This window comes from Lemur catta, chromosome 2, assembly GCF_020740605.2.
Source record: "Lemur catta isolate mLemCat1 chromosome 2, mLemCat1.pri, whole genome shotgun sequence".
Taxonomy (NCBI): domain Eukaryota; kingdom Metazoa; phylum Chordata; class Mammalia; order Primates; family Lemuridae; genus Lemur; species Lemur catta.
The window spans coordinates 46,779,184-46,923,362 of record NC_059129.1 but is presented as its reverse complement, the minus strand read 5'-3'; the positions used below and the strand labels follow the sequence as shown (position 1 = coordinate 46,923,362).

The window sequence follows — 144,179 nt, the reverse complement described above, 5'->3', positions numbered from 1 at the left end:
ACCTCCCGCCTCTCCTCACACGTTCCTGTGCTCCCCCAACAGTGTGGTTTAGCTTTGCCTATTTCTGAATTTTATATAAATAGAATCACATGTTACATCTGCTTTCATGTCTGGCTTCTTTCAGCCACCCTGGTGGTGTTTGTGTGAGCTGTCGGTGTGCTTGGTGTTGTCACTGTTCATTCATTCTCGTTGTCCTGGACAGCCGGCCACCATCTGCATGTCGCAGCCCCTCCCCCAACTCCCCAGCCCACGTAGTACCAGCCGCGGCACCTTAGCGTGTCAGGCTCCCTGCACAGGAGGGAGGTGGCTGACCCTTCCAGCCAGGCGGTCCCCTCGCGTCTAACCTCCTTCCCCCTCAGCCCCGCTTTGCTGGTTTGCTGTCTCTGATGAAGTTGGGGGAGAAGGAAGGTACAGGAAAAATGACACGTCAACTGCATTTGCAAAGCATTTTTCAAACTACGGAGCACTTTCTAATATACTAACTGGGTGAGGTGGTCACTATCGTCCTGTTCCAAACATTTTGTTTTTAACCCTCAGATCCACCTCTGAAGCCGGTACTGTTATTATCCCCATTTTATAGACATGGGAACTGAGAAGTTAAAGAACTGGTCCAAGGTAGGGTTGCCAGATAAAATACAGAATGAGCAGTTACATTTGAATTTCATATAAGCAAGGAATTTTTGAAAGCATAAATATGTCCCAAATGTTGCATATTAAATTCAAATGGGCATCCTGTATTTCTGATTTCCTAAATCTGGCAACCCTAGTCCAAGGTCACACAGCAAGGGATGGTAGAGTAAGGACTCGGGTCCTGGCTCCTGCCCCACAGCCCTGTGCCTTTGGCCACTGCCCTCCTGTTACAACGGGACCCCACGAGGGTCCTGGCAGCCAGGGAGAGAAGCAGACGGATCTGGAATTGTTTAGTAAATCATACCAACAAGGCTAGGAAACAGATCTGAAATGGAGGCTAAAGGAGAGGGAGGAATTGCAGAAAGCAGCTCAGTTTCTGGCTCCTATAGATAAGGTTCAGAGAGGAGCCTTCTTGCAAGGGATTACTTGGCTCGGAGGAGGCAGAGCATGCGGAGGCCAGGGCCAGGTTACCTGGGGGCCATCGCCAACCTCTCTAATCCCCGTTCTCTACCTGGTCATCAGGGGGTTCAGCCCAGCCCTGCCTGGCCCGGGCACCTCAGTCCTTCCATCTTTCCATCTCTCCCATGGCCCCAATTTCCAGCTGCAAAACCCTTATTGTTTATACAAACCACCTCATCCAGCTGCCAGCACCTCGCCAGGGCCTGCCCTCTGCCCTCCCTTCACCCTCCGCCGGGGCAAATTGCCTTCTCCCGGTGGGGTGCAGCCACAAAGCTTCCCAGCTGTAAAAATTGCAAAAATGAACGGGATGGCATCGGAGGCCGCACATGCGGATCCACGCTTTTATTTTGCATAGAGTAATGCATTTAATTACTTCTTCGAGGGGAAGCCTGTTTAGATGATAGTGCAGGCAATGCTAATAACAGCGCTTTGCTCCGAGGGCCTCAAACGCAGAGGAAGAGCCACGAAAGCATCTCATTTCTGTTCCCCGACAACTTGAAAGCTCCTGCGAACACTCTCACTTTCCTCCTCAAGAGGCAGAGGGAATTGTGAAGAAAACGCTGTGGGTTTTCGCTTTTAACTGGCTGTTTTGATCCTCCGCAGCGTTAGACTGTAGGACCCCGGAGAGGCTGGGCTGGGAGGTGGTCACGGTCTGGTGGAAAGCGAGCGTGGAGGTGGGGGCGCACCTCTTCTCCCTCCTCCCACCTGTCCTCCCAGGGCAGGGCCAGGGGGAGCCCCGCGAACAACGCCAGCCTGGCTGGGTCTCGGTGTCACACAGGGTGCTAGACAGTAAAGAGGAGAGTCGGTTTTGCCAATTTCAGTAAATTATGCTCCGTCTCCGGCCTCAGTCCTGCTGTGAGGTGTTGGACAAGTTACTTAGCTGCCTCGAGTCTCATGTCCCTCATCTGTAAAATGGGGTTGTAATGCTACCTGCGGTTAAATGAGTCAGTTTATATAAATGGGCTTAAAACAGTGTCTGACACGTGGGAAGAACTCAATAAATTTATCCATAACAGCAGTAATAATAATTATTATTTTTTGAACAATGAGCGGCTTGGAGCAGATCAGGGACCAAGGAGATAAGGCCGTGAGCAGAACTGGTGTGAGACTATAGGGAGTGGAGCAGCCTGTGGCAAACTGGAGACAGCAACCCATGCAAACAAATTCAAATGTCAATTTTATAAGACACTCTGCAGGCCAAACAAAATGTGTTTGTGGGTCACACACAGCTCTGGGACCATCAGTTTCAACTGACTGAGCTTTCCTGTCCCTTCTACCAATAAAATATCACTCAAATATAGAACCAGGAGTGCCTTAGAGACCTTCAAGTCCAACCATTTACCCATTTTATAGATGAGGAAACTGAGACCCAGCGAGGGGAGTGCCTTGCAAGCTATATCTGCGCTGGGACTCCCAACCCCAGCTGTCTGTCACCCACGCAGGGCACTGTCCCACACATCCTCCTGGCCTGCTGCTGTGTGCTCTTGGGGAAGTTGCTGCACCTCTCCAGGCTCAGTTTTGCCTTCTGCATAGAATGCAGGGCTTGGAGTGGATGCAGCACAGCAGGGGGGATGAGAGTGAGTTTAGGACACAGAGGGGCCTGGATTTAAATCCCAGCTATGTGACCTAGGTGGGTAACTGGCCCCCTTACCCATCACTGCCCTCATGCCACCGTCATCAAGGCTAGTCCTGTACAGGGCTTGCTCTGTGGAGCTGACATTTATTCCAAGTGGCTTTACTTGAACGAAGTCATTTATTCCTGACAACGACCCTGAGAGGTTGAGTCCTACTGTTATCCCCGATTTACAGATAAGGTAACTGAGGCCCACAGGGGTCAAGTAACCTGCGCAACAACTTGTAGGGTTGTCTCTGGGAGGGATTCCGTGTCCACCGTGTGGCCCAGCGCCCAGCACGCAGTGGGCAGGCAGTGAGCGCCAGGCCCCACCTCCGCTCCAAATCTGCCAGCGCCTTCTCTGATTGTGTCGTCACCGCCGACAGTCCCAGGAGCCGGGAGACCTTTTACACACCATATGGCTGCGGAATTAATAAAGTGTTGTAACCAAAGATTGGAAAAGAGATTAGGGGACTTGGCTCCTAGAGTGAAATTATTAAAAAAAGAAAGAAGGAGTGAGAATGGGGCCCAGGCCTCCTCTTAGAAGCTGGGCAAACACCAGGCGAGGGAGCGTCCCTAACCAGCGCAATGTGTCTGCTGTCGGCCATAACAGCAGGGCTTATTGGCGCTGTGGTGACAGGAGAGCCAAAGAGTAACAAAACCGCCTGTCTGGAGGGGGAATAAGGAGGCAGGTTTATTACCTCAGCAAAAAGGGACACTCAGGGCCGGAACAGCCTCTCCTGAGGAGAGGGGACACAGCCCACCTCACCCGGCCTCAGGGGCCGCCACCCCCACCGACCTCTGCTCACAGGTGGGGACCTGGATGGGGCTCAGCAGGGCCTTTGCCCCTCATCCTCCTCCCCACTGCCCCACCCCGGCAGAGGCCGAAGCCGCTTCCTGACCTTTGGTGTCCTCTGCCTGCCCTGGGGCTTGGGCTCACTGCCTGCATGCTCAGGCTGGCTGTGCGACCTCAGGCAAGTCACTTCACTTTCCTGGGCCTCAGTGTCATCATCTGTAAAACAGGGATAATAATACAAGCCACCTCATGGGCTCGGTGTGGGGATCAAATGAGGGCTTGCGAAGTACTTAGCCCAGTGTGGTGACACCGAGTAACGTCTCAGGAAAAGTTGTTTATATTATTATGAGCAGTTTGGCCCTTGCCACATTATATAGTGTGATGTCCCCAGCTAGACCATGGGCTCTGAACTTCTCACGTCCTCATAACCCCGTGACATAGTTATTATTGTGCCCATTTTAAAGCAGAAGCTCACGAACCAGCCATCTGCCCCGAAGTCGCACAGCTCGTACCAGACAGGAGGCAGGTCTCAAACGTGGACACTGCGGCCTTTCCTCTCTGCTCCTGGGGCCTCCGCTCACCTGGGGGCCTCTGGGGCTCCCAGCTCGGCCGCCTCAGGCTGCAGCTCTGCCGGGGCGTTGGCAGTAAAGAGCTAGAGCTGCTGCTCCGGCCTCGGGCAGGAAATGGGTAAGGAAAAGCAGCCTCAGCTGCAGGAGGCACAGAAGCGAGGTCTGCCGGCCCCTGGGGTGTGGGGCGCCGGCAGGCTGAGGGGCTCTGGGCTGTGGCACAGAACTGCTGGCACCCAGAGAGGAGACGCCAGCCGAGCTGCTCCGCGCCAGACGCGGCTGCTGAGAGGGCGTGCACACGGGCACAGAGACACGCAGCGGTGTGCATGCAGATGCACTCTCTCCCGTGTGCCCACTCGCACTCCTGCAAAGCCGTGTTAGCAGGAACCATTGTCCCTGCTTCTTAAGGCGAGAGACTGGGTGCTGCAACCGGGATGCCTGGGGGCTCCTTGTCATATAGGAGGGATTTTTGTGACCTTGGAAAGTTTAACTCACAGGCCAGCACAGCAGTGGGGAGGGGGGATTCCTAGGGTCTTCCTCAATAGGAGGACACTGAGGGTGAGAGGTCAGAGGATCTTACGTTCGCAGATCTGCTCTCCCCTGACGGCATCCAGACAACTCTCCGACGCTCCTCTCCCTAAAGGTTTCAGACTTCCATGGGTATCAGATCCACCGCGGGTGCTGATTAAAAACTTTAGACTCCTGGGCCTCTCCAGTAGAGCTCATCATCACCATCTGTCAGGAGTAGAAACTGAGACCAGAGAAGCTAGGTAACTTGCCCAGGAACACACAGCACAGAGCTGCTATGTGACTCCAGTGCCCAAGCTCTGAACTACCCTGCTAGGCTGTTTTCCAGGCACCTGCAGACCCAGGGGCTCCGGGGGGGGGGGGGGGGCGGGCACGGTGGGGAGCAGGGGACAGAGCTGGACAAAAATGGTCAGGATCCCAATCTCAGAGCTGTTTCCACTGGGGGATGGACGCTCAGAGAAAAACCTGAGGCACAGTCCCAGCTGCAAGAGGCAGAGGGAAGTGTCTAGTGGTCAAGTACACTGGTTCTGGAGTTAGCCAGAGCTGTGTGACCATGAGCAAGTGACTCAGCCTCTCTGAACCTGTAGTAAAATCAGGATAATGACTGTCCCCACTGCACAGCTGTTGTGGGGATTAAATGAGCTAATGCCTGCATCCCAGAATCCAGAGGGCAACCTGGATGGGTGGTGTGTTAGCCTCCTGCAGGCTCGGCCATGGGGCAGGGCCAGGTGCATGGCCCAGAAGCTGCCTGAGGAGGGATGGGCCATCCCTCCTGGCCCACCTTGGGCCACTTTGAAGCCAGTATGACTCACCTTCCACCCCAGAAGGGGGTTAGAAGGGCCAACCCTGGCTCCAGATGCACCCGAGCTTGGGCTGTACTGGAGTTTCCTGCCCTGCCCAGGGCTGCCATCTGTGCAGAGCTGATGGAACTGCCAGTCTCACAGGGCAGTTAAGTTACAACCCATGCAGCTCCTTGTCCACACGGGGCTACAGCAGCCTCAACCCGCGATCCCTCAGGCTCTCAGCACGAGCAGAAAAAGGGACCCAAACTGGAAAGTTGCAGCTTGAATTCCTTCCTTCCCAGGACCCTCAGCCAAAGGGGCTTCTGCGAACTCCATCTCTCCAAGCCTTGGCCTCACCTCTGCCCCCATCCGTCTGGCACACTTCTGTGGACAGGCAGAGCAGTCGGCGAGCAGGATTAGGGGCTCGGCCACCAGACTGCCCGGGTTCAACCTCTGGTGCGTACAAGCTCTGCAACCTTGGGCAAGTCACTTAACCTCTCTGTGCCTCTGTTTCCTCATCTATAAAATGGAGATAAGAATAGAAGCCGCTTCCTAGGCCTGCTGTTAAGATTAAATAATCGTACAGATAAAGATTTGAAGGAACCCAGGCAAAACGCTCAATTGTCATTATCAGCTGCGAGACCACCTGGCATCAGTGTGGGGGAGGGATCCAGGTATGAAAAGTGAAAGAGCCTCAAGGACAAGGGCCCACGGGTGGGGAGGGACAGCAGCAGTCAGCGGAGCCCTCCGGGGAGGGGGACGAAAGTTGGGCTGAGGCGGCTCTGTCCGGCGCCCACTTTTCCTTCTTTCATCTTCACTTCCTTCCCTTTCTGCTCTACTCCTCAGGCAGAGGCAGACAGGGAGAAAACTCACCTGTTGTCAGGCTTCTCCTGGTCACTGGCCTGGTCTGAGGCCACCTACCTTTCCTTTAGGCCTCCTGCCCCTGGATAGGACAGGCTGGCCTAGGACCAGGTCGACATGGTGCAGTCGCTGCTTGTGGAGGACGGGCCGTGTCTGCCCTCAGACTGGGGCTCCCCGAGAGCAGGACTGAGTCTTTTTCTTGGGTGTCACCCCACTTATCTCCTGGGACAAGACTTTTACCTCTCGGAGAGGGAATAATGATGTTCCATTTACTCAAATTTCCCCTCATCCCGCTGGCGGGTGGCAGTGGGAGAGAGCGTTAGAGGTCCTGGCAGAAAGTGGAAAGCCTGGTGGGGGCCGTGGAGCTCATGGTGGGGACATACCCTCTGCCCTGGCCCTGCGCCCAGCCCCAGCCAGCAGCTTTCCCAAGCCTGTCCCTGGCTTCGGGGGCAGGAAGGAGTGTGGATGGCTTGGCCAGGCCCAGCCCTCTCAGGAGCTGTAGGGGAAGCCGCGGTGCTGTGGGAGCCAGAAAGACGACCTCCGCCCGTGAACTACAGGGACTGCTGAGCTTGAGGAGCTGCCCAACTCGTGTTTGTTGAATGAATAATCGCAAACTCACAGGCCAATTACTCCCCCAGCCTAGCCCACTCACCTCTGCCAGCCTCGGTCTCCCCACATTCTCCAGCACCAGCCCATGTTCCAGCCAGCCCTGCCGCACACTCTCAACCTTCCCTGACCCCCTGTTGTCCCTGAGCTGGGCCTCAACTCCAGCCCTCCACCTCGGCACTCCTTAGACTCAGGGGGGAGCTTCCTAAAGCACAAATGCCCAGGCCCCACCCCCGGAGATTCTGGCTGGGTGTGCCCGCAGGGCACTTGTTCTCTTTAATTCCCCAGGTGGGGCTAATGTGCAGCCAAGGTTGAGAACCAAGGGCCCACACTGTGGTCTCCTTCAGAGGACGGGGAACTGCCTCTTATTTCAAAATTCCAGTGCCTAGCACCGTGCCTGGCTCATAGCACGTGCTCAATAAATGTTAACGCGTGACTGCCTAACAAATGGGCCTGCCCTACTCCTGGAGGTGCCTGAAGGTAAACGGGACTGGAGTCCTTCTTCCTCTCCAGCAGGTGAGACAGGGATGAAGAGCTTATCTCTGCTGACTGATAGATTGGGTTCACATTCTGCTACTTCCTTGGCCTTGGGCAAGTTGAATCTCAGTTTCCTCATCTGTAAATGGGGCTAATAACAGCCCCTGCCTCACAGGGCTGTTTTGAGGATGCAGAGCACTTCCGAAAGGCTTAGCTCAGGCTGTTTGTGTTAACCTGGGTCCTGGCAGGAAACACATGTTTCATTCAAACCATTGAGGAGTTGACCAACAGGATCGTTTGCACAGATGTGTGCAGGGTTGAGGAAAGCAACAGGGGTGGTGCAGAAGCCTGGGCTGGCCGCGCTGGGGAGCTGGCCGCCCTAGGCCTAGAGAGGCAGGAGGAAGGAACAGCCACAGGAACCCAGAGACAGAGCTGTGCTGTAGGACAGGGGCCGTGACGAGCACCAGAAGCCTTGAGGACGCAGCACATCCTGAAATGTCTGCCAACCTCAGTCACCTCCCATCCTCCAGTCTCCTACGGGTGCCGGGAAGCTGGGGTGCAATTCTCGGAGGTCGGCCTCCCAGGGCATAGTGCAGGGCAGAAGAGGGAAGAGAGTGGATTTGGATTTGGAGGAGCAAACAAAAGATTTCCAGCACCCTGACATATGGTCAACACTGATTCAATATTAGTACTATTATTACTGTTCATTCGCCTCGTATTTAACTGTATTTTATGCACACATCGGTCTCCCTAGCACAGTAGGCGGCTTAGGGGCCAGGACCAGGTCCTCAGCAGCGCTGTCCGCGTGTGCCAGGTGCGGCGGGTCCCTGTGAACACCGGAGGAAGCGAGGGCCGTGCCTTGGCACCGCAGCACACGTCCACGTTCAGCCATGGGCGTTCGTGCTTTTGACAAGCCATCAAAATGGCTTTGCTGTCGCAAGCTTCATTAAAATGGAAGCACATTGCTCTAGTATGCAGATGGGGCCACTTTATTACTTTTTAATTTGTTTACAGAAAGCCCCTGTTTGGTGTATACCATATTTGCAAATAGTAACAAATGGGCACGTTTGCTGCCTCCAAAGCTGGGTGTCCCTGGGTAAATAGGCTGAAGCCGTGTTTGAGCACCGCGCTTGGTTACTCTTAATAGAATGTGACACGCTGCTCAAAATGTGTGGAAGGCTGGAGGGAGGGGACCAGAGTGTGTGTGGCGTGTGGCTCTGGGTGACTCTCACCTCTCTCTGGACTCAAGTGCTCAATCTCCATGGCAGTGACCTGGGCCGAACGGTCCCCACGGCCTTCACAGCCCTCCTGGGCCACGACACGGAGGCTTCTCTGTCTTCACCACCCTGGAAGCTACAAAACTCCCGGAACCGCCTGCTTCCCAACTCCCAAAGGAAGCCTCCCTTGCTAAAATGAAATAAAACTTACAAATTACCAAATGAATTTTGAAAATGGGTCAAATTGAATGAAGAATACTTAATGGAGCATAGCTATTCAAGTGGCAGTTCAAACACTTCCACCACAGCCCCCAAAGCAACGGTATTCACAAATTGGCCTGGACCCTCGAGTCTCAGTTTCATTCCTTGTTAGCTGTGCAGTGTTACCTACCCTCTCTGTGCCTCAGTTTCCTCATCTGTGAAGTGGGGATAATGATGATCCCCTCCTCTTGGGGTTGCTGAGGGGATTAGATTCTTCTAACCGTTCAGGACAGGGTGTGGCCCCCGCAAGTGCCCAGGAATTGTTAAGTACCGTCATTATGTGTGGCGACAGGACTTAGGACAATCTCTGTTGCATACAGTTGCCCATTCAGCAGAATCTGTCCTGTCCTGACCACACCCAAGGAAGTACCCTTGTCCCCCAAATTACTTTCTCTCATATCCCCCTGGTTTATTTTTATTTATTTTTTTTTTTTGAGACAGAGTCTTGCTTTGTTGCCCAGGCTACAGTGAGTGCCGTGGTGTCAGCCTAGCTCACAGCAACCTCAAACTCCTGGGCTTCAGCGATCCTCCTGCCTCAGCCTCCTGGGTAGCTGGGACTACAGGCATGTGCCACCATGCCCCGCTAATTTTTGCTATATATATTTTAGTTGACTAGATAATTTCTTTCTATTTTTTTAGTAGAGACGGGGTCTCGCTCTTGCTCAGGCTGGTTTTGAACTCCTGACCTTGAGTGATCCACCCGCCTTGGCCTCCCAGAGTGCTAGGATTACAGGCGTGAGCCACCGTGCCCGGCCTTCCCCCTGGTTTATTTTTCTCAAAGCACTCGCCGTAGTCTGAAATCCCCTTTTCATTTTCTCCCTATTTATTCAGTCTCTCTGCACCTCCCCGTGGGCTCTCCGGGGGAGGGGGCTTGTGGGCCTCATTCATGGCTGTCTCCCCGGTGCCTGGAGCAGCACCTGGCCGCCTTTCCATCAGCGCTGGTCAGATGAAGGAAGGACCACTTCTGCAAGCAGGGGGTTGGCCGGACGTGAGGATGAACTCCGGGAACCAAGATGGTTGTTGCAATGGCGCCCGTTAAGGTCGGGCCCCACGTGGAGGCCACATACATGTACTGCATGTTTTATACATGCACGTCCAACCCCTGCAGTCTGAATTCATGGGACTGTCCGTTAACCGAATTTCTGTTTCAACTTTTAGGATAAAACAAGATCAGAAAAGAAGACAAAGAAGGAACAAAATAACATTCTAGTCCTTGGGGTGGAGTCCCTGACTCAGCACCGTCAGGCCCTCCCCTGGGCCTCCCCTCCAGGGGCCTTAGATGAGGTGACTTCTTGTGAAAATGGGCTCCCCGTGTCCAGATGAGGATGATGTGCCCTTTTGGGTGCCTGGCACTTTACAGTTTACAAAGCTGTCTTGGAGCCATCATCCCACGCGATATCTCCTCGTGGGGAGGGAAAGCTCCGGCTCGCTGTGAGTAGCATCGCCCCCACTTTACAGATGCAGAAGCCGGGGGCAGAGGCAGGACGGACTTGCCAGCCTTCCGACAGCCACCCAGGGCTCTTGCTGACAATACCTCTCTGCCTCCTCAAAAGGGAATATTAATAACCCTGCTGACTAAAGCGAAGAAAAGAATTGGTGCGTTTCAAATGCATGTCCAACTATCAGGAGAATGATATTAAAAGGAATGGGCTCCCCTCAGTTAACTGGAATATTCCATTAACCACACACACACACACAAACACACACACACACCACTCCCAACACTCCAGCTGGAAGTACCTTTCAGATCATCCTGTTGGGGGCTCCTCAAGATTTCAGAAATTATATGTCTCCAGTTGATCACTCTAGCAAACATTCAGGACCCAACACGATAAAAACAAAGAGGACACTCTTCCAGAGAAGGGTTCAAAGGCATCCTGTTATTACAGTCATTGTCACCGGTAACAACACTCAACGTGTAGCACGTTTGCACTTGCCGTGCACCAGGCAATGTCTTAAGGCCCTGAGGTCACAACAGCTCCGTGGTGTATTATTTTCCCCTTTGTATGAGGAAACTGAGGCACAGAGAGGCAAAGAAACATACTCAAGATCACACAGCTAGTAAGCGGCAGAGCCAGCATCCAAATCCAGGCAGCCAGGCTCCTGGGCACACGCCCTTCTCTAGCACATCCTGCTGCTTGCTCAGGGAAAAAGCTTAGAAAAGTTTAAAGAAGTAAGAAGATATATTGATATTGGTAGGAATCTATTTTATTGCAAAGGTTGTAAGTCACAAAAATAAATATTAGTAGTGAAAGATCATGACTAAGCCATTGGGTGTAAAACCCTCTTTGTAATAGCATTATCTGTGGGTGAGGTTGGCAGAAGATAGCACATCATTTTGGCCTTTGGACATGACAGAAAGCGAGTTTGGGTCGTGGTTATAAAACACTGTGTCCCAGCATGACTACTCCTGGCTCCCAGAAATGGCACACTCATTTGACACCTCAAATGGCACCTCTCTCTCTCCTTTTACATATAAAACACCTGAAGCCCAGAGAGGTTAAGTGACTTGCCAGAGGTCACACAGCAAATCACAGGGAAACCTAACCTACTCAATTCAATTGAACATTTAATATAACACATGCCACATGACTGAGTCATGTTTTTTGCACTAGAAGCCAGAGAGTAAGCCCAAAGCCAGATCCCCTTAGCCAGATAAAGGCTAGAGCCAGCTCCTTCCACCGCTAGTCACAGCCTAGGGCTATTTTCTGCCTAAGTGCAGCTGCTGCTGTGGAGCAGTCACTGAAGGGTTTTAGCCCTTGGCTCTCCTCAGGAGAGGAAAAAGGAAAGGCCAGATGCCTGCTGATCCTCTTATCTGAGGGCCAATGATTCCCTTTCACCTCTCAGAAACTTCCAAATAACCCTCTCCCTTCCAGTAATTCTAGAATGAAAATCGGCTCCCACCTGCCTTTCCTACCACCATTCAAGCTAACGGCTCAGGGAGAGGCCAGGGGCTGCTTCTTTGTGTGCCTGCAGCCTCCCTCCTCCTCCTCACACTCCTGGGTCAGCGATTATCCCCACCCCGGATGTCACAGGACTGAGTGGGAGGAGGCCACTGTCCTGCAAGGGGACCTGAAGGGAGAGGTCGCCAGCCAGGTGCCAGGAAGCGGGGAGAGCAGAGCAAGGGGGCCGGGAGCCCCTCTGGGGGTCTGCGCTGTGGGCTTTCCAGAGAGGCAACAGTGGCTTACTATGGCTAATTTCCTTCCCCCTGCTAGAACCAAAAATCCACAGGGTTTTCACAGCATATTTGTGTATCTGGCGCTCTCAGTTCGCCTCCCCTTGGGGACCATAAGCGACACTGAGGAAAGAAACAACATGGTCTTCCATCATTTCAGAGTCAGTTGCAGAGTTAATAATAAATTAAGAGCTGGGAGAGGGGTGGAGGCCTAGACGGGGAGGGCCCACTCCTTGCCAGCATAGACCAGCCCCTCCGGGAACATCTTCTGGCAGTCAGGAGAAAGAACGGGAGCCCTGGGGACCGAGGACTTGAGGTGGCTGCCCAAAGGTGGAAGCCTTCCCCGTTGGACCCCAGATCTTTGTGGTACCAAAGCCTGCAGATGCCCAGCCCCGGGAAGGCCAGGGAGGGGCACGGGCAGAACCCAAGAGCTTTCTCTCCCACTACCCTCCTTCTCCCTGTCAGTGGAGGAAGGGGCGCAGAGCGGGTCCCAGCCCCGATCAGAGTGCCCAGTAATAAGAAAAGGAGATTCCCCTCCCTGGAAGACTTGACTAAACCCACTCACCTCTGAGGAGGTTTCCAGACCAGCAGCCACACCAGTTGGAAATCCAACAGTCCCAAATGCCTGTGTAGTTTTGTTATTCATCTTTCTCATCCTGGGAAGAGTGTCTCCCAAACTGGGAGCTCCCTGAGCACTGGGGTCTCTGCCATCACACTGAAAGCTCAGCCAATTCCTGTTGGAGCTAAGGTCACGAGGGGACTGGAAGCAACAGAGGACACGGGGCAGGTTTAGCCCCGAGAAGACGGAGTTGGGTACAGACAAGATGGCTGCCCTGAACTATCCGCAGGGCTGTCCTGTGGGCGTGGGGGTCACTCCTTCTACGTGCTGCTCCCAAGAAGAAGAGCTAGGATTAATGAGAGATGACACAGGGGACCTGATTTGGGATCCAGAAAAGGATGAACTTTCTAAGAGAGTAGGTCAGTGAGAGGCAGCGAGGCTCCTACCACCAGTGGAGCTTCTGGGGAAGGGCCTGAAGTGAGGTGACAGCTGGAACTGATGGCCATTAAGATCCTTCCCAAGCCCAAGGGTCAGAAAGGGGCGGATGGATGTTCCAGCCTCACCCACCCCCACACCCACAGCCGCCCCTTCTGATGACTGCAGAGAGGGACCAAAGGCAAACATGCAGGAGGACACAGGGACTCAGTCTCGGCCAGGGAGGCCGCTAGACAAATCAATCAGGCAAACAGCTGCAGGCAGAGGATGAACACAGCAGTGGCTGCTGTGGAGCTCTGTCCCCACTTCCCCACCCCATGACCTGGAAGACGGTCCCACTTGCCTGCTGCTGAACAGACAAATAAGTAGGAAAATAAATCTTCCTTGCTGGCCAGTGTCCTGTTCTGTCCTCGCCACCCCCGGGGAAGCAAGGCCTCAGCTCACCCTGCACACTACAGGGGTCCCACTCATTCTTCACAGGAGAAGCTGGGGCAGAACAGAGCAAGGGAGTCGCTTGCCCGCAGTCACGTGGCTAGGAAGGGGAAGGGGCTGGGCAGAGACCCCGGATGCCTAACTTGCAAGCCACTGTTCTTCTCCTGCCCTTGGCTGTCTCCATGGCACCATCTGCTCCTGTAGCAACTGGGATTCCTTTTAAAAAATATGTTCATCTCAGGCAAGTCCCAAAGTAGATGGAGAAATGATATATATGTTCTTTGCTAGCCCAGAAGAGCAGGAGGAATGAGCTCCTGGCATTTCTGTGATCCCAAGGAACGTGTTACGCTCAGGTCTCTGTTTCCTCCCCACGGCCACGCTCCTCTCCCAGGCCACAGGGCAGCACCTGTCATCATTCACCTTCCCGTCCCATTGGCCTCCTGCCAGGAGCCCCATCCACACCTTGAACCCCAGGCACCTGGTTCCTCCTGACAGGCTGATAAACCCCTCCACCAGAAGATATTGGGGACTCAAAGAGTTGCCACTCCCAGAGGATTTACGTTGTCAGCCAGTCTCTGCTAGAGAGCGAGGCTTCACCTAGAATTCAGATCCTCTATGTGCAGGACTTGCAGGGTGATGGGGAGATGGGGGAGGTCAGAGATGCCTTTCCAGAGCTCCTATTCCTGGTGGGAAGGCTGGGGGTGGGGTGGGGATACTGTCCGGGAGGAGGGACCCCCATGCACAGTTCTGAGGTGTCCAGAACTGTTCAAGCTGAACCCAGCCCAGCCATGCTCTGCAGGGACAAATGACCTCTCCCTGTTTGTTAGTAAGTCCTGGAGAACAGGAACTAGTTCTAGAACTAATGTGGGCTAAGGTGGCAGAGCAACCCAGACCACTGTAGACCACCCTCCTTCACCCATCCAAACAGACACCCCTATCTCACGGGCTTGGCCCCCTCCCTGGGCTTATGAACCACGCACTGTCTGGAGGCCAGGGACTGACCTCTGGGGGTCCCTCGCCAGAGGTTTCTGGCTCCTGTCAGTCCTGGGGAGCTAGAGAGGCAGAGTGGATTCCCTGTCCCGGACACCTGCGGGTACCAATGGGAGCGTGTGGTGTGTTCGCAGGCTCCAGAGCCCAGCCGGGGCTCCTGTCCCCTCCCGCCCACACCCCTCCTCCCAGACCCAGGGCAATTTCCCCAGAAGTGTGCTCTCGCTGGGCGCCCGGAGCCACAGCACCAATTGACTGGATTTCAATCAGAAATCCATCTCCCTTAAGGACCACTTTGGATAAAAGCAGAAGTAACCCGCAATCTAGATGCTGATGCTGAGCGTTAATGGGAGAGCGAGAGAGGCCGGCTACCCAGCTCCGGCCCCAGCCCCCAGCCAGGGCGAAACCAGGCCTCAGCCCAGGCAGACTCAGCTTCGGGCCCAAGGGAAAGGGGCAGTCTGATCTCCCGGGTCTCTGCCACCAGCGCCTAGGGCCAAATCCCTGAACCTGGCCGAGGGGTTAAGAACCAGGGTCCGGGCGCAGCCATGCGCCCCCGGGCGCGCCTTCCGTGCGGATCCAAGGGTGCGCGCGACAAGGGTTCTTTCGGGCCCGCTAAGGAGGGTCAGGGGTGCCCTTAAGAGCCAGGAGGAGCTGCAGGCTCAGCACTTCTCCCCACCCTCCAACCCCCAGCCTCATCGCCAGCTGCCACTTCCGCCACTCATTCCTCTCCTGGCCTATATTGTGGTCAGGAAAGAGTCACTCCGGGGTAGGGGTCGGGGGCTGCTGCAATCCTCTCTTCCCCGGACCCCTACCGCGGGCGAGGCGGGGCTGCGGCGACCGGCGACCCGAGGGACCCCGCGGAGCGCTGGCGGCTGTGGTGCGCGGCGCGGGCAGCCTCCCTGGTAAATAATGCACGCCTCCCGGCCCAGGCTGCAGCAGGTAGTGTATCAAAGTAATACCGCGCCGCGAATTGCAGTGTAATCGCCGTAATTTAGGGCCCCGTGGGTGAGCCAGTTTCGAAAAGGCTGCGCGCCCGGATGGGCAAGGTGACTGGAGCGTCTGCGCCGGCTTTGACCTCTGGATTTCCTCCAAGCTAAGTGAGCCCATAAAAAATTGAGAAGCCCAGGCTGTCTCCCAGCAAATGGGGTGTGGGCAGAGAGATTGTATTATCTATCTAAACCCAGCGAGATGGATGCACCTGCCCGGAGAAAAACGATGTCACTGTACGCGCACTGCCTGGCAGGACGGGTGTCCGCGTGCTGCGCCCATCCTCTCCCAGGTGGCCTCCAGGCGGTGTGATGGGGGCTGCTCGTCAGGAGCCAGAAGATGTTTTCATTAAGACTTGGGCGGCCCCTGCTGCGTGGAGCCTGCGGATCCGTGTCTCCCGCGGCTGCTGGCAACCACCTTCCAGGCCCTCCCAGGGCCCGGCTGGGCTAGGGCTGCTCCTCCACCCCGCGCTGCGGGGTCGGAACATTAATATTCCTGCCCAGGTCCTCCTGAGGGGCCTGCTGCCCGCCTCCCCTCTCTCAGCACCGCCAGGGAAAGTGCTTCTGGGGTGCAGAGATGATAAAAGGAAATGTATTTGCAGGCTCCCTTCTAACTTCTTGATGGGAGCCAGCTGGAAGCGCAAAAGCTGTGTCTTCCCTCTGTGCTCTGCTCCTGGTGACCTAGAAGGTGATAATCATGAGCTTCTCTCAGGAAAGACAAAGAAATGGAAAAACGTATTAGGCCCTGCAGCCCTGTCACACTGCATTAGAAGAGAGCCTTGTGTCTGTGGTCCCACCTTGGCGCCAGGGAGGATGTTTTGTGTATCTTTAGATGCTCCCACCACCTCCCCCCCATGCCTAATTCTCATGATCCAGAAGTTCCCGTTTCCTCCTCGCCTGTCTTCACATCGTTTTACATCTTCGTGAAGAGATGCCACAGACACCCAGCTTTCCCGGACTGGGAATCTGCTGCTAGTCCCCAGCCCTGTTCCCCCCCACCCCCCCGCCTTGCTTCCCTTTTGCCTGGGCAGTGGGCTTGGGGCTGGCAGGGACCTCCGAAGCCAGCAGTTCTGGTTCAACAAGCCAAGGTGCATCCTTGCAGCAGAACTTTCCGCAGTAAAAAGAACGAGGGAGATTTATGTGTGTGTGGACATGAAAAGATGTCCAGGATATATTGCTAAACAGAAAAAGCAAGTTGCGGAATAGTATGTAAAGCACAATCTCATTTGTGTTACATTTTAAATAAAGGCTATATATACTCACACGCTTGCATATGCATAGAAAACGTCTGGAAAGATAAACAAGAGACTGTTAGCAATGGTTGTTCCACGGGTTGCAGAGAAGCAGAAAGACTTTAACCTCTCACTCTTAAGTTTTTGTACTATTAAATTTTTTTCAACACACGATTACAATACTTTCTTAACTTAAACATAAATCTTCAAAAAAAAATAGAAATTTCCCAGTCCAACCCCTCCATATGAAACTGAGGCCCAGAGAGGGAAAGGAGCTTTCCTAAGTTGCACAGCACTCATAGCCTGGCCCTGCACTGCACCGTCCCCTCTCCAGGCACACAGCCCTCCCAGCAGGCCCCTGAGGGAGTCACGGATGCCCTTTCCCAGAGCAGGAAGGGCCCCTGACAGGAGTGTTATCTGATGTGGGGGAGCAGTCAGATAAAGGCAGGAGATCCAAAAATAAGGCTTGGAGACAGATCTGAAAACCCGGCTGGACGGCCGGCACTCGCCCGTAACCCTGACCTCACCCAGCCCTCATCCAGCCCACACCACATCTTCCCATACAGCTGGCTTCTCTTGGCCCAGGCTTAGGCAGGGTGAGGACTGAGGGTCATGCCTAGGGTGGCATCTTCATTTGTCCAGGACTGAGACGCTTCTCAGGGCATGAGACTTTCAGTGGTAACACTGGGACAGTTCCAGGCAAACTGGGACAAGCTGGTCACTCTTATCTTGCCTGACTTGTTTGCAGCAACCTGCTTAGAGTTTGGCAAGAACACCTCTTGGCAACTCAAGGGTGAATATTCTAGAAGGTTGTCTCCAGGCAAAGAAAGCCAGCTCCTTTGGCTTTTCTGAGAAGTATGAAGCTGCAAGAGTTAATTTATATCTTGCCAGTTGTGCTTCCCTCTTTCCAAGTGCGCACATGTGCGCACACACAAGCACATACTCCCCTCCTAACCTCCCTTAGTCTGTCGAGAGGCATGTCAGCCAGGGCCCAGCCATCCCACCCAGAGCCCGTTGAGTCTCTTTGAGCAGCATAATCTTCCAGAAATTCTAGAGCCTTTAATTACACGTGGGGTGCAGTGCAATTTCTCATCTCTCCCTCCCCACCCCAGGAGACAAAAAGGAAATTTCACACCCTAGTGAGCCCAGCTCGTCTTTTCCTTTCTGATGCCAGCCTGGGGTTAAAAAGCAGGGACGGGCAACACACGCCTCCTCTGGGTCCCGATTCCTTTGCTGATTTTGAGATTCAAAGCATGCATCTTAAAGATCATAATCTGATTGTGCTATGCCCGCCTTCCTGGCCGATTAATGGCCTCTCGGCTTCCACACTGCAGCACCTAGCGCTCTGCAGAAAGCCATCGTGGACGCCCAGCCCTGCTTGAGACTGGCAGCCCGGGGGAGAAGGGGCTAAGGCTGAGCATGGGGGTGCCAGAGAAGGAACAGAATATCCAAGTTCAAGTCCTGGTCCTGTCACTAGCTAGCTGTGTGGCTTTAGATAAATTGTTTCTCCTCTCTGATCTTAGTTTCCTCATCCGTAACATGAAGGAGTTGACCTAGGTAGTCTCTACGGCCCTTCAGACCCACCCAGCCAGACTTCCTTGGTTAAAATCCTGGCTCCGCCTCGCTGGATGAACTTGGGCACGTTATGTGACATTTCTATGCCTCCATGTCTTCATCTACTCATTGTGCCCTAGTAAAGAGGAAGCGAGTTAGTATTTGGAAGGTGCTGAACCAGTGCCTGGTGCGTGTTAAAGCACTTGTGACAGAGAAATTGGTGCTCCCTCCGTACGCCCTCGGTACTTGCTAGTCCCGTATGTGGCTCTTGAACTCCAGATAGACAGCTGTGACCCTCTGCCTGGGGGGTTTCTTTGATTCTCCCTGTCACTCCAGCCTGCTTGCTCTGAGCCCTGGGCATGCTGGAAGTGCTAGGGGTTCTAAGCGGACTAGAGTAGCCCTCGACCTGATGGTGTACAAATGCCCCAGCTGTCTCTCCGTTGGTAACTCTGAGGCTTGTTCTGCAGTCTCCCCGAAGTCCGGTAGGATTGAGCCCTATAGCCAGGATGCCACCTGCTCATTGACACACCCTTTCTTGGCTTCCTGTCCCTGTCTCCCTCTCCCAGCGCTTCCCAGGATCACCCTCCAAATAAACTACTTGCACCCAAATCCTTGCTTCAGTTATTCCTCTGCACTAATGCACTTTACAAATGTTACCTTCGCTCTTCACAACAATCTGGGAAGTGGGTGTGATTGCTCCCATGCCACAGATGTGGAAACTGAGGCCTACAGGGGTTAAAAGCCTTGCCCAAGACCACGTAGAAGGAATGTGGCCCAGCTGGGATTTGAACCCAGGTGTGTCTAACTCCATAGGCTATATATCTCCATCTGCCTCCCTCTGTTCCATCTGAGGAGCTGAATCCTGCTTCTGGGACAGACCCCTCATTCCTCCAGAACTCCTTGGCTCCAGGCAGGGAGAAGAGGCACAGGGCTGGGGCCATCTGTGAAATTTCCTCCTTTTCCAGTCACACTTGTAGAACCCTTGGGTGGCACATCCCAGGCAGAGCAATCAGACACTTGGTACCACAGCCCCAGTTTAAGTGCAAACATGTGGTACCCTTGGGGGAAAGTCGCCTCCCAAGGTGCCAGGGATGGACTGAGCCACTGCCTGCCCCCGGGGGGGGCACAGCACCTCCTGACCTCCAGCCGAGTCCCCTCTCAGTCCCTAGAAGTGAGTGCTGATGGCAGGAGCAATAGGCCATATGCCCGAGACAGGGGGAGCTGAGCCTCACATCACCCCCCAGCATAGAGACCTCACATCAGATCTGGGTTTATTACAATTCCTGGGGTTTTACAGCGGATTTTATTCCTACCCATAGCTTTTGTATGCACATGGCTCCAAATTCACAAAGCCCTCCTCCCCTCCCTGTGCCCCGGTTTCCTCCCTGAAGACAACAGCCACCGTTGCTGATTCACTATGAATCCTTCCAGAAATATTCTACACATAGACAAGCACACAAATGTAGCCATTCCAGACACGCTCTTCTTTTCTTGTGGAACAAGACATTTTGGAGATCTTTCTATTCGAGTACATAAAAAACTTCCTTAGTTCTTTTTACAGCTATATAGTATTCCAGTGTAGCTATGTACCATAACTGATTTAACTAGTTCCCAGTGGATGGATAATTTGAGTTATTTCTGATCTTTTGCTAATACATCTTGTACATAAGTTATTTGCACAGTTGGAAATACATCTATAGGAAAAATAGCTAGTGACAGAATTGCTGGGACAAGAGTTATGCACATTTGTGATTTTGAAAGATGCCAAACTGACCTCTAAAGGTGGTGAATCGTTTACACTCATATCAGCCATGAGGGCCAACTATACGCCAGGCACAGATGTGCATTGTTGACTTTGGTCTCACAACATCCCTGGGAGGGACGCACTATTATGCTTATTTGATGAGAAAATTGAGAAAGATTCAATTTTGCCCAAGATGGCCCAATAAACCTCTTAGTGAGCATGTAATTACATGCGATGTTCTGTGCTAGGTGCTTTATATTTACTATCTTATTTAACCGTCACAATAACACTATGAGGTGGGTAATCGTACCATCACGGCTCATTTTACAGATGAACCTAGTGTTGGAGCTCAGAGAGGTTAAGTAGCTTTCCCAGCATCACACAGCTGGTGGTAAGTGTCAGAGCTGGATGTGAGCCTGGGCTACACCTGCTCCAAGGAGTCTGTCACTGACTTCCTGTTCCCTGCCCTACGGGTGCCTCAAACTCCTCCAGGCACTGTGGGGAGGTGCACAACGCACAGTGTCCTAGAGACATTAGGCATGTCATTAATTGAGGAGTCAAAGCCCGGAAGAAGGTCAGAGCTGGTAAATGCTCTGGCCATGAAAATGCTTTTCGAAGGGAGTCCCTACCCCGGGGCAGGGAGGGAAGGGTGGGAACGTGAGGGGCGGTTCTGGTTGCCGAGGCCTGGGGGAGGCGGGGCTACTGGGACACTAAACTTTCCCACCCTGCGCGGGATGGTCTCACAACACAACAAATGGTTCCCCCGAAATGCCCACAACGCCCCCTACTGAGAAACTCTGGGACCATTTGATTTTGCAGGGGAGGCAATAAAGGCGGATCCCTTGGGGAAGGGACAGGAGTATGGCCCGCAGGAGGCAAAGCCAGGCCTGGAAATCCCTCTGCTGACTCCCGGAACAATGCTCTGAACCCTGGATGGCGCGGCCTCCTGCACACACTTGAAACAAAGAGAATCATACCAAGCACTTAGTGTATGTTGACAGGGGAGGAGGGGCCTATTTATTAAGCACCTTCTGCATACACGTAGTCATCAGGTTAAGTTACGTGACAATGCTGTCATTTTACAGAAGGAGACGGGCTCTAAGCACCCCGCTGAGTTGGAGAGCACAGTGTAGGTAAGTGGAGGCAGATTTTGGGAGAAGTTAAAACCCAAGCAGAGGCTTTATATCAACTACAATATCGACTACAGCGAGCTAACAGGGCTGATTACAGGTTCCTGAATGAGGACATGACCTAACATGACCAAATTCCTGTTTCAGGGCACTAACTCTGGTGGCAATGCTTTGCAGATGCTGTTCCCCCAACCTGGAATGCCTTTCCTAGGCTTGGGTATGTACCCCAAGAATTGCAGCTCAAAGCTCTCTGTGACACTTTCCCTGACCGCTGGGAGTTTGATCAGATGTATCCACACCCCTCTATTAGACAGGGATCCCCCCAAAGCAGGGGCTGGGTCTTATCATGCATCCCCAAGCTCTGGTCCAGTGTCAGGCACATAGCGGCAGCTCAATGTTTGTGGAATAAATGAACGAATGAAATGATGAAGGCCTGACCAAAAAAGTGACCGCAGGAAGAAAAAGGAAATATGAAGGCAAGTTGGAAGAAGGTAGACAGGCCTCTTGATGGGTTAGATGTGATAACAGCCTACACTTATATAACACTTACTGTATACCAGTCCCCCTAAGAGAGGTTCTATTATTATCCCCATTTGACAGATGAGGAAACTGAGGCTCAGAGTGATCACACAGCTGATAAGTGAGCGGTAGATCCAAGCTCTGAACCCAGTGTAGCCCAGGATCCATGCTCTTAACCTCTGATCTGTTTTGTACAACTTACAAGGACTGAAACAGGGGAATAAAGTCAAAACCGTCCATCCTGGAAAGCTGGGATAATGACGCTCCGAGGTCCAGGTCTTCTGACCTCTAATCTGCTGCAATGTCCCTGCCAGTTCACCTTCCTTCCATTCATCACCTCCTTAAAGGCTCAGCCCAACATCCCGTCGGGACCCAAGCTCAGCCTCCACTAATTGCACCGGTTGGACGGAGACTCAGCGCGCAGGCGCGGGGCTGCAATCCGAGCCCCCTCACTCTGACTTTCGACCTGCCCCGGTGGGCTCCGGGCGGGAAGCCAGTCCTGCCTGCGATGCCCTCAGTGCGGCGCCTCCTCCCTCACCCAAGTCATACTCTACACGCTCAGGTTCCTTTGTGGTGGGTGTTTTGATTAATTTTATTCTAATTAATTCAGTAATCTCAAGCTGTTTGCAAAATCTGCACCGAGCGCTGCTCCGTGATGGATCCGCAGACAAACACGCGATTCTTTCTCCGTTGGCGCTATATATATCTTACGGCTGGGAGAGAGTGGGCTGGCGGAGAGGAGAGGAAGGCTGCCTGCCTGCTGGATTGTCACTGTCATCTCCCAAATGCCCTCTGCTTGCCCGGGGCCGGGACTCGGTGACTGTGGTTGGAGGGCAGGGACCCCAAAGGCTTTCCTGTAGGCAGCAGTGGGCTCGGTGGCAGGGCTTTGAGCCCTACTCTGCCTCTTCCTCTTTGTGGAGCTTCGCGTGGTTTGCTGAACCGGCTCCCGCAGCCTCACCTACAAAACAGAGAAGAAACACCTCCCCTGGCCGCATCATCGCACTCAGAACCAGCTGGAGTATGGGCACAGGCTTGGGAAACCGTAAGGCCCACAGAAACTTAGGGTACTGCTGAGGACATTATTGGAGAAGCAGAAGGGTGTGGTGGTTAAGACTCAAACCATTTCCTGGGTTTGGATCCTGCCTCTCCCTCTTGCTAGCTGGGAACCTTGGAGAGGTTATTTCACCTCACTGTGCCTCAGTTTCCACATCTGTAAAATTGGTGATAATAGCACCCACCTCATAGGGTTCTTATAAGGATTAAATGAATATGAGCAAAGCTTTTAGAATAGCGCTTGGCATGGAGTCAAGCACTGCACAGAATAACTATTGTTATGGATATCTTATTGCCTTTGTCCCTTTAAAGCCATCCTAGTGCAACACAAATGCCTTCTCTAATTAACCAGAATGCACCTTGCACCCCAGCCCCAAAGCACCCATCCTTCCCTCATTTCTCTGAATGTTTCAGTCTTGGTCCACAATCAGGTTTCCTCCCTGGGTGGCCCATTTTTCTTCTTGCTCAGTGGAACACCCCAGATTACAGAGCCCATCTTGCCCTAAGTCTAGGACTCCCATCATGGTGGGATTAAGGGGCTTGCACCATGGCTATTCCAGAAGTCCCATCCAAAGGACTCAGAGGCAACAAAATGGTTAGAAGAGAACTCCTCTTAAAGCTGGGCTTGCTAAGTATGCACAATGAGTTTACTTAAAATCTAAAAAAAAGGAACATTTTTAAAAATTGAGGCACTGTCAATGGTTTATATAAAGGGTTATTTTTCTTTTATATGGAGGGACAGGGAGAGGGACATATGGGAATGGGTAGTGTCCCTTCCAACTCACCCTTGGAACCTGTGCTAGCACCACAAAGAGGAAAACGACCAATCAACCAATCAGGTGGTCGGATGGGGTGGGAGGTGATGCTTCAGATGGGCAGCCAGGGAAGGCCTCCCTGAAGAGGTGTCAAGTCCTGAGAAATGGGAGGAAGCCCATTGCATGACCATCTGGACAAAGAGCATGCAAGAAAGAGGGCACAGTGTGAAAAGGGCTTGAGGCGGGAATGAGCTTGGAGTGTTTGGAAGAGAAAGAGCAGCAGATGAGGGGGACAGCAGGGTAAATCAGAGTAGCAAGGCCACTAGATCCAGCCAAAGGCCCTGTAGGCCATGGTGAGGGGCTGGATTTCATTCTAAACGTGCTGAAAGCCTTTGGGGGGCTTTAAGCAAGAAAGTGTCCCAATCTCATTTATATTTTTAAAAGACCACTTTGGCTGCCTCTCTAGCATTCATTTATCCATCTTCCACCCACTCATCGACAAGATTTACTGCATACCTACTGTGTGCCAGAGTCCGTGCCAGGCACAGAGCAGAGCAGGACACAGCCCTCCCTCGTGGAGCTCAGCACTGATGAGCAAACGCACTTCTGGTGCTTTCAGAGGTAAGGAGGTGAGCACCTGATAGAGAACGTGAACTGTGGGGAAAAGGACTGGGGGCCCGGAATTGGGGACAGGAAAAGATACTGGGGGCAGTGGTTCTCCAAACTGAGTGGCATCGAGATCCCCGAGGGGCTTGTTTAGAACAGACTGCGGCTGCACACACCCTCCCCCGTGCATCCTGATTCAGTAAACCTGCAGTGGGGCCCGAGAATTTGCATTTTTAGCAAGTTTCCAAGCGGTGCCCCTGCTGCCAGGCCAGCACTGCACTTGGGGAACCACTGGGCAGGGGGCTCTCAACTTCTGTGGACCAAGAAGAGCTCTTTCCAGAAATCCATCTCAGCACCTGAAGCCCGGACAGCTCCCCACCTTGCCCTTCAACATTCGTCCACCACCCAAGCCTGCGCTGAGGGTAGCATTTCCCCACCACTTCCCTCTGCCTGCCGTCCCTTAGACTCCACTCGGACCCCTGCCTCTCCCACTGCCTCCCTGGGCGGCACATCCTGAAACTCTGTCCTGCAACTGAAGGAGCAATTTCACTCTCAGCCACCTTCACTGATTCTTTTCAGGATGCAGAAGCCCTCAGTTACCACTGCGCCTGGCTCCTGGCCAGCCAACTGTCCCCAACTGTCCGTTTCCCAAAACTATGCCCCAGGCTGGGTGGGGAACTTGGAATCCCCGGCTGTGTCACCTGCGTGCCACAGGCCTAGCTCATTTCACATCCAAGTGGTCAGACAGCTCCCCGCCCCCTTCTCCTGCTGCCTCCTGCCTTTCTCTGAGCCCTGAGTGTCCCCTTCTCTCCCTGTCATATTTCCCCAGTCCCCTCCCCTCCATACTCTTTGCCTATCCCATCTGTGCTAAATTTGGCAAGTTTCTTCCATGAAAGCGTAAATTACCAGGATTCCTGGTAATCTTGACTCTTAGTCCCTCAAAGAGACAGGACTGAAATTCCCAACATCCATCAGAACCTAAATTTTAAAACATATAAAAATTTCCCAACTTGAGGTTTTCCCAACTATCCTTCAAGACAAAAAGTCTCGTTGGATTTTTCAGTGGGTAGCTGAGCCTGAAGCCCCCTCCTCCGCCAGACTGTAAACTCCCTGAGAACAAGCTCAGCTGCTCAGCTCTAAAATACTCTGCTTAGCACAGCACCCACTCCTAGGGAGCGCCCGGTGCACGGTCACTTCATTATTAATGGCATCGTGATTGCATCGCTGTTGCTGTTTCCCTCCTCTCCTTATGCCTTGTCCAGTGCCGGGCACACAGTAGGGTCTCAGCAAAGTCTTCCAGGTACTCAGATGACAGAGTGCAGAGTTGTCATTCTCACCTCGCTGGTCTCGCCTTCTAATGCCTTATTCGCCTGTAACAGCTTCTCCTTCATTTGCGTTTTTTTCCTTAACTGCAGCTACGTTCTGAGCCAGATCATTTGAAAGATTTTTGTGCAATAACTCCCCACCCCCACCCCCAGATCTTGGAGGCCAGGAGATTAGCGTCAGGAGATTTGGTGGGTAATGGGTTCTGAGCAGCGGCAAACAGCCCCCTTCACAGAGATACAATTACACAGGTTACACTTCCCTGAGTTCAGACACAGCCACAGAGCTCGGGGAACCTGGTGTTGGCACGAGCGGTGCGTGGGGCCACATTATATGGAAAATTCCCCACTTGCTATAAAGCTGTTGACAAATATATGTGAAATGAGATGGTTTTCTTTTCCTCTCTTTTTTTCTTTTCGTTAGCCAAACACTGCAGGCCCTCGTGAGTCACAAAAGTTTTGAGATATTACTCAGGAATATAGGAGGAAAACTCCATATTTCCCCCTGTCAAAGGTTTGGTTTTCTTATTTATTTACTAGCTTGCCACTGGGTAAATTGAACCCTGAACAACATTAAAAGGAAATAAACATATCTCTCAGCCGCTCATGGATCCAGCGCTCACCAGGGAGCTAGGTTATCAACAAGCATCCCCAGCCGGGGACAGAGTTGCAGCCTGGAGGTGGGGTGGGAGCCCAGGGGCCTGAGGAGTGGGGGCACTGCAGCTCCCCACTCCAGGCACGTCTGAGCTCCCTCTCCACCCGCCAGCCGCCAAGGCCCGCGACTGACAAGCACGTCCTCTCCGTGCCCACGGCAGCTCCTGGAAGGCGGAAGGACTCCCTTTTAATCTCTGCCTTCCTAGTATCTGTGCCTCTCACCAACCCCTCCCGACACACACACACACACACACACACACACACACACCGGCGATGACTAACAAGCTCGAACCACAGGGGGATGTCATTTCAGAGTCAGATCTGCATGGTTGAAATCAGAAGGTGGGATGCCTGAGAGCATTCTTATGGCCTGTTTACAGTCACCGAGAATCGATACTTACTTTAGAGAGAGAAAAAAATATATTTAAAAAAAACATACACACACACACACACACACTCAAATATATATCTGTGGTGGATAAATGCATCCCTCGCACCCTGAAAACCATGACGGATGAGTTTTGTTTGGACCTCTATGCATTTTAAAGGCGCATTTAAACTCACTAAATTAGAATCGGGATCGGTGGCAGCACCCACCCAGGCCTGGCCTCCTCTCACCCTCAGTAGGGGGGCAGCCAAGCAGGTCTTCGTTCAGAATTCAATCTTGCCTGAGTGGCGTGACCGCTTCTCTCTCTCCCTGCCAAGTTTCCGTGATGAGCAGGTTGGGCCCTCTCCCCAGGGCGGCAGGCCTGGGCTAGATAGGTTTGTAGGGTGAAGATAGCAGCCCCACGGCCCTGTGGTCTTCAGAGGGCCATCCCCTGCCACAACTGTGCCTCAAGGCTGATGTGATCATGGCAAGCAGTTTGCCTAGGCTGCAGGAATACAAAACCCATTCTGATACTCATTCTTCTGCTCAAGAACCTGCAGTGGCTCCCAATTACCCACAGCAAACAAGTTTCCTCTCCATTGCAAACCATAGGCAGGGGCTGCCTGGGGCTCGGGGTTGAAAAGAGCTCTGAGGCCTCATATGGGTTCAGCAGGGAGAGCTCAGTGATCAGTTAGCCACGTCTGCCACGGATGAGGGAGGGGAGATTGGAGGCAGCCACGATGAACAGCAGTCTCCCCTGCATTGCAGACCGGGTCTGAACACCTCTGCTGCTCTGCCGACCCCCTCCAGTGTCATTGCCTACTTCTCTCTAACAAGGCCACCCTGGTCATGCCAGGCTCCACCTTGTACCTGGCACGTGCCACCCCAGATGAACCTCTGTGCCTTTACTCATGCTGGCATCCCATCCCTCCTGCCCTGTCTCCACCCTTCAGGTATGGGCTTAATTCCTACAACTTCTTAAGGTCCAGCTCAAATCTTCCTCTTCCATGAAGCTTTCTTAGCTGCCGCAATCCGTCCCAGCTCTCAAGGGCATTGCCACATATTGAAATACCGAGTGTTGGAAGAGTTGCCTGTTTCCAAGTGCTCATCTCACCAGCCCGATGGGAACCTCACCATCACCACCACCAGATGAGAATCACATCTTACTTTCTTTTTCATCCCCCACAGCACCTCACACAATGCTGGCCAGGAATCAGCCTGGCCATGACATTTTGAGGTCCTCCACAAGTCTGGCCAGGTGCTTGGAGATCCTGGGGGTCCTAGAAACCAAATGTGGGGCTGGAGATGGAATCAGAATGGTCCACCCTGGACTGAGAGGCCCCCAAACCCAAGTTCCATTCCTGACTCACGGTGCAACCTGTGGCTTGTGGGCAGGAGTTGCTTAACTAAATTTCTGGGCCTTGATGTGCCCAGCTGCAAAATGGGCAGCCACTTTCTGCCCCCTCCCTCCCAGCCCCCCATGCCAGCGGCAGAATTTCAATCTCTACCCTGCCACTGACGAGCTGGCGGACCCAGGGGCCAGCCCACCTCAAGCCCCAGTATCCTCCCCTGTGCTATGTAATGTTCTCAGTAGGGAACAGGTACCACAAGGGTTCTTTCCCTTCTCTTCGGTGCTCCCCTGAAGCCCAGTAGAGGGAGCCAGGGAAGCGGTGAGGAAGGGGGAGATGGCAGAGATGTGAGGCCCAGCATCTCATCTTTGGTACTGCTTTCCTTCCTCCAGGGCTCTTCTACTTTCTTATCCCTTCCCCTGGGGCTAGGGAAGGATTTGGGAAGACAGATGTGCTTGACGGGGTATGGGCCAGGGGGACCCTCAGGCCCACCCTGGCTGAGGTGGGAAGATCAAGGCCCTGCAGCCTCCCTCCGGCCTGGGTCGAGTGGACAGGGCCTGAGAAGACAGACTCCTTAGAGAACCAGAGTGGCAGAGAGGAAATGTCAGCCAGGCCAGCAGCCCCACAGTCCCCTCCCGTCAAATGCACACAAATCCTTCCTGACCCCACGCAGGGACTACAACCCCCTCCTTTCCCCCATATACAGTGGACCCCAGCTGCTGTGCCCCCCCTCCCCCAGGCAGCCACCACAAATGATGATCACAGAAATTACCAGAAAATACCTATGGCACAGTGAAGAGAAGAAAGCAGGGTGCAGCACAGTGTGTGCACGGAGAGCGCCAGGGTGTAAAAACATTTCGAGACGGTGATGGCAGACGCTAAGAGGACAGGCTCTACCGCCGGCCCACCTGGGTCCAAACCCAGCTCTGTCTCACCTAGATCCAAACCCAGCTCTGTCTCAAGTAAGCTGCATGACCTTGGTGGGTCACTCGACCTTCCTGTGCCTCAGTTTCCTTCTCTGTGAACCAGAGACGACTAATGTGAGCACCCAGACGGAGTGAGGTCATCCTCAGGAAGCACTGAGAACAAGGCCGTCACCACGGAGCCACTGCGGTGTGAGCCCCAGAAGGGAACAGGCTTTTACCTTCTTTATTCATAGCTTTACGCCTGTACCTAGAACAACATCCAGCACAGAAGAGGCACAAATATTTGTTGAATGAGTGAATTGGGGAGTGGGGACACATGAATCAGAGGCTGCCACACACCCACTCCGGTCAGGGAAGCAAACACACACACTGTAACTGCCGATACAAGTCTTTCCTTCTGCGCACACTGAGCACTTGCTATGCGCCAGGCAACATGCTGTGGGGCGGCTGGGGCACGACACAGGGATGAATGAGGCAAGGGCCCTGTGGCAGAGACTGCTGGTTGTCCACATTCCACTCTCTCCTTCCCTAGTACAGAATTTTGGGCCAGGCACGTAGCCATACAGAATAAGGGCTAGATGTCCCAGCCTCCCTTGCAGCCCTGTGATTAATTCTGACCAATAAGGTGTAAAGTGTCAAATGATAGCTTCTGAAACTCTCTTTAGGAGATGACTGGCACTCACTATTCCCCCAGGTAACTAGAAAGTGGATGAAACGGCTGGAATTGAAGCAGGCATGTTGGACTGGGAGGGGACCTTGGGCATGCAAGTCTCCCATCACAGAGCAACAAGATAGCAGGAGCCTGGGTCCGAGAGGGCCATATGGACCTTGTGGTCTCAGCCACCAATCAGCCCTGGACTGTGGACTTTCAAGAGGGAAAGAAATAAAACTTCTAAATTGCATAAGCCAATATTTGGGGTTTTACCATTTATTACCTGCAGCCATGCCGATCCTGATACTGACCCATCGCTGGATGCCTGCACTGGTTGGGGGGACACACAAGGAAAAAGCCAACCCATCAGAGTGTGGTGATAATGGGAAGGCACTGAGTATTGTGGGAGGAAGCAAGGGTTGGGGGAGACCATAACCCACCCAGGAGGGGTGGGAAGGGATCTGAGAAGGCTTCCTGGAAGAAGTGACACCTACGTCAAGTCCTAAAGAATGGGGAGGCATTTGGTGGGACGTGGAGGGAGAAGGGTGACTGTACTACAACTGAAACAGATATATGCTGAGAGTTTGGGTAATTCAGGGAAGAGGGGAGAGAGAGGGGTAGGTAAACTTTGTCCCAAGGGACCAGGATTTTCCAAAGTGGGTGGAGCCAGGCTCTGAATGACGAGAAGGACTTTGACAGGCGACGGTTGGGTGGAAGAGCATGCCTGGCTAAGGAACAGCCAAGTGCAAAGGGAAAGGGGCCAGGATGGGATGGCAGGGATAGCCTGGCGTGGCTGAGTGCAGTGTGCTCAGGGACGGAGCAGGAACAATGCAGCCTGCGGGGGCAGTCATGGAACCTGTGTACCAGGTGCTTCATGCTTTAAGTGTGTAAGATGTATTAACTCCCTTGCCTCACAGTGGCCCCCCAGCCAAGTGCAGTGCTACTGTAATCTTCTTTAGCAGACGCAGAAACCAGGCACAGGGAGATGAAGCCACTTGTTCAGGGCTGCACAGCGGTACATGGCAGGGCTGGCATTGAAGCCTGGGCAGCGGGACCTCTCAGCCTGCATGCTCCCCCAAGATCCCATCCACTCCCACGAGGCAGCAGGATTCGGGGGGCACCTACAGCCCTTTCTCTCTCCCCAAACTGACTATCCATGTCCACACCCAGCATCCCCTGAAGCCACATATTAGTGTTACGTTGGTTTACAGCAATACTGGGAGATTTTAATCTTGAACCTGAAGGGAAAGGGAAGTGAAAGAGCTCCAAGGAGGCCCAGGGAAGTCCCAAACAGCCAAAGAGAAAGGCAAATCCGAAAAGGGGGCCCCTGGATTTATTCAGACCGGGTCTCCTTTCATTTCAGGAGTGAGATTTCCATCAGGAAATATCACATCTCTAAACTTACATGTACAAGAAGGAGATAACAATCATTTATATATCAGTGCATTTCTTATATTACCTCATTTATAATCCTCACATCAGTCCTATGAGGTTGACATGCCCACTTTCACTTTACAGACGAGATGAGGCACAGAGAGGGCAAGTATCTTCCCTGAGGTTGCCCAGCTCATAAATCGTGGAGCTGGGAATTGCCCCAGCTCTGCCTGACCCCAAGCCCACATTCGCAGCCACCTCCCTCTTACAAGTCCTCTGGCATCCATGACAGAGTTCTGTTCAGACGCTGCTGCCTCCTCCCCTCTCCCCCTCTCCTCTCCTGCCATCCTGCTGCCACAATCTGTAGTCAGCATATGCCTCAAAAAGGTGACAAAGCCACAGACGTCCTGGGAGGTTTAAAAAAATGTGGTATTATTATGCAAGAGCTGAGAGAATCGTTGCTAGGAACACCCCTCCCCTGACTTAATCCTGGCAGGTTGGAAAACTCATCCTAAGACATGAATCTGAGCCCCTGGGGCACCAAAGACCTTGGACTGGTTTTCTCTTCCTGCCCCGCCTCGGGGAAGGAGGCCTCTCAAATGCTGCTCAGGCAGGGAAGGCCTCTCCTGGGCAGGAGATGTGCACTCCCCTCCCTCCATAGGGAGACCCAAACCAGGGGTGCCCGGCCGCACAACTCCAGGGGGCGCCATTCCCACAGGGGCAGCATGCCTGTGTCCCTGGAGTGGCTGCAGGCGGCCAGCCTCCTCACTGACTGCCCCAGTGCCCCACTGCCCAGCCTGCCCTTCCCTCGGGGGCTGTGCACTGGCTCGAGTCTGCCCGCTCCAGGCCTCGTGGCATCTTAAGCCCAAACCGGAGTCTGACTGATGGCTGGATGCTGAGCGGGGCACGCGTCTGGAGTCCTTCCCGGGAGAAGCCCCAAGTACAGCCCAGTAAATCAATAAGCAAATTAATAAGCAAATACTGCTGTCTGCTGAACCGAACTGGGACTCCCGGGCAAACAGATTTAAAGTCAACAACAGCCAGCCACGGGGCATGCCGGGAACCAGGGCACCATACCTGGGTGGAATTTTCAAAGCCTCCACCCCCAGCCCAGCCCTCCCAAGATCAGAAACAAGCTTGGTGCTGGGGCTGGCGGGAAGCAGCCGGGTGGAGGCTGCAGTCTGGGCGAGCCTCTCCAGCCTGATGCTCCTGTCACGAGGGACCTTTGATCTGGGCACCACAGATGAGGAAGGAAGATGCGGGTGACAAAGGAGCACATGAGGCACCAATTAGGGGAGCTGGCCTTTCATTGCTGACTAGCAGCCACATCACGGCAGCTTCTGTTCACATCTAGCGGGCTGCTGGGCAGGTAGAGGGAGGCCAGGTGGGTGTAGGTAGGCCAGGTGGGTGTAAGGGACTGCCCCCCGCGGGTGCCACCCTGCCACCCTGTTTAGGAGAGAGTAGGTCCTCCAGGCAGGGGGCCCTGGCAGAAGCCTCTGCGCCAACCCCGTCCCCGCACCCCCCCCCCAGGCATGCAGAGCCCTCCCCGCGGTGCCCAGGAGGCGGGGCGGGCAAACAGAACCGCCTGGACTGCCGAAAATAGGCGCAGGCGACCTCAGGAGGATCTCCAGCCGGGAGGCCTGCAGCGCCTGTTCCTGAAAGGGCCTCCTGAATGCCCAGTCTTCCCTTTTGTGCTCACAAATGCCACCCAATCGCGGGGAGCCTGCCACAGCTGAATAACAAGGCAGAGACAGCGTCTGCCTGGGGCGCTGGCCTCCGGGCTGTCTGCCAGGCTGTCGGCCACCCGGACTTCAATACCAACAGAGTCCAGGGACAAGAAAACAGCTCGGTAAAGGCTTGGAAGCCGAGAAGGGAAGTGACCTGTCTTGTGAGGCGACAGAGTTCAGTCTGCCCAGGGCCTTCTGACACGAGGCTGTGGCGAGGCCCCATGCCCGAGGGCTGTCCCCCGCTGCGGGGACACTAACGGTGCCTGGCAGCCAGTGAAGCAGGCCTTGTAAGCACTGCCCTGTCTGGCCGCCCGTGCCCTGCGCTGCCCTGAGCCCGGCCCCCCTTTCCTCTGCAGCCAGTGGGCTGGGGGGTCTGTCAGGCTGCCATAGCGCTCAGCAAACACTCTCCAGATACCCCAGGACACGTAGAGATTCTGATCTTGAACCGCGCCTGCTTAAAAACCTCTGGTGACCCCTCTTGGCCCACAGAACAATGTCAAAAAAACCCTTGTAAATGTCCCAACGTTCCTCCACTGATTCTAACAGTCACTGGTACCCGCTGCATCCCAGAGGACCTTGGAGGAAGGTGTCCAGGTGGTGACAGTGAGGAAGACGGATGTGGTTCCTACCTTCCCTGAGTCGCAGTGAGGAAGAGAAGCCAGGCTCGCAGACTCGGAAGGTGGGCTGGGGCGGGCAGGACACTCTCCAGAGGGGAGGGACAGTGGGATTTCACCAGGCCCGGAAGGCCAGGGTGCATCCAATGGGCTGGGAGACACGGAGGAGGGTGACAAAAGGCAGGGGTAAGGAGTGGCCAGTCAGCCAGGGAGGGAAAGGAGGAAGCCAGCCGGCAGGTGTCTGGGCAAACCTAAACCTCTGCCTCTCCCAGGCTGGCCAGCAAGGACAAAAGGCTCAGCCCCAGGCCCTGCCTCCTGCCTCCCAGGCCCCCTTCCCTAGGGAGCTGCTCATCAGTTACCACGACACTACAAGCTTGCCTGGTCCTGGACTCGGGTCCCACACCTATCACCACGTGAGAGGCAGAATTTAGAGAAAATGGGAGAGAAAAAAGAAATCAGGTTTGAAGGAACAGGCCTCAGTGCAGCCTCCTTCCTGGCCCCAGGGAAGATAAAGAAACTGCTTAGCTTGGGTCAGAGCACAGCCCCTGGGGCTGAATCCTGGCTCTACCCTCTATGAGCTGTGTGGGCTTGGGTGAGTCACTTCCCCTGCCTGTGCCTCAGTTTCCTCATTTGTTAAATGAAAGTAAAAATAGTACCAGTGTTCATGGGGTCACTGTGGGGTGAAATGAGTCGATGCATGTTGAGAGCTTAGAGCTGCCCCCAGCACACAGCCGGAGCTGTGTGAGTGTGACTCCTCGTGGCTCTGAGAGAACCAGGTGGCTGGGCCTCCCCCAGGAGGAAGGGGCCCAGGGCCAGGCCACTTCAGCAGTGTAGAGGTGGGATAAGAAGGGTGACAAGAAAGAGAGAGAGGTAGCCACAAGAAATCGAACAGAACATCCGCTTCTGTTTTTATCTCATGTTTTCAATTCTCCTTTTTCTGTATACTTTATAATATACATACTAGCACAGTTGTACATGTTTAGAATTTACTAATAAATAAATATACCATTACTAGGGATCATGCTGGGCATCTCCTGCTTGCCCCTGGGGACTCTCCCGCTGCCCTCCACCCTGCCCAGGCTGCCCTGCATGGACTCCCTGGCCAGGCTCCCTGCCCTCAGGCGTCAGGTAGGATTGGGCTCCTGGGAGGCACCGGGAGGGGACCAGAGGACAGGGGGAAAGTGCAGGCAGGGAACTGATTGTGCCGGCTCCACCCCAGCAGGGCCACCTCAGGCTCCCCTTTCCTGGGGAGCGCCTCACAAGTTGACTCTCTCCTTCCGCATTGTGCTAAGCACTCCCTCCCCTCCCTATGGACCTAGCAGTGGTCCTGGCCCCCGCTGTGGCTAGCTCCTGCTCACTACACAGTCTCTCCTGCTTCCCTTACACCCACACCTTCATAAAGAGTCCTTTGCAAATAAATCTTACATTACCCAAATTTAAATGTGGCATCTGTTTCCTGCTGGGACTCTGACCCACAGCACATCCTCAAAAATGTTCTGCCCATGGGGATGTGTGATCAAAATATTTGGAGATGACTGTTGATTCACAGTATAGTACCCATTGGTGGTGCAGTTGGTGCCCTGGAATCCTGACCCATCAGGGCAATCTTCCTCTCTTCCTCTTCCCCGGGGAGGAGGGCAGGGAGCAGTTTTCGGTGTTTGCTCCCCTCCACACTTAGAAGCAGCAAGCATTCAGATAGTGGAGTTCACCGAGCTTGTAGCTTGCCAAAGGGTTTCTCCATCCCGGGAGCCTGGTGGCCGGGAGTGGCAGGGCGTCCTCCTGCCCGTGGAGGCCTGCTGTCTCCGTCCCTGTTTCCTGCCTGGGGATTGAGCTATTGCTCAAGTGGCCGGCACTTGATTCAGGCAGGGTCCTGGTAGCAGCGAGACGGCAGCCGCTCCTTGGATAACGTGAGGAGACTTTAATAAAGTGTTTCTACAAAGGTGGAGGCAGGGCTTAGGGAAACAAACACAGGTGCCGCAGCACCCTGGGACTAGCAAGAGTGGGGACCGCCCCCCAAAGTAGCTTCTGGATAGCAGCTGCAAGAATGACCAGAGGGACACAGCCTCCCTGTGGCGACCTTGCAGGGAGGGAGCTGGACAATAAATTCCCATCCTCACCCTCCTCCCTTCCTCCAAACCCCACCGGAAGCCAGAGGGCCAGGGAGCCTAGGCTGCAGAGAAGGCAGTATTCCAGGCCAGGAAGCAGGGGAGCGGGGTGCTGAAAGGGGAGCGTGGATCAGGAGGGAAAAAGAGAAGGTTTCCTGCACAGCACTGCAAACAACCTCTGTTCTGCAGAGGCCGGGCCCCTACCCTTAGAGCCACTGCTTGCCCCTCAGGCCCACGGATAACCACGCCCACCTTCACACGGCCCTGTCTGTGGGAATCAGAGCAGGGGGTGCCGGGGGGTGAGAGATGATTGAGGCTGGAGGAGTGAGCCCAGCGGAGGAGCGTGCTTGGAATGTCAGATGCCGAAGTCTGAACGCTGCCCGCAGGCAGAGCAGTGTAAGGCAGTGATCCTGCTAAAGCCGGGCCTGAGTTGGCCCTGCGGAGGGGAATGCAGGCTGGAGGTGGAAGCGGGGGGGGGGGGGGGGGGGGGGGGTCTCTCGGATTCCTTACCAGGCTCAAAGAGAGGAGGGAGGCAGGAAGCTGCAGACAAACGCTGGTGCCTCCAGCAAGACGTTTAGGAAGAGGCCCCTGAGCCCGTGTTTTGTTCATGGCAAATGCACAGCTCAGGCTCTGGCTTCCCCTCCAGAGCAGGAGGCTCCTGTGTTTACGGCTCTAAACTAGTCGAGAAGAGGCTGGCAGAGAAAGGGGAACAGAGTTCTCTGCCCTCATCCCTGAGGAACTGAGAACCGGCTCCCACAAACAGTGGCTGCACAAATGGCACGGCCCAGGCAGGTTTCTGCATTTCACTGGGCTGCAGTGTCCTCATCTGGAAAGTGACACTAAGGCACCCACTTCCCAGGGTTCTCGGAGGAGCACAGGCAGCAGCACCTGTGAAAGAAATGGAGGGCGGCGGGCAAGTGCCACTTTATGGGAACCCCAAAAGGAATGCCAGTCTCTCCACGCGGCTGGGGGAAGGGACAGCACCTTTCCCTCGCTCCGTGAGGGTTCCCTGAGCATCTCCGTGGGCCCCCCACACTCTGGGCTGCTTGGCGCACGGGAGAAGATGGGGGCCTCTCCTGCAGGCTGGCAGTCAGAGTGCAGACAAAACAAACACAGATACAAACCACACGAGAACTCCATGAGGCGGCAGCCATGTCTCCCACACCTCCATCCTCACATCCTCGGTCCGGGGCCTGGAACATCCTTCACCCACCTCTGTGCTCCCCTAACTCTTTGTACATTTTTTCTATTATAAAATATTAGGACCTACATAAAAGGTGTAAATAACAATGAAATAAATACTCATGTACTACCACCATCACCCAGTTTAGGACACAAAACATTATGAATACAGTAGAAGCCCCTGGGCACCTGCCCCAATCCCATCCATCTCCCTAATTACTGAACACCACTATCCTACTTTTTTGTATTTACCATTACAGCGTATGTTTGAAAGTTAAGCAGTGCTGTGGTTTGAATGTTTGTCCCCTCCAACACTCATGTTGAAATTTAATTGCCATTGTAACAATATTAAGAGGGGAGATCTTTAAGAGGTGATTAGGCCATGAGGATGGAGCCATCCTCATGGGTGGGGATAATGCCATTATGAAAGGGTGCGTTCAAGCCCCTCTTGCTCCCTTTTGTCCTTCTGTCCTCCACCATGTGAAGACAAATTGTTCCTCCCCTCCGGAGGCCACAGTGTTCAAGGCACCACCTTCAAATCAGAATCACCAAAACTGCCAGCACCTTGACATTGGACTTCCCAGCCTCTAGACCTCAGAGCCAATATGTTTTTGTTTATAAATTACCCAGTCAGTGACATTCTCTTATAGCAGCACAAATGGACTAAGACAAGTAGTATATAGTATTGTTCTGAATACTTGGAATGTCTTCAAACTTTAGGTAAGTGGTATCATCTGGTTTACATTCCTCTGCAACTTGTTTTTTCAAGTAACACTATGCTTGTGAGGTTTATCCATGTTAATATGTGTAGATAGATCTAGATCAGAGGCCAGCAAATCTTTCTGGAAAGGGATAGATAGTAAATATTTTAAGCTTTATGGGCCCAACAATCTCTTGTGACTTCTCAACCCTGTCATTATAGTGTGAAAGCAAGCATAGACAATATGTAAATGAGTGAATGTGGCCATGTTCCAATATAACCTTGTTTACAAAAGCAAGCAGCAAGCAGGATTTGGCCCATGGGCCATAGTTTGCTGATCCAGGCCATTCATTTTCATTACTGTATAATATTTCATTGTATGACTACACCACAGTTTATTGACCCATTTGTCTTTTGATGGTATGGTTGATTGAATTATCGTTCCCAATTCTTTACTCCATGACTGTATAGGACTATACATTCACACCCTTTGATATATAGGGTAGATGGAGAATATTTCCCTGACTCATTGATATTGGGTTTGACCAAATGGAATTTAACCAACAAAATGATAAAGAATGTGAGGCAGAGGGTTTCAATATACTTATATGGTTTAGTTTGGTCTCTTGCAGTCCTGACATTGGCCATGAGAACAGCATGCTCCCAGTGAGCTGTTGTCTCTTCAGCCTGTGTCCCTGAATGAGAGCTACTTGGAGTCCATGAGGACCTGAGCAGAATCACCCCAGCTCACCTGCACTCTAATGAGCAAGAAATAAATGTTTGTTGTTGTAAGCCACTGATATTTTTTAGGATTGTTTGTCACACAGCATTATTACAGCTGACTAATACAGTGGACAACAAATTGAAGTTGTTTCCAATTCTTTGCTGTTGCAACAAAATACGTACTTCTATATGTCAACTGGTGCACAAGTGCATCTTCAACTTTGCTAGTTAATGCTGATTTGCTTTCCAAAGTTTTGTTCTAATTTATACTCCACCAGCAATGTCTCAGAGTTTTCATGGCTCTACACCCTTGTCAACACTTGGTTTTGTCAGATGTCTTCTAACTGATAGTTATAAAATTGCATTGCCCGTCTAACTCTTACTCATCTTTCCCTTCGATCTGGGCCTCCTTCCCTAATGCCCCAGTCTGAACTAGGTCCATGTGCTTAATGCACCCATTGCTCTGTATGCTTGCCTCTTTCCCAGTGCTGGCATTGTGTTTATCTATTAGTCTGTCACCATGCAGACAGCCCCTGTCCCACAGCCCCAGCAGAGAGCTCAGCACATATTAGGCACTTAGTAAATAGTTGCTGAATGAAGTTTTGATGAGAAACTTCAGTCAGGGTGGTCAGCTCCTGCCCTAGAGCAGTGTATGAGCTGAGACAACCACCTTATCACAGGTGCAATACACACGCCAAGGTGTCTAAAAGGGCAGAGGCATTACTTTTCATGTGGTTATCACACTTGGGCTTTGAATGCAACTTGTTTTTATGCTAAAAAATGTGATCAGTCCAAGGTGTATCTCAGGGGAATTGCTAGAGAGGTGTGAATGAAAGTTAAACCCTAAGGGTCTGGGAAGTTTTCATGGGCAAATGCCATCTTTTAAAAAGTAGGTTACTCACATAGTAAATAGCTAGCATATACTTCATACGTATACGAAGACTTACAACCACTCTATGGGGTAAATATCAGAGGAGGAAACTGAGAAAAGTGACTTGCCCAGGGTGCACAGGTGGTGAGTGAAGGATCTGGATTAATTTGGAGTCAGGCAGTCTGGTTTCAGGGCTTGCACTCTAGCCGCCATCCTCTGCTGCTATTCCAGAAACCATCTCACACAACCCTGCCCCTACCCCAAGACAACTGCTTTAGTGATCAAGGAACTTAGCACCTCCTGGAGACTCCCCATTCCCACTTTGGACGGCTTGAGTTTGTTTGATGTATTCAAGGTCACATCCAAAGGGCAGAGTTCTGAGAGACCATTGGGTAGGCCATCTTTGCTGCCGGTCAGCACAACGGGAAAACATGAGTTTTGGAGCCAGGAGACTTGGGTTTTAATCCAAGCTTGGCCACAATCTTAATTTATATTATTTTTGTTGCAAAAAAAAATTAATAACTATAATAACTTCAAAACCCCCCAAATGAAGAAGAGAGATGTATTATAAGGACTGGGTGGTGCTGGTGGGATACTCAAAGATTGGAACCAAGAGTGGGACCATTGATAGAACCATGCTGTCATCTGTTCCCTTCCTTTCTGGGCTAAAACCAGCACCTCATTCCAGAATCAAATTCCTAGGAGATGAAGTCTGATTGGCCAGGCTTCAGTCAGGTGTTTTCTTCTGGTCCAATCAGCTGTTACCAGGAAGGTGGGATCGCATAAACCTCAGGAAATGTGTGTCAGGGGGGTGTCATTGTGAGCTAGGCAGATATTCTTTACAAGGTGTCTAACAAAGTTACTAATTCACTGTAGACCTTAGGGAAGCCATCTTCCTTCCTGGGTTTTGCTGTTTCCATCTGTAAATGGGAGATTTGATCTGTGTCTAGTTCACCATTACATCTACTCTCCCTGGCACATAGTAGATGTTTAATAAATATTTGTTGAATGGATGAGTGAACTACAGTGAGCTCTGTATTAGCTCCTAATTGTGACAATCTGTCTTTTCTAATCCTTACATGTGAGATGTGTGGGTGCTGGAAGCTGGCAGTGAGGAAGGAGAGTGGACAGACACTGGTTAGGGGTGCACAGGGACGTCAGCTTAAGCAATCTTTTCTCTGGGCATCTTTCCAGTGCCAGTCCTCTGTGCTCACCAAGCAGCCTTCTGGCCAGCATTTGGCTTCTCTAATAAACACTGTCCCTGGAGGGACAGTGCCCTTTATAAGCTATTAAATTGGCTTCCTGACAATAGCCAGCACAGTGTCATTTGGGAAGTGCAGTCCAAAGGACAGGACTTTGGATGTGAGTCCAATGTCCAGAATCTAGCCTCTTCCACTTATTATGTGACCTAGGTGGGTCACTTAGCCCCTGTGAGCATCACAGTCTTCATTGGCCAAAGAGATATGAGAATATTTGTTCTGCCTCATTCATAGGACTGTTGGAGGGATAGTATGTATAAAATTGTCCAAAATAATTGAGCCATATTTGTGGTGTGCTTAGTAGGTGCCAGGCACAAAATTACGTGCTGAAATGGATTATTCCTTATAATCTTCACAAGAACCTTATGAGGTAGCTACTATTATTATCCCCATTTTACAGATGAGGAAACTGAGGCTCAGAGGTTAAATAACTTGTCCACAGTCACACAGTTGAAGAGCAACAGAGTCAGATGCCACGCTACGAACCACTAAGATCTATAGTCTGTTTGTGGTCCAGCTCTAAGCAGTCACATTGTTATTATTATTAATTTCCAGAGCCTAAGCCCCCTTGGATAAGCTGAACATTGAGGTTCCAGACCCATGGAGCTGGGAGACCAAAACCCGGACTCCAAAGAAGCATAACTTCTGGGTTTATTTCCACTGAAAAATTAAAAAAAAAACCTCATTATAAAAACTACATGAATCAAGAAATCTGTGGCTGTAAGTGAAAGTAACACAGCTCAAATTAGGTTACTCAAAAAAGGGAATGCTTGAGGTGATGGATATCCCAATTATCCTGATTTTATTGTTAATATTACACATTTTATGCCTGTATCAAAACATCGCATGTACCCTATAAATATATTCAACTATTATGTACCCATAATAATTAAAAATAAAAAAAATTTTAAAGACAATTTGTTGGCCCCCATTCTGGAAGCAATAAAAGTGAGGCTCAGGCACGTGGAACCTGAGTTTCAAACATCCCCAGGGCACTCTCTCTCATCGTCTCTCATAGCCACTGCCCTGTGCGTGCTGCCTGCCTTCTCTCATACTCCATGAGCTTCCTGTCAGAAAGGGAACACAGTTGCCAGCAGTTCTGGGATCACATGTCAGCATCTCTGTAGCCAAAGCTGAGATGAGATTTCATTTCTGAGCTACAGATGGAAAAATCTCAGGAAAGGACTCTTATTGGCTCAGTTCAGGTCATGTGTCCTCTCCTCTGAACCAATCACTATGGCCAGGAGCATGTGGTTCTATGATTGGCTGCCCAGCTTGGATCATATGTCACCCATGTGACAAGTGGGAATGGATCAGTTACCAGAAAGGAGGTGGGGTACGGCAACACAGATGTGGACTCTGGGGGACTCTTTGGAGCTTGGGTCAACCCAGTTGTATCCTCTCCAACTGACAATACCAACCTTGGTTTCCTCTTGTATCTACTAATAAGAGGTCTATTACATATCTCAAGATTGGAAAAATAAATACCCGGTGCACATTATTCAATTGGAACTAACTGACCAGCACACATGCACAGAGGGAAGTAGAACTCAGTGGAAATCAAGCAGAGGGGAGGGGGAGGAGCAAAAACCTACTTAATGAGTACAGTGAACACTATTTGGGTGACGGGCACACCTATAGCCATGACTCAGGCATTAAAAAGCAATCTATATAACCAAAAACCTTTGCACCCCCTATATATTTTGAAATAAAAAAAGAAGTCTATCCTCTTCTGTAAACAACTTCATTCATAGATGTACCTCAACTTCCTTGTTTGCAAAATGGGGGCAATAGAGCCTGCCCTACTTTCCTCATAGACGTATGTGGGGACCCACAGAGCCAATGGATACAAAAATTGCTTTAGAAAGAACAAAGTGCCGTATTTACAAACATAGGATATATTTATTGATTTATTTATGTTCCTTTGTGTTCCAAAAAAGGATTTGAGGTAGCTTACCCAAATGCACACAATACAATGGGATAAAAATAGATAAAGTAATAGAGCAGCCGGAAAATGAGGGTAGAAAAATAAAACAAAGCCAAGAAAAACGCTAGTACATGGAAACGTATGCTCAAAATCCCTGAACAAGTTCAGCTCTTAGCTTTCTTGTGAACAAAGGGAAGCGGGAAACATGCTCAGTTACAAAAGGTACAGTAGCCATAGGATGAAAGCAAAGCAGCGTGCCAGAAAAGGCCACAGGGCTTATCTTGACACTAATATTTGATAGAAATTTCTTCTCATCCAAAGGATACTGCGGGATGGAGCAGTCTGCATATTCAGTAATATTTAGATCCTTGTCCTTTGGTTTTCGTGATGTCACCTGACATCTACTTGAATCTTATGTGGATTCATTGTCTATTTATGATTTTATTTAATTGAACTAAAAACTAGACACCAACTAAACAGCAAGCCAAAACATTTTTTTCATCTATTGTGCTTTCTTTTCCCTACATGGTGAAATGAACTTGGGTGCAAGGAGTGGTACACGAGTTTTCCTCAGTGAAGTACATGGACAAAAAAGTTCGAGCATCTTGGCTTAGCTGAAACATATAAAGCTCACTAAGACATAAAACTGATCCAAGCAGGCTATAAAGACACCGCTGCCTTTGCCTCAGAACTTGGGCTATAATCCGCTGTCCTGGAACAAAATTTAAACATAAATCAGCTTCCACTGTATTTTTAACCACCTACAAAATTCTTCATTTCCTGCCTGAAATGCATCTGACAGTGAACGATGCCACTCTCTCTCACCCCTGCCCTGAAAAGCTTCTCCCTGGGCAGTGGTGGGGACTCAAGATTGGGCCCCGCAGCAAACCCCGAATGAAGCAACGAACAGAAAAAATGGTCTTCCAGGGTCTCCAGGACAAATAAACCAGGGGTGTTGCTAGTGTGTACAGTGCTTTTGTACAAAGTTGAAAAAGGTGCCCCCTCCTGACACCCTAGCCCCTGAGTTCCCACCTGGCACACTCTCCCCCATCTCCACTAATGAATCTCACCCAACCTCCAGGACCCGCCCCAAAATACCTACACCATTCTCTTTCTCCTGAGCTCCCAATGCATCCACAGTAAGTACCAGACAGCTGGCATTTAATTATATGACGTTCAGCATTCACTATTTCATGTTGTCAGTCTGCCTCTGTAACTAGATTTAAGAGCTCTTGAGGATAATGATTAGTTCTTATTTTATATGTCTACCTTAAACTAATGAGGCAGACTTATGTCGGAGCAACTTACAAATAACAAGGTTGTGAAAAACAGAATCTTAGGGTATCTGAGCTGTCTAGTTCTCCCCTCTGGCCCCATTTTGCAGATGAGGAAATTGAGAACCAAAGAGGAGGCTTGACCTACCCAAGGTCATGCAGTAAAAACTTGGCCTAGCTAGCAATGACCCCAGTTCTCCTGGCTGCCAATGCAGAGCTCTACTTTCTTAAATACTTAGTTCTAAAACCCCCAAATAGATGGTTCAGAATCACAGCTCACTGGGAAACAAAGACAGACAGACAGACGGCCCACAGTAATCCATCTGCTCTTGGGCAGAATTCCCAGCACAGAGCCAGGCCAAGCTGCACTAAGGCTCTGCAAACAGCCCCCATGGGAATCAAAGCGGGCTCTCTGCATGTGCCAGGGGGATGAGAGGACCTCGGTTACCTGGGGTGTTTGCATCCTTCCCAACACCATGGGGGTCACCATTGTCTGGAATGTCTGGGCACATGAAACTGTGATTGATGGTCTCAGCAGGAAGGATGCGAAGAGATGTGGAAATGGCATCTCCTCTCTACAGAGACTCTTATGTTGGGGGCTGCCTTTCGCAGTGAACTACCCACCCTTCACAGCAGGAAACAACCCAAGTATTGCCCCAACCTCATAACAACAGATACTATACAATAGTGTCAAAGCTGATAGAAACCAGTATCAAAACAGTCACAAAAAATACCAATGGCAACAATTGCTAAGTGAATCCATATAATGACAGGCTGGCAGTAGGCTCATCCGTCCTGCTGGGTATCTCCTGGTCACTCACAAGTCACAGCACTGACTGCTGAGTAATTCTCACAATGACCCTACAAGCCTGGCATGATGTGCTTGTTTTATAGATGTGGAAACTGAGGCTTAGTGAGATGAATGAAGTCTCTTGCCCCACATCGCACTGCTGCTAAGTGGCAGAGCTGGGATTGGAGAGCAGATCAATTTCACTCTAAAAGTCTCCCCTTTCACAACAGCCCAACTAGGCTCCCATTCCAGTCTCATTTCAAGTATTTTGTCCCATTATCAGACCTGTGGGACAAGGTCTGATTGGGAAAATATGAGGCTTTTCAGGGAGAAAGATGAGAGCTTGCCTGTCACTTTGCAGGGGAATGGGAGAAAGAAACAAGGGACCAACACGAGGCGCACCCAGATCTCTGTGGCTTTTTCTTGGTGCCAAACAAACGCAGAAGGAGCCACTTCTAAAAGAACACAGCGTTTTTCCTCCTCTTCTCACCTCTCCTGGGCTGGTGCGTGTGATAATTGGGAAGCACAGAGTCTGGTTTTTCTGGGACTGGAACCAATGTCATGAAGAGTGTTCTGACAATAAATGTCGTTGATTGACAGTTGATGGACAATGTTCTTGAGTAAGTTTTTCCTGTGCTGGGTGTTAAGCTGAGAACTGCACCAAACAACTGCTCAGCAGCCTGCTTCCTATTCACACAGAATTTATTACACTTTCCTTCTGTGGGCCTCAGTCAGGCAGCTGGGCGAGATGGTATCTCAGGTCCTTTCTGGTTCCATCACTCAATGACTCTATCAAGAAGAGAACACAGATCTGAAAACACTTTTTCCCCCAAACACTGAGTTGGGGTTATTATTCACACACAAAAACACACGCTCCAATGGAGAGATAACTGGTCAGGAAATAAGGAGCTTCAATTCTAGTCTCATACTCTTTGACCCAGTAATTCTACTCCGTGAATTTATCTTGTTTTTTCCTTTTTTTTCTTCTGGCTTATCCTGTCACCAAAAAGCAGATGTGTGAATTTATCTTAAAGAAAGAATCCAGGACAGAGCTACGTGCACAAAGATGTTTGCTTTAGTACCATTTCAAGGTACTGTCCAATAAAATAATGTCCAATGCGAGAATGGGATGTGTTCTCTTGGTGGCACATGCGGCCATCACGATGATTTCAAAGACATGATAAAATGTCTGTGATGGTGTTTTACAATTGCAATTCACTCTCCATTAATGGGTCATGAAATAAACTTAACAGGTCTCCTGCCATCAGCATAAAAAAAAAAAAATCAACTAGAATAGAAAACAATAGAGTGTATATCACAGGTGGCCAAGGTACTTATTGTGAAACTTTGGTTTCGGTTATATGGGTAACTGGGCCATGACATAAAATGTATTTTTTATCTTGGGGTCACAGTCAAAACATTTCAATGGCCATGGACTACAATGTACTGTACAATAGGATTACAAAGTATAAAATACTATGTGTGAGACCAAGCCTGGAACGCAGACACAGAAGCAAAGATAGGAACTGGTAAGGTTGGTAGGATAAAGGATGCTACTTCTTATGTAAGTTTTCTGTGACGGTTCTAGGCTGTTCTTGCAACAAAACCGGAAAAATGATTAAGAATGCAAGACAAAAAGGAGGAGTAACAATGATCAGATCTCAAAGGGCCGAGGGCTCAGAGTGGGGCTTCCCAGAGGAGCAGTGCTCCAGGTGGGGCACCGAAGGATGGACAGAATTTCAAGTAGCGGGGGAAGCGGTGGCCTGATACACGACGCGGTGGTCGCTTAAGGATGAAGGGGATGAAGAGCACACAGAAGGAAAAGCTGCGGTTAAAAAAAGGCTCTCCGTGATGTAAAAGCGGCTTTGAACTGGAAAGGGAAGGGGCAGATCCACCCCTGGGTGGGCCATTGTTCGTCCCGATGCTGACTTTTTCCCTCTCCCTTCCCAGACTGAGGCCTCAAACTAGAGGTTGCCCCTCATAACCATGGCCGCGCCAAGCCGGCCGCGCCCCTCAACAAGATGGCGACTGAAGTAGTCCCACCTCCCGCTGCCTCGGCAGCCAATGAGAGAGAACCACAAAGACTTGCGCATGCGTGGTGCGACTTGGTGAGCGCGTCCAGTAATGACTGGAGGAGCCCGGCAAGTAACATGACTAAAAAGAAGCGGGAGAGTCTGGGCGTCGCTCTAGAGGTGAGGGGAGAAGTGGGGGTTGGGCCACATCATTAGCTGCCTTCTCCCGCGGGGTCACGGGTCGGCCGGGCTGTAAGTTCGAGGAGGAGCCAAGGGGAGGAGGTGAGGGCGACGCCGGTGTGGGAGAGGGGCGCGCGGGGTGAGAAGGCCCGAGAGGGTCCCCGGCGAAGGGACATGGGAAGGACGGGGGAGCCGAAGGTGAGGGAGCCCGGGGAGCTGCCAGATGGGGGAACCGGAGGCGAGGGGACCTGGGGGAAGAGACATGAAGGTGAAGGGGAATCCCAGAGAAGGCAGGGCACAGAAGTGAAGGGACCCAAGGTGGGGGGATGGAAATAAGGAAGACCCGAGGAGAGACTTGTAAACGGAGAGTCACCAAACGGGGTGGTTACTCGGAGGTGAAGGGGACCCCAAAGAAGTACGGACCTGTAGGTGAAGGGAACTCCCAAAAAGGCCAGGACCCATAGGTGAGGGAGGCCACGCTGTTTAGTATATTCCTGGTGACAGCGATCCCCTGAGGGGGGAAATTTTTCCTCTAGGATACCGATTACTTTGGGAACCTTTGTGAAGAGAATCTGTAAAGAGAATCCTGGAATTGGTGATGTTACCGAAGGGCTTAGAAATAATTTACTGCATATGGAACGGGAAGAAAAGTGATGCGTACTGAGCAACTACTATATGCTGTTAATACTTTCACTTGCATTCTGTTAATCCGCCCTGCGAGCCTGTGAGTTTGTACAGATGAGGAAACAGGTTTCAAGCAGAACCCAGGGTGAAGTGGTGGAGGTGGTGGGGCTAGAATCTAGCTCAGGTGGTCTTCCTGGAAGTACATTTTGCTTCCCTGCTTCAGTTCCCTTTTAGGGCATCCTCCCAGAGGTAGCAAGAAAGGTACAGGCTAATACGGTCTTCAGGCTTCACTGCAGAGGTCAGTGATTCTCAAACTTCAGAATGCACAGAATCACTTAAAGCCCTGGTTAAGAATGGAGAGTTGAACTGTTCCCACACCCTGAGTAATTCAGTAAGACTTGGGTGTGCATTTTAAACAAGAAATCTGCATTTTTCACAAGCCACACACACCCATGCTGATGTAAGTGGTTTTATTAATAGTAGCACCCCTAGAGAAATGTTGGCCTACTTGATAGGAAAAAAAGGTTGATGGAAATGTGAGTCTTGAGGATAGTTTATGAGTGGTGAAACAAGATGGCACTATGTATTGGGAAGAGCACACACTTGATCGATAGCCTGTATTACCACAACAAGCTGCTGCGACAGAGAAACCCTAAAACTCAGTGACTTCAAGAACAGGACAGTTTGAGGTTTTTTTCTTACAGGCTAGAGCAGGGGTCAGCAGACATTGTTGGTTATGGGTCATTAAATATTTTAGCCTTTGCAGGCCACATGGCCTCTGTTGCAACTACAGTCGATCCTCTTTATTCATGGATTCCGTAATTCTGAATTTGCCTACTGGCCAGAATGTATTTGTAGCCCCAAAATTAGTACTCATGGCACTTTTGCAGTCATTCACTGGCAAATGCAAAGCAGCAGAAAAAGATTTCAGTCACCTGAGGTCCATGTTCTCAGCCAAGGTTGAACAAGTGATGCTCTGCCTTCTTGTTTCCTCTGTCGAACTATAAACAAGTATCTTTTTTTTTTTTTTTTTTGAGACAGAGTCTCGCTTTGTTGCCCGGGCTAGAGTGAGTGCCGTGGCATCAGCCTAGCTCACAGCAACCTCAAACTCCTGGGCTTAAGCAATCCTCCTGCCTCAGCCTCCTGAGTAGCTGGGACTACAAGCATGCGCCACCATGCCCGGCTAATTTTTTCTATATATATTTTTAGTTGTCCAGATAATTTCTTTCTATTTTTAGTAGAGATGGGGTCTCGCTCTTGCTCAGGCTGGTCTCAAACTCCTGACCTCGAGTGATCCACCTGCCTCAGCCTCCCAGAGTGCTAGGATTACAGGCGTGAGCCACCGCGCCCGGCCACAAGTATCCTTTTTGTGATCTATTTAGTGCCCTGGTTTTTCATTCTTGTGCTTTTTATTGGTGATTTTGCTGTTTAAAGTGGCCCCCAAGCATAGTGCTGAAGTGCTGTCTAGTGTTCCTAAGTGCAAGAAGGCTGTGATGTGCCTTACAGAGAAAATAAGTTTCTTAGATAAACTTTGTTCAGGTTTGATGTAACTCATGAGATAACTCAGTACTGCATGTGCTATTGGCTGTAAGTTCAATGTTAATGAATCAACCATATATATTAAATAAGGTCACTTTAAGCATAAACACACATAAAACAAGGTCTTATATGGGTCAGTTGCTGAAAATGTTGTGACCAGAAGCTTGCAAGAACCTAACCTGGTTCAGTGTTTGCTAATTCAATGTTGATGGCAACTTTCTAGAACTACCATGAACAGCAAGAACCAACTGTACTCATATATCATATAGGCTGCCTTAACACAAAAGCAGCCTTAGGCAATATGTAAATGATGGATGTGGCAGTGGTTCAGTAAAGCTATATTTACGAAAACAGGCAGTGGACTATTTGGCCCACAGACCATAGTTTGCCAGCCCCTGGTCTAGAGTACCAGGACCTTGGTGGTTCTGACAGATTCCCTCCATCTGTGGTTCTGACAGATTCCCTCCATCTGTGGTTCTGCGATCTCCCAGGGCCTTGTTACCAACTTATCAATGGAACCAGGATGCATCCTGTTGATGTGTCCACTGGCAGGGAAAGAGAGAGGATGGAGGAAACACACTCACTGTCTTAAGGATCCTGGGCCCAAACTGCCCACTTGCCACTGGCAAGAACGAAGATGTGTGGCCCCACCTCACTGCAAGGGGGGCTGGGAAAGGCATTCACCAGTCAGGCGGCCACATGCCCAGCTATGGCTCAATTACTGTGGAAGAAGGGACTAGCGTGTTTTAGTGGATATCCTGCAGGCTCCACTGCAGATCGCACCTTACCTCACTTCACAGTGTGGCTGTAAGGATTAAATGAGACAATATGTGTAAAGTGCCTAGCACATGCCAGGGTTGGTAATCAATAAATGGTAGCTCTTTCTTACTTGGTAGCCTTTGCCTTTGTAGTTCTTTTGCATCCTTTCACAATGGTTAAGTCAACCCCCTTGTTGGGGCTTTAGTTTCCTTATCTGTAACATGAAGGTGTTCAGCTTCTCCAGGGCTTACAAACTCACTGACTATGGGGCAAATACAGATCACAGATGTCTTTTGTTTTGCTGACACTGATTTATTAAAAGTGTTTTTAATTTGGTGGGGCATGTGTTTTCTTAGTGCCTTATACCAGGGCAGATTTACCCATTTTTTTACCCTCTCCATACCACTATAGATATTTATATTTGCCAACTTGGTCTCTAAGGTTACCTTTTGCTTGGAAATTTAAAGATTTGAGATCTGTAACTGTGTGCCTGGCTGTCTCCCTGCACTTGCTCCTCCGTTGCCCCCAGCAGATCTGAGTATTGAATGTGCAGTGATGCTCAGTAGCAGTAGATATTGTCCTCTTATTAAAAGTCGTGTGCTCAGAGCCAATGAAGTGGTTATTTAATCAAAAATGTTTGTTAATCTGACGAGTGCAATAAAACCCCCACAAGTGAGTGATCTCGGCACCTGCAAACAGTCTCCACTTGTAATGAAGCAATTACCAAGCAGGCAGCACTGGCTCAGGCCAGCTGTACCTCACAGTCACCTCTTAGGATAACCAAGGCACCTTCTAGCTTCCCTACTTACGGTTCCTTTTATTCAACTCCTTTGCCACCATGTGAGAGCTCAGAGTTGGAAAAAACTGACTGTGAGTTTTAGTTTCTGAGAGTTTATTCTGAATAACAAGAGAAAATTATAGTTCACATGAAAAATCACCAGCCCTCGTACTGATTTTAATGTTGTGTGGGAGGAGGGAAAGATTGTATTTCAGTCTAAACTGATGGGAGGATTCTGGCTGAGGGAAAGGTTGCATTTCAGTCTCAACTGATAGGAGGATGTAAAACCTGTTTATGTTTTTTGATCTCTGATGATGGCAGTGAGCTGTTACTTGGTCATTGTATTTTTCTTTCGTAGCTGGACTGTTCAACCTGGTGTCTTTAGATGTTTCAACAACCAGTTGGTCTTAACAGATGTATGATGTCTTAGCCGACATCTTAAAGGGGATAACTTGGTTAGATCTGGTTCCTAGAACAAAAATCTATCAGTTTGGAAAGCTTTTAGCTACAAGTTACAGAAAACTGACCTCAGTGACTTAAGCAAATAGGAGTATACGTCCCCTCATAGAAATTTGTAGGTAGGTGGCTACTGGCATTGGCTCAAAAGCTCAGCTGTGTCAGGGCTGGTATTTCTGCATGCTCTCACCTGTTTCCTCATAGTCACAAGATAGCTGCCACAGCTCCAGTCATCATATTCAACTTTAAGTCAGTAAGAAGGAAAAAGCAACAATAACAGTTTGTCCCTTTTATCAGCAAAGCATAAGCTCTCCCAGGAGTCTCTGGGAGATGGGAATATCTCATTGGCCAGAACCGGGTAATGGCCAACCCAACTGCAGTGAGGCTGGGAAAGCATCTGTTGGGATTTTCTAACGTCTGTAGAGGAGATGGGCAAAGAAGGAGGGGTTGGGAATCAGTGTTGGGTTGGCCAACTAACAGTATCTGCTGTAAGGAATAAAAGTTAATGGGAGTCATTTAAAATTCACTGGAATCCTTACTAGAAAGAGAAGGCAGATGATTTACAATTAAAGAGAGGTGGTAGGCTGAGGGGAGAAGATGGCCTAGGCCAGGACGAGCGCCAGGAGCAAAGGAGCCTTGACCCTTGTAGTCATTTGTTTAATGGCAGCCGCTGCTGTAAGCTCCGTGAGGGCAGAGAGGGCAGAAGCACTAAGTGTGGGTGAAGACAGTCTCAGCTCTGGAGCAGGCTGTGCGCGGGGCTGAGGGAACCTACCAATGTTCTGAGACAAGGGCTGGAAGCAGCTTAGTGGACCATCGATAAATATTTGCTGAATTGGCTTGACTGGCAGGAGGAGGCACTCGAACCTTCCACCCTGACGTCTGGGCCCAGTGGAGTGGTTCAGTGGTCAGAGGTCAGGAGGCCACAGTAGAGCAGGTGGTGAGACACCACCTCGCTGGGGAGCCCCAGGCCGGGGGCTGGGAGAAAGACTTGCAGCGTGTGGAGACTGTTCAGGGGCCACTGACCATTAAATGAGCCTCACCTGCTGCCAGGCAAAAGCGACAGGTCGCCATCGGGCAGGTGATTTCTCTCGGCAGCCTGTGTCTGGCTCCACGCCACTTGACGGGGTCAGGAGACTAAAACCTCATTACCTAACGCGGCTGGATGTCAGCATGTGTGGAGTGGCTGTTTGCCAGCATCTTAATTAATGAATTCATAAGGCTCGGGGTGGATGCCAGGTCTTGAAAAGTGCTTTGAGCCTTTCAGCAATGAAGAAGCTTTTGCTAATTTATCAAAAAATAGATACTGGGGGAAAGATGAGAAAACAAACCCCACACAGTATTCTGGCCCAGGGACAGCTGGAGGCTTCAGGCAAGGACTGACTCGGGGCTCTACTTCCAGAGCTGCCCAGCCTCGTCTCAGCACGCCGGGAGGTCTCGGCGCTCTCCTGGGCCTCAGCAGGGCCCCTCGCCTTCCTGACCAGTGTCCTGAGAAATGACAAGCCCCTTGGCTCTCTCTGCTCTTCCTGAAAATTGTTCATTGATTCAAAATGGGAAGGTTTGCCGTCTGTATCTGCACAAACTGGGAGACAAGTTTCTCACGGGCCTGTTGAATTGGGGACCCATGAGCAGAGGTTTGTTTTCTTCCCCCACAGAGCCCTGTGAGCGTCCTCCCTGGAAAAACATCCCTCAAACGGTAATGGGCCCCTTGGGGTTCGGGGCTGGTCACCTGGAAAATTGAGGCCCTAGACTCCCATGTGACTTGGCTGTGTGGCCTGGAGGCCCCAGATGGAAAGCCCCAGCTCTCTTGCCAGAGACCATCTGGACAGGCACTCTGGCTTCTTTAACCATTATAATAAATGTCCTGGGGCCTCCTGATGTGTGAAGATGAGTGGATTTCCAGAAATCCAGTTCCCAGGCTGCTGGGGCTGGAGATGAAACAGCTGACACCACTCTCCAGGCTGTGCATTAGCAAGTGAAAGGGAAGGCTTTGATACCCATGAGAAAAGAAGGGTTTATCAGGCCCAACTAGCCCACCTTTTTCCTTCTTGACACTGGATCTGTTTGGTGTGAATTTTGGAGGGTGCTTTGACAGTTTAAGTGATTTGGAGGTGGGTGCTGGGGATGTTTGGGAAGCCGAGAGTTGGTGCAGTGCGAGGGCAGATGTTGGGCTCCTGTCTCCTCCATCTCAGAGCAAACAGATTTCAGGCAGCTCTTCCCTCACAGAGAGTATCTGTCATGTGAACAGAGACTAAGCAGAGCCCTGAGCAAGATTATTCGGAGTAGAGACTCTGTTGAAGCCAGATCAGCAAGCTTAGATGGGCTTCAGCTGGGATGTGGAATGACTTTGTTCCACAGAACTCTTCTTTGTCTTGAATGTTCCCATAAGGGATTTTGGAGAAAGAGCTTAGAGTGGTGGAAAGAGCATAAGCTCTGAAGCAGAAAAACCCAGATTCAGACCCAGTTCTGCTGCTTCCCAATTATACAACCTTGGGCAAGTTGCTGGAAATCCGTGTGTGGGAAGGTTGCTCCTTTGTCAGATGGGGATAGTCCCTTCCTCAAAGGGTGGATGCAAACTTGGGAGAGTGCACGTGAAGCCGCCCACAACCTGCCTAGCCCAGGGTGAAGGTGTGGAGGTTGTGCCCAGGATCTAGGGTCGCTGTGAGCTGGTGCTTCTCTGCTGGTCCATGTGGGGTGGTAGTGAAGGGCCCAGGTCCCCATTTACTGCCTGTGTGACCCTGGACAAGTTACTTCATCCCCATAGGTCTGAGTTTCCTCATCTGTAAAATGTGGATACTAATAATACTACCCACCTCACAGGGCGGCAATGAGCAGTGTGTGAGTTAATAGGGACAAAGTGCTTAGACAGTGCCTGGCACATAGTACACACCACACAAGTGTTGGCTGCTGCTGTCACTGTTGTGGTTTAGTTTTGCATGGACTTTTAGTTTCCGGAGGCTGCTTTGACCATGCTATGTCACCAGACATGTGAGGCTCCGTGACTTGAGTTTGGCTTAAGTGCCCTGGCACCATGTTTTTTATTAGAAGGTCTCAATGCCCTACAGGACCTGGCCAGGCAGGTGCAGGACATGCCCCATGACCACTCTCTGACCCTGGAGACAAACCCGTCCCCAGCAACCTCTGTCACTCACTGGCCAGAAGATCCCGAGGGCAAGGCTAGAGAGACAGAAAATGACTTCCTCAACCAGAAAGCAGAGTTGCCTGCATGGCCTAGAGTCAAGCCCAAGGGTGCCTTCTGCCCTTCCCCAGAAGGACTGGCCCTAGACAGCGGCACGTTAGGGAGGGGGCACAGAGCCACCTCCCGGGCTGTCTAGATGCTCTGTGGGAGCACCGGTCAGTAGGAGAACGGAGTGAACAGCAGCCTGTGGCTCGTACTGTCTCATTCCTGTCAACAGAATAAAAGCTACATGTGAGGCCCCGGCGGCAGCCAGCCCTGGAGTCGGCACCCCTCGGGGTGACCTGGCCGGCACGCTCAGGCAGTCGTCTGTGTGCCAGAGGGACAAGGTTTCCTGCCCCCACAGAGGCCTCATTTGGGGCTTTGATTCTGAGAGGCTCTACACTCCTGAAAAGATGCCTCACGGGATTTCAGGCGAATTTTACAGTTTCTCTTAACACAGTTTTATGGTGTATGGGACCCCAGGGAGAGTCCCCTAAAGCTCTGAGCATAAGGTGATAGTCCCAAGTCAGGTGGCAGAAGGGACTGTGCCGGCTGGCCCTGGGCGACTGAACTGCTGGGCCTGAGTGGGCTGCTCGGAGCTGCATCCAAGGGAGGGCGCCCAGGGAAGGCCGCAGGAAGAGTGATGGCTGGACACGAAGAAACCCTCCCTTCCCTTGGCATCTGCCAGCAGGAGTGACGGCCGTACTTGCCTGGGGCCTTGTCCCGGCACCCCTCAGGCCTACAGTGCAGCCTCTGCCGACCTTGACTGCCAGGCTGACTTCACATCTGCTCGTTCTTCCGCAGGAAACATTCCCACCTCTGTGGAGAATCCTTGGTCGGTCTCATCGTTCTCCTCACTGAGCCTCTCCTTCACCCCCCAGGCTTTAATTCCTTAGTCTGTGCTCAAATAAGGAAAAGCAGCAGTTCTCATACTGACTGTGTGGTAGTATCACTTGTGGGGCTTTTTTGGTGAAAGTACAAAAGTACTGGATCCCAGTCTCCAGGCCCTCCTCTTCCAGGCCCTGCTGCCTGAGGGATGCTCTGGCCCCTGCCCTGCCCTGCCCTGTGTGCCTCTTCCCTCCTCCCGCTTCCCTGGTACTCTGCTTCCCCTCTGCCTAGGCGCGCTCCCCAGCAGTGCCCCCGGGCAGCTTTGAGCTGCTGCAGGTCTCTGGGTCAAGAATAGACTTTCTAGAAGGACACTGCACACTCACCACGGTCCCGAACTGCTTGCACAAGGCTTTACACACATCGACCAAGGCCTCAATCTGTGCAAAGTGCCAGAGGCACAGTTTGCTAACTTATGGGAAATTCATAGTACCACCTTTCTTACTTCCCACGGGGCCCTGTGCCCCCTGCAGCCCTCTCTCACCTGCTGACTCGTCTCCATGACTGACACACAGCACTCTTTTTCCCTGTGTGAAAATTGACCTTGGTTTTCTAAGTATAAATATAACACGCAGACACCTCTTAATGTTATTGCATATTGGGGCTATCTGCTCTCTGTCCCCACACTGTCCCTGCATGAGTGCCATCTAGGTCCCTGCCTTGGCTGTCTCCACTTTGCCCGTGACAGTCACAGCCAGTAATGATGCCCCGTGTAGCTCCAGGCAAGTCCTAGCCCTTGAGCCAGTCGTGGGCCAGCCAGGGCTCTTCCCTGCCACTCGCCTACCATCCAGCCTCTTGCACGAGAGTCCTGTGAATCTCCGTAGCCTTCGGAGTGTAACCTTCCCTTCCCACTTGGTCGGATCCCTTGCATTGGGCGTCTTTCTGCCTTAGTCCCCGGGCTTCACATGCCTGCTCCCAGCTTAGCTGGGTGCCACCCTGCCTAGAGCCATGGTGTGGGTGAACCCTGACTCTGGCTGCCAGGCTCCACCTGCCATTCCACATTTCCTCCGATGCCCACTGGTGCCCAGCCCTCACCTGAGTCTGTTCTTGCCTTGGACACTGCTCCAGTCCTCTCACCCTCGGGTTCCACCAGGCCCTGCACCTGCAACTTTGCGCTGGCTCCAGAGCCGCACCCCAGCTTCATCCCCAGGCAGGGCCACGCGGTTCCCAGCATGCCGTGTCCTGAGCCAGCTGGGCAGGGAGGCCTTGCTGTCTGATGGTCCACCCTGCAGGCCCCCCCTGCTGACCCCTCCATGGACTCAGAGGAATGGCCACATCTAGGCCAGAGGGGCTCCCCTCCCTCTGCTGCCAGCTAGCAGCCAGTGGAGATTCCTCGCCACCTCACACCCCCTTCTGTCACCTCCTCTTACTCTTACTCTTGCCACAAAATAACTCAGTTTCTTATTGTTCTCCAAAGATCCAGTGAAAACCACTCCCTGATAATGATAGCGAACACTGAACTCTTGCCACGCGGTGCACTGTTCTGAGCACCTCACCTGCGCTGCTTCATAGCATCCCCAGCCCAGCTCTTTGAGATATGAAACATGGTTGTCTTTGTTTTACACAGGAGTCAACTGAAGCACAGCACTAAGGAACTCGCCAGTCACACTGCAAGCGAGTGACAGAGATGGGGCGCTGATCGTAGCCTGTGCTCCTTACTGCTACACTTAACACAGCACCACAATTTCAGGCGTCCATGCACTTGGGCTCCCAACTGCTTGCCCAGCTTTAAGCCTTACATTTCTGGAATCTTCTTGATATTTGTCTCTTAATCTGGTCCTAACCCCTGTGTCTTCTGTTCTGGTCCTGGCTGTCCTGTCCTCTGTTGCCTTCAGCCTGGTGGCAGGGAGAAAGCAAACCAAGAACCACAGGTTTGAGTTGGGTAATCTGCAAAAGGCATAAGCCATGTACATTTAGTTAAGAGTTGACTGAAAATCCAACGAGAGACTTCCTTTAAGGCCCATTTTCTGGATCCTCTCCCACTTTTCAGGGCCCATCTTGCTGGGTCAGCTTTGCTCTTGTAGCCACCACTCCTGACCCCAGTCACAACTAAAAGAAGCATCCGGACCCTCCCTGCCTCTGCTGCCAGGTCCCCTGGCGTCTCTGCACCCATTATTACATCTGCTCGAGAGCTGGATTCTGTCTTAGCAAATGCTGCAGGGTGTTTGATTGCCAGCTTCCTGGACGGGGCCCAAGAGGGTCACCTTCTGAGGATAGGCTTGTGGCCTGCTGAAGAGCCTCCTGACAGCCTCAGCCTCCCTCCACTCAGCCCACGTCCAGCAGCTGTGTTACAAAGAGGGGAGCTGGCTGTTTAGAAGGGAATCAGAGAGAGCTGTCAGCAGGACATAAATATTCATAGAAGGAGGTTAGAACTCGAGTCCCTAAAACCTTGATTTGTGTTCGACCGTTTAAGCCTCATTAAAAAGTGGCAAATGAAAGTGGGGATATTCAGTGGAACTGCAGATAAATTGGACTTGTTCAGATAAAGGCCCCCAACTGCCAGCTCCACAGGCCCTGCCCAGAACATGATGGCAGATTGGCTTGGCCACTTGTGGTTTGCCAATCTCAATTTTAAGATTTTGCTTAGCATGAGTTCCTGGCCTAGCTCTGGGGCAATTACCACTTGTTTGGGCACCTGGTAGCCTTCCAGAGGTGTTTAGGGATAGAAATCCCCAACCTGCTCCCTCCCCAGAAGGCCATGCAAACCTGGGCCTGGCCCATAGGGCGGCAGGGAGAAATCTAACCTAGGACTAAGACTTGCACTGGGTAATCTGCGGAGTGCGGAATTGACGTGCACCTCTAGTTGCTTCTCCTTCCTCTAGCCTCTTCCAGCTTCTGTGGGCATGAGGGAGGGTTTCAGACTCCAGTTACCACATGAGACCTAACCCCCTTGGTCCTATCCATGCCCAACCCCACTCATTCTGACTAAAAGTACAAAGACTGCCCCAGGCCAGGCCTTGTGGGCACAAAGAGGAGACAGATGGCACTGTGACAGAAGCTACAAACTCAGGCACCCTCAGGGACCAGGCAAGCCACATACACAAGTGGGATGGGCCAGTCTGTGGGCTAGTCTTGACCTGTGGGCTGCCGGGTTACACCATCTAGGGGCTTCTAGAATTGGGACGATGAGGTTTGGACACAAACAGGAAGGGCAACCTAGAATATGCTCAGCCTGATGACATAAAGGCCGATTAATTGGCCGAGGGAAGGAGAGTAGAACCCGTCCAGCCAAGGGCAGCCGGGAAGGCCTCATGGAGGAGATAGAGCATCAAGAATTAAGCTTTATTTGGGACCCTAAGTGGAATCTGGTGCCCTGATTGTGGCTTCTACACCACAGGAAGGAAATAGCAAGCCTCAGGGTCCTGAGGGGCCGGGCTGTATGCCTTGGGGAGTGTTGCTGTGATGGTGGAGCACATGGTGGCCTGAAGCACTGCGTCAGGCTGTGGCTTTCCCTGATCCAATCAGTGTGCTTGTCCCTGCGGTGCACGTTCCAGGAAGGCCTTGGGCCTCCCCAGGGACAGCCCCATCTCCTGGCTGGGCCTGTTTCCCAGGACAGCCCTCCCTTTGGGTGCCCATTAGCAGAGAAATGACACAATTAACCAGGCAATTAACTCAGAGCTCTCCAGTTGCTCCCTCCCACAGGGTCCTGTTTATGGAGCTGGAGTTGGCAGTGGCTGGGGCTGCAGGGAAGGGGGTGGATGATGTGTCATTTGCCAGGCCTCAGGAAGGGGGAAAATGGCTGGCCCAGAAGTGGCCGAGATGGGTGCTGGCCAGGGAGAGGGAGAGAAGGCCCAGACACTTGGAATGCAACTCTCCTGACCCCCAGCCCCCGAATGCCTGCCTGGGCCCCCCACCCTGCCCAGCCGTTCAGGGAGGCAGGGATTCTCACTTGCAGTCATCAGTTACTGTCCCTGCAGGGGTAGCTCCAGAAAGGAATGGAGCAGAGAACTGGCTGAGAAGGAGAGGTGTTCCCCATTCTGACTCAGAAAAGTCATTGCATGTAGAGGGCCTGTTCTCCCATTTGTGAAGTGGAGGTCATATTTGCTATCCCTCCCAGGGATGTGGTGAGCAAACATTTTCCCACGACTCAAATATTTCCCCAAGAACACATCTCTGAAACTCTACTCAAAACAAATGGAAGAACAGATACCATAGCTATTTTGCCACACAAATTACAGCTACCTTGATGATAGACAACATTTTTGCACAAGGATCAAATCAGAAAAAAATAGAAGTGTTCTTGAATTGCATTTTTTTACTTAGTAATTTTTATTGATTCTCATAGATAAATATATATATTCTTACAACTTAGACTCCATTATTCTAATAAGATGAAGTATGCCAATGAGAAAGACACCCGCTTTTTGGCCTCTAGGTGCCCAGTTGCCCATCCCCAATGTGCGTGCAGTGCTTTGGAAGCCACTGAGCCTTCTCACAGCGTCTCATTTCATTCTGGGATACACCTGTGGGGCAGGTGCGTGCTACATTCAGGGCTCTGGTCGTCTCATTGTGGGCCCAACTGGGGCGTTGTGCTGGGGAGACAGAGCTGACTGCGGGGGCTGTTCCTCTCTGCCCCCTACCTGTGCCTGGCTCAGAGGGTCAGGACAGCTGAGACCCTGGGTAACACCCACTGCTGTTTCCAGGGAAAGCACGCCTGGGTGCCCTGCCCAGCAAAAATTAATGTGTGTGGGGGGGGGGCAGCTCTCCCCAGCTGATCCTGGTGTTTTAAACGCTAAAAGCCTGCGCAGCCCACTGCTATCTGCTGTGTATTTCAGATCGATGGGCTAGAGGAGAAGCTATCCCAGTGTCGCAGAGACCTGGAGGCTGTGAACTCCAGGCTCCACAGGGCAGAGCTGAGTCCAGAGGCCAGGTAATGCTCCTGCCCAGCCACCTCACCCTTCCCTGTCCCTGTCCCTTGTAGCTCCCCTGGGTCCCCAAAGTGGACTAGGCCTGAGACAGAGTGTTTGGGTTTCTGGCCTCTGAGCTTCAGTCCCCTGCCTACCGAGACCTGAGCCCTTGTCCCCCTTGTCCAGCCTGGTGTGCCAGCTATCCCTTAGGTGGGAAAAAGGAAGTGGGCTTGAGTCATAAAACTCCTTCTCCCCTCACAGGAGGTCTCTGGAGAAGGAGAAAAACAGCCTGATGAGCAAAGCCTCCAACTATGGTAAGAAAGTTCCCTTCAGTTACCAGCCCCAACCTGCAATCCCTAAGGGTTGGGAGGTGTCAGACAGCCCAGGGAACCTGACAAGGTGGCAGGGAGCAAGGGGGTTCTTCAGGAGGGTGCCAGCCCCCAAAAGGCTACAGAAACTCACTGTAGGCCCAGCAGCCTGGGAGGAGAGCCAGGTTTGCTTTTTGTTCCAAGGGAGGACAAGAGATGGCCTATGGGTCTGTCTGCTCTTTGGGAAGAAGGGGTATGGCTGTAGCTAGGTCCAGGAAAGACTCATCCACCCAGACTTTGGAGGTATGTCTTCCCTCCACCCTCCCTGGAAAACCCTGCAAGGAAGATGGGGGTGAAGGAGGATGGACCTCCCACTTGGGTGCAGGAAGGGCTCCTGTGGGTGGAGCGATGCTGCCACCTTCTGGGCACTGGGGACAGAGCCGAGTGGAGGCCAGGCGCACCCCCACCCCCAAGCTGGAGCTAAACAGGGCTGGGCCAGGGTAGGTGCGCTGGGCCCCAGGCTGCGTGGCCTGCCCAGAGCTGGTTTGCTGGTTCCTTCTTCGCCCGCCCTCACAGGTAGGGTTGGACATCGGTTTCCCCTCAAGTTTAGCAGTTTTCACACAAAATCACATCACCACTCAGTTTAGGCCTCACAGAGTACCAGCCACTTGCATGTCACATGGAGGGGATGATTAGGTACAAGTGTGGCTATGGAACAGCAGGATTGACTTCTCTAGAGTTGAGACCAACTACCTTATGGGTACAAACTGCCTCCTCTTAGCACCCTAGTGCCTGCTCAGCAGGGCACCCGGCAGAGGGCAGGGACTCAGGAGGCACATGTGGCCCTGCCTGGCACTTACTCTGTCGTCAGGCCCAGGGAGGTCCCAGCTGCCCTCAGAGTTTCTAGTTGGCCAGATGAGATGCCTGGAAGGATAAATACCACAGAGCCAACCCCGTGACAGGCAAGAAGACTCACTGGTGATGTCACACCACCTCCTAGCTTTGCTCTCAGGTGTGGCCTTTTTGGTGACCCCTCACCCACCCCATCCTCAGCTTCAGCTGCATTTGAAGAGAAATGGTTGAGCAACATTGGGCGTGACCTTAGTAGGCCGGGATCTGTAGCCAGAAGGGCATGAGGATCTGGGCAGGGTCAGGGTCATTTTTATGGGCAAGGAAGTGGCTGGAAGGGGACACCTCTGCCCTCAGCAATGTGTGTACCCACTTGTTGGAGAGGGAGAGGCAGAGGCAGACGAGAGCAATAGATGGGTCTAACCACCTGGCCCATCCCCACCCTCTTTTCTCCCAGAGAAGGAGCTAAAGTTGCTTCGGCAAGAGAACCGGAAGAACATGCTGCTCTCTGTGGCCATCTTCATCCTCCTGACCCTTGTCTATGCCTACTGGACCACCTGAGCCTGCGATTTCCCCACAGCCAGCGCGGCTTCCCCTCGGCCCTTTTGTCAGGACCGAGCAGGCCTTTCAAGCCTCATGAGGACCAAGGTGCTGGGGGCATTTCCCCTGCCTGGGTGTTCAAGCATGGCTTCCTGTCGGCCCCGCCCCTCCTGCCTCCCCGGCCTGTTCTGGGGCCTGGGTCTCCAGACGGACATGGTGCTGGCTCCTCCCTGAGCCCAAGGGAGCGGCAATAAAGAACACCAGGCTGCTGCCGTCTGCTGAGTAAATGTCAGGATCTGACTGCATGGGGCGGGGGGAGAGTGGTGGCAGGGTTTGCACTCAGGAATCAAGAGATGTTCAAAGGAAAGCTCCGGCTTAGAATTCAGAAGGGGGGAGAGGGGGCGCTGGGCCAGTCCCGAGCTTCAGTGGGAAGTAAGGAGACAGCAGGAAGCACTGTCCAAGCCCAAACAGTGCTGGGAGCCACTTGCAGACATTGTGCCACCCGTCTGTCCCCTCACCAGTCAGTCTTGCCCTCCATTCGGTGCCATCGGCTATAATTATGGTAGAAAAAAATGCAGCCTGTGCAGCGAAGGGCAACTTGGGGACTTGAAGTGGTCATGCGGAGGTCCCAGTGGAGCGCAGAGTTAATCCATCTTCGAGCGGCAGGCAGGCTGTCGAGGCCTGTGAGTGGGCAGCAAGAGCCACGGTAATGACCAGACTTATGAAGACAGGGGGCAGGAAACCCGCTGGGGTTTGCAGTGAGAAGTGGTGGGGGTGGGGCTGACTGGAGGGGCAGCCTAGGCAGAGCAGCAAACACAGACATCACCCCGCGCCCCTAAGCACACCCCCCAACTTAACTACCAGCTTGGGGTCAGGAGGTTGGGAGGCCGCAGCAAGGCAGAGTAGTGTAAGGAAGGGCTTGGTAGCTGAAATTAATTAAGTAAAAACAAGGAAAGGAGCTGCCTGGGGGGCTAAGGCTGTGAAACATCAAGGAGAGACCCTCAAGGCCAGGATGAAGGAGCCCAGCAAAGTATAGTCAGGCCTTAGGGGAAACCCAGCACCCGAGTGAACTAACCGTGGAGAAACCGTAGCCCGGAGCACCTGCACGGCCCCCACCCTAAGTGCAGCCCTCCTCAGGGGGAAGAGGCTGGCCAGGGTCAGCAAAACCATCACTCCCTCCCTCCTTTCCCTCTGTCTAGTGACACTAATTGGTCTGACGCTTCTGTTATTTTAGTCACACAGCCTGATCCTGGATTGTCAGTGCCACCTTGGAGTGAGCTGTGTGATTTATATAAGGGGGGGGCAGGTGCCTCTCTGCCCTCCTGGGGCTGTAGGTTCATTCACTCTCCAGGCCCTGCTGCTAGTGGAGATGCATAATTTCCCTGACTCTTCCTTGGGGTCCCTCTTGAGCAGCGAGCAGCAGCCCTGGAGCTTGGACAGGCTGCGATTAAACAAACCCTCTTTTCTCCCCTCTTCTTTGAGTAGAGCTTCCTCCCCTTCACCTCCGGCCCAAGCTGTTTCATCCAGGCCAGTCCCAGACCACAAAGCACTGAGGACAAACAGCAGCAGCCCCAGCACAGAGCCACACAGGCATTAAAAATATGTTTATCTTTAATGATCCAAGATTCTGCAAGACACACTGATATACCCAGAATTGGGTGGAAACACAGCATCTCAGCAGTGCTGCCGCCAGCCTGGGGGTGGGGGCTGGATGCTGGCTGAAGGACCCCCACGGTGGAGTCGGTTCCAACCTCTCGGGAGTCTCAGTGCCCTATCTCCATGGAAACCAGTCTGGCACTGGGATGGGGCCCTAGGGAGCCTGCCTGAACTCTGAGAGGTATTTTCCATTAAAAACAACCACAGATGCCCTCCCCCGCCCAGAGTTACTGCCCAGCTTCCCCTCCTCCCTCTCCGCCTCTGCCAAGATAGAGAAAATGGAGTGACCACATAAGGACAAACAAAAGCAGATTGTACCTCCTATTGGGGAAGAAAAAGGGAGGGAAAGGGTAGCAAGAAGCTACATCTCCTGCCCAAAACTCTCCCAAGACCCTAGGGTGGCTATGGCAGACGGTGGTATGTGTCTGCCCGGACCCCGGGGGTGCACTGTTACTGAGGGGCCGCTGCTGCTGGGGGAGAGAAAAAGGCAGGTCCTCAAGGCCGTATCCTGCCCTCCAGAGCTGCCCTGCGTTTGGATCAAAAGGGACTAGGAGGCAGTCACACTCAGGACCAAAGATAGCTGCTCCCTGGATCCTAATGTGCTGTCAGAGACAGGGGGCCCACACTCCTCCTTCCCAGCCTGCTGGGACTGTCAGAGCTCTGGGCTGGGAAGAACTCCAGGGAAGGCCAGGATAGGGGGAGGCGACAAGAAAATCTCCTCCAACTTGGCATCAAAACAGCAAGTTCAAAGAAACAAAACCTTGATTTGTACAGCAGCTACTCCTGGCCCGCTCGTGACAGTGGGTCTCCACCCACTCAGGGTTGGCCCAATAAAAAGCTGGGCAAAGCAGCGGCCTGGCCTCCCTCAGGGGCAGTGCATGGAACTCAGAAAAGTGAGTCTACAGGATGCAGGAGAGAACGGCAGAGCTCAAAGCTCTGCCACTCTCGGACATGTCCACCAGCTCCATGTGCCCTGGGCACTGACCTCAAACCTGCCTCAGGAGCAGCCTCCTTCCGGCTGAGTCCTAGAAGGGGGGACAGATCCCAGGCGGAAGGTGTCCCAGAAGGAACATGTGACTGTCCGCTGAAGGCCCCAGACTGAGCTCTTCAGGGTCTGGAGAGGAGGCCACCACCCCCGATGGCCGGGCTGCAGTGCTTCCCAGTCCCTTTCCAAGAGAGGGAAGAAACCAGCACCGCAGGCCCCCGGTGCAGAGCACCCTGTCTCAGGGAACGACGACACACTCTGCAGGGGTGGGGTGTCCCAAGGCGCTCAGGCGCTGTGTCTGGATGAAGGAGAGGACGTCTTCCTTGGACAGCTTGTCCGGGTCCTGGGGCTTCTGGGAGTCGTGCACACGGATGCCGTCTCCCCACTCCCAGAAGAGCCGGCCATAGTAGCAGATGCTGGGAAGGAGAGGGACGGGAGAGGTCAGGACTGTACCCAGGTGGCACAGCACTACGTGTTCCTAAGTGGGGGGAAGAGAGCGGCAGGTGTCCGTCAGTGACTCTAGCTGAGGGTCTTCACTCTGGCAGCCAAGAGGTACCCAGCCGGCCCCAGCTGCTCCTCTCTGCCTCCCAGAACCAACTTTTCCCCACAAACAGATGTTGCTGCTCATTGTATCCAACTGGATTCCTACAATTACTGATAGTCCTCGTTTGTCTGTGCTGTCTAATAGAACAGTGTTAGTGTGGTGACAGAAACAAGTGTCAGTGACTAATTACAGGTACATTAGGGCTGCTGTGGGAACCCATGGCCCACAACCTGGCAAATGGACGCTGGGTTCTGACGTGGGACAGCTGGGGCCTTGAGCCCTCAGCACGCTCCCAGCACCAGGCCAGCGTCAGACGCATGCGCGCAGCGGCTGCTCTGTGGGGAGATGCGCTGCCCAGACGCGACCTTCAACCAGGACCCCCAAGCATCACAGCAGGTCAGGGCCTCACTGCCTCCACTGAGCTTATTCCCAGGCCTAGCCCCACGCAGGGGCTGCTGTCCCCGCCTCTGTGGGGACGAGGGTGCTCAACAGGAACACAACCTGGCTCAGAGGAGCCCCTGCGAATGCCTCGGGAGGGCCGGCTGGCTGGCTGGCATCCCAGCTGAAGTCCCAGGGCTGCTGAGGGGGCCACTTACTGAAATGGGGCAATGGAGTCTGCAGGGAGGTCGTAAGTAGAGCTCTTGGTTTTCTTGTTGTAGAAGAACTTCTTCTTGTACTTTTTGCTGAATCCCATAGTCCACGGCTCTGACAGGAGAAAAGGGGAAGAAGCCCAGAAAGGACACCAAGCACCCATGAGGGATAGGCCCAGCGAGCACAGGGACATGGCTGCCTCCAATCCTGTTCATCCTGTTCCCACCTCCCCCAGAGCAGGCAGGGGACAGTCCATGAGGAAGCAGCCTTCATGACCAGCCCAAAGGGACCCCGAGGATGACTAAGAAAATAACTTCTCAACAACCCCTCCCCAGTCCTGACAACGTGGCATCAGGGTGACATTGCTAGGACTCGGGCAGAGGATGCAGGACTCTGTTAGCAAGAGAGCACTGAAGACAAGGGGGTGCAGATGGACAGAACCTCAGCCTGACTTTCCGGATGTGCTGCTGTCTACAGAGAAGGCCCTCGTCCTGCGGTGACAGCACCATGTGTGCATATCCAGGCTGAGCTCCTCTCTCCCCACCCCCAACCCAACTTCCCTACGCCTCTGAGACATGCCAGCCTGGCTGCGGCCCGCCTTTGTAGACAGCCCTGAGCTCCGGCTCAGGCAGGGTCTGCGCCTCCCTCTGGCTGGGAGCGCGAGGGAGGGGGCAGGGCAGGGAGCATCACTCAGCACCCACCATTCACTGTCCTGACGATATAGAGGCCCGTGGGCACAAAGTGCCGGTCGTCACGCCCTGTGTAGCTGAGCTTCGGGATGCCGCTGGAGCCCTTGATGATCTTCATTTCTAACCTGATTTCCCCGAGTAAGGTGCACACGGGTTGCGCACATGTGCGTGTCAGAGAGAAAAAGCCCAAACGTTAGTCTTGGCTAATATCAAAACCGTAACAATCACAGTATTTTATCCTAGTTTGACATAAGAAGAAACTGAGGCACAGGGACGAGTTAGTGGCAGTGCTGGGTTTAGAACTCAGGTTCTGAACTACCCCCAAAGCCATGGAGGCAGGGGGGTAACAGATGACCCTGCTGTGTCCCAGCTGTTTGGGAAGTTTCAGGGTGGTACTAAGGGTGAGATGGGAAACCCGCGGCAACACCGCGGCCTCTAATGAGTTAACAGTAACAGTAACATTAACAGTAACGCCTCCACTAAGCACCCCAGCACCCCGCACACTGCTGAGAATGGAGGGAGCGCTTATGCCCCCTCCACCCCTCCAGGCTCAATCTCTCTCTCAGCACTGGGAGCTGGGATTTATGGTGTTTCAAGCAGCTTTTGCTGCTCTGCCCCTCGCAGGGACAACCGTAACTATTACAGCATCGATGAGCCCGTATTTCTGCCTGACACACACCCGCCCTGCTCCCCTGACAGGGTGCTGAATCAGCTCTCAGCCGGGGGCTCCCGGCTGCAGTGGAGCCACATGGAGGCAACCTGGGTGCGGGATGGAGAGGCAGCCTCGGGGCCGACTCACCACCCTACCCCAGCCCATCTCTACAGAAACAGGAAACGAATCCTGGACACGGCCATGCCCCCCACCTCTGCTCCGCTCCAAACCTGAGCTGCGCTGGTTGAGTCACTCACCTGACAAAAATCTTCTCCATCTCCTCCAGCCTGTACACCTCCTTCACCCTGCGGGGAGAGGGACGGAGGCAGGATAGGCAGAGGCTTCCTGGGGGGCGTTCTCCTCCAGGAGGCCGCACCTGTCCTTGCCCTCTGCCTCAGGCCCTCTCTGCAGCCACCCAGCCCACCAAGATGGAGGATCCTACACAGACCAGCCCTAGGCCTCAGGGCTGCCAGGCAGCATCCCAGCCCTGCCCAGGGCAACTGGGGAGTGCAACTATGGTTACTCGAAGACAAGAGGGAGAAAGGAAGAAAAGTCTTGGCAGACAAAGATGTCTCTGCCGGCCTTCCTACCCCCATCTTCACCATCACCAGAGGTCAGAACACAAAGGACAAACCTGGTCTGTCTACATGGCTTTCGGCCTTTGTAAGGCAGTTATTTCTAAATAGTCCTAATAGTCCTACTACCCATAGTGGTTAGTGGGAAGGGGACCCCTACCCAGGATGAGGGCTTCCGCCTGATGCCCAGCCCTCCACCTCTGGGGGGCCCTGAACGTGCCTTGGGAACTGCTACTCGGTGAGGTTCCCAGAGACCAGCAACAGACCACAAGCAGTGGAGGCCAGGTCCCCGGGAGCCACCCTTCGGGACCTAGCAGACAGGACTTTTAAAGTGCAGACAGAAATTCCTTTCAGACTTTCACATGACATCTATAAAGTGTATTCTTAATACTGGATTTAATTTTAACTAAGTAAATTGACATTAAAAATAATAAAAATGATTTTGATAAAGTATAAACAGACACTTAAGCCACATAAAGCCCCAAGGAGCAGGGCTAAGCAGTACCTTTTGGTAATAAACTCAGCCCTTGGCGTACCCTGGAAAAGTCTGCTCTCCGTGTGCCTTCTCCCTGACTCTGTTCTCTTCCTCCCTTCCCTCTCAGGGGCCTGGAATTTTCACACTACCTAACATGACAACAAGCCCTGGCCTCTCCCCAAGTACTGAGGGTCCCACTCCCTCAAAGCATCCTTCTTTTCATGTTCAAAATTCCCATTCCCTCAGCACCTTTTTCATACCTGAAAACAATGAAAGGCCAGGTGACATGCTAATGACACTCAAGTGTGAATGGTGACTCCTGAGGTGTGTTAGCACTCTCAGAAGGAGGTTCCCCCATGTGCCAGGCAGGATAGGGAGGCACTCTGGGGAGTAGTTACCCCTAAGCACCCCCAAACAAACTGCTCCTCAAGGGCAGCCTTATCTCTAACACCAACGTCGCCTGTTCTCGCCACTCAGCCCTCCCGCCCCTCACTGGACAGAAGTAGGCATCGGCCAGAAAGCAGCATCAGGAAGGGGAGCTGGGAGGGGAGCGACCATATGCTCACCTGATGGGATTCATGTCAGGCCGACTAGGCTTGGAAACGGCTTTCACAAATTTCTCAGCAAGCTGAATTCTACAATCCAAACAGAGTCTCTCAGAGGCAAGCAAGGGTGGCTCCACCAGCACCCCTGTCCCCAGGGCATTTTCACGGCACAAGTGGGAGAACCTCATGAATCTGCGATAAAACTGCTCCAAGACCACCCATGCCCTTCAGGAAGGCCACCCTGCCCTTCTCCACGGATGTCTTTATTCATGCCCTCCCCATCTCTGCACTCTGACTCTAGTTACACTGTGTTGTTGGTTTCCCTGAAGTATGCCTTTAGTTGTGCTCAGTCACCTCCGCTAGAACGTCATGCATCGTCTGTGCTGTGTGTGCCCTGTCACTCCAAACCACAGACACCACAGTGTACCCACTCAGATGAACCAACTTAAATGGGAAAGCTCAGACACAGGACATTTTTTTAGAGGAGTCTTCCCTCTTCCCACAAGGTCATTCTTGCTCAACCTTAACACAAATATCACCTCAATCTGAGCAGCTGTGGCAAAACGGAGTGTGTTGGTATCTATGACAGCCAAGGCTCAAGCCCTGGCAGACTCTGAAGTGCCAACACCCATCTCTTACCCTGCCCTTAGGCTGGCCAGCGGGTGCGAGAGGGAAACTCTCAGGATGGCCACAAGCAGAGACGGCCTGGGTGAGGGGCCGAGCCTGGGAGGCTGCTGCCCACAGAGCTGCCCTGACCTCCCCCCACCCTCCCTACCCCGGGGCCCAGGGTCAGACCGCTGGTTAAAGTGCTGCTCCCGAACATCGCTGCCATTGAGCACGAGGACATCGAGGATGTGGATGGCGCTGATCTTCCGCTGGGCCTTCCCCTAGAAGGACAAGTACACTGTCCACTCTGCTGGGCAACAGCCTTGGCCCACACTGCCCACCATGGCGTGTTGGCCTCCATGCCACCTACGGCTGGGGGACGGGTGGGCTCTAAACACAGGGTATTTCTCTTGCCTCCCTCCTAGCTGATTCTCCACACCAGACTGACCTGAGCTTCTGAGTGGGGGAAGATCTGTGGCTTTGGATGATGAGCCCTTGAACCTCAAACCCATCAGGGCTGCTGCCACAGTGCTCCAGCCAGGGCCCAGCTGCCCACGCTTTGCCAACCGTTCCCACTGTCTATTCTGAATGTCAGCCATATAGCTATAATACTCAAAGCTCCTGGGAAATAACAAGTCTCTTCTTTCCCAAGGGATCCCTGGTCAAAAATTCAATCAGCTGCTAAAAAAATACCCATCAGGCCCGCCAGGGCCCTCAATGCACAGAGATGATCGAGATCTCCTTCAACACATATAGAGACTGTGCTCCTTCTGACCTGAATCTGCCGTGGCTTACAGCAACTGCTCGAGGAGGAGGAATAATTACAAAACCCTTCCTCAGCCCTGAGCCGTTAACACATGCACAGTGTAACCAAGTTAACTCAGGGCAAAGGGCCAGGCTCAGCAGTAGCCCAGTCCCCTTGCTGCAGGGCCAATGCCTAGGCAGAACCATCTCTGACCTCCCCTTTCAGCTCATGCACAATTTCCACAGAGAGCAGAGTGTCCCGGGGCAGTTCTGTCTTCAGGTCCAGCTTGACCCAGCGGTCTGACTGGCGGCCATCCCACGTGTAGATCTGAGACTTCTGTAGGCAGAGAGAAACGGCTGGGTCAGAAGATTGAGGGGTAAGAGGCTCAGTTCTCAAAAGGGCTTTTAGCTGGCAGCTAGAAGCTGATGGGGCTGGGAAATGTCCAGAGAAAATGTCTAGGAGAGATTAAGTTTATTATACTTCAGCGATCATGACAGCACTGTTCTCCACTGCCTCAGCAGGAGAAAAGCAGTGATCTGGCTCAGTCCTGTTACAGGAAGGAAACAGGCCCAGGGCACCATTCAAAAGGCCTAAGTCCACGATCAGTGGCCCTGAAGAAAGATCCGGCTTGGTATGTGTCTAGGGTGCGTTTGGTGAAGGGTCCAGAGAACAGAGGAGAGAGAAAGTAAAAGGAGAAAAAGACAAACCGTGAGAGGACACAAAAGTGGTAATTAGGGAAGAAGAGATCAAATTATACAGAAAGACAAGTCAGAGTTGAAAGAAAAAGTAATGACTTTACCCAATTAACATGAAGAACTTGCCAAGGCTTTCCCTCACCTCATTTTACACTCCAAGGGGCCAGGGCAAGGACAGAGGGTGTCTTTGCAAGACGGGATGGCAGAGGGTGGTGGTGGTGTTGCAAAGAAACGGCTGCATGGGCTCAAGCCAGATTAGCCTGCTGACCATGCTGCCAGCCCGGGAAGCTCCGTATCGTAAGAAAAGCAGCAGTGTTCCCTTTAGCAATGCACAGAGTCAAAGAAACAAAAATCATGAGTAAGTGAAAGAATGAATGAATGACACTTGGCAAACTCAGAGGAAGAAAGGAAATGAAGTTTCAAGAAACACCTTCACTCGGGTCAAAGCCCCGGCTCCTTGGTGCCAAGAGAACATGCACGGAGTGGCAGGCAGCTGGCCAGATTCCCACAGAGGGCGATTCTGCCATCCCAAGCTGGGTAGGAAGCCAGCTGCAGACTCACCCCCAGGCCAATGAGGAACTTCTGCTCGCTGCCAGACACCATGCAGCGGTAGTCGAGCACAGGACGGATCTTCTCCAGGGTTTTAGAGGTGAGTAGCGTGGGCTTGTAGCTGAAGATGTCGATCTCAGTGCCCTGCAGCCGCGGGTCAGAGAAAACACTACTGGGTTGGGGCAAGGGATAGTCACACAGTATGGGTGCCTGTAGGGGCCTGGGGCAGGCTGGGAGAGGCAAGGGACAGGAAGCACTTGCTCTCTGAAACATGCTCCGCTGCACTCCCTTCTCCACCTAACCACACACTAAGGGAGATCTATTTCCCTCTGCTTGGAGTGTTTCTGTAGGACCTATTAAGGAAGGATGGGAGAAGAAAGAACACTGAGTTCCCACATATAGATTGATTTATCAGGGCTGTAAGAAAATGTCACAAGAATGTAAAAGCCACCCCTTCAATAAAATTGAAGGCAAGGGTTCTCTAGAAGTTGGTTTGAGAGTGGTTAAGTGATCTCTCTATCCCATTCAGAAAAATGTACACATGCTATTCTTTTGAGACTATCTCGAACCTCAGTCTCCAGTGCCTGACCCCACAAAACCAGCATAATAGTCCATGATCTAGGCCAGATTTAAGTGAAGCCCAGGGAAAAGCTGGAAGTTGTGTGGTAGGAAAAAAAACAGCAGAACTCTACTCTGAGGACCAGCTCCTCAGAAACAGAACAAGGAACCAGGGATTAGGCTAGCCCCACAGTGGGCTACCCTGGCAGATCCCTTCCCTCTGCCCAGCTCCCCTGTCTATAGTCTTCCCACATTCCATGTCTCTTCTGCAGGCAAATCCCACAGGACCCTGAACTTGCCAGGGCATGACAGCCAGCACCAGGGTGGCAGGAACACTGAGCACAAGCACAGCTCTGGACAAGAATCTTCAGTCGGCCTGAGGTGCTCCTCGGAGAACTCAATACTCTGTACCACAGGTTCCCAACCGCAGCAGCCTCAGAGCCCAGGAGGGGACTTGCACAAGCCCCCTGGAGGACACGCATCTAGGGCCTCAAGGATTCTGTCTACATCTAGAGATAGGCCTCCAACTTCTTACTTTTACCATAGATGCCAGACTTACCTGGATTAGCTCAAAGAACTTAGATTTGGGGTCTGAGGAAGAAGGAGCAACTCGAGCCTGGTCCGGGATCTGAAACAAGACAGCAATGAGTTTTGATTTTCAAATGCCCTTTTGACCAAGACTAGCAGTGAGGGTATGCAGATGAGGGGACAGGTTCAGACTGGGGAAAAGGAAATGGCACATGACAAAGGAGACTGGAATGAGGGGGATGCAGGTGAATAATTCAGTCACTGTTCCCTTTCAGACCCTGTGGTAGCACACCCCAAAGACCACAGAGAAAGGGAAGTAGCCACAATGAAGCCTGTCCACCCACCACCCCTGTCCTTTCTGACCCAGCTGCAGGGCCAAACGGCAGTGAAAGGGCCAAGGAGGTAACGAGGAGCAATGCCGAGCCGTCTACTCTGGGTGCTGTACGGCAGCAGACATTTTCAGGTGGGGGGCGACCTAAGGCCGTAGGGTTGGGCATCAATCCTAGTCTTCTCTACAGCTTCCCTGCCTTGGACCCACAACGGGCTGAACGAGATGCTCACCCCCCAGAGGCGGAGGCACTCTTTCCGGATTTCTGCCTGCCGAGGCTCACTCAGGGTCCTGGGAAAATGAAGCCAGTAAGTGATTCAAACCTCCAAGAGGCACAGGAGTGTGGCCCTGTGCACCCCTCAGAACCCCACAGGGAATGAGGAGGGAATGAGGGAACACGTGCGCGCACACTGAGGCCACGCCGCTACTGGCCCAGGGTGCTTACTACACTCTCATGGCTCTCCTCTTGCAGACGGGAGCCCAGGTGTGCACGAATTGGGATTACCTCCCCTTCCCACCACAACAGGAAGGGAAGAGCACCCTCCCGACCACCTAGATGCCAGGGTCCCCACACGCACTCCCCTTCCAATCACCCATCAGCACGTTCTGGCTTCCCCTCTGCTGACACAGGCCACATCCCGACGGATGCTACTACGCCCCACAAAGCTGAATTAGCTTATGGTCACCCCCTACCAGAGGCTTTCCCCGACCAGTCTGCCTTTCCCCTTTCGACCACTCTTTACTCTGGGTTCCCTGAATATGATGTATTCCACTTGTGCTATGCCACTCTACACCCTCCGATGCACTGTTCATAACTTGTCCTGTATCCTTTTCCCGAGTTACTCTTATCTGTCCAAAGACAATGTTGAGTATCTGAGGACAAATTTCATGCCATATACTTCTCTGGTGTCCTTCAGAGATCACAGCAGAGTGTAAGATAAAAGAGTAGGTGTTTTTAAATGTTTGCTAAGATGAAAAAAAGAACCAGTTTGAGGGAGGAGCAAAGTAAATCTTCCCTTAAATAAGTGAATTCTGAAAAGTGGGCAACACTCACGTGTCTTGAACAAAGGCATGGATTTTGGCCAGAGCTTTGATCTGCAGACTACAGTGGCTAGGAGAAAAAAAAAATTATTTGATCCCGAGATTACCAAAAAAGACAGCCAAAGGACATCAAGTCAGAGAAGTTTAACCGGAACAGTAGCCATCTACATTTGGGGGAGGGGCTGGAGAGCTGACAGAGAACTACCTCCCCTGCCCCCACTCCCAAGGTGCAGTTATACGCGGCTTAGTAGAGGGTAGAGCAGCAGAACCGAGTAAAATCCTCCAGACATGCAGATCCCAAGTCCTACTAAAAGGAAAGTCTGATCCCACCCTTAAATAATTTGAAAGTAGTGGTGAATTGATTATTTATAAAGCCACAACAAAGCCCAGACCCAGTTCAACTAACTGACCACACTGACACAATTCGTCTACACTAACAGCCACCCTTTCTACTTCAGTCTCCACTGCTCTTTTAAACACAATGTCTGGCACTTAAAAACAATTATGAGACATGTTATGAAGACAGAAAATGTGACCCATTGACAAGAGGGAAAGGAGTCCAACAGAACAAAACCCAGAGATGGCCCAAATGTTGGCATCCTCAGCTAGGGCTGTTAAAATAACTGTGATAAACATGTTAAAAGATCTAGTGGAAAAGGTGGATGACATGAATAAAAAGATAGAGAATTTCAGCAAAGATATAGAAACTATACTTTCAAAAGGCAAATAAAAACTTTAGAAATGAAAAGTATTATATTAGAGATGGATCATTATTTTGATGGGCTTTAAAATACTGAACATGGTAGAGGAAACAATCAGTGAACTTGAAGACAGGTGAACAGAACTGAAACTGAAACATAAAGAGAAAAAAAGTGAAAAAAACTTGACAGATCAATTTTATTTTTATTTGGGACAATAAAAAAACTGCTTAACATAAATACAAATGGAGTCCCAGAAGCAGAGGAAAGAATAAAAAAATATCGACAACATCATGGCTAAGAAATTTCCCAAACTGATGAATGAAATCAATCCACAGATCCAAGGTCAGTGAACCACAAGCAGAATAAATACAAAGAAAACCACACATAAATATATCAAGGTCAACCTACTAAAAATAAAGAGAAAATCTTGAAAGCAGCCAGAGGAAAAAAGACACATGACATATAGGAAAACAATAAGAATAATGGCTGACTTCTCATCAGAAACAAAGAAGGCAGAGAACCATGAAATAGTATCTTTAAAGTGCTAAAAGAAAAAAAAACGTCAACCTCAAATTCCATATCCAGTGAAAATATCCTTTAAAAATGAAATGAAAATAAATACATTTTTAAATAGACAAACGCTGAAGGAACTGGTCTCCAAAAGACTCACACTACAAAAACAGGCTAAAAGAAATTCTTTAGTCTGAAGGGAAATGATTCCAAATACAAATCTGGCTTTATAGGAAGGAACGAAGAACACCAGAAAGGGTAAATATGTCAGTAAATAACTAAGGGGCTTAAAAAAATTAGATATATATGTGTGTGTGTATCTTTAAATCTCCTTAAAAGACTATAAACTGCTAAAAGTAAAAATACAATAATATAAAGTTGGGTTAATAAAGCAGTAGAATATTTTTGGAAGGCAGACTGATAAATCAAAGATGCATATTGTAATCTCTAGAGCAACAACTAAAACATAACACAAAAGACATTAAAAAAAAAACCCAAGGAGATAAAAAGAATACTAAAAAATACTGAATTAGCCCCCACCCAAAAAAAAGGACAGAAGAAAAGAACAGAGGAACAAAGAGCAGACAGAATAAAGAGAAATCCAACAACCAAAATAGGGGATTTAAACCTCAACATTAATAATTACACTCAATGTAAATGTACTAACCACTCCGATTAAAAGGGCTGAGATTTTTATCCAGACTGGACACAAAAAGGTAAGCTTTAACTACATGTATCTACAAGAAACACATTTAATCATAAAGACAAAGACAGAAGGACAGAAAAAGCCCATGCAAACACTAAGCTAAGGAAAGCTGATGTGGCTATATTAAAATCAGACAAAGCAGACTTTAAGACAAAGAGTATTACTAGAGATAAATAAGATTATTTCATAATGATAAAAGGTCCATTCATTAAGAAGACATCTTAAATGTGCACATGCCTAATAACAAAGATCCCAAATAGATGAAATAAAAACTGACAAAACTAAAGGAAAAACAGACAAATCAATAATCTTAGTTTAACAGCCCTCATATTAATTGATAGAATAAGTAGTCAAAATATCAGTTAAGATATAGATGATCTGAAAAACACTATGAACCAACTTGACCAAATTAACATTTATTTGTAGATCACTATACTGAACAGTGACAGTTGGAATATTCACCAAGATAGAGCATATAATGGGCCATAAAATAAACCTCAATAAATTTCAAAGGATCAAAATCATAGAGTACATTCTGTGTGAATGAAGAGGTTAAATCTAATCAATACCTTGAAAATTCCAAATTATCTGTATAGTAAATACCACACATATATATAATCCATGAATCAAAGAACATATCACAAGCAAAAGTTTAAAAATGTTTAAACTATATGATAATGAAAAGACACATAACAAAATATAGGAGATTCAGCTATAGTAGTCCTTAAAGGGAAACTTGTAGCATTAAAAAATTATATATATATGAGTGAAAAGAAGCAAGGTCTAAAATCAATGTAGCTAAAAAAAAAGAAGAGTAAAGTAAGCCCAAAGTAATTAGAATGAAGGAAATAAAAATAAATGTGGAAACTCATAAAAAGAAAACACAATAAAATCAACCAGGTAAGAAGTTCATTCTTTAAAAAAAAAGATTAATAAAAGTGCTAACTTCTAGCAAAACTGGTTAAGAATAAAAGAGAAAACATAACACCAGTATAAAGAATGAAAAAAGGAATAGTATTAGAGTTCCTACAGGCACGGAAAGAGAAGGTGACATTATTAATAACTTCATGCCAATAAATTCAATGCCTTAGATGAAATGGACAATTAACTGAAAAACACAAATTCAGTGAAAACACATATACACACAAAAAAACCCCAGAAAATCTAAAGAGCCCTACATCTATAAAAGATTAAATTTTTAAAACTTCCCATAAAACAAACTCCAGGCTCAAACAGCTCCACTGGTGTATATTCTATTAAAGATTTAAAAAATAAAAACTACCAATCTTATATAAATTATTTAAGAAAATTAAAAAAGAAATATTTCCCAAGCCATTTTATGAGACCAGAATAACACTGATACTAAAACCAGACAAGGACTTCAAAAGAATACACAACTAGAGACTAATATTCCTCATGAACATAGACACAAAAATCCTTAATAAAGTTAGTAAATCAAATATAGAAATATATAAAAGTGAATATATCATGATCAACTGTAGTTTATCCCCAAAATGCAAGATTTGTTTACTATTGGAAAATCATTCAATGTAATTCATTGCATATATTATTGGAATAAAGAAGAAAAATCATTATAATTTCTATAGATAGAGAAAAGGTATTTGACAAAATTAAACAACCATTCATAATCAAAAACTCTCAGCAAACTAGGAATAGAAAAAAAATTTGGGCCAGGCGTGGTGGCTCACGCCTGTAATCCTAGCACTCTGGGAGGCTGAGGCGTGAGGATCGCTCAAGGTCAGGAGTTTGAGACCAGCCTGAGCAAGACCGAGACCCCATCTCTACTAAAAATAGAAAGAAATTATCTGGACAGCTAAAAAAATATATAGAGAAAATAAGCCAGGCATGGGGGCACATGCTTGTAGTCCCAGCTACTCAGGAGGCTAAGGCAGGAGGATTGCTTGAGCCCAGGAGTTTGAGGTTGCTGTGAGCTAGGCTGATGCCACGGCACTCTAGCCCAGGCAACAGAGTGAGACTCTGTCTCAAAAAAAAAAAAAAAAAAAAAAATTGTCAAGTTGATAAAGGACAAAAAGCATTCAGCTAACATCATACTTTTTTTTTTTTTAATTGAAACAGGGTCTCACTTGGTTGCCCAGGCTGGAGTGCAGTGGCATGATCATAGCTCACTGTAGCCTTAAACTCCTAGATGGGATCGCTCTAAGTTGCTCAGGCTGGTCTCAAACTCTTGGCCTCAATGATCCACCTGCCTCAGCCTCCCAAAGTGCTGGGATTACAAGCATGAGCCATTGTGCCCAGCCAAAAAACATACAGCTAACTTAAACATACATCATACTCAATGTTTAAGCACTTTCTACTTAAAATGAGGAACAAGGCAAGGGTGTCTGCTCTCATCACTTTAATTCAACATCATACTAGAGAAACTAGTCAGTGCAATAAGATAAGAAAAAGAAATAAAAGGCATACCAATTGAAAAGAAAAGAATAAGACTGTCTTTATCTGCAAAAGACATGATTTTGTAGGCAAAAAATCTTAAGGAACCTACCAAAATCTACTAAGTAAATTAAGGATTCTCATAGCATACAGTCAATATACAAAAATCAATTATATTTCCATATACCAGCAATCAGCAATTGGAAAATGAAATTTTAAAAATACCATTTACAACAGCACCCACACCCATAAAATTCTTAGGGATAAATTTAACAAAAAACATGTAGGACCTCTATACTGAAAACATTGCTGAGAGACAGTAAAGACAACATAAATAAATGGATCAATATTGCTTGCTCATGGATGGGAAGATTCAACATTGTTAAGATGTCCATTCCCCCCAAACTGGCAAATAAATTCAATGTAATCACTATCAAAACTCCAGCAGGCTTTTTGAAGAAATTGACAAGCTGATTCTAAAATTTGGAATTTTGCATATGGAAACATAAAATCTAGACTAGCTAAAACAATACTGAAAAAGAAGAACAAAGCTGAGGAACATACACTACCCTCATTGCAAACTTCTTTTGTCGTGGTACAGTTATCTAGACAGTATGGTACTGGCAAAAGGACAAACAGATTAATAGAACAGAACAGAGCCCTGAATTAGACTCACACATGTTCAGTCAAATAGTTTTCAACAAGGGTGCCAAAGAAATTAAATGGGAAAAGTAAAGTATTTTCAGTAAGTGGAGCTGGAACAACTGGATATCTGTAAGGAAAAAAAGAACCTTGACCCATATTGTCACATAATAAACAAAAATTAATTTCAGGCATATCACAGACCTAAACATAAAAACTAAAACTATAAACCTTCTATATAAAAACTGGATAATATTTTCATGACTTTAGTGTAGGCAAAGATTTTTTAGAGAGAAAACAAAAAATCACTAACCTACAGAGAAAAATTAATAAATTGGATTTCCTCAAAATTTAAAACTTCTAGGTATCTAAATTGGAAAGAAGTAAAATTATCTCACTTCATAATTGGCATGATCTTATATGTAGAAAACCCTAAAGTTTCCACAAAAAAAACCAGTTATAACTAATAAATGAATTCATTTACTGGTTAATAAATGCTACTTATAGGATACATCATCAACGTACAAAAATCAGTCACACTGCTATACACTAATAGTGAATACTCCCAAGATGAAATTAAGAAAACAATTCCATTTACAATAACATCAAAAAGAACAAAATACTTAGGAATACATTAAAATGAAGATGTGAAAGACTTGTACACTGGAAATTACAAAACAATTTTGAAAGAAATTAAAGACGACATAAATAAATAAAAAGATCTCATGTTCATGGACTGGAAGACTTACTATTGTTAAGATGACAATAATACCCAAAGTAACCTACAGATTCAATGCAATCCCTTTCAAAATCCCAATGATAGTTTTTGTAGAAATAGAAAAACCCATCCTAAAATTCGGATGGAATCTCAAGGGACCCCAAATAGCCAAAAACAATCTTGAAAATGATAAGCAAAGTTCAAAAACTCTCACTTCCTGATTTAAAAATTAATACAAAGCTACAGTAATCAAAAACCATGTGATTCTGTCATAAAGACAGACACATAAACCAATGGAACAGAATAGAGAGCTCAGAAATAAACTCTTACATATATGGCCAAATGATTTTTCACAAGGGTGCCAAGGCCATTCAATGGGGAAAGAGCAGTTTTTTCAACAAATGATGTTGGGAAAACTGGATATCCACATGCAAAAGAAGAAAGTTGAACCCTTACCTAACACTATATACAAAAATTAACTAAAAATGGATCAAAGAATGTAAGAGCTAAAAATCATAAAACTTTTAGAAGAAAACATAGGGGAAAGCTTTATGACATGAGCAATGATTTCCTGGATATGACACCAAAAGCATAGGTAATAAAAGAAAAATTAGCTAAATTGGACTACATCAAAATTCAAAACTGTGCGTCAAAGGACAGAATCAATAGAGTGAAAAACAACCTATAGAATATGAAATAATATTTTCAAATTAAAAATCTGATAAGGGGTAAATATCCAGAATATATAAAGAACTCTTATAATTCAACAACCAAAAAACCCAATTAAAAAATGGACAAAGGACTGGAACAGACATTTTTCCAAAGAAGACATTCAAAGGCTCATAAGCACATGAAAAGATGCTCAAACATCAGTAGCCTTTAAGGAAATGCGAATCAAAACCACAATGAGATACTATTTCACATACATTAGGATGGCTATTATTAAAAATACAGAAAAACAGATATTGGAAAGAATATGAAAACTGGAACCCTTGCACAATGCTGATGTAAAATGGTACAGCCACAGTGGAAAACAGTACGGTGTTTGTTCTAGAAAATAAGCACCATATGACCTAGCGTTTCCACTTCTAGATATATCTCAAAAGAACTGAAAGCAAGAACTCAAACAGACACTTGCACACCGATGTTCACAGCACTATTATTCACAATAGCTAAAAGGTAGAAACAACTCAAACAGATGAACGGATAAACAAAATATAGTACATACATACAATGGAATAATATTCAGCCTGAAAAGGGAATGAAATTCTAACACATGCTACAAGATGAACTTTGGAAATATTACACTAAGTAAAATAAGCCAGATAAAAAAGGATAATTACTATATGATTCTATTATATAAGATACCTAGAATAGGCAAATTCATAGACACAGAAAGTATAATAGAGGTTACCAGGGGCTGAGGGAAGGGGGAGATGGGGAGTTACTGTTTAATGGGCGTAGAGTTTCTATTTGAAAAAGATGAAAAAGTTCTCTACAGTGCATAGTGATGATGGTTGCACAACAATGTGAATGTACTTAATGCCACTGAATGGTACATTTTAAAATGGTTAATATGGCAAATTTTATGCTATGTACATTTAACCACAATAAGCAAATAATAAGAACTCAAAAAATTTTTTAAACATTTTATTATCAAAAGACATCATTCAGAAAATGAATAGATAAGTCACAGAGTGGGGAAAAATATTCAGGACACACATATTTGACACAGGACTTATATCTAGAATATACAAATAATTCCTATAACTTAATAAAAAGACAAATAAATTTTTAAATGGTCAAAAGACTTAGAAACTTCATAAAAGATGATACACAAGTAGCGAATAAGCACACAAAAAAGGGTGTAACATCATTAGTCATCACAGAAATACAAATTAAAACCACAATTATATAACACTATATCCCAATAGAATGGCTAAAATGAAAAAAACTGACAATATCAAATGCTGGCAAAAATGCAGAGCAACAAAAACTTCATACTTCATTAGAGGGAATATAAAACAGTACAACCACTTTAGAAAACTGTATGGCATTTTTAAATAGTTAAACATACAGCTACCTAATGATTCAGAATTTCCCACTCTGAGGTATTTATCCAAGAGAAATAAAAACATTTGTCCACCGAAAGTAAGTACATATTTATTTAGAGACAGGGTCTCACTTTGTTGCTCAGGCTGGACAACAGTGCAGTGGTGTGATCATAGCTCACTGCAGCCTTAACTCTGAGGTTCAAGTGATCCTCCTGCCTCAGCCTCCCAAGTAGCTGAGACTACAGACACATGCCACCACGCCCGGCTAATTTTTCCTATTTTTAGGAGAGACGGGGTCTTGCTCTTGCTCAGGCTGTTCTCAAACTCCCGACCTCAAGCAATCCTCCTGCCTTGGCCTCCCAGAGTGCTAGGATTACAGGCGTGGGCCATCTCGCCTGGCCTCCACCAAAAGTTTTGTACAAGAATGTTTGTAGCAGCTTTATTCATAATAGGCCCAAACTGGAAATAGTTCAAGTGGCCATCAACTCAACACTATATAAGGATATATATATATATATATATATATATATATATATAGCATATAGTATATCCATATAATGGAATACTACTCAGCAAAAAAAAAAAAAAATCCAAACTAACACAAAATGAATGAATCTCAAAAACATTTTGGTCAAGAAAAAGGCCAGACACAAAAGTGCACACTATATGATTCAATTTATACAAAGTTCTAGAATAGGCAAAACTATTTAATAATGTATGATGACAAAAAGCAGAAGAGGGGTTACTATGCGGTTGACTAAACAGGGGCACAAAGAAGCTTACTGAGATGATGGAAATTTTTTTTATCTTAATAGGGATGTAGGCTACAATGGATATATGCATTTGTCAAAACTGATTGACAGGCCAGGTGCAGTGGCTCACGCCTGTAATTCTAGCACTTGGGAGGCCGAAGGGGGTGGATTGTTTGAGCTCAGGAGTTCGAGACCAGCCTGAGCAAGAGCGAGACCCCATCTCTACTAAAAATAGAAAGAAATTATCTGGCCAACTAAAAATATATAGAAAAAGTTAGCCGGGCATGGTGGCACATGCCTGTAGTCCCAGCTACTGGGGAGGCTGAGGCAGTAGGATCACTTGAGTCCAGGAGTTTGAGGTTGCTGTGAGCTAGGCTGACGCCACGGCACTCTAGCCCGGGCAACAGAGCGAGACTCTGTCTCAAAAAAAAAAAAGAAAAAAAAAATTGATTGACATATATAAGATGTGCATTTTACTTATGAAATTATACCTCAGTTTTTTTAAAAAAGAAAGAAAAGTGGTTGGTTATAGGGTGGCTTAAACACTCTATGCTGTTGGAAGCACTGAAAAGAAATCCAGTTCTGCCATGTGTCCATGCACACCTGTAGCAGATGGCAGCATGGTGCAGCAAAAAGAAGTATTATGTAGCCCAGAAGTGTTACAAAGCCCTAGCTAGGCAGGCCCCTGGGCATGTTTCCTATCTGTAACATGCTGAAGTTTAGTGTCTGCTCCACCTTGGTGCCTAGCAATACTATCAAGATGAGAGCGCTAATATGGTAATACAGTGGAAAGTTAAAATACCAGGTGATGCCGGAAAAATAAGAACAGGATAAAGACTTCCTCCCCTTCTGTGATTCTCCAGGGCCACCTATACCTTCAAACTTTTCTGGGAGACTTGAGATTGGACCCTTAGGTAGGCCTTTCCAACACCTGTTTGGCCCCCAAAGAGCACTTTCGATTGATTCATTGCTACTATACAACTCTCCAACCTACCTCAAAAAACTTTTTACTAGGGCCTACCCACAGAAAGAACTGAGCCAAATGTCACAGCTTTAGATTATTACCACCAAATAGGGAGTGGGGAAAACAAAGAAGGTAAAGAAAACAGCATTCAGATCACCATGTGGGGAACTCACGAACTGGCAAAGTTTTGGCACTTCCAAAGCATGTTGTACACTTGTCCTCTATCCATCTCCTGCCTCCCAACAGGGGACTTCACAAGGCAACCACCATGATGGTCTTTTACAAACAACAGTAATTAAAGGGAAATTACTCCTGCCTCCAGGGACACAGGCTGCTCTCCGTAAGGTTTCACTATCATACTCAGGCTCCTGTGGGCAGGCCTACACCAGCCACGCACCCATCTGCCACCCTTGGGACAGGGCATGGCAGCAGGATGGGGGTCCCCAAAATAACCAAAGTCCCAGGGAGCCCTGGAACCAGCAGACCAAACCCAGTTACCAATTTGTCAGGGTTGACAAAGTGATACCAAGAGCCAGTCATTTAGTCCTTCATTCTCTGGTCTTCCTTAATACTCTAGTTGTGACAGCAAAAAACACACAGTTGGCTTACCTCTCATTGGACCGTGTCATGTAGTCAGTAAATTCTTGGTCTCCCTTGATCACCTCCAAGGGGACCACCAGGTTGACATCAGAATCCGTGTTCCGCAGCTGGTTGAGTTTAATATTCACTGAGAAGAGGTAATCTCGAACATCATCGATGCCCACTTTCAGGCCCTTGCACACCACATATCTGGCAGGAGACACCCTGTCACCCCACTGACCAAGGGCTTTCTCCCCACACCTCCCTTTCCCCCGCACCCCCTGTGGAGTCCCAAAGCTAAACGGCTTCCCCGTTCAACCTTAAGTCTTAAGTCTATGCACAAAGAACAGCATAGACTCTTTGTGCGGCAAAAGTTCAACTCTAATCCTTCCCTTTCATGTTAGGCTGTATCTCCACTCTCTGTGGCAGTGGATCCCAATTGCCCTGTGCCAGACAGGCTGAATCACCACCACCTGGGGAGCCAGTTAAAATACAGACCTAATGAATCACATTCTCCAAGGACGGAGCCCAGAAGTCTGTGTTTTTAACAAGCCACCTGGCAATTCTCTTGGTTGCATTTTCTCTCACCTGGTGTGTGGGCACTATGTCCCACCTAGGATGCCAGCAGTGCCTCTGATAGTGGTCTCCTTGCCCCTTCCCAGCCCATGTGCCTTCCAAGTGTCACTATTATTGGTCACCTTCTCCTGAGCCAAGCTAAGAATACCCCACATAAGTGTGGAAAGTAAGATTTGTGGAGAAGGGAGAGGCTGACCTGACACAACACAGAACCAGTAAGATGCAAGAATGCTGACTCCTACTGGCTCTAATCACAGCTTTACAGTCAATGTTTTTAATGTAGCTTGAGAGGTCATGCCAGAGACATGCACTGGGATTTGCTGTTCTGACATTTAGCCAGCTAGTCTGGCTGAAATAGAGACAAAGACCTCACCTCTCTGAGTTGGCAGGACGGCTGGTAATGGGCTTGAAGAGACATACTCGTTCAAAGCAGCAGTACAGTAGGTAGATAAGCCCCACACTGAACGGTGTGAACAGGTCAAAAGTTTTACAGATGAAGTGGCCTCCTGGATTAAACAGAAAACGCCAAAAGCAATCAGTGGGTCTGTTCCTGGAGATGGGTAAGGTAGTCTCGGGGAATAAATCCATTTTAAGTCAGAGACAATTTGAGGGAGAGAATCGGCTTTAGACTTTGAGGATTCTATAGCCCTTTCTTCTTCCCTAAAGTCCTCATTTAGCCACCTGTCACCTGATACAAGCAGATTTTAACTTCCCAGCCAACCCTAGTACATGCTTGTCTAATAGGGCCTTTAGTGGTCCTGGGGTGAGGGGATGGCTGAGGAAGTGTCACCTGTCCGGACAATGGACAGCGCCATGAGGAACTGACACAGCAGTAGCTGCTTGCTGAGGATCTCCTGCAGGTTCTCCTGCCCCTCCACCGAGAAACCCTGAAACAAGAGCACAAGGATTAGGGTAGGAAAGAGAAATGATAAGGACTGAGAAGAACATCCCTATCTAAATCTTCATTGAGAGTTCTTCAAGTGTCTTCACTGCTCTCTACCATCCTCCTGATGAAGACACAGCTGTGTATAAGTTACTTTGGCAAGGTCACAAGGTACATTACAGATGGAGTGAGCACTAGAATCCAGGCTTAACTACGGGACCAGTGCCGCTTTCCTGCTCTGTCCCTCTCAGGGGATAGACCCAAGTCTGCTTTTCCAAGGAGATGGTCCAGAAAATGTTTAAACCCCTGTGAGAATCCAGGGAAGAGTAAGGCAGAACAGAGGCAAAATATTGGCTAGTCACAGGTCAATCACAAGATAGGAAACAGAATGCTCTGGTGCGTCCCAACAAGACCAGGAAGTAAGTGTACTGGCAACACTCTGCTTGGGCTCACTAACCTACAGCGCTGACTACTGACTAGGCCCCAGTCTGATGACAGGAGAAAAGCTAACTTTGGTAGTGACAGTAATATCTCTCTCTGTTGACCAATACCCCCTTTCCTGTCCTAAGACCATGGAGCCTCTTCCCTCAAAGAATATGTGATGCTGTTCCCAGAGTATGATCTCCCTCCTTGTGAGATCCCAGCAGGGAGCAGAGAGGCAAGCTTACATAAAAGTAAAGAGGGGAAGGTTGAATAGGAATAGTTTCAGTTTTGCAAAATGAAAAACGTCTGAAAATCGGTTCCGCAATAGTGAATATACTTAACATCACTGGAAAGTACATCCTTAAAAATGATTAAGATGATAAATTTTATGTTACTTTTTTTTTTTTTAACAACTTAAAATTTTTTAAAAAAGGAGGCTGGCCTCTGTTAAACTGGCGCCAGCCAGGCCAGGTCTCCCTGACTCAGTCCTACAAAAGTAACAGCTAAAGGACTCAGTATCAAAAATGTTTAGCAATGTCTTCCAGACTTATAGATGCTTCTCAAAATGCATGCCTGATTATAAGGTCAATTGAAAAAAAGAAAAGCCCAGGTCACCCCTCTACATTGCTGGGGCAGAACGACAATCCTTCAGTTTGCACCTCTCGCTGCCATGCTGCAATGGCTGCCTCACAAGCACAATCGTGCTATCAGACCCCCACGTCTGCCCAGCCACAGCAGCCCTCCCCTCACTGCCAGCACCAAGCCCGTCATTCCCTGCTGTGCAAAGCGCTTTGGTGAGCCAGGGCATCTTCAGATGCCATGCTGACATCCTGCCTGCCATCCTTCACTTTGCACACAGCTAATGCTTGAGAGGGCACCTTAAGAGCCCCAGAGGCTTTTCTCAACTCTAGCTAGCTGACCCTGAGGCAACTGCCACATTTGTCTGTCCTTCCTCCAGGGTAAGTGGTGGTTCACTCCAGAAAGGACTACCTGTAGTATCAGATGTCTGCATGAAAACTTCTGCTCCACATAGCTGCAACAGGCTCCCCTCTCTGTCTCAAGCAACCACCCAAAGGCAAAGCCCCTTGAATATTCACTTTAGCAACTGAGTCTCCCGTGGATTCCCCTAAGCTATTGTCTTTGGTTACATGGCCATGTGTCAGACTATGAGAGGCTTAGGAGTGGCCACATGTAGACAGCCTCCACCAGGAGCAAAACCAAGATGACAAATGATGGAAATGTTCTTCCCATTCAGTTTTGCCCAGTTGATTGTAGTTGTGGTCCTTGCCTCACCATGTCTCACAGCAAATCAAGGCCCTTTGACAAAGTCAGCTAACAAGTTCCACCTTGCTCCAGGCAAAGGTATTCACAACATCATAGTCTTTACAAAATTATCATATAAAATACGTACAAAAATAATAAAAATGCACATTCCAGACTATCTGAATAGTGGACTACTATCTCCAGGGGACAGTTAAAGGACCAAATAAAAACAATTCTCAAACCTCTAAAATAACAAATCCCTAATGCATCACTCTATGGAGGAAAGGTTACCTACCCCATCAGCCATCAGAAAGTGGACACCCTTGCGATCTGTGTTATCCAGGACAAAATTCCGAAAAGCAGAGATGTTCTCTGGGCGGGTGATATCTCCATCTCCATCAATCCCACCCTCACCTGGCAGGACACAAGATTCAGTGAGTTCATCTGCCCTACATATGCCAGGAGCTGGGACACGAGCTCTCTGGGACAGTGAACACTGGCATCAGGTTAAGTCTGGAGACCTGAGGCCCATCCTGCAAGGCTGCCTTACAGTGATGGACCAGGAGGAAGAATAGCACCCTGCTATAATAAACCAGAGTTCAAAAGGAGTTGGCCAGCCAAGAGTCATCAACTGAAACAGCACCTTTCTCTTCAAGACCCAAGTTGTGTTTAAAACACATATAGGAACCAATATCAGATTTTAAATAAAGACTGTTATGAAAGCACTTAGGGTTTGCTGCCAAATCACAGCAATCAAGATAGAGTAGAAGGACTGCTGTGGGGCTGCTGAGCTGTCTGATACCCAGCCCATTCCACACGTGGCACACAAGGCTGGAGATGTGTGTGGGGTTTACATTTCTTAATAACCCTGCCAGCTCTCAGCCAGAGATCAGGCAGTTTCATTATCTTCTGCCACCACAAGAGAAGAGTGCTTCTGAAAGGAGGAATTAATATGGCTTTGATAAGAGTTTGCCGAGCAGAGTGTCTGACCTGTATTCTGCAGGCCTGGGGTAAAAACGGACAGTCCAGGCCAGGCGCGGTGGCTCACGCCTGTAATCCTCGCACTCTGGGAGGCCAAGGCAGGCAGACTGTTTGAGCTCAGGAGTTCGAGACCAGCCTGAGCAAGAGCAAGACCCCGTCTCTACTAAAAATAGAAAGAAATTACATGGACAGCTAAAAAAAAAAATATATATATATATATATATATAGAAAAATTAGCCAGGCATGGTGACACATGCCTGTAGTCCCAGCTACTCGGGAGGCTGAGGCAGGAGGATCGCTTGAGCCCAGGAGTTTGAGGTTGCTGTGAGCTAGGCTGACGCCACGGCACTCTAGCCCAGGCAACAGAGTGAGACTCTGTCTCAAAAAAAAAAAGATAAAAGGGACAGTCCAGAGGGAACAAAGACCCTCATGACATGGACTGTGAATCCCAGGCAAAGAGACCTAGGAAAGAAAACACAGCACGTGGATACAGCTGCTTCCAACGTGAAGTCCCCACAGAGGGGATGTCCCTCATACCTCCTGGTACCCCCTCCTCAGTGTCCCTACCATAGTAGGGTTCGAAGAGTTCACTGGAGGCAGAGTAGAAGTCCTCTAGCTTGAAGTCGTTAGGACCCTTCAGAGTCATTCCAAAGCCCTTTGCATGCCACTTCTTCCTCCACAGCACGTACTCTGAGAAGCCTCCCGGGCCTGCGCAGACGTCAGCAAAGTACAGCAGCTCAGCTTCCCGGTCCTTCACCAGCAGCTTCTGCAAAGCCAAGTGGAGGACAAGGGAGGAAGGAAAGATGGCTCAATGGGGAACAGGAAGGAGAACGCAGGGAGGGTAAAAGAAGCCTTTCAGCAAGTATAATCCAGAGCCCCTGCCAGGGCCACAACACCCCAGGAAGTGTATCTTCTGTGATTATCGCCCAACGCATCCTTAAAATACCCAGAATACCTATCACACAACGAGGCCTACCTTAGACTCCTAATAAAAACATCTTCGTGGGTATCTGAATGTGTATTTTTTTATTGCTCAGAGTCTTTTCCTCACCATATCCTCTCTTTCCAGAGTCCCACTGAGCAGAATAGATGCCGTATGCCCCATATTACAGATAGGGAAAAAGAGGCACCGAGACACAAAGTCACAAAGTAACCTGTTCACAACCAGTCTGCAAGAAAGTTAAATCAGAATCCAGTTAGCCTGACCTTGAAACGCAGGTCTTCCTGTCCAGCCAAAGTCTGGGGTGCTCTAATGTCACCTCCCCTCATCTATAAGGACTTGCCTTTCCAGACCATGGGCTCTGCCTTCCTTTCTCCCCTTCCTCCTTGGCTCTCCTCCCCCCCTTTTTTTTTCCAATTAACTTTTTATTTTAGAATAATTTTGGATTTACAGAAAAGTTGCCAAGATAGTACAGAGGTCCTATAGCCCCCACCCAGTTTCCAGTTTTGTTAACACCTTACATAACCATGGTACATTTGTCAAAACTAAGAAACCAACATTGGCACATCACGATTAATGAAATTCCAGACTTCACTTAGATTTCACTAGCATCCTTTTTTGTTCCAGAATCTAATCTAAGATACCGCATTCATTTGGTCTCCCTCCTTTTTTGCACTCCCATCCTCCTTCTCCTGCCTTTGCCCAGTGCCAGCCAGGGAGGCTGGGGCAGTGCACAGTTGGAAGCTGACCAGGCAGGGAGGGAAGGAAATACTGGAGTTCCCGGCAACCCTCAGAGTGCCCACCCACCTCAGGACTGACTAAACAACAATACTCATTTGAATCTTGATGTGATTACACTTTTGGCCCCTCAAACAGCTTTATCTCTTAACCTCAAATGCTGAACCCAGAACTGGTCCACATGCTAGAGATGCTCTTACCCACACCTGAGCTCTAGACAGTGAATTCTGCCCACTCTCCACAGCAGAGAGGATGGACCATCTGCACTGGTCCAAAAGGTTGAGTTCTACAAGTAGGTGACCGCAGAGGACTATGGTTGGCCTGGAACTGTGATGAACATTTAGCAGTAAGGGGCTTGGGGACCTCAGCCTTCCCTCTCTACAGGTCTGGCATGGCCAAGTGCCTGTCTAGAGTTCTGCAACTGCTAGATAAAGATCAGAAAGCTTTAGGGGAAACAGTTATAGGAAAGAAATAGACATACTAATGTCCATAACCCAGTCACTTCTAGGTGACAAGGGCCTTGCCTCTGATGATAGCTATCTGGCTTCATCAAAATAGTAAATAGTCTCTAGAGAAAGTGACTTTAGCTAAAAATAAATTTCATCATCCTGTGACAAGCCCACCCCAGGCATGCTGGCACATATCAGTTCTTTCCCCCCTTCCCCACTACTGTACCCAGCATCCTTTGTTCCTGAGCCATCAATTATTCATATTTTGGGATTATATTCATTTGCACACAAAAGACCTAATGGCATTTACCAAGAACATTACGTAGCACCTTCAAGGCAGCACAGTGGTGATGAGGCAGGGGTCACGAGTTTAAGCCTGCACAGGCTGCAGAGGGAAACACTGCTCCTTACCACTGGCCATGGAGCCCCAGGCTCCAGCCTGAGTGAACCACTGGTCCACAGGAAGACTGGGGGAAGTGTGGAGAATGATCAATGACAGCCTCTCGTCTCTGAAAAGTGGGCACAGATATGATCTCATTCTGTGATTCTGAGATGTGTGGCCCTCACAGGCCATGGCCAGGAGGTCTCTTCACAGGAAGGGCAGCTAGAGTTCCCAGCTCTGCCACTTCCTGGCTAGGCAGTCAAAGACAAGCACACAATTTAGTCATTAAGCTCCAGCTTTCCTCAACTGTAAACTGGGACTAATATAGGTATTTCTCAAGGCTGTTGTAGGATTGAAGATCTACATTAAGTTTTTGTCTTCTGAAAGGTTTCACAGTGTTTTCTTACCTCAACAACATTCCCAGGCACACAAATCCCTGACATAATGTAACGGTTTATAATATGCTTCCACAAACCCTAAGGATCTAACTTCCCTTCCCTCCCTTGTCTCTTCCAATTCTTGTTTACTATTTCCTTCTCCCTGCCCCCACCAGTCCCTTTTCTCCTTTTACAACCTGCAGCACCAGAGACCTATTTAAAAACTTCAGAGTCTACCCCTACCCCCGACTGTCCGCATTACCACCTCCCAACCTCCCCACACTCCAAGCTTCCAGTTTTCCTGCTCTTATTCTATAATTCGCCTGATCCAAGAGCCACTAGCAAACCTGGTTGTGTGCCTGGGTCTTCAGCCACTCCCTCCTCTGCTGGGGACTGCTCTAGTGTCTCTGTTCGCCTGAAAACCACACCAAGCCTGCTGGGCTTGGCTGTCACTCTGGTCCTCAGGGGAAAACAGAGATGAAGAGAGAGAAGAAAACACTAGGGGCTCGAGAGAAATCATTTTTTACAGTGGAGTGTAGAGAAACGTCTCTGAAAGGGCAATTCTCCATGGCCACTAACAATCAATTCAGGTCAAGAAGCTGCCTGAGGCGTTACAAACACGGCTGCCTTTTCCTATGTAACTAACATCTCCACCCTCGACCTGAATGGTACAACCCCGGTGCCTACTTCATTTTCATGACAGCAAAAAGCAATAACTAGATACCAGCTGCTAGAGGCATTTACATTCAAAAGCCCAAAAAGACGCTGTGACTTCCCATCAGCTTGACAGAGCTCCTCTGCCAGGCAGGAGTTTAAAGGAAATCATTGGGAGCTCAGAAAATTAAATCAACATTATATCAACCTAATTTTCTCAAGATGCTAATTCCAAAAGGCCTTTTGTGCTGCCTGCTGGTAGTGGGAAATGGGGAGGGAGACCTGGGAGAGAAAAATGGTAAAGGCTAGCGGGGTCTACATGCCAGCTTTGCCAGCATGGAGGAAGCAGTTAGGTAGGTGGACCTGAAGAAACATTAAAGAACTTGGAAATAAGTGTCTTTAGCCAGTGGATAATCAGGGGGTCTAATGGAATGAGGGTGAGTGAAGCAGAAACAGGTTTGGGGCTAGCTGGCTCTTGGCCCTGTCACTGTCACAGGAAACTAACTTACTAGGACTGGGTAAGAATGCTTTGAAACCCTGAGGGGAATTCGAGAATGAAATTTCCTTTTTCCTTTCTCTATCACTACGGAGGGTCTGTGTTCAGAGAAATGAGATGCAGCAGAGTAGAAAATCATTTTGCTCTACCACTTTCTGAGAAGGGCCAAAGCCTCATAATTATGATCCCACAAAAAGCTTGTTCAGAGAGGCAAGAAGGGAAAGTGGCCCAGTCTGGAGTCACAAATCTTACAGCTGGAATAGATCTTAAGAGCCTTTTGGTTCTACCTCAGCCCTCCGGCAGGTTAGTAGGGCTTATTTCAGAATGAGGCAGCTGAGGCTGGAAAAAGGTATGAAGTTAAGTGATGCTTCCTGCTTCATGAGTGTTGCATCTCTCTCCACCACACCCCAGCAATACAGACTAGATTTTCAGACATGATACTGATTTTAAACAGACCAGTGAAAATGCCCACATTTCATTCAACAAACCACATTTCCCAGAGGACTCCCCTCTCATATCAGAAACTGCATCCAAAGCAGATGACGTCACAGGTTGCAATTTGGAAAATAAGCTTGCTTTAAGAACGGTACCCACCCTTCCAGTCTACCTCCATGGTAGAAAGGAGGAAGGCTAAAGTTCCCTGGTGGTAAGTGGCCTCCAAACTCCAATGAGTAAGAGAGGCTTTACAAACATCCCAAACCTGCACCTTACCAGCTCTCAAATCCACCAGAATGTTCAGATGTAAGTACCATGGGAACAGGGGTCCCATCTATCTCATTCAAAATGATATATCCAGTACCTGGCAAAAAGCAGGGCTGGATGCATATATGTTTGATAAATGCAGGAGGGTGGCACAGGCCCTAACTCCTGGCCTCGCCTTCCTGCTTCCTAGGCCTATAGATGCTACAGCTGTTGATTTTGCCCAGGAATGTCCCTCCTCCACTGCTGCAAGTCCTGCCCACCTCCAATGGGAGTGAACAACAGGATCTACAGAATTTAGGGACTGGAACTCTGGGACTGAAGCAGTTGCCCTGGAGAAAACTGCTTATTGGGGCACTCCTGGGACCATAGGAGTACTGTGGGACTCTATCTGAGGAGCTCAAAGCAAAATATCTCTATCACATAGCAGGAATATTCTCCTGGCATTGAAAAAATGGCAATTTCCAAGCCACTGAAGCTTAAGCCCACTTAGCACCACGAATTCAGAAGCAGAATCTTGTTCTCACCCCACAAGAGTCCCGTGGATTTGTGAACATGCGATCAAACACAAAATCCATGTTAGCCATCTTCATTGCTGCCCTGCAACAAAGCAAGATAGAAAAGTGCAACTCAGGGGGAGCTCAGGAGTGGAAATTTATTTTTTAAAAGTACAGCTCACTACCAATAGATATAGAAAGGTGAGGCTCAAATGAAAATGGGGAGCAGTTGTACCAAGGGAGAGGAGAGAAACATCAGCAAACCTGTTTAGGAAGAAGACTCCTCGGATCATCTCGTAGGGATTGGCCCGAGTCCGAGCTCGCCGCATCTCCTCCCCATCCAAGACATCAAACACACTCTGTCCAGAGAGAATCAGAACCTCAAGGTGAGCATCACCTCAGCCCCTCCAGGATGGCACAGGGGTCTTAAGAGCTGCAGAGCCTAACTCAGAGCCCTCCGAGGAGCTAGGCTCCTGCGGCATTGCAGCTCTGAAATGACTAATTGTGTGACCCTAGACAGGTTGCTCGATCACTCTGACCCTCAACTACTTCGCCTGTAAAATGGTAAAAAACAAAATGTAAGCAGGTGCCTGGCACATGGCAAGTGGTTAAAAAATAGCACCTGTTGCTACACACAGAGCCACCTCTGGGCCTTGCTACTCCTCATGGCAAATCTGCCTCCCCACTCCACGCCAGGAGCAACTTTCCAAGCGACCAAAGTTCTGATATCAAGGCTTACTTGACTGGGGCTCACTTAGAGGGGAAAGAAACCAAGACCAGGGTTTTCTAAAGGCACCTACCAAACAGCAGAGACCCCTTCTCCCTTCAAACTCCCCTCACCACCTTCCTCTCTGGAATAAGAGATCCTCACGTCACCTGAGTTCCAGTCACCTTTTAGACATTCCCAACCCCGTGAGGCTGGTCTGAGGCCTTCCTTGTTCTCCAACTGATTTCCTCCTCAGAGTTTCCCTGGCTCATTCTGCCCCAGGCAATGTGCTCCCTGATCCACGATTGGGCCAAAAAATATTAATATCAAGGGGGAGTTAACATCACAGCACTACTTCACTTAACTCTGACAACAACCCTGAGAAGTATTTTCTCTCCATTTTGTAGATGACACTCAAACTCAGAGAAACTAAAGCAACTGGCCCAAGGTCACACAGCAAAAGAGCTGCACCACTAGGAGTTGACTCTAGGTCTATTCAGTGCTGAAGAATGATTCCAAACCTTTCGCTACACCAGGGCCCCTCAAGATTACGATGAACCAACCCCTTAAGGTTAAGGATCCAAGGACCACAGGGACAGCATAATACTATAAGGCAGCATAGTCACCAGGAAAAAGGACAACTTGGGGATATGACCCAAGCTACACATCTGATCTCCAGGAAAAATCACAATCAACTAAAAAGGAGAAATGGAAATGCTCAGCAAATCACCTCACACAAGGTTTTCAAGTCTGGCTCTGGCCACAAGGGCTTACCTTACATTGCAACACACTGTGAAGCAGCTCTTCCCCACAAAACTCTGTTTCATCTTCAATGATCATCTTTCTCTACAGACAGAAGAAAACAATAAATGACCACGTGTGACTGGATTTGGGGGAATGTAGAAATTAGGGTTCCAAGTGAGTAGAGAAAAAAGGGGCTTGAGTCTCCACTAAGAAACATCAATCCCTAAAGGGTAGAAAAGAGAAAATCCTAAATCCCTCTGGCTATACTACAGATGGCTGTGAGATGAAGCAGCCCCCTGGGAGCTCTGAGTAGAGCACCATATGGACACAAGACTCATGAATGCGGAGACTGGGAAAAGCAAACAGGAAGAAGACATTCAAGCTGTCTGTCCCTGGAATGCAGAGGCAGAAGGATGGGGAGTGCCTCAAATGACACAAGCCTGTCCTCCCACCAGGAAGCCTCTCACTCTGTGATGAGTACAAATACATAATACCAGGCACTGAGCTGGTAGCGTTACAGAAAACAAGGAGTCAAAGGGGTCTCATGGGGATGTCAAGTCCAACCCCATGTATGAGTGAAGCTACCTCTAAACCAATGACAGACAAACTTTGTGGTCTCATGTTTTATACTCTTAAAAATCATTAAGTATCCCAAAGAGTTTTTGTTATATGGGATAGATAATAGATATGTGATCTATTATCTAAAATTCTAATAATTCTATTACTAGAAATTGAGAAAATTTAAAAATATTTATTTCAGTTTAAAAGAATGTTATATTAACATAAATAACACATTTTTATGAAAAATAACCACTATTTCAAAAAAAAAAAATTTAGTGAGGAGAGTGGTATCGTTTTCCGTTTTAAACTGCAAGTACATGTACATACCAGGGTGAAGGAAGAGAAAAGTCAGGAGAGTGCCAAAACTGAGCATACATTTTCCTGAAATCCTACCTTTCCTACAACCATCCAATCACTCACTTCCTGAGTGTCAGGAATTTCAGTGGTACATTCTGGAAACCATGACACCTGCTCACAGGCACTGGGCTACAAACAAAAAGAAAAGCAAGTAAGTCAGGTAAGACAGACCCTTGGGGCTATGTCTCAAATCATCAGGACTCCCCCAAAACAATCAAGAGGGACTGAGCTAGACTAAGAGGGTCCAGGTTGCTGTAGCCAAATGCAGTCATCAGACATGAGAAGTGAGAGCCAAAATTGTAAAGTTTAACTTCTGAAGGCCAACTCCAATTCTGGTTTGAATCCTTAGAAAACTTTCCAGGCTGGGTGCGGTGGCTCACGCCTGTAACCCTAGCACTCTGGGAGGCCGAGGTGGGTGGATCCCTCGAGGTCAGGAGTTCGAGACCAGCCTGAGCAAGAGTGAGACCCCGTCTCTACTAAAAATAGAAAGAAATTATCTGGCCAACTAAAAATATATATAGAAAAAATTAGCCGGGCATGGTGGCGCATGCCTGTAGTCCCAGCTACTTGGGAGGCTGAGGCAGTAGGATTGCTTGAGCCCAGGAGTTAGAGGTTGCTGTGAGCTAGGCTGACGCCACAGCACTCACTCCAACCCGGGCAACAGAGTGAGACTCTGTCTCAAAAAAAAAAAAAAACTTTCCAAACCCTCAAGGTTTTTTTCACTTGTTCCAATATTATTTGATGAATACTTATTACATACTAGGTGCTTACAATGCAGAGTTAAATAAGATATGGTCCGTGATCTTTATCATAAGAGCAGTAGGGACACAAAGAAGCAAACAGGTGGTTATCACATGCAATGTAAGTCTTTGATAAGATAATTACATCAGTAAGACATGATGGCAGTGACTCTCACCTCCTGATGTATTTCAAAGTGTTATTCACAAAATAACCCAGAAATTGGTGAACAGGACTCCCAGCCCATTCATTCTAAGACAGAGGAGAAACTAATGGCTGCTTCCTCTTATTTTTTCAATTACTCTCCCTATCAGGCTAAAACAGTGGTTCCCACCCTGGCTGGACATTATGATCACATGCAGCGCTTTTAAAAAGCACTGGTGGCCGGGTGTGGTGGCTCACACCTATAATCCTAGTACTCCAAGAGGCAAAGGCAGGAGGATTGCTTGAGGCCAGGAGTTCAAGACTAGCGAAACCCCATTTCAAAAAAATAAATAAATAAAAAGTACTAGAGCCTGGGTCCTACTTCCAGAGTATAGGATTCTGCTGGTCTGAGGTGGGGACAGGATGTAAGTTTTTAAAAGTCCCCAGATGATTCTATTGTGCGGGCAGGGCTATATACCACCGGGCTAGAGAAATGTGGATTATAAAACTTAACCAGGTGGCTAACCTGCATGGCAGCTTCACGAATTGCCTCCCAGGCAAGTGTGAAGAAGAGATTCACCATTGCAAATCAAGGCAATGTGATTACAGGTAATATTACATGCTTTGAAAGGCATAAAATGGTATCACAATGCAAAGTCTTGAGGGCAAGCCAACCACCATCAACAGAGAAAAAGTTGAAAAGAAAAATTACTGAAGCCTTTTGTCCATGAATCTGGCAGTGAATCATGGCTTCTCCTTCTGGTCAAATCCATTACCTTTAAAGCATAAATGGTCGTAAATTATAAACTCCAGAGGAAAAAAAGCTCATATACACTTGTATCTTCCTTTGGAGAGAAAAAGCAGATTCAATCTCCCCATGGAAGTCTGAATATTAAGACTACCTACAGAGTGGACTTTGAAGGGTCAAACCTTACACTCTACATTCCTGGGCTGCAGTAGCCACTGAGTACCTTCCCTGCAGTAAACCCCAGGATTGGATATTCACCACAGGCCACGCAGACTCATCTGCCTTAAAGAAGTAGCTACCAACCAATAGTTGAACCAAACTCTTACTTACAGGGCATCTTTTGTAAGAGAAAAACTGAGTGATGGTAAGTGGTAACTGCGACAGCCTCACCCCAAGAAGGAATTTCAATAGCCTGTCTCCATTAAAAACAGATTTTATGGCCAAATTTCAGATTTCAAGTTTAGCATAGTTCAAATTCTGTCCCAGTGAAAGGATGGGGACTCGTTTTCACACAAATGAGGACATAGAAAGCACCAGGTATTCCTGCGGCAAAAGCCTATACCTACCAACCAATTACATTTTTTTACCCTAGTCTGCATTGCTGTTCAGCTGGTGTCATTTCCTCACAACTACAAGGTAACAGCGAGACCACCCCCAGAACCACTAGCTCCTGGCTTGTCAGAATCTCACTCTTAAGCCTATTAGGCTTTTATTGTGTGCAGGTTCATAGGAGTTCTTTCCTGAGCTAGACATCAGGGAGACAAATAAAATACCAATTTTCCAGAGTTCAGAGCCACATCTGAAGCTCAACTACAACAACTATGTGGAAAGCCAGACATTTGTGTTCTATTTTCTCTAGTTTCAACTCTGTAATGGTAATCTCTCATCATAATTTTTAGGTGCATTTATTATACCTACTTCAAATCCTTTGTGGAATAAGGCAAGACATAACCAAATGAGTAAAAATAAAATCTCAACATTATCTGTGCCATGAAAAGGAATAATAAGTTTCTTTTGGTTTCCAGGGTTAAAACAAATTCAAACCCAAGTAGATAAACAGATTAAACCTATAATAAAAAAGCTACATGGCATAAAAAAGCACCTATTTACAACCTGGAGAGCATAAAACCTGTGGAACTTTAAGGACCTTCTTAGAAGGCATGTAACCCAGTCACTCACACAATGGGAGAGTGGGTGCTCATTTGGCCTGCTTGAATCCTTTCAGCAGAGGGAGCCCACCACCTAATGAGGTATCCCGGTCCACTAGTGGGGAACTGAATCTATTTATTAAAGTTCTCTGTGGAGCCAAACTCTGCATTCTAGCATCTTCTACCCACAGGTCTAGACAGTCCTATAAAGCAACAGGAAATCTACATTCTGTCACATCTCCCCCAGTCTTCTGCTTTCCATTCTGGATATCCCTTCTACTTCCACGTAAGAAACTAGTTCCATCCCCCACTAACCACCCTGCTCGCACTGCCTCTGGCGATTTCTAGTTTGTTAACATGTCTTCTTAAAACCATGCATCCAAAAACACAAGTGGCTTTCTTTTTTGTTTTTTTATTATTTCAGCATATTGTGGGGGTACAGAAGTTTAGGTTACGTATATTGCCTTGCCCCCCCCCACCCCCCCATAAGTGGCTTTCTTGTCTCTTCCTCCCCACACCAATTACCTCTGGCTCATCTCGCCAGTCCACGTTCAGCTCCTGATCAAAGCCCCGCAGCGTCAGACCCAAGCCTCTTCGACCTTTCTGATTAGAAGCCTCAACGATGTCCTTTCGACCCTGGCTGTACTTACCCAATCCTTCACCCTCCTTGAAGCCCATCTTGGCCTGAAAAAGAGAAGTAATGGAGCACAATTAATTCAGTCCAATAGACATTTATTTTGCCCTTATCACATGCCAGACAGTGTGCTAAATCCTGAGAAATATAGATGAGTAAGGTCCAAAGTTTGCCTTCTAGCCTAATGAAGAAAAGAAGCATAAATAAATAACTGCAGTATAACTGTGGGCCCAGTAGCTGTCTATTCTGGAGGTGAAAGTCTAGGGCAACCAGAAGTTGGATAAATGAGAAGGGACCTCATAGCTGTAATTAAAAGCACCAAGAGTACTTAATGAATCTCAGTGGACATTTGCACAACTTACCCTTCCAGCTAATTTGTCTGATTAAGTGAGAAGTAGATCTAGAGTAGAGTTGATAAAGACAACATAATTTAAATTGGAACCATTTCAAGCAGAAACTTCTACCTTACCCTTATCCAAACATCTTACTAGGCAAGGACAATGAGGGCTTGTAGAAGCCCCCTTAATCAAGAAAATAACTGAAAACGCGCTTCATGTAAAACTGAGGTATATATATATAGGGAAGGTATTAATACTATCAAGATCCTGGGACAGAAACACTTTTTAAAACGTCACAACTGTCCATAAGCTCACACTAAACTCTAGAGTTACTGGGCCCAGGCACACACCCCAAAGATCAGAGACTTGAATCCCAAACCCCAGAGATTCTTGACTAGTAAAAGAACTCCAATCCTAAGAAGATCTAACTCCCCCTGAAGGGTCTATACTCCCTTTGAAAGGGGCATTACCAGCTCAAGAGTTGTATGGAATTCCTACGGCAGCCACAAATCCTTTCCCCAGGTCAAAGAGGCTGACTGAGTCACAAGCTTTCCCATCTTCCATTTCCCCAAAGCTTGTGGCTCCAAAACTAGAATCCTGACTTACGACTTCAGCAGTGGAAGTTCTCATTTTTAAATGAATCCAACAGAAAATGGAGGAGTCAAATATGATATTCCTGAGGCTAGACAGAAAGCAAACTTAGATTTCCATAACCTTTGCATATACACTAAATTAGGATAAGGAAAGTGAGGTCTTCCTATTCACCTTCCTTCTTGTGATATATCAGTGAGGTACGAAAGTTGGGAAAGAGAATCAGGCTTTCTTTTGGAAATAGAATAAATGGGATATTTCCATTTATTTTAGGTAACTGGGAGTGAACAGGATTTTAGTTATTTCTTTTGAGATTACTCACTAGAGCAAAAACTGACAGCACAAAGCCTTGTTATACATTGACACACATTCATATTCAGGAAAGTATATTCACATGTGCTTATAATAAGAATTCATCACGCCTGTAATCCTAGCACTCTGGGAGGCCGAGGCGGGTGGATCGCTCGAGGTCAGGAGTTCGAGACCAGCCTGAGCGAGACCCCGTCTCTACTAAAAATAGAAATAAAAATTATCTGGACAACTAAAAATATATATAGAAAAAATTAGCCAGGCATGGTGGCGCATGCCTGTAGTCCCAGCTACTCGGGAGGCTGAGGCAGTAGGATCGCTTAAAGCCCAGGAGTTTGAGGTTGCTGTGAGCTAGGCTGACGCCACGGCACTCTGTGCCTGGGCAACAAAGTGAGACTGTCTCCAAAAAAAAAAAAAAAAAAGAATTCATTACTAAGGATATCAAAAGGCAATCCAGTTCTGGACAGAACAGGAGAAAGAAGCCTAAGCAGGCACTTCCCATAGATGATCAAATGTGACAGATACTTCTACTGAGAAGGGGGCCGTACTCTGTCTATTAAATTTCAGTAGCTGAAAAGCAGAGGAAAAACTCATGCCCTATTTTCCTTTTCCTACCAATACAAATTGCCATTCTCTCACTCTGCTGGTGGAGCTTTAGAAACACAACCCAAACACTGACATACCATAAGCTTCTGGGAAACGCTATTATACATGGAGTAGCGAGAAGAAGTTCCCTCCACAAGGGAGTCTGCTTTGAATGCATCGTCGAAAGAGTCAGAGCTATGTTGCTTCCCCTCAGTCTCACTGTCAGATCCACTTAGGCTTGTGATAGATGCTGGAAAAGAAAAAGAAAAACATTTAGGTAAGTTTATGGCATAAATTAGCCTTTAGAAGTCCAAGTTTCATTTATTCAACTAGTGTTCCCTATATACACTGTACAAAGGTCATTAAATGACCCAGGGTCAAATCTCTTCTCTACCTCTTACTAGCTATGTAATCTGGGGCAAGTCATTGAAAGTTTCTAATGGACTTGACACAATGGGAGCTCAAAAATAACAGTTTTTGGGGGGCAGGGTTAAAAACTTACCTGTTGGGTACAATGAACACTATTCAGGCAATAGGCACACTAAGAGTCCCAACTTAAGCATTATAAAAGGTTTCCATATAACAAAAACGTTTGTACCCCCTTAATATTTTGAAATAAAAGTATATATTTTAAAAAAAAATAACAGTTTTCTTTCTCTACCTTTTCAATTTCTTCCACTACAAAACCGAGATGGTAATACCTACCTCACAGGATTGGTTAAAGATTAAATGAAATAATGTATTTGAAAGTACATTGTCAAATGTAGTGTATTTATTGAAGATATAGTTATTTCTGCTTGGCTGCTATTTATTATTTGAACATCAATTTCCTAACACTGATGCACACTTCCATTTGCAACAATTCCATTAACAGACTAACAGTTTCTGATTGTTTAATCTCCTAGTTCTCTTTGCTTTCACAGTCCTTCAAACTTACAAGTAACAGGGTAGGTCCATAATGCAGCCCAGAGAAGAGCCGACTCACAGAGAACTGGGGTAAGAACTAGGAGGAAGAGGACAAGGGAGGGGAACGGGAGGGGGCAAGGAAAAAAAGAAGGAAAAGGAGGAAAGAAAGGAAGGACAGGGAAGAGGGGAGAAGCTCAGGCAGCACCACCAACTGAGGCACAGCATAAAAGAGACGCAGCTAAATGCTCCAGGAGGGAGCTGGCAGCCTGGGTGAGCTAAGCCATCAGCTTCACTGTCAACAACCCCATTGTCAAAAAACTTCAAAAAAGACCCACCTAAGCAGCTGCCAGAGTGGTGGGCTACCTGTCCCCTAGACAAAGTGGGATGAGTCTCAGTCTGGTTATTCACTATGACTGGCTGTTTCCCTCTCTTATGTAGATATAAAAATCTATTAACTTGAAAACTACTTTAACCCAGTGTAGTTTTATTAAGGGAGTTTCTTGGGCAAACTCACCTAAATCTGAAAGACTATATCTCAGAAATTTGTCTAACAATTTCCACATATTCCCATTGAAAATTGTATAAATCACAAATCGGGAGAAATGCAGAACAGGAAATTAGGGTGGTGGTGTCCAACCTGATTCCAAGGCTTGAGAAGCAGTACATTGCTCAACTGTGCACACATCTCACTAGTAAGTGTGGTCATTTAAGAATAAAATGAAAAAATTTTTTTCAATTTATGTGTATTATTCTTTCAAATGTTTATTAGTTGTCAGGATATAAATGCTTATTATTTAGATCTAAATATCAATACTTAAGAAACTAAACTGTTAGGTATTTCTGTTGGTCTAGAGACAGGGTAAAGAAAGTTAGGGCAACACCAAGGGTGCCAAGAACCGAGAAAGCCTGAGAACCTCTGTTCTATATATTGAAACAGACAGATCACCAAGACACACTGTTAAAAGAACAGAGGAGCAAAAGAACAAGACCATATGCATGAGCATGGCATCCTAACTCTTGTGTACCAGAGAGAGAAAATTTTATTATATATTTTTATTTCTTATAATTGCATAAAGAGTTTTTGGAAGAAACGATATACAAGACAACCAATAAAAGTGATGATCCACACATGCAGGGGTTGGAGCAAGGAGATAGAATACCAAAATGATTACCTGGAACAAGTAAAATGAAACTTGATTTACATTTTTTATCACAAGAGTGTACACTGGCTATCTTTTTATATTTGTTGACTTATGAACCATGTGAATATATTATCTATTAAAATTTAAAATAAATATGAAAAAACTGTTTTAGCAATGCAATGCGGCGCAATTCCTCTGAGGAAGGAAGGGAAGTCAATGAAGAAAGATGTTGATTCAAAGCTTGGCTTCTTGTGGGAGGTGTTGCAGAAAGGCACAGAAGGCAGCCATGTAAAACAATTCTTTATAGACCCAAGGTGGTCACTATTCAGGTATTTATAACTTGAAGATTACACCATAATTCTAAAGCCTATCTGCACTGACCCATCGATTTCCCTGCTAGAACACAAACTTGCTAAGGGTTGACATTCGAGAAGAACAAAGCCTTCCCTAGCAGCCTAGGCCTGACTGATTGTCCCCTCCACGGTGCTCCAGTAGTACCGGTGTCCACACCATCAGCACAGCACTTGTCACACTGCCTTAGAGCCAGTCATCGTTTGCCACATGCTGTCACACTGGACAGGGTTGCTCCTGGAGAGCAGCAACTGTGTCACAGTCAGCTTTGTATCCCCAATACTTGGACTGAGGCTTTCCATTTAATAGAAATTAATTAAATGCTTACGGTAGTAAATTTAAAGATCTGTCAGCCAGGTGTCACTTTCCTAAGGATCTAATGAGTATATGACTCCTTAAGATACTACCTCTTATAACCCCTCTGACAAGTAGTGCAAGATGTTCAGGCCTCAAAAGTTTAAGGATGAGGATGGAATACCTCTATCTAATAGAGAACTGGACCCTCGTTGGGCTCTGATTAGCCTCCCCACCCCACCCCAGTCAAACTAAATAGGACACAGTTCAGAACACTGATATTGTTTAACAGATCACAGTACTACTTGGTTCAGGACTGTTGTGTAAAAGGTCCATGTTTTATACAATGGGGTGCTATGCAAAAGTTACAATCCTCAGAGAGCTTAAAAATCTATTAAATACAATAAATATGCATTTTTAAGGATATAACATTTTATAAAGGAAAGGACAGTTGAACATGTATAAAAAAAGTAGAATAAACTTAAAACCAAAATTCTGGCTCCTAACCAGTTAGCAAGAAGGAATTTTGTGCCCCTTATGAGAGGCACAAAATCTGCCCCTTCGCCTTGGTAGCTGTCCAATTCTCCTAATAAGGAGCAGACTTGCTTACATGAACCAATGCAGCACAGATCACAGAGTGCCAGGAGTGCCACTCAGAAGAAAGGACCCAGAACATTAACAATGAGTAACCATGGAAACTGAGAGGTGAGGTGATATTTTCTGTTTTGCACTTTCCGGCATTTTCTACATTTGTGAGAAACAAGAATATATTAGTTTGAAAATTAGGGTGAAAAAATAAAGCTATAAATATTAATAAATAGATTACCATTCCAAGCCTTGGGAAGAGGTTGGTTCCTTTCCAGAGAAATCTTCAGAATGCAGCAGATCTGAGGGGAAATGTCTCTGGAATGGCTCCTACCATCCCTGGGCCTCTCCATCTACTATCTCCCATGCAGAGGAGAAAAATGCGCTCTGCAACGGAGTGCCCATATGCTAAAGAACTGCACTTCGAAAGGCGTAGATTCTCTTCACTTAGTTGCTTCCATGCCTTCAGCCTGCACTGCTTAGTACAGAAAGAGGTGGTACCAGGAATTCGGGCAGCTCCCTAAACACAGCCCTGAAGTTTCTTTTGGGCAGCCAAGGGAACCAGGGTCCTGACTAACCAGAAGCTGCAATGCTAAATGAGTTATTATTCCTTTCACCAGCTATCTGGACATTCACAAGTCTACCTATGAAAAGGTTTAAAAACCTGGTATCCTTCTCAAAGGAGAATGTGCCCTGGCTCCAGCCCTAGGTAGCTGCCAGGCTGTGAGATTTGCTTGAGGACCCAACAGTGAGCACTGGAATGGTGTGAACACCATTCCTGGGAATGCAGGGTTCCTGCTACCCTTGGATCTCAGAGAGAGAGATCTTTTGTCTCCTTATGTCTTCATGACATCTTTGGGCAAAAATGACAGGGAGGACCAAATTTGGGTGTAAGGTTCATTAGGCAAATCAGTGCTGACTCTGGTGCAAAATTCCAGCATCAGCTTTTGGCGCAAAGATCTTTCTACTCCATTCCTCCTTCCAAGGTGTTATCTACTGTACACTGTCCTTTCCAGGTTCTCAGAGTGAGGCTGACGGGAGCTAAGATATCACCCTACTATTTCCTTGGAGATTAAGAAGTATGCTGGGTAAGCAAATATGTCTTATTTCTCTCTTTCATTCATGTGGTATTATGTAGCCAATTCTTAGCTTGACAAGATTTAGCACAAAGCTCCCTAGATTCGTCCTGATGTCCACAGACTGCCACGGCCACTACTTATTCTTACCCCCGGGCCTTTGGAGCCACTCTTTTCAAATGAAAAGGAGAAAATTGTCATGGCTGCAATAGGAACTAAAGAGGAATTTTGACTTCCCAAGACTGATAAGAATTTAGCAGACATTGAGCAGACAATTTTGTAATGAGGATATAAATTACAAGGAGTAATAACGTCAGCCTATTAAAATCATTAGTTTCATTAAGAACTTGCCAAGGCTGGATGGCATTACCATTTACCTTCCAGAAGGTCTCCTTCTAAAACCTACCAGAAAGCCCAAAACATTATTTAGAGTTTTCATTTAAGATTTCTTCTCTACCTGATAGAAATCATTATTAAGCCACTGTAAAGAAAGGTTCACTTTACAGAAGAACCAGAGGCTTCCCAGCTATCAGCAAAATTTTTCACATGGCAATAGAGCAGTAGGGCAAACATTCCAAGATTAAAAATGACAGTGACAAGCTGGGCACGATGGCATGCACCCATAGTCCCAGCTACTGAGGAGGCTGAGGTGGGAAGATCACTTGAGCCTAGAATTTCAAGACCAGCCTGGGCAACATAGTAAGACCCCATCTCTAAAAAAAAAAAAACTTTTTAAAGAAAAAATATATATACTGTAAAAAAAAAAAAAGACAGTGAAACACATGAGGAGAGGCAGCTCCAACCATTAATGGCCAAGGTGAGCAGCACACAGATACCGAAGAATAAATTATTAACTTTAATAAACATCACATCCTGCCTACCAATTGCTATGGAATATACTCATTCCTGTTTAAAACTCAATTTCTCCTTCATGCCAGATAAATGGTAACTCGTTAGAGCAATTTAAACAGATACCGATAAAGGAAGCTTTTGATTAAGGTCATGAATCTGGGCTGACAGGAAAGCGATGGTGTTTCAGGGCGAATAGCCTATTTAGGAAAGAATTAAATCTGGTGGAGGGAAGGCACTTTTAATGTGGTACTGGTGAAGGAAACCGGCAACTTCCAAAGCAACTGGCTGCAGGAGGGCCAGGAGCCCACACTAGATGCACAGCTAAGGAGAAGAGGGTATTTTCTTGGGGTCTAGACCACCGTTGCCCTGTGAGAAACAACCAAAAAGAACAAAATGGCCTCATGTGCCTCTCCTTACTTCAAAAGGCTGTTATTTGACAGGAAATTTCCAGGAGTTTACATACACTTGAAAATGCCTTCAAACTCCTTTTAAAATATGCAAAAGAACACATAATGTAACAGTGGCCGTGACAACAACATCACTTTTCTTCTTTATTCTGGCCAGATCTTAGTCTCTGACCTGGCAATGCAGCTACCTTGTGAATAATATAAAATTAACAAACTGATTAATAAAATATATCTATTCATGAAGTCATCACATTGATCTGGCAGAGGAAGAAAAAACAAGGTCCAGACAGACAGAAATAGTAAGTACTTTCTTGTTTTTCTAACTGATCTCCCTAAAGAGCATTTTTCAAACATCTAATTGAACAGTATGTTCAAATAGGAATGGCTGGAGCAAATGGCAACACCCCTGCTTTAATGCAATGACTTGAATAGGAAAGTGGCATATACATCTCAGGGGACATGTAGAGAATAAACTACCAGGGCACAATGTCCAGGGGACACCTAAGAGGCGTTGATACAAAACATAGGTGATATAAATGCTAAGTACTTAATGAAATGATCTGCAGACTGGAGGGGAGATAGGCAAAATGAAAGATGTGAAGCATTTTAAGCTTCTTGGAAAAGATACTATTATTGCCTTTTATCAATTTTATTTAGTAAATATTTACTGAGCATTTACTCCATGGGGGTTGGGGGACACAGAGCAGTCTTGCTAATGAAAACTCCACACACTAGCCCTCAGTTTGTGTCATTGTGCAGCTGTCCCTTCTTAAAATAACTTAACCTGGGGAAATCTAGAAATGTTGGTCTCCCTCTGCTGCCTGCCTCATTTTCTGCAAATGAAAGGGATGAAGTGGCCTATTGCCAGACACATACAAAGGACTGGCCACCTCTGGATTTCCATTCTATACACACAACAGCAACAGTCAATCCTGACTGAGTCACATAGTGCTACTTCCAGAAAAGGTTAAAGCTATTTGGTAAAATTAAAGGGAATATGTATGTATGTATATTGGGGGAAAGGGGTAATCTCAACTCACAGTCACTTTTTATTTTATTCTTTTTTTTTTTTTTTGTAGAGACAAGGTCTTGCTGTGCTGTCCAAGCTAGTCTCGAACTCCTGGCCTCAAGTGATCCTCCAGCCTCAGTCTCCCAAAGTGCTGCGACTACAGGTGTGAGCCACCACACCTGGAGGCACAGTCACATTTTTAAAAGCTTGAAATGTAAATCAGATTAGTTTCCTTGAAGGACCCTTAACCTTATACATTTACCTTCTTTTACCTGGGTGTTGTCCTCTCTTTACTTCAAAGAAATGTTACTTAAGGACAAATATTCCCCAAGATCTACTTAGAACCAGCTATCTCTGCCACTACCTGAGCATCATTTTCCCCCAGACATGCTCTCCCTTTTCCCTTTGCAGGCCATCTCTCCTAATACCCCTTCCCAAAGAGACTCTATCTTCACCAAGCTGCTCGAATCCCACTGAGAAGCAAAATTCCCTTTCCTCTATAGTCTCTAGAACCAATGTGCCCTGTGTTTTTGCCATCCCACTTAGGAACCTGAATTACATATAGCCTTTCTCACCTACCCTGGAATCGGCCATGACTTGAAAGGCATGCACACCTCCACACACAAAGCTATAAGAGAGTCTCTTATCCAGCCTGGACCACAGCCACACAAATGCTCCATTGGCTGTACCACCTGTCAAGCTTCTCTCTGGACCAGCTTCTCCAAGGCAGCTGATGAGTAACTGCCCTTCAATTAGTCTACCACTTGTGAATAAACTGTATTTCCTATCACCCTCAAAGGATGCTTCACACCCTTTCAGTCACCAATCTGTTACCAAATTTCATTCCAGTTCACCACTGATCCAACAGAGGATCCAAAATGCAAGCCTGCTGGTGTACTAGGTTGAAGATAGTGTTCACCCCAAAAATCATGTCCACCCAGAGCCTGTGAATGTGATCTTATTTGGAAATAGGCTCTCTGCAGATGTAGTCAAATTAAGATGAGGTAACACTAGATTGGGGTGGGCTTTAATCCAATGACTGATGTCCTTATAAGAAGAGGGAAATTTGGACACAGACATACACAGAGAAAAGGTGGAGGGAGAGAATGGAGTTAATGCCGCCACAAGCCAAGGGACACCAGAGATTGCCAGCAACCACCAGAATTTAGAAGAGGTAACGAAGCCAAGAGCTGTCAAAGGGAACATGGCCCTGCTGACACTTCGATTTTGTACTTCTAGCCCTCAGAACTGTGAGAGAATTTCTGTTGTTTTGAGCCACCCAATCTGTGGTAATTTGTTACAGCAGCCCTAGGAAACTAATACAGCTGGCAAGTCAAGGTAAATGCAAATGGAGCTACTGCTAATTGCTTGGTGCTTGCTGCAAGCTCCCAGACACTTTACAGTTTCTCAGAAAGCATCTGCGGAAACTGTGAGTAACCCTGAAAAACAAGTAAAGCAAAATGCTAGTTTCAACTAGATCAGTGAAATCTTTGGGCTTAATGTAAACAGTAAACAGAACAATGCACCAATACAGTTGGGTGTTTCTGAAAGAAGGTATTGAGAAAACAGCATGCAAAATCCTGAGGAGAATTAGGCCTGATTGCTGTAGCAAAGAGCCCCTCACTTACAAAGCAGCCCCAGGATCTTAATACTTATTAAGAGCCCAGAGAACTCAATGCTCACCACTATTTCTAACTGGTTTAAGGCAGCAAAAGAGTGCCACCTACTGAAGGACCACCAAGAGAAGGCACTTCTGGAAAAATTCCAATTCTATATTTAAAACAAGTTTCCACTCTCTTAGTAGGATTATGGCAGAAGAGGAGAGAGTCTATGGCCAACATCTCTCTGTAGAATATGCTTGTTTCCCCCAAAGGGAAGTGAACTGTATTCTGTTCAACCCAGGCACCAGGGATTCAAATAACCAGATGGCCAGTGGCCTCAGACCACACAAGCAAGCATACCTTTTGCTCCATGATTGACAGAGGAGGGAGGTTCATCGTCAGACGTGGAGCTGAGGTTCAGGCCAAGCTCTGCAACTCTTTTTTTCTGTTTCTTGATGGGGGCAGTGCATTCTGGGTCTGTTCTCCTCCTCATTGTTAACTGCAACCATAAATCCAGACAGTCAGCTGCCCTTGGGTCAGAGCCACTGTGATCAGAGTAGGAATTCCAAAGTATAAATCATCAATGGGATGAGATTTGGCAACTCTACACATCTTTCAGTGCCAGCACTTGAATAGCCTCTTCCTCAGAATGAGGTCTAGGAAGGATGCTAGCCAAGCTCTGGTTTTCAATAATAGCTGTTAGTTTTACTGGAAAATATGGTGCTCACAGACCCAGAGGCCTCTGGGCCATTGGTGACAGATACCAAAAAGTCACATATCAACCCCACAAGCCACAGGGGGAAAACGCCCTTGGATACTTGTTATTCTATATTCTTGATGCAACACTGGCCCTGCATGGCAATTCACACTGGAAATGAATTTAAAACCTAATAAATATCAACCAATAGGTGAAGGGACCATCCCAGAATGATTGTTCCATCATCATTATTATTTTACCAGAACAATCAAGAGATTACATAATATGATAAATACTAGTTTTTGGTTTATTTCATGATGTTTGAAAATAGGAAAGAATTGGGTAAGTTTTTGAGCAGAGTAAGGAATAAAACCAGTGGTTGGCTTAGAACTGAGGAAAAAGAAGAGTGGGAAAATTGTTGGGACTGGAGGTAGCTATATCACAGACCTAAGATACAAAAACAATAATTTTAAGACTTGGAAACCACCTCCACAAAAAAGAATGGAAACAGGCAGGCCCCATGCCACCATCATACATGCCCGTGGTAGGTACATGAGAGGTAAGCATGAGAAAAAAAATTAGATGGAATGAAGTGATTATGAGACCCTGAAGTCTTAAGGAACGATCAAGTTAAAGAGCAAGAAAGAGTAGCGAACACACTGTGGCTTACACACAACTGATTGGCTACAGAGAACTCAGAAAAAAGAAAGGACTCAAAACAGGGTGGGTGACCAGCTGGGCTGCAAACCCGGAGGAAGGGGAGGTGCAAGGGTACAAGAGCAGCCTTATAGCATGGGTCACAGCAGCCATGACAGGAAGCAATGAAATCCAAAGGTGCCACCAATCTCCCTAACCTCACAAAACCCTGGATCACACGTTTCAGTACTCTCCAGCTCAAGGGTGAGCCAGTCAACACAATGCATAGTTGCATCCTTCCTAAGGAGGCCGCTTGCTACTTGGCAGTGAGGGGCTAACCTGGGAATTAGGGAGAACAGGAGACACTGAGAAAACAGAAAGAAAGATCAGGCTGAGCCACATTTCACTTTGAACCGTAGTCTTAAATTTCCCTCACAAGGCCCACACTTCACAGAGCCTGCTTCTAGCCCCAGCAAACAGAAAAAGGCTCCTGTGATTCTTAAGCGACTCTGGGGGTGATTGGAAATACATGAAACTCAATGTGGACTGTGTTGGGCTGGGGTGGGTGCAAGAAAAAGGAAGGGAATAGTTATATGAAAGGCAGCAGATGCTCATGCTCCTCCCCAAGCCACACCACCTTAGATTTGGGCCTTCCAAATCGCCTAACGCAACCCTCCTCCCATTTTCCACTGGAAAAGGTTGAGGCCTGGGAGGAAAAGGCCGCACAGCTAACCAGTGCCCAGCTCGAGTGGCCCACACAGGCCAGAAGAACGTGGTCTGGCAGAGAACTTCTAGGTGGAAGGCAGGAGACCTTGTTCTACCTGCTGCTTCCCCACAGAAAGGGTTCAAATCTGCAGTCTTCCCTCCCTGGGCCTCGGTTTCGCACTGCCACCTGTATTCACAGGGGAGGAGATGAGCTCCCATCTCCCCAGGCAGTCTCTCCATTTGAAGATAACGTGAGTATGTGAATGTGTGCGCAGAAACGCATGTCAGCGGCAGCTCTGGCTCCAGGGAGTTGGCGCGGGGGTGGCGAGACAGGAGGGGAGACAGCAGGGGCCAGGAGGCGGGAGAGTCACGACCGCGGGTGGAGGGCCGAGGCGGCGGTGGAGGGGAGAGGGATGCCGAGCCCGCGCGCCCGCCCGCTCGCTCCCCCCGGGCCGCGCGTCGGCACTCACGCTGAGGGGAGAAGGCGAGCTGCCAGGGAGCGGAGAGGCGGGGGTGAGCCCGACGCTGTCGCCACCGCTGCCGGGCCTGGCCCTGCCGCTGCCAGACCCGCCGCCTCCTCCCTTAGTTTCGTTTTCCCATAAGCAAGTCCGGGTCCGCCCGCCGCGCCGTCGCGCTCAGGTCCCGCCCTGCGGGCTGCGCGGTCCGATGACGTCATTGGACAACGCCCCCATTCTAAGCCCCTCCCCCTCCCGGGCCCTGGGAAAGGCCACTCAGGTCCTGGCCCGCCCCATCCCTCAGCCTGGAGTCAGGGCGCCTGCGCGGAAGAGTCTCCCGGGCAAGGATGCGAGAGCAAAAGTAACTGCGTATCTCCTCTTCCGGCTCTGGGGAAGAGAAGCCGATAAAAAAGCGCTAGGTGCCTTCGCACTACTTCATTTTACTTTCATAATCTTCATTTTTCAGATTAAGAACGAGGCCAGAGAGGTAGACCGTTGAGGTAAACGGGTTGAGGGCAGGAGCCCAGTGTTCTTGTTCACTGCTGTATCCCCAACATCCAGCCTATAGGCCACCCTCAACAGATGATGAACCAAGGACGGAGGAAAGAAGGAATGCCGCCTATATACCCTCTTACCATATGGACACAGACGGCCCTCCATCTCAAACCCCTCTTGGATTTTCACACCAATATGGCCAAAAGTCTGTTGGACGCCCTCACTCTGTCATAAATTCAAATTTTATAAATTCAAATTCAAACCCCATAAATTCAAATTTTGCCCTATGTTCTTCTCCCATAAGCCCAATCTTTTTCCCAGTGAATGGTACTGCCGTCCATCCTGTTCTTACAACCAGAAATCTGAAGTCTCGGTCTTTCTTCCTTGTTCCTCAGAGCTCCTAAAACTCTAATTGAGTTGACCTCCTAATTGTCTCTCAAATCTCTCCATTCACTTCCATCTTCATTGCCACAACTCAGGCACTCACCCTCTCTCAGCAGCATTCCTCCAGCATCTCCAAATCATCGTGCCTGTTTCCAGTTGTGATCCTTCTAATGCATTTTTCTCAAAACCAAAGTGATTTTAAAAAAATTTTTTTTCTTTTTTTTGGAGACAGAGTCTTGCTTTTTTGCCCTGGCTAGAGTGCCATGGCATCAGCCTAGCTCACAGCAACCTCAAACTCCCGGGCTTAAGCAATCCTTCTGTCTCAGCCTCCCGAGTAGCTGGGATTACAGGCATGTGCCACTATGCCCAGCTAATTTTTTCTATATATTTTTAGTTGTCCATCTAATTTCTTTCTATTTTTTTAGTAGAGATAGGGTCTCGCTCTTGCTCAGGCTGGTCTCGAACTCCTGACCTTGAGCAATCCTCCTGCCTTGGCCTCCCAGAGTGCTAGGATTACAGGTGTGAGCCACTGTGCCCGGCCTAAAAATTAAATCTGATCCTGTCACAACCTATCAATGATTAAAACCCATCAATAACTTCCCTCTGTTCTTAGGATAAAGCTAATATCCTTAAGGTGGCCTACAAGTCCCTCCAGTGTGATCCCTTCTTCAATTGTGTTTTGTACTGCTCATCCCTTAGTTCTCCCCATCCTGGTCTTAGGATGTTAATAAACATCTCTTAAGGATTCATCCCCCTGCCTGGATCATGTTTCTCCCTGTCTTTGTGTGGTTAATGTACACTTACCCCTCCAGTCTCAGTTTAACGTCCTTATATCTGGAAATCTTTCTTGAGCCCACAAGTCTAGGTTGGGATCTCCTCTTAGCTCCCACAACACTCTGTCCTTCCACTATCAAAGCACTTACCACAGTGTTGTGTAATGGCCTGTTGACTCACCTGCCTCCCCCACTCAGTTGTAACTCTGTACAGGAAAGGTTATGTCTGTCTGCACTAAATTCACAAGATTTTGCATGGTGGCTGGTGGTAGGTGCTCAATACACTGTGGGAGTGTGGAACATGAATGAAGGTTGCATGATGTGCTCAAGGTCACAGAGCTAGAGAACAGAAAACGGGCATTTAACCCAGTTCTCTATGGTTCTAAAGCTGAGTATCTTTCCGCTTCACCAAGGCTTCTTAACATATGTTGTCACCTGGGTACCTTTGGTAATCTTGTGAAGCTTACGGATGCGTTCTCAGAATAATAATTTGAAGGGCATAAAATTAAAGGTATGTGATTACAAAAGAAATGAATTATTTTGAGAATGTTAACATATTTAGGAAACTTAGTGATTTGTTTTAATTTTGATATAAAGCATTAAATAAGGAGAGAATGCATTCAATATATAGGCAAGTTGAAGTTAAATTTTATTTTTCAATAAACATGAATGTATCCAATGAATAGTGCTGGAATAACCAGATAAATATAGGGGAAATATGAACCTTGACTCTTACATTATCCTACATGCAAAATTAAGTCAAGATGGATCATAGATCTAAACATAAAATCTAAAATGATAAAACATATAAAAGGAAACCTAGAAAAATATATTTGCAGCCTCAGGGTAGACAGATTTTTTTTACACTGGACCCAAAGAAAAATAATGATAAAATGAACTTCAAAATAAAAGGCTTCTGCTCATCAAGAGACACCACTAAGAAACTGAATAGACAAACCACGGACTGAGAGGAAAACATGTGAACACAATACATATATCTGACAGATGACATATCCAAAAATATATATATAGAATGCCCAGGAATAAAAAACCAGAAGTTTCCAATTCCTGTCAAAACAGAGAAAGCACACTCCATCCTGTTTGTCCCACTTAATGCAATTTAAAACCTTGGACAGAATGCATGGAACAACTACCTGAGGATTTTGAAAAGTAAACGGTAGCAGGATTATGGGGGAAGGAACCTAGGAATCAAAGAACCACCAAATCAAGGGTGAGTTTCACAATTTTTCCCCCTCTGATATCTCCCAGCATAGAATGAAAAGCAGCCTAAAATGTACATTGTTTGCACAACAATGTGAATATAGTTAACACTACTGAATGGTACACTGTTAAATTAAATTAGGCCTAAATCTGACTCTGTACATAGCATGCTGTAACTTAATGTAACATGTAAACAAATTGTAACCCAAATTCAGAATGTATTGTTTTAAAAGTAGCTGAGTTTTGACTAATCGGATGATCATAGCAGGCAAGCTTTCAGCCAGTGACAGGCTGGGACTGGCAAAACATGTCCGAATAAGTCAAATACCAAACTGTAACCAATCAGGCTATTTTTGTATATCACTTTCTTTTTCTATCTATAAATACTGCCTGCCCGCATTGCTAGTTTATGGTGCTGCCTGATTCATGAATTGTTTCTTGGCTGAAATAATCTCTGCTAAATTTAATTTACCTGAAGTTTTCTCTTAACAATGCTTAAAAATGGTTAAGATGGTAAATTTTATGTTATGTGTTTTTGCCATAATTAAAAGAACAGCCATAATCTAAGACTTAAAAGTGAGGACTCTTGCAATGAATGGAAAGATAGTAAGTCTCTGCAGCGAAATAAAAGATAATAAAAATGAACCAAATGGGAATTTTAGAATTAAAAAATTTAGTGTCAGAAACAAAAATTTCACTAGATGGTCTCACTAGCAGAATTGAGATGGCAGAGGGATAATTACTAAACTTAAAGAGAGATCTATGAAAAGTATCCAACCTGAAAACAAAGACAAAAAAAGCATTAGGCCTCCAAAAGGCCTAATGCTCATATCATCAGAATCCTACAAGGAAAGGGGATAGAAAAAATATTTGGTGCAGAAAAAATATTTGAAGAACTAATTACTGAAAATGTCTAAAAGATGGCAAGAGACATAAATTTACAGATCCAAGCTCAGAAACTCGAAAATGGTAAATGCCCAGAGAAATCCACTCTCTAATGCATCACATTTAAACTGCTGAAAACTGAATGCAAAGAAAATATCTTGAAAACAGCCAGAGAAAGTTGTTAGACTCAAAATGGAGTTACTTGGGTTAAAAACCCTGACAAATAGAGCCAGGAAAGCCCATGAAGGGAAGGTACTCATGCATAAATGCCTGATAACAAGTGTAATCACAAAAGACTGCAAAAGTCACAACCTTGCACGAAGGCCATCACAACCTAACAACAATAACAATACTTCTGGAAGGACATCTGCCCAGCATCTGCCTCTCCAACCTCCAACTGACACCAACCTTGTTATTATTGATCCTTGTAGCCGAGGATAATCATTTCAAAACAATTTTGTAATCCTCTTTATTTTTCCTTAAGAAATTTTTGTCTTGGCGAGGTGTGGTGCCTTGCACCTGTAATCCTAGCACTTTGGGAGGCCAAGGCAGGAGGATTGCTTGAGCCCAGGAGTTCAAGACCAGCCTGAGAAAGATAGTGAGATCCCGTATCTACAAAAAAAAATTTTAAATTAGCCAGGAGTGGTGGTGCATACCTGTAGTCTTAGGTGCTTGGGAGGCTGACACAGGAGGATCTCTTGAGCCCAGGAGTTGAAGGTTGCAGTGAGCTGTGATGACACCAATGCACTCCAGCCTGGGCAACAGAGCAAGAATCTTATCTTTAAAAAAAAATTGTTTTCCTTTGCCTGCCTAAATATGCACATGGTTTATTATGGTACCCACATTCCCATTGTAATGCCTATTCCCAAATAAACGTCATTTTCTTTTAGAGAGTCTCCCTCTCTGTTTATTATGTAGGTGGACAAAACTATGCATCACGTATATGGGAAAACAATTAGAATGACTGTGGATTTCATATCAGAAACCATGGAGGCCAAAAAAGTAGTGGGAAAAAATGTTTAAGTCCTGAAAAAAAGTAACAGTCAATCTGGAATTGTATATCCAGTGAAAATATCCATCAGGCATGAAGGCAAACTAAAGACATTCTCAAAGGAAGAAAACTAAGAGAATTAATCACCAGCACATATTTTGTAAAATAAAGGATCAAGGAACTTATTCAGGCTGAAAAGAAATGATAACAGAGGAAAACTAGAAATGTTAGGAATAAAGGAAAAGCAATAAAAGTAATAAATAGCTAGGTAAATATATAATAGACCGTTTTTCTCCTTTTAAATTCTTACAAATATACATGATGGTTGAAAACAAAATATGTAACATTGTCTGATGGGGTTTTCAGTGTATGTAGATGTAGTATTTACAACTACGACATAAATGTGGGAAAGCATAGGGACCTATAAGGTTATAAGGTTTCTACATTCCACTGAAAGTAGTGAAATATATATTCTGTGAGAAGTTATACATAAATTAAACAATTTTTGGAATGGCAGAGTGAGGACCTCTGAAAATATAATCCTCCATAAAAGCAAGGAGAACACTAGCAAAACTGTCAAAATTGGCAAGAGAGAATTCTGGGAAGATGGCAGAGTAGGAAGCACCAGGAATTTGGCTTCCCACCTAGACAAAAATTACACTGGTAGAACCTGTCTGATGTCATTATTATGGGACTCTGGAGCCTACTGATGGCATGCAACATCCAGAGGAAGGCAACAATGGTAAATTTCAGTTAATTTTGGTCCATTTCAGCTCTTAGCACAGTAGCAGTTACTCATTCCCCACTACTGAGCCACATGGCAGACAGCTGTGCACATGTTCCTGGCACAGCTTACAAATAGCTTATGGGAGGGAGCCAAGGTAGGCAAAAAGGATTTTGTCCTTCAACTGTGAAGAATCTGTCCTCTGATCATTGATTGCTACTTCTGATCACAGAGATGCAAACAAAGGGGTCCTGTGTGATCAGGAAATTTGCTTGCACCAGCCACTCCTGTGTGCCTTCCCCCACCTTTGTTGCAAGCCTCTCCACCTCTGGCTGAAGTGACTTCCAGAGGATTTAAAGGGATGGTGCCCTTTTCATTTTTCCCCTTCATTTATTTTCCCCCTTTTGAGACTCAGGCATTAAAGACTAAGGCGTTCCAAAACAATTGCATATATGAGGAAAATTAGAAAGTGACCACAAATGCCCCGGGAAAGGCTCAGAAAAAAAACTGATAAGACCTTAACTTTATACCTGAGGCTGATCTTTGGCACAGAAATAGCTTATAATAATAATAGTAGTAGTAGTAAGAATAATAATAAAACAAGTACAAAAACTCTGGGGCAGGTCAGGCGTGGTGGCTCACACCTGTAATCCTAGCACTCTGGGAGGCCGAGGCAGGCAGATTGTTTGAGCTCAGGAGTTCGAGACCAGCCTGACCAAGAGCGAGACCCCATCTCTACTAAAAATAGAAATAAATTATATGGACAGCTAAAAAATATGTATATAGAAAAATTAGCCGGGCATGGTGGCGCATGCCTGTAGTCCCAACTACTCAGGAGGCTGAGGCAGTAGGATTGCTTGAGCCCAGGAGTTTGAGGTTGCTGTGAGCTAGGCTGACACCATGGCACTCTAGCCCGGGCAACAGAGTGAGACTCTGTCTAAAAAAAAAAAAAAAAAAAAAAAAAAAAAACCTTGGGGAAGGGGGAGAATACACTTTCTAGAGTTACCACCTTATCAGATTCAAATGTCTAATTTTCGACGAAAATTCACAAGCCATACAAAGAAACAGAATAGTACATTCAAAGGAAAAAAAATCAACAAAAACTATTCCTGAACATAAAAAGACCTGATGGTAGATCTACTAGATAAAGACTTTAAAAACAACTATCTTAAAAATGCTCAAAGAATTAAAAGAAGATGTGGAAAAAGTCAAGAAAACAATGTATTAACAAAATGGAAATATCAGTTAACACACAGAAAACCTAAAAAGAAATTCTAGAGCTGAAAATACTATAACTGAAATAAAAAGTTCCCTAGAGGATTGAAAGTCAGATTTGAACTGGCAGAAGAAACAGCAAATTTGAAGATAAGACAATGGAAATTATTAATCCTGAGAAACAGAAAAAAAAAAAAAAACTGAAGAAACATGGATAGCGTCTAAGGGGCCTGTGGGACCCTGCCTAAGCGGCCTCTGTTGGTATGAGCAGACCATTGTGAGAGCATTAGAAGGACAAAAAAAAAAAAAAAAACTATTTGAAGAAATAATGACTGAAAACTTCCCAAATTTGCCGAATGTAAATATCTAAGAAGCTTAACAAACTCCAAGTAAGATGAACTTAAGGAGACCCATACTGAGACACATTATAATCAAATTTTCTAAAGACAAAGGGAATATCTTGAAAGCAGCAAGAGAAATGCAACTCTTCACATACAAAGGATCCCTAATAAGATTAAGAGAACATTTCTCACCACAAACATTGGAGGCCAGAAAGCAATGGACCAATATATTCAATGTGCTAAAAGAAAAAAAAAAAAAAAAACTGGCAACCAAGAATTCTACATTTAGCAAAACTGTCCCTCAAAAGTAAAGAAAAAATTAAGACATTCCCAGATAAACAAAAGCTGAGGAAGTTTGTTACCACTAGATCTGCCCTTCAAGAAATGCTAAAGGGACCAGTTGTGGTGGCTCACACCTGTAATCCTAGCAATTTGGGAGGCCAAGGTGGGAGGATTGCTTGAGGCCAGGAGTTCAAGACCAGCCTGACCATGAGCAAGACCCCATCTCTACAAAAAATAGAAAATTAGCCAGGTGTGGTGGAATGCACCTGTAGTCCCAGCTACTTGGGAGGCTGCAGCAGAAGGATTGCCTAAGCCCAGGAGTTTGAGGTTGCTATAATGAGGCCATTGCACTACAACCCAGTGGCAGAGCAAGACTCTATCTCAAAAAAAAGAAAGAATGCTAAAGGAAGACCTGCAGGGTGAAATGAAATGACACTAGACAGTAACTTGAAGCCATATGAAGAAACAAAGATTACAATAAAAGTAAATACATGGACAATTATAAAAGCTAATATTATCATAACAAATACACTTTTTATTTTCTGTGTGATATGAGAAGAATACATTAATAAACAATTATTAGTTTAAAAGTATTATTTTAAATTTGGTTTGTAACTCCACATTTTGTTTTCTATATAATTTAAGAGACTAATGCATTTTTAAAATAGTTTATGTTTGGGGGCAAACAATGTATAAATATAATTTTATGACATCAATAACCAAAATGGGTGGGGATGCTGTTGTCATAGAACAGAGTTTTTTACTGTTATTGAAGTTAATCTGGTATAAATTAAAATTAGAGTATTATCCCCTTAGGATGCTAAATGTAATTCTTATGGTAACAATGAAGAAAATAGCTATAGAACACACACAAAAATAAATGAGAAAGGAATTTAAACATTTCACTACCAAAAAAAATCTATAAAATGTAAAAGAGGACAATAATACAAAAAATGAGAGACAAAAAAGCTATAAGGCATATAGAAAATATACAGCAAAATGACAGAAGTAAGTCCCTTCCTCATCAGTAATTACTTTAAGTGTAAACAAATTAACTCTCCAATCAAAAGACAGAGATTGGAAGAATGGGTAAAAACACAACTATATGGCGTCTACAAGAGACCAACTTTAGATCCAAAGACACAAATAGGTCAAAAGTAAAAAGATGGAAGAAGATACTCCATAAAAACAATAACCAAAAGAGAACAGGGGTAGCTATACTAATATGAGACAAAATAGATTTTAAATAAAAAAAGATTATAAGCATGAAGGACATTATATATTAAAGGCTCACTATAGCAAGAAGATATAATAATAGCAAATATTTTCACACCTAATGACAGGTCATCAAAATATATGATGCAAAAACAGAGAATTGAAGGAAAAACAGACAGTTCTACAATAATAGTTGGAGACTTCATTACCGCACTCTCAGTAATGGTTAGAACAATCAGACAAAAGATAAGTAAGGAAATACAGAACTTAAGTAGCACAATAAATCAGTTAGCTCTAACAGATCTAATACAGAACACTCTGCACAACAACAGCATACACATTCTTCTCAAGTCCACATGGAACGTTTTCCAGGAATGCCCATATGTTAGGCCACAAATTACATCTCAATAGATTTAAAAATATAGAGATCATACAAAGTATCTTCTCCAACCACAACAAGATGGAATCAGAAATCAATAAAAGAAGTAAAACCCAAAATTTCAAAAATTTGTGGAAATTAACCAATACACTCTTAAGCAACCAATGGCTCAAAGAAGAAATAAGAAAGTTAGAAAATACTTAGAGATGAATGAAAATAAAAACACAACACACCAAGACTTATGAGACACAGTAAAAGCAGCACTAAGGAAGAAATTTATAGCTATAAATGTTTATGCTAAAAAACAAGAAAGATCTAAAATCAGCAACTAACTTTACAACTTAAGAAACTACAAAAAAAAGGACACACTAAACCAAAAGCTAGCAGATAGAAGGAAATAGTAAAGATAGAGCAGGGATAAACAAAATAGAGAATAGAAAAACAGTAAGAGAAAATCAATGAAATCAAAAGCAGCAATTCAAAAAAATAAAAAGGATTATAAGAGAGTACTAGGAACAACGATATGCCAACAAATTGGATAACCTAGATGAAATGGATAAATTCATAGAAATACAAAACCTATCAAGACTAAATAAATCACAAAGAAATAAAAAATGTGAGTAGACTTATAACTAGTAAGTAGACTGAATCAGTAATCAAAAAATCTCCTGAAAAAGAAAAGCCCTAGACCTGATGGCTTCACAGGTGAATTCTACCAAATGTTTAAAAAAGAACTAATTCTGCCATGTGTGGTGACTCACGCCTTTAGTCCCAGCACTGTGGGAGGCCAAAATGGGAGACTCATCTAAGGCCAGAAGTTCAAGACCAACCTGGGCAACATAGAGAGACCCCATCCCTACAAAACGTGAAAAATTAGCTGGGCATTGTGGCCATGCACCTATAGTCCCAGCTATTCTGGAGGCTGAGACAGGAGGATCACTTGAGCCCAGAAGTTTGAGGTTGCAGTAAGCTATGATGACGCCACTGCACTCTAGTCCAGGTGACAGAATGAGACTGTGCCTAATTTAAAAAAAGAAAGAAAGAAAAAAGAAAAGAAAGAAGAAGAACTAATTCTAATCCTTCTTAAATTTTTTTCAAAAAATTGATCAGCCCAGCATGGGGCTCATGCCTGTAATCCCAGCACTTTGGGAAGCTAAAGCAGGAGGGTCATGTGAGACCAGGAGTTTGAGACCAGCCTGGGCAACATAGCAAGACCCAGGCTCCACATACACAATTTTTTTTTTTTTAATTAGCTGGGCATGGTGGCAATCACCTGTAGTCCTAACTACTCAGGAAGCTGAGGTAGGAGGATTGCTTGAGCTCAGGAGTTCGAGGCTGCAGTGAACTATGATTGCACCACTGCATTCCAGTCTGGGTGACAGAGCAAGACCCTGTCTCAAAAAAAAAAGAAAAAAAAAAAAAGGAAAGAAATTCTGCAATATGCTACAACATTGATGAAACTTGAGGACATTATGCCAAGTGAAATAAGCCGATCACAAAAAGATAGATACTGCATGATTCCACTTATATGAGTTACTTAAAGACAGAAAGTAGAATGGTGGCTGCCAGAAACTGGGGGAAGGGGGAGTTATCTTTTAATGGGTATAGAGTCTCAGTTTCACAAGATGAAAAGAGATATGGAGATGGGTGGTGGCGATGGCCGCACAACATTATGAATGTGTTTAATAACACTGAGCTGTACACTTAAAAATGGTTAGAAGAAAATTTTGTGTTATGTGTATTTTGTGGCAATAAAAGAAATTGAAAACAAACTTAGCCTAGTCCCAGGCAATATCTGTGGGGGAAAAACAGTCAAAATCAACTTTTTCAGAACTCTGGAAAATAACGAAAGGCTTAAAATAATTAAAAAATTGCTTATTCTACAAAACTGGCTGGATCTCAGTAAGAAAAGAGGGCTTTGTGGTATTTTAACTTGTACTAATTCCACCCCCTTTTTGCCAGCTCCATGATAACATTGAAATCCAGCAACCCTACAACTACGGTAGCTGTGAAAACCAGGAATGTAACTGCCATTGGAGGGGACGAAAACAGGCTTTAGCTCCCCAAAAGCCCCACCCCCAGAAAATTTGTCAGTATTTGACCTGTCTGGCAGCTCTCTGAGAAGCTCCATTCTTAGGGCTTGTCTTTATTTTACCTACCTCGGGGCTCACTCTGTGCAAACACGCCTATCTGCAGAACGTTGTCAAAAATACTTAGTGGCAATTGTTTAATATTGCAGCTACCTGAGGTAGCACTACCAGTTGTTCCTAACAAGAAAACCTCAGGGATAAGATACCCATAGGGGGCTCAAGGAAAACCCAGAACATTCCTAAGTGTCTAGAAGGCCATATGCACCTGCAGGGCTATGCAAATGCTCAGGAAAGACCTGAAAAAGCCCCAGTCTCTCACTTTTGGCTGACTTTGAGGCTCTACACAGCAGGAAATGAAGGCTAAGGCACAGATGTAAACGCCTGCCAGAGCATTGAAGCCATAGCCCAATATGCACACAGAAGCCCTCAAAAAAGGTTGGGAAATTTGTTGTTTCAAGGCATTTAAGTAAATCTATCCAGTCATTAGGCAAATACCAAGCAGAGATTCAGTAGCCATGCATGACAAAACAGCAATACAAACAAAGCTATGGGAATCTGATTTCCAGAGTTGCCACATTATTTTAAATGTTTGGTTTTCAACAAAAAAATTAAGAGACATGCAAAGAACTGGTAAAGTATGGCCTATGCACAGGGGTAAAAAAGGTAATCAATAGAAATTCTACCTGAGGAAGCCCAAACATTGACCATATTAGGCCATCAGTTATTATAATATGTCCAAAGAAGTGAAGGAAACTATGTCTATGAAATTAAAGGAAAGTATGAGGACAATGTCCCATCAAATAGAGAATATTAATAAAGAGATAAAATTATTTTTAAAATACCAAACAGAACTAAATTGCATTCCCCAAAATTCGTATGTTGAAGCCCTAACTCGCAACATGACTGTATTTGGAGGTAGGGCTTTTAGGAGGTAATTAAAGTTAACTAAGGTCATAAGGATGGAGTTCTAATCTGATAGAACTGGTGTCCTTATAAAAAGAGGAAGAGATCTCTTTCCTCTCTTTCTCTCCTCCCCCTATGCATGCACACACTGAAGCAAGGCTATGTGAACACACACAGAGAAGGTGGCCATTTGCAAGCCAGGAAGAAAATCCTCACCAGAACCTGACCATCCTGGCTCTATAACTTTGAGAAAATACATTTCTGTTGTTGAAGCCACCCAGTCTATGGTACTTTGTTATGGCAGCCCTGGCTGACTAAGACAGGGCTCACCAGCAGATTTGAATTATCAAAAGAAAGAATCACAAAAGTTGAAGTCAAATGAGAGTATCCAGGCTAAGGAACAGAAAGAAACAATAATGAAGAAAAATGAACAAAGCCTCAGACACCTGGGAGACACCATCAAGTGTACCAACATATGCATAATGGGAGCCCCATACAGACAGGATAGAGAGAATAGCAGAAATAATATTTGAAGAAATATTAATAATTGCCAAAATCTTCCCAAATTTGCTGAGAAGCATTAATCCGCAGATACAAGAAGCTCAATGACCTTCAAGTAGGATAAACTCAGAGATTCACACTCAGACATATCATACATAGTCTGAGTGTCAAAAGACAGAGAGAATCTTGAAAGCAACAAGAGACTCATCACATTTAATTTTTTTAATTTTTTAAATAGAGACAGGATCTCACTCTTGCGCAGGCTGGTCTCAAACTCCTGATGTTCAAGTGATCCTCCCGCCTCAGCCTCCCAGAGTGCTAGGATTACAGGCATGAGCCACCGCACCTGGCCTGCAATTCGTCACATTTAAGGGAGCCTCAATAAGATACATACATGCCTTCTCATTAGAAACCATGGGACCCAGAAGGTGATGGAATAACATATTCAAAATGTAATCCTAGCACTCTGGGAGGCCAAAGTGGGCGGATCATTTGAGCTCAGGAGTTCGAGACCAGCCTGACCAAGAGCGAGACTCCATCTCTACTAAAAATAGAAAGAAATTATCTGGCCAACTAAAATATATATAGAAAAAGTTAGCCGGGCATGGTGGCGGATGCCTGTAGTCCCAGCTACCCGGGAGGCTGAGGCAGTAGGATCGCTTAAGCCCAGGAGTATGAGGTTGCTGTGAGCGAGGCGGATGCCATGGCACTAACTCTAGCCCGGGCAACAAAGCGAGACTCTGTCTCAAAAAAAAAAAAAAAATGATGAAAGAAAAAGACTCTTAACACCAAGAATTCTATATCCAGAAAAACTATCTTGCAAAAATGAAGGTGAAATAAAGACATCTCCAGATAAGCAAACACTGAGAGAGTTTGTCATTATCAGACCTGTCTTACAAAAAACACTAAAGAGTTCTTTGGGATAAAATGAAAAAACACTAGACAGTAAACTGAAACTACACCCACATAACAGAGCAACACTCTGTCTCAAAAAAAAAAAAAAAACAAGATCGAAGCTATTATGAACACTCTCACCACTGCCATTCAAATCCTACTGGAAGTCCTAGACAGTGCAGTAAGGCAGGGGGAAAATGAATACAATTGAAAAGGAAAGAAAAGTGTCCTATTCACACATGACATGATGTCTACGTAGAAAATCCCAAAGAATCTACCAAAAAAATCTCCTAGAATTAATAAGTGAGTTTTAAAAGATAGCAGAATTCAGAGTTAATGGATAAAAATCAATGTTTATATATATTAGGAATTAACAATTAGGAACTGAAAACTTTTAAAAATATAATTTATAATATCTTCAAGAGAAAGAAATAATCCCACATAACTTGTGCAGGATGTATCTGCTAAAAAAAACCCTACAATATGTTGATGAAATAAATCAAAGAAGGCCTATATAGAGAGACATAACACATTCACAAAATGGAAGACTAAACAATTAAGATGTCAATTATCTCTAAATGATCTATTATTTAGTGCAATTCCAGTAAAAATCCTAGCAGAAATTTTGGTAGCTATAGACACGTTGATTCTATTAATATAAATTTATGTGGAAAGGCAAAGGAACTTGGATAGTGAGAAACAATTGTGAAAAAGAATAAAGCTTGAGGGTTCATACTCCCTGATTTTAACACTTACCATAGGCTGGATGTGGTGGCTCGTGCATGTAATCCTAGCACTCTGGGAAACCGAGGCAGGCAAATTGCTTGAGCTCAGGAATTCGAGACCAGCCTGATCAAGAGCCAGACCCCGCCTCTACTAAAAATAGAAAAATTAGCCAGGCGTAGTGGTGCATGCCTATAGTCCCAGCTACTTGGGAGGCTGAGGCTAGAGAGAGGCTGAGATTGGAGGATCCCTTAAGCCCAGGAGTTTGAGGTTGCCGTGAGCTACAATGACATCACTGCACTCTACCATGGACAACAGAGCAAGACTCTGTCTCAAAAAAGAAAAAAAAAGATCAGGCAATGTAGTGCTGGTAAAGAAATAGACACATAATGGAACAGAGTATAGAGTCCAGAAATAGACCACACAAACATGGCCAATTGCTTTTGGACAAAAGTGCAATGGCATGTCAGTGGAGAAAGGGTTATCTTTTTTAGCAAATGGTGTTGGAACACTAATATCCATCTACAAAAAAAATACCTTGAACTAAACTGAAATCTTATTTAAAAAGTTAAACCAAATTTGATCATAGATCTAAACATAAATCGTAAAACTATAAAATTTTTAGAAGATAGCAGGAGAAAATCTTCATGACCTTGGGTTAGGCAAAGACTACTTAAATAAATCACGACCCATAAAAGAAAACATTGATAAATTGGACTGCATCAAAATTGAAAACTATTGTTCTGTAAAAGACACTGTTAAGAAGTTGAGAAGAGAAGGTACAGACTGGGAGAAAATATATGAAAATCATTTATCCCACAATGGACTTGCATCCAAAATACATAAAGAGCTCTCAATATTCAACAGTAAGAAAACAACCCAATTTTTAAGATGCGTAAGAGTTGAACAGATAGTTCACCAAAGAAAATATAAGCACTGGAAAATATGCTTAACATCATTAGCCATTATGGAAACGCAGATTAAAACCCTGGCAAGATACACACCTGTTAGAATGGCCAAAAATTTTTTTAATTTTTTTATTTCATCATATTATGGGGATACAAATGTTTAGGTTATGTATATTGCCTTTGGCCCACCTGAGTCAGAGCTTCAAGCGTGTCCATCTCCCAGACAGTGCGCACTGCACCCATTAGGTGTGAATATACCTAGCCCCTCCTCCCCACTCCCTTCAGCCCAACACCGGTTGAATGTTACTACTATATGTGCACATAGATTTGATCAGTTAATACCAATTTGATGGTGGGTACATGTGGTGCTCGTTTTTCCATTCTTGGGATACTTCACTTAGTAGAATGGGTTCCAGCTCTATCCAGGATAATACAACAGGTGCCATATCACCATTGTTTTTTGTGACTGAGTAGAACTCCACGGTATACATGTTCCATAGCTTATTAATCCACTCACGTATTAATGGGCACTTGGGCTGTTTCCATATCTTTGCAATTGTGAATTGTGCTACTATAAATGTTCGAGCGCAGATGTCTTTTTTATAGAATGTCTTTTTTTTCTTTGAGTAGATGCCCAGTAATGGGATTGCTGTATCAAATGGTAGTTCTACTTGTAGCTCTTTGAGGTATCTCCATATTGCTTTCCACAGAGGTTGCACTAGTTTGCAGTCCCACCAGCAGTGTATGAGTGTTCCTATCTCTCCGCATCCACACCAACATGTATTGTTTTGGGACTTTTTGATAAAGGCCATTCTCACTGGAGAAAAGTGATATCTCATTGTGGTTTTGATTTGCGTTTCCCTGATGATTAGAGATGTTTAGCAGTTTTTCATATGTGTGTTGGCCAGAATGGCCACAATTTTTTTAAAAGCCTGACAATACCAAGTGCTGGAGAAGATGTAAAGCAACTAGAACTCTTATACATGCAGGTGGGAATGCAAAATGGTACAGGCACTCTGGATAACAGTTTGGCAGTTTTTATGATAAAACTTAAACATATACTTACTTATGACCCAGCAGAGCCACTTAACTATTTATCTTTAGATAAATGAATTTATTCTCATAGGAAAACCAAATGTTTATATCAGCTCTATTCATAATTGTCAAAATCTGGAAACAACGCAAATGTGCCTCAACAAGAGAATGAATAAACAAACTGTATATAATTATACAATGGAATATTTATGCAAGCAATAAAAATGAACAAACTATTCACATATGCAATGACATGAAAGAATTTCAAATGCCCAGTGGAAGAAGGCAGGCTCCAGTGGTTACATACTGCATGATGTTTCTGCAACCTGTCTGTGCAACTTTTAGGAAAGGACAAAAGTCCTGGGACAAAGACTAGATCAGTGGTTGCTAGGGCTTAGGAATAGGACGAGAGTTTGACCACAGAACAAAGAGGAATCTATTTAATATGAGGGATTGTTTAGGGTGATGGAACTGCTTTGCATCTTGACTGTGGTGGCAGTTACACAGATCTATACAGGTATTAAAACTTATAGAATTGTACACCAAAAAGTCAATCTAACTGTATGCTATTTGTTATCAAGAAAATGAAAATTAAAACCACCACAATGAAATACCACTTCACACCCACTAGAATGGCTAAAATTAAATATACAGACAAAACCAAATGCCGACAGGGGATGGAGCAAGCGTAATTCCCACACATTGCAGTGGGAGTGTAAAATGGTAAAACTATTTTGGAAATCACTGTGGCAGTTCCTCATGAAGTTAAATATACACCTACTCTGTGGCCCAGCAATTTTACCTTTAGGTATTTACAAGAGAATGAAAACATATGCACACAGAAAGGCTTGTACATGAGTGTTCATAGCAGCTTTATTCATAACCACCTCAAAAATAAAATGCTGTACAAGAAAAGCTAGGCACAGAAAAGTCTATGTTCTATGATTCCATTTATATGAAGTTCAAGAACAGTCAAAACTAATCTGTGGTGATATCGGAACAATCATTGGCTCTGGGACAGAGGAACTGACCAAAAAGAAGTATGAAGGAACTTTCTGGGGTGCTGGAAATATTTTATACCTTGATTTATTTGGTGGTTACACAGGTACATATGTTGTCAAGACCCATGGAATCATTCACTTAAGTTCTGTGGTTCCACTGTATGTAAAATTTAGCTCAATAAAAAAATGTAACATATATATGGGGTGTGTGTGAGAGAGAGAGAGAGAGAGAGAGAAAGAAGGCTGTTACTTAGCTTAAATAAGAAAATTACATTGTGAGATGGTCTTTGACGTGCATGTTTTGTTGGATATTCAACCAATTTTTAATTTTTGTTTCGATGGACATAAGTGTCGAAAATCCCCTTTCATAGATTCAAAACCTATTGTTGCAAATAGAATCAAAGCTTCTAGAGTATTTTTTTAATCCAGGCAAGAATAATCCTTTTTCAAGGAATGTAATAAATCGCCAAGGATTTTTTAGTTAAACTCCAACTGTATTTTTTTTTGTCCTAAGATCAATGAATTCATCTTCAGTTAGGAATTCATCTGAACATCTTTGATGCAGTTTATATAAGAAATGGATTGCATATCTGTGGTTCAACTTAGAAGTCATCAAGATAGAAGTAGCTTTTGGAAGACTCCTGAAGTGTTCCAGAAATTTACAGATTTCTCTTTTCAGAGAAAATGACAGAGAATTTTGTATTACAACTCCATCTTAGACAAGCATATCCTCCAGCTTTTTCCTTATCGACCACTTAACAAAGAATGTTTTTAATTTTTTCAGGAGCATCCGCAATGTTGACTTCATAACATTGAATTGAAAGGTTCAACTTGTTCACGTGGTTAAAAGTATCTGCCAAGTAAGCCGACACATTGATAACATTTTTTTCTCATAATATACCAAGCGTGGATTTTCTTTTCTTTCGTTCTTGTTTTATTTCAGTTGAAGTAAAGCTCCTGCCCATAGTTTGAAAAGGTGCTTCAAGGCATATTCTCATGAAGGTCAACAAAATTCTGTGTGGTAGATGAGCAATTCACATTTGGCTCTCCCAGCTTGATGAAAAATTTGTAAATATGTTTGGCTCAGAGACCTGCCTCTGATAAAGTAGATGACGTTATGGCTGTTGACAAAACTTCTTTTTCAGTGTTGCTTGAAGAATCTTTGTTGTCAGTGCATGTCTGTGTAAAAGAACAGTAATGATTCCCATGTGAAGAGTTGCTTTCTTATTAAAGTAGCAAAACTAGATGCATTACCAAGCATCGCAGGGGCTCCATCTGTGCGGGGTATAAAGGTTTTCTTTCCAAAGTTTTGCTTGGCATAAAATCCTTTTGCCATTTCCAAAATGTTCACAGTCTTTGTAGTTTCCAAAAGGACTCACAAAATAAGAATTCTTCCTTGATGGCATCAGCATGCATACAGAAAACAAAAGGAGGGAGCTGGCTGCATTGAGGGATGCCTGTTGGGAGACAAATCTTCCTTAGATGCCCTTTCAGACTGGGCAGATGTGAGGATGTGAGACACTCTTCAATTTTTCTGATGTCATACTTTGATTCACATTAATTTTTACACATGCATACACACCCCCACTCTGCTTTTTGTGCTCCATAACATTCAATGATGGAAGTGAAACAATATAATAATTTTCATTATTCATCCTTTTCTTTGACATTTCATTTTAAATTGAACTTGTAAAAAACATACAAAATCAAGCTAAAATAAAAACTTTGATTCAATTTACTTGTTTAACTTTTTGATTTTGAAATAATCTCAGACTTAGAGAAAAGTTGCAAGAATAATACAAAGAATTTCCATATATCCCTGACCTAGATTCCCTAACTGCTAACATTTTACCATATTTACTCTATCATTTTCTCTCTAAATATACGCATATACGTCTATTTATATATACATAGTTTTATCCATCATTATTTTATACATACGTATTTATCTCTGTATAAATACACAAGCTTTTATGAACAATTTGAAAGTAATTATGGACATGGTGCCTCTTTATCCCTATATATTAAAGTGTTTGTGTCATAAAAACAAGGACAGTCTCTTAACGGCAGTATAATTATCAAAATTAGGATGTTAGCATTGATATGCTACTCTAATCTTTGTTTCGTGAAAGGGTCACATATGCAAAGCAACCCCCAAATGCAGACGGAACTGAGAAACCAATGAATGAGGCAGACAAATCCAGTTTGTCAGTAAAAGGCGATTTATTGGGGAACTTGTGGACAGAAGCGTGGTCTTGCACAGCCGCAAGACAGATCTCAGACCAGGGCTTATATATTACAGGAAAGGGGTATATGTGCTCCATAGGGAATGTGTAGGACAATAAAAGTTGACCTTCTAGGAAAAGACAAGAATGCTATATATGTCATAGCCTGTAATTTGTGTGATAACCTAAGGGCAGGATTTCTGGTAAGTACATGCACAAGTAAGAGTAGATAAAGCAGAAATCTTAGAGGCATTCCAGGAACTGGTGTTATTCAGAAGCCAACATGGCAGATTACCATCCAAGACGGAGTTACTTTAGCCTCCACAAACCTACAGACTTTACTTATATTTCACCAGTTGTCCCATAATGTCCTTTGTACTAAGTAATAAAGGGATCCATTCAGGATCATACATCAAATTATACATAATGCCTCTTTTGTCCCTTTTAATCTGGAACAGTTCCTAAAGCTATCTTTGTTTTATTATCTTGATATTTTAAAAAATGTATTTAGTAGAATGTCGCTCAATTGGATTTGTCTAATGTTTCCTTGTGATCATATTGGAGTTATGTTCTTTTGGTAACAATACCATTGGAATGATACTGTGTCCTCCGATCAGTAGGGCATGTTAGTTTGCACTATTACTAGTGATGTTAACTTTGATCATCTGCCTAAGGTGGTGCCTGTCAAGTTTATCCACTATAAAGTTACTATTTTTCCCTTTGCAATAAACAAGTATTTTGAAACTATTCAGATGCTGTATTTCTCATGAAACTTTTGCCAACTAGTTTTGCCATCCAATAACTCTTACCTGAATCAATGTGTTAGAGCCGATTCCCCTCGGCCCCGGGAACAGAAAGACAGAGTCACTGAGGCTGCAAAGGCAAAGGAGTTTTATTTTGACTAGCTCGAGCTAGGGTCAGGTCCCAGAGCACCAACGCAGTGGTCTCTTTACGAACCAGGACCCCGCCCTGGGGTAAAAACAAAGCTTTTATACTTTTTTTTTGCTGGAGTCTGTTGCTAGTTATTTTTGATAAGAGACTCTTTCCCAAGAGATTCCCTCCCAGGAGATTCTCTCCCCAAGGACACTCGCCCTGCACAGCCGGCCCCCTATCAGGAAGCCACCTGCGGTGCGGTTTTTTTTTTTTTTTAACTGCATTTGAGCATGGTTTTAGCTCTTTATCGTAATCAAGCAATAAGCAAGCAAGCTTTGTGTACAGAAGCGGAATTTGGCTGTTAGCTAAGAGCAAAAAACAAGTCACCATCAAACAAACTAAAATATTGTTTTAGTCCTACTCTACAAATATTTATTGTGATAGCTGCTAAATGGTGGCTTTCTAATGCCATCATTCCTTCTGCCTTTATTAGATGGCATTCCATTGTAAGTAAGAACATTTCCTTCCCCTTAATGTATGCATGTATGCGAGTAGTATGTGTTTACGATAGTCTTAGGTTATTATACATTACTATTGTTATATAATACGTCAAGTGACATTTTGAATCTCAACTTTTGTATGTTTTTTCAGTAAATTGTTTTCATAAACTTAATGAGAAATAAGTAATTTGTATATTAAGTATAATGATATTCAAGAAATAAATATAACAATTTATAAAACACGGCCAGATTTACACTTTGTGTGAGGTTTTATCACCTCTAATGATTTTTAATCCTCCAGTAGACATGTGGCTATAAGAATTGTATGGCAGCAAATAGCTCAAGAGTTGAATCCTTCCAAGAATATGACTGTTGTTGTACATGATGTTGAACTGCTTTCTGTGCCTTCCTAGAAAATAACAGTTCTTGTTTTTTATATCATTCACAGTTTTTTCACAAAGTTTTTATTGTCGTATATATAACACCACACAATACAGTGCTATAATTATTGATTTATATAATCTAATGTTTTTAATGTAGTTAAGAAATGACAGAAGTATAGAAAAAATACAGAATCTTTTATATTAACCCATATATTTACCGCTCCTCATTTCTTCCTGTGGATTTGAGTCATTTTCTGGTGTTATTTACTTTCAGTCTAAATGACTTCCTTTAGTGTATCTTGTAAGGCAGCTCTGTAAGCAACAAATTTTCTCAGTCTTTATCAAGAATGTCTTATTTTAACCTTCCTTTTTGAAGGTTAGTTTTGCTGGATATAGAATTTTTCCTTCAGCATAGTAAATACGTGATTCCACTGTCCCCTGGCCTCCATTGTTTCTCATGCGATGGCAGCCATTAGTCATATTGGTGCTCGCTGTATGTGATCAGTCCTTTTTCTCTTGCTGCTTTCAAGATTTTTCCTTTATCTTTTAACAGACTATGATGTGTCTAAGTGTAAATCTCTTGGTATTAGTCCTGCTTGAGTTGTTGTTGTTGTTGCATACTTGGATATATAGATCCATGTTTTTATCAAATTTGGGAGGTTTTTAACCATTATTTCCTTTTAAAAATGTCTGCCCTTTTCTCTTTTTCTTTTGGGCACTTCCATTAGACATAAGTTGACATGCTTGATGTTGTCCTACAGGTCTCTGAGCGCTGTTTATTTTTTCTTCATTTTTTTCTTTATGTTCTTCAAATTCATTAATTTCTATTAATATATATTCAAATTTACTGATTCTTTCTTCTGCCATATAGAATCTGCTGCAAAGCCCCTCTAATGAAGTTTTCATTTAGTTATAGTACTTTTTGTGGTAAAACATACATAACATAAAATTTATCATTTTAACCATCTTTAAATGTACCGTTCAGTGAATTAAGTACATTCACATTGTCGTGCAACCATCATCACCATCTATCTTCAAAACTTTTTCTGGCCGGGCTCGGTGGCTCACGCCTGTAATCCTAGCACTCTGGGAGGCCGAGGTGGGTGGATCACTCGAGGTCAGGAGTTCGAGACAAGCCTGAGCAAGAGCGAGACCCCGTCTCTACTAAAAATAGAAAGAAATTATCTGGACAACTAAAAATATATATAGAAAAAATTAGCTGGGCATGGTGGCGCATGCCTGTAGTCCCAGCTACTCGGGAGGCTGAGGCAGGAGGATCTCTAAAGCCCAGGAGTTTGAGGTTGCTGTGAGCTAGGCTGACGCCACAGCACTCACTCTAGCCCAGGCAACAGAGTGAGACTCTGTCTCAAAAAAAAAAAAAAAAACAAAAAACTTTTTCCATCTTCCCAAACTGAAACTGTACCCATGAAACAGTAACTTCCCATTCCCCTCTCCCTTCAGTTCCTCATAACCACCATTCTACTTTTTGTCTCTATGAATTTGCTTATTCCAGGTACCTTGTATAAGTGGAGTCACACAACATTTACCCTTTGTGACTGGCTCTTTCCACTTAACATAATGTCTTCAAGGTTCATCCATGTTGTAGTATGCATTAGAATTTCCTTCCATTTTAAGGTTAAATAATATTCCATTTTATGTATATACCACATTTTTCTTTATCCATTCATCTGTCAGTGGGCACTTGGGGTGATTCCGCCTTTAGGTCATTGTGAATAATGCTGCTATTTATACATGTGTGTATAAATATCTTTTCATGTTCCTGCTTTCAGTTATTTTGAGAATATACCAGAAGTGACATTGCTCAATCATAGGGTAATTCTATGTTTAATTTTTTGAGGAACCACCATACCACTTTCCTTAGCAACTATACCTTTTTACATTCCCACCAGCAATGCATAAGAGTTACAATTTCTCTATATCCTCATCAATATTTGTTATTTTCTGTTGTTTTGTTTTTAATAATAGGTGTGAAGTGGTATCTCATTGTGGTTTTTATTTGCATTTCCCTAGTGATTAGTAATGTTCAGCATCTTTTCATGTGTTTATTGGCCTTTTTTATGTCTACTTCTGAGAAATGCCTGTTCAAGTCCTTTCCTTATTTTCAAATTAGGTTGTTTGTTTTGTTGTTGTTGAGTTGTAGGAGTTCTTTATATATTCTGGGTATTAATCCATTAACAGATATATGATTTGAAAATATTTTCTTCCATTCCATGGGTTGACTTGTCACATTCTTCATAGTGTCCTTTGATGTACAAAAGTTTTTAAATTTGATGTAGTCCAACTTACCTATATTTTCTTTGGCTGTCTATGTTTTGGGTGTTATAATCAAGAAGTAATTGCCAATTTCAATATCATGAAACTTTTCCCTTATGTTTTCTAGTTTTACAGTTTTAGCTCTTAAAACTATAAAACTATATATATCCATTTTTAGGTGTTTAATCTATTTTGAGTTACTTTTTGTATATTGTATTAGGTAAGCATCCAACATCATTCTTTTGCATATAGATACCTAGGTTTTTCTGTACCATTTGTTGAAAATACTGTCCTTTACCTGGTGAATGGCACCCTTGTCAAAAATCATTTGACCATATATGTGAGGGTTTATTTCTGGGCTCTCTACTCTTTCCACTGGTCTTTATGCCGGCATCACACTGTTTTGATTACTGTAGCTTTGTAGTAAGTTTTGAAAATAGGAAGTGTGAGACTTTCAACATTATTTTTCTTTTTCAAGGTTGTTTTCATTACTTGGGATCTCTTGAGATTCCATATGAATTTTAGAATAGATTTTCTTTCTATTTCTGAAAAAAAAATTATTGGGATTTTGAATCTGTAGATCACCTTGGGTACTTATTATACCATTCAACTCTAGAATATGGTTTCTTTTAAATTGTTTCTATTTCTTTACTGAGAATATCTATTTACTAATTCATTGTTGTCATACTTTTCTTTAATTCTATAAACATTAAATTCCTTTAATTCTTTGACCATAATTATAATAGCCTCTTTGAAGTCTTTGTCTGCTAAATTCAACATCTGAGAACACTCGATTTCTATTAACTGCTTTTTTCCCCTTGAGTATGGGTCACACTTTCCCATTTCTTGGTGTGTCTTTTAATTTTTTTGTTGAAAATTGGACATTTCAGATACTGTCTTGTAGCAACTCTGGATTATAATTATGTCCCTGCAGTTTGTTGTTTTCGCTTTTTTTTTTTTTTTTTTTTTGAGACAGAGTCTGTCTCTGTCGCACCAGCCAGAGTACAGTAGTGTCATCATAGCTCACTGCAACCTCAAACTCCTGGGCTCAAGCGATTCTCTTGCCTCAGCCTCCCAAGTAGCTGGCACTACAAGCGTGCCCCATCACACCCAGCTAATTTCTTCTATTTTTAGTAGAGATGCGGTCTCGCTGTTGCTCAGGCTGGTCTCGAACTCCTGACCTCAAGCAATACTCCTGCCTCAGCCTCCCAGAGTGCTAGGGTTACACGCATGAGCCACCACGCCCAGCCTCTGCTATTATTTTGTTTGTTGTTTTTCTGCTTATAACTTTGCTGAGCTAAAGCTATGAAATTTGTCTCTCCTGTAGTACGCAGGTGTGATGTCTCTATTTGTTTTGTTATTTTAATTCTTATTTTTATTTCTGACTTCCTAAGGATTGCCCCATCTTTGTGTAGGTTAGTGGTCAGCCACTGACTGGACAGAAGTTGTGCTCTGATAGAACTGTGTATGGGTAGGGGAGTGCATTCAAAGTTTAGACCATTTTCAACTCTTATCCAGCTTTTAATTTCTGTTGGGCCTTTTCTTATCTCTGCCACACATGCACATAACCTTAGGGTTGGTGAGGAGTATGTAGCTGACTCGGGTGGGCCCTCTCTGTGCATATGTGCGGCCTCAGCATGCATACGCTTGCCCCACCAAGACTACAACCTGAAGCTAGTAGAGCCATTGGCCCTCCTCACTTGCCCACATCTGCAATTGTCACTTTCATCAACAGTGCTGCTGAGTGTGGACGCTGTCCACTGCTCAAAATTGAGGGAGCCCCCATTGACCACAGAAAAGAAGTTGCTGGGCCTGACAGCCTGCAACACCCTAGCAGAACCTCTCTGTCAACCAAGAGGAGGAGGAGCAGCCCCAGGCCAAAACACCACAGATTCCCACTATTCTTACCTGAAGTTCAGCAGCTTTTCAAGCACAAATGCTTCTGAGATTGTTGTATGACTCTGGTTGATTTCTAGAGCACTGAAATGGTTGTTTTTGTCAATCTTGGTTTTTGCCAACTATTGTTTTTGTCAGTAGTTTCTTCTGGGGAAAAGGGATATGCCGATCTCCTCACTCGGCTACACCCAGCAGTCTTGCCCCCAGTTTATTTTTTTTAAATGTTTAGTATTTTTAAGGGAAAATAATATATAAATACCGCTAGTATAACACACTATGTGTTCACGCCTTTACTTCAAAACACAATGTAGAAAAAAGGAGTAAAATGGGGAAAGTAAAAGAAGCAACCTCTGCCATTTGCAGAACTTGTAAGTCTACATATGACATATATCATGTGCTAGCAAGAACAAGTTATCTTAATACCTTGTAATGGTCACTTCAACCATTAGACATGTTTGAAATTGCCTTGTCCACATTTATGGACGGTACATGTGTTCATGTTTCGGATGGTGCTGGCTTGGGGACTCTCATGAGGTTGCTGACAAGCTGTTGGCCAGGACTACAGCCTTCTACAGGCTTGACTGAGCTGGAGGATCCACTTCCAAGCTCACTCGTGTGTCTTAGTCAAGGGCAAATGCCTCTATTCCTCGCTGAATCCTACATCATTCTGGGTGGCAATTTGTCTAGCTGAAAAGCTACAATCCCAGCCTCCCTTGCAGCTAGGTGTGACTATATTACTATGTTCTGGCTCATGAGATGTAAATAGGAGTTGTTGGATGGAACTTCTGGGAAGTCTTCTGAAAAGAAAGACAGTTGCTCCCTTAGTGGTTGCTCAGGCAACCAGTAAGAATGATGAAAGAGGAAGGCAGAAAGAGACTGAGTCTTTAATAACAGTAGAGCCTCCCTTCAGCATCTTTTATGTGGGGAGAAAATGGATTGTTTAAGACTCTGTATTAGCCTAACATAATTCTGATATGCATACATTTCAACCTCACAAAAAGCCTGGAAGGAAAGGTTTTATTATCCTCATTTTATAGGAAAGGAAATCAGCAGATAGATTAGCTGACTTTCCCACACTCATATGAATAGTAAAGGTGGAGCAGAAACTCAAATCCAGGTGTGTCTGACTCCCAGCCTGTGCTGAGGGCCATGAGACTTCATGCTTGCCTTTCAGCATGGGCAATCTACATTTCTGCAACAGCAGTAACAGTAGTGACAGCGACAATAGCAACAGCTAACACTCAAGGAGCTCTTGTGAGGTAGCCGGCACTACGCTATTGGTTATATACTTATAATTTCATTTAATTTCACTAATTTAATTTCACTTAATTTCATTTAAATAATAACTTATAATTTCACAACTGTCTCATGAGGCAGGGGTTATTGTCTCCATTTAACAGATGAGGAAACTGAGGCATAGAAAATTTAAGTCATTTGCCCATGACTCAAGGAGAGACGTAGGTGGCCAAGACATGAGCTCACATATACTTTAGAAGTGACCTCTAGAGAAGGTGTGGAAAATAGATTGGAGATGGGAAGAGCAAAGACCAGGGGCTCAGTCAGAGGGCTGTTGAAAGATTTCAAGAAGAAGGGAAGAAGACCCAAGCACTTGTTCAGTCTATCTCAGGACCTGACTTCAGGATGTGTGATATGTGTGCTCTGAGGAAGCTCCCTGCAGGACAGGTCCTCTGCAAGATGGGGAGGAGGTTGAGGATGTGTTTGTCTCTCTCCTCCCTGGGCTTTTAGGGAGCTCTCTCCATCCCCTCTTGTCTCTCACCTATTTAGCCTCTGGGGTGTCCGCTGTCCCAGTCTCATCCGAGTTTGTGAAGGGGAGAGGATGGGTGGAAGGGAAGAGCTGATAAACCCATTTGCTTTAGAATGTCATGAACTTAAAGGAGAATCCTCAGTGGGGTGGGGATGGGGGGGTAGACAGGAGAGGGGTAAGGGGCGGTACCATCAATCAGCGGCTCAGCCTCAGCATAGACTTTTGAGGGGCCACCCAAATTCTATAATCAGGGCAGGTCAGAGTGGGATGTGCCCTCGTCTGTGTTGGAGTCACTGAGGCCCACAGAGGCTGGGTAACTGGCTGGAGGCCACAGAGCGAATAAAAGGCGGACTCAAAGCTCATGCTCTTCTCACCACATTGGCACCTACACAAGCAATGGAAGCTGGATGCTGCTGACTCAAACCAAAAGAACATGTTTTAGCAGGATATAGGCCAGCTCACAGAATCCAGGCAAGGCTGGAAGCACGCCGTGTCAGTAATATAAATGGATTCTGAGTACATTAATTAGGAAAGAAATATATTGAAAGGATTTACAGAGTGTATCTCTGAGAGAGTCAAACGAAGAGGCTTGGCAGCTGTGTGCCCAGGAATAATGCCCCAAATCATACATAGGACCAGTCTGGCGAAGTCACTGCCCTGGCACCTGGGTACACTGACCAAAGCTGGCCTGGCAAATGCCCCTGACCTTGGACAATGCTGCTAGTCCCACTGCCATGACTGCCTCTGAAAACTGGACTTATCAGCCACCATCCTTGCAGATCCATGATTCTGCAGTTCCTGGCGTCTTTGCATCGTAAGTTTCTGATTCACAGCTTAAGTGTGTCTCATTAGTGAGTCCTGGTCATGTAGACAGTGCTAGCTGCAAGGGATGCTGGGAAAGCAAGTGTCTGGTTTCTGAGGAGGGAGAGGCTTTGCTTCATAAGGAAAGGGACTAGTCGAACATAACAAAGTAGTTCAGAAGCTGATGGCCAAAAAGAAGGACAAATGTAGGTGGGACAAAGAAGATTTTTATAACAGCATTTTATGAGCATGCTTAATTTGTTCCTGCTTCTCACACTGAAGATTAAGGGAAAGAGGGTGGGAGAGGAAGGGGTGTAATAAGAATATATTCTTGAAAATGAAGAGTTCCTGTGAATGTATTCTTTAATAATACATTCTTATTTTTAATACCTTTAGAAGAATATAGGCACAAGAACAGTGTATTTGTGTGTGTGTGTGTGTGTGTGTGTGTGTGTGTGTGTGTGTGTGTACATATTGGTCTTCTGTATCCATTGTCTTCTGAATCCACATCTATGAATTCAACCAATTGTGGGTTGAAATATTATTTAAAAAATGAATGGTGTCTGCACTGAACATGTACTGACTTTTTTCCCTCATATTCCCTAAACTATATAGTATAACAACTATTTACATAGCATTTAATATATTGTATTAGGTATTATAAGTAATCTAGAGATGATTTAAAGTATATTGGAGGATGTGCATAGGTTATATGCAAATACTACACCATTTTATATGAGACTTGAGTATCTGTGGATTTTGGTATCTATGGTATCCTGGAACCAATCCCCCACAGATACTGAGGGACGACTGTTTGTGTACACACACACACACACACAGGTACCATTATATACATAAACATATATGTGTGTGTGTCTATATACACACACACACACACAGATGACTACATATGTACATGGATATGGAGAGAGAGATATATACAAACATACACATACTGTTTCTTTACCCTGCAGGTACCAGGTATCAGCTCCCGGCTGTCTTCATTTCCCACCTTAACCGGCCTTGAAGCCTAGTTCCATCACTTCAACCCCTATGCACCCCCATGGCACTCCCTTACCAAAATCCCAACCCGGGATCCATCCAGCTCCATTTTCTCTTTACATACAGGCTGAGCCTGCCAGGGAAAACCATGCCACAGTGCCTACTGCTGCCACAAGACCCCGCGGGTCCCCTCCTCGCCGTGCCCCCAACACGGTAGCTATGTCAGACTTCTCCACCTTCCTCCAGCCTCCAATCCTGACACTTCTGTCTCCCTTCATTCCCGTCAGATGATTCCTTTCCAACTTCACTGAATAAATGGAGACCATCGGTAGAAATATTCTGCAACTTCCTCTACCATATTTTCAGACTTTTCTCTCCATCTCTATTCCATTTCTTTTCCTTCTCCCCTCCAGAAATATAACTAGTGCTTATTTCTCTCTCACTCCCTAATGTAGGGTAACTTCTTGTTTTGCCTCCACTATGCCACTAAAATTGCTTGTCCAATTGCCTCCTGGTTGCTAAACCCATTGGTATTTTTAGATCTTATCTTACTTGACCAAACAGCAACCTTTGGCCCATTCAACCAACCACTCCCTACTTCTTGAAACGCTGACTGGCTGTATTAGTTAGTGTTCACCAGAAAAACAGAACCAACAGGATGTGCATATATAGGGAAAGATTTATTACAAGGAATTAGCTCACACAGTTACGGAGGCTGAAAATCCCTAGATCTGCAGCTGGCAAGCTGGAGACCCAAGAGAGCTGATGGTGTAGTTCTAGTCCAAAGCCCTGAGGCTTGACATCCAGGAAGTTCTTGTTGCAGTTTGAGCCTGAAGGCAGGAAAACACCAATGTCCCAGCTCAAGGCAGTCAAACAGGAGGAAATTCCCTCTTACTTGCCATTTTGTTCTGTTCAGGCCTTCAGCTGATTGGCTGGGGCCCATCCATATTAGGGAGGACAATCCACTTTATTCAGTCTGCTGATTCAAATGTTAATCTCATCCGGAAACTCCCTCACAGACCCAGAATAATGTTTGACCAAATGCCTGGGCACCCTGTGGCCCAGTCACGTCAACGTGGAAAATTAACTATTAATATTTCACTTGCCCTCTCAGATATATCACCGCTTACGTCTCCTACCTCTTGCCTCCTCTCTGCAAGCTGCTCCCCTTTACCGTCCGTTATCCTCAGGGTCTGTCCTGGGAAGTTTTTCCCTCTTCACACTCTCCTTGGGGACTTTAGCTCCTCTCATGTCCCCAATGACTGTCTATACTTCCACGAGTCCCACATTTGTATCACCAGCCCAGCTCTTACCTCTGAACTCTCAATTCTGTGTTGAGAAGCCACAAAGTCCTTGTGACTGATACCACGTCCTCCATCCCAGGGCAGTAGCTGCTTCATGTCCCAACTTCATAAGGTTATGTAACGGGGCATTTCCTTTTGTCACAAACATCAACTACAATGCTCACTTGAGTATATATGGCACATGTGAATATTCCCACAATGGCGTGAGAAAGGCCTTGAAGCAACAGCTCTCCTGCCCCAGCACTTACACGCTCTCCCAGCTAGGGACTGTTCATCTCAACAACAGTGGATGCTGGAATGGATGTGGGTCTGGTATCATGTGGCACACTTCATAACGGGTGACATTCACTTTTTGGGCATTGTGGAAGAATAAATTCTCAACTCTGCCTAATCTAGGATGACTTTAATGACTTCCATCCATTGCTATGGAAGATGATCCCCAGAAGACCATGAGGAAAAACTAAATGTGTGTGGATAGTGGAGGAGAACATATGAATTAGCATGCAGGGGGACTTGGCAGCCGCTCCATGCAATTTTCTTTTTGGCATCTTCAAACTCAACAACCCCCAAACAGATCTCACATTTGCCCACCACATTTCCCCAAACGTTTTCCTCTTCCCAAGTCATTAATATTTCAGTGAACACCATTGCTGAGATTGTTGTCCAAGGCAGAAATCCATGGTCACCCTTAACTCCAGGCTCTCCCTCTCCCCCACATCTAACCAATTATAAATCCAGCTCAATACACCTGCTAAACACCTGTGACACCCTCCACTTCCCTCCACCCCCACCACCAGTGCCTTAATTCAAGCCATCCAGTCTCTTGCCTGGGCTCCTGCAATTGTCCTGCCCCTCACACACGCTCCACACAGCAGCCAGAGCACTCTTCCTACAACACAGGAAAATGTCACCCCACCTTATGGCCTTCAATGGCTTCCAACCATTCTTAGGATAAAGCCCTAACTCCTTAATAGGGTGTGATCTCTTCTTTGGCTTTTTTCTCCACTTCCAATTTGTGTGGCCTTGGGCAAGTTACTTAAGCTCTCATTGCCTCCCTTTTCTCATCTATAAAGTGGAGTTAATAACAGGGCTGTTATGAGAGTTCATTCCTCTAAAGTGCTGGTAACAATGCTCCACAAAATTCATTGCTCTATTATTAGTTAACATTGTCGTTTCTCTCTGGAACTCTGCAATCTAGCCACGCAGAATGCCTTTCCTTGTCAGAGGCCATGGGCTCTCTCACTCCCACACCCTCCCACTTCCTGTCCCCTCCCAGCCCTACCCTGTTCCTACTCTTACTCTGCTGACGCTAGTCGTCCTTCAGGTCTTAGCTTAGATGTCACACGCCCCAAGAAGTCTCCTGTGCTCCTGTCTGGGCTAGGGCCCCCTATTCATGCTTTCTTGGCCCCAGGACTGTCCCTACTTAAACACTGGTTACACCGTGTCCTCCACAGGACAAGCTCCATAAGGTCAGGGACTATGTCTGTCCTTTTCAGAGTTGTAATCCCAAGACCTAGCACAGCACCTGGCACGTAGTAAATATTCAGTAAATATTTGTGGGACAAATGAATGAATGCTGAGAACTCCTTCACCAGGGGTTCAGAAGCTAGGTTCTCCTTAGAAGGGCTTGGGTAAGTCCAGAGGGCAGGGGAAGGTGAGCAGTCCTGCCCCTCACATTCAGGCCTCTTAAGGGGGTTCCATTCCCCGAATCTCAGGACCTGTGGCAGAAGGGTGAGCAGGTTTTCCAGATGGGAGTAGGAGGATAGCCATTACTGCTCTGTGAGGGTTGCACACTGGAAACCAATCACGTGACTAGAGACATTCACAGGGATGCTGGCCTGCTCTCAGCGTCGGCCCTCAGGCCCCATATCGTGATCTTGGAGTCGGGGTCAGCTGCCAGCTTCCAGGTCATAGCAGGCCTGGGAGGGATCTTCCCCACAATCAGGAAGGATATGACTCAGGACGACCTGTGCCCTTGTTGGAAGAAGCCAGAGCTGGCTTGCATGGCAGGAACCTCCTGGGTGAGGAGGGAGGGCTAACACCCAGATTCACGCAGCTCAGGGGAAGTGCGGTTCACAGCATCCAGCACCAAGGCTCCAGCCCTGGAGAAACGCTCAGTGTCTCAGGCACAGAGCCTGTTCCCACTCTCCTGTGAAGGATTCTGCAGCCAGGGCTTGAGGAAGTGCAGTGGGGCACGCGGACGGCTGTGCTGAGCAGTGAGGCTCTGCTGCTGTTGGTTACATCCCTTTCCTCCACCCCCTCCACCAAGCGTCCGTCTCACCTACATTGGTGGCTATGAGGGCTCAGGTGACTGAGGAGGGAAATGGGTGGGCTTGTCCAGGGGATGGCATGGCACCTGTTGTCTGCCTGGCCTCTGGGATTAGGTCTGGGCCCCAGCGGTGCTGATGCTCAGCAGCAATTTTGTTGAGAAAATGGGGATTGTGAAGGCGTTGGTGATTCGAAAGGTGCCAGAGTGTGGTCTAGAGGTGTGGGAAGGGTTGTTCTCCACGCCGGTAGTGACGCTGCTACCATCCTGGGACAATTCCAGAGCACTGGGAAGGAGACAGCATCCTTAGCCCGAGCAGTGACTTTCTCACAAGAACTGGGAAGACCTGGGGTGAGAAGGCTTCAGGAATCAACTATGTGGGGAGATGCCAGAGATATTCCGGTAAATGTTTAACTGCCTATTCAGGGGTGGGAAGAACTCTGATTTACGACATTTGCCAATTTCCATGGTGTTAATTACTCCCACCATGGCTGATGGGAGCTACTAACATGACCTCCCCAGTGAGGGGAGCACCACTGGGATGGGCCCAGGGGGGCCATGAGGTCAGGGGAACACCCTCAGGCCAGGCATAAACTCACAAAAGCTCATGATCTTGAAAACCTGTCCAGCCCCCTCCACCACCAAGTTAAGTTTGGTATCAGTATTAGCTTAGATGTCACATGCCCCAGGAAGTCTCCTATGCTCCTCAGTCTGGGCTAGGGCCCCCCTCTTCATGCTTTCTTGGCCCCAGGACTGTCCCTACTTAAACACTGGTTACTCCATGTACTCTGCAGGGCAAGCTGTGGCACACTGAGCTGTGCCTACCTTAGCTGTAGTGTCACCTGAGGCTTCCTCAGAGGTCTCCTGGGTGCCCGCCCAGGACTGCAGTGTAGAGGGGCAGGGCCTATTCTCCACGCTGAAGGCCCACATTTGCCAGAGATGCCCTTGAAGGCTCCTGGCTAGGGCTACGTAGAGGCCCAGGAGGGCTTGATCTCCAAGGAGCTGGTCCCTGCACCCTTAAGGACAGGTAAAAGAAGTAGACTGAGAAGGCTCCGGCTGCACAAGCCCTAAAGCTGCGAAATGCCAGCTTTAGGTCTTGGAGTGGGCCCAGCCTATCCTGCAGGCTCTTTGGCCTGGAGTTTGAGGAAGGTGAAGACACACCCAGTACCCAGTATGCTGGCTCAGTAGGCAGCACTGCGTAAACCCCTCCCACCGCATCTGGTAAAACCTTTGTGAGCCGATTTTCCCCTGTTGACCCCTTATTAGAAGGTCATCTCACAACAGCTTTTTTTGTTTTGCTCATTGCCATACCCAACACCTAAAGCAGTACCTCATTAAAAAAAGGGGGGGGACATTCAATAACTATTGCTGACTTAAATTTATTGGATATGTAAAGAGTACAAAGGCCAATGTATAACAACAACAACAAAAAAACTCACACCAGGTAAAAGTATTCACAGAGCCTACAGGGAGGTGGCCAGCAGGAACAGTGGGTGTAGAAACTAGATCTGAGGTGGGGATCTGGGTTAGAATTTGGTAAAGCAGCAGGAGCAGGTAGCCCATTGTGGGTACACAGTTTGAGGATGCAGTAGTCAAAGGAATTACAGCATCTGTGTATTTGTTAAGTACCTACCAGGATTCATACGCTTTTCTAAACTGAACAATCAACTAACCAAGACAGTTCATTATTTCCCATCCAACACAAGGTCCCATCATCTCCCCA

General features: G+C 46.7%; 2 protein-coding genes across 2 annotated transcripts; one reads left to right on the top strand and one right to left on the bottom strand.

The window, feature by feature from the left end:
• The first annotated feature begins 45,874 nt into the window (after positions 1-45,874).
• CCDC167 (coiled-coil domain containing 167) lies at positions 45,875-60,998 on the top strand. Its single transcript, XM_045541879.1, has 4 exons — positions 45,875-45,970; positions 58,962-59,056; positions 59,295-59,347; positions 60,648-60,998. The coding sequence occupies exons 1-4, from the start codon at positions 45,929-45,931 to the stop codon at positions 60,749-60,751; spliced, it is 294 nt and encodes a 97-aa protein (XP_045397835.1). The 5' UTR covers positions 45,875-45,928; the 3' UTR covers positions 60,752-60,998.
• A 1,325-nt stretch (positions 60,999-62,323) lies between these two features.
• CMTR1 (cap methyltransferase 1) lies at positions 62,324-110,423 on the bottom strand. Its single transcript, XM_045541878.1, has 24 exons — positions 110,223-110,423; positions 108,075-108,213; positions 99,590-99,741; positions 97,560-97,718; positions 94,293-94,385; positions 93,369-93,440; positions 92,153-92,247; positions 91,919-91,991; positions 87,224-87,422; positions 85,971-86,089; positions 83,897-83,993; positions 83,480-83,612; positions 82,561-82,740; positions 72,506-72,562; positions 71,685-71,742; positions 71,155-71,223; positions 70,050-70,181; positions 69,007-69,129; positions 68,238-68,329; positions 67,464-67,532; positions 66,105-66,152; positions 65,208-65,320; positions 64,512-64,620; positions 62,324-63,787 (listed from the first exon to the last, which is right to left on the bottom strand). The coding sequence occupies exons 2-24, from the start codon at positions 108,205-108,207 to the stop codon at positions 63,610-63,612; spliced, it is 2,553 nt and encodes an 850-aa protein (XP_045397834.1). The 5' UTR covers positions 108,208-108,213; positions 110,223-110,423; the 3' UTR covers positions 62,324-63,609.
• Positions 110,424-144,179: the final 33,756 nt, after the last annotated feature.

Bases quoted from the DNA above. Each gene is read 5' to 3' on its own strand.
- CCDC167 (XM_045541879.1), top strand. From the start codon at position 45,929: ATGACTAAAAAGAAGCGGGAGAGTCTGGGCGTCGCTCTAGAG. The intron at 45,971-58,961 runs GTGAGGGGAGAA...TGTGTATTTCAG, and splicing joins GTCTGGGCGTCGCTCTAGAG to ATCGATGGGCTAGAGGAGAA. The intron at 59,348-60,647 runs GTAAGAAAGTTC...CTTTTCTCCCAG, and splicing joins GAGCAAAGCCTCCAACTATG to AGAAGGAGCTAAAGTTGCTT.
- CMTR1 (XM_045541878.1), bottom strand. From the start codon at position 108,207: ATGAGGAGGAGAACAGACCCAGAATGCACTGCCCCCATCAAGAAACAG. The intron at 86,090-87,223 runs GTAGGGACACTG...GTGTCCTGCCAG, and splicing joins ACTCTTCGAACCCTACTATG to GTGAGGGTGGGATTGATGGA. The intron at 83,613-83,896 runs GTGACACTTCCT...TGTTTAATCCAG, and splicing joins GCTGTCCATTGTCCGGACAG to GAGGCCACTTCATCTGTAAA.